This window comes from Sciurus carolinensis, chromosome 4 (assembly GCF_902686445.1).
Source record: "Sciurus carolinensis chromosome 4, mSciCar1.2, whole genome shotgun sequence".
Taxonomy (NCBI): domain Eukaryota; kingdom Metazoa; phylum Chordata; class Mammalia; order Rodentia; family Sciuridae; genus Sciurus; species Sciurus carolinensis.
The window spans coordinates 61806270-61950448 of NC_062216.1; the positions used below are offsets into that span (position 1 = coordinate 61806270).

Sequence of the window (144179 nt, forward strand, 5' to 3'; positions counted from 1 at the left end):
TTATTATTACATAACAATCCTTAGCATCTCCTGAGACTAGTCTGAGAGGCAATTGACTTTTCCAAAATGCTTTTAAATGCCATTGTGTTTTCTTGCTAAGTATTTTTAATTATGAAAATTTTAAATGTATCAATCAATACATAATTTTTAGTAGAAACTAAATATTTTCAACCATGCCCATACAAACTTGTGCTTCCCTCTGCAAGTTAAATCTCCTGCATATTAAGTTCATAATTACTCTACTAGATCAGTTCTGGGGGGGTGGATTTGACAGGTTTTGTTTGTTTTTTAATGAACTATGTCCCACAAATTAGTGAATGGGCTTACCAAATCACCACCTTCTTTGATAAAACCCATAATTGGTATTGCTCTTGTAATTTCAGTGTCTGCATAGATGGCTTTCCTTTTTCATATTCCAGGAGTTTTGTCATTTTCTTGACATTCCAGAAAGTCTGGAACAGTTCCATGCAGGTTTCTTTCTGTTAGCATCCTTCCTTCAGCAACTTTATGATTAGACAACTGGTAACTCTTTCATCCACTTACACATTCCAGTTGTGTTAATTTACAGTTTTGCTTACAAGGATTCTTATTAATGTGCTAATTTAAAAATTATATAGTCATCATTTTTTTTGAAGTCATAACTTCAACAATCAGTGGTTAGTTCTCATCAACACTGACTATAGATTTTTTTAATAGCTTGTTGTTGTTTATGGACCTTTATTTTATTCATTTATTTATATGCGGTGCTGAGGATTGAACCCAGTGCCTCACACATGCTAGGCAAGTGCTCAACCCCGAGCCTTACAACCCCAGCCCCTGACTGTGGATTTTTCTGAGTAGTATCAGGTACATAAGAAAGTTACCTAAGTTTGGGGCTTGTTTGATGAATCCTCATTTTCTGCACATGGGTACAGTATGGGACATTCCTTATTCTTTTGGCTCAATCTTGTGTGTAATGTCATTGTGCATATCTAGAGTGCCCATTTCCTTTACTGTAAATATCCAGATCTCATATTTCTTTGAATACCTGAGGGGCACACTTTATGAAACTATTCCAGGAATGCACTGGTGAATGTTTTGATAATATATTCTCAGTTCACTACCTCACTGATGACTGAGTGATCACCCTTCTTTGTAAGAACAATTCTGCCAGGCCATAGTTTAAAAGGAAGATTGCAAGGAATAGTATGTGAAGACAAAGTGTGTATTTCACCTGTATAATTATTATTAAATACTTCATTGTTGATACCCTTTAATGAAAATATGAGTGAGGCATGAACCATTACTGTAAAATTGCTCTTAATTTCTAGTTCTCAAATTATTTGGCATTTTATTTTTATATGCTAGTCTCTCATTCTTACACTGATATTACAAGGCTATACTTGCCCTTGATTGTTTTTGTTCTTAAGATAAAATTTTTTTGTAGTTGTATATGTACAGAATGTCTTTATTTTAATGTGGTTCTAAGGATTGAACCCAGTGCCTCTCATGTGCTAGGCAAGCACTTTGCCACTGAGCTACATAGCCCCAGCCTCCCTGATTGTTTTTTTTATAATCTCTATTGTTACTTCTTTGGGTCTTTTGGGCAATGACACATCATTAAAGCACTTGAGCAAAACAAGAAAAACCATAAATCAGAGGATAAAATATTCTTTTATTTATATAGTAGTAATATTTTCCTTTCAAAAATTGATCTGCAGTGTCTACTTTTAAATACCTTTTGATTTTTATCAATGCTTAACTTGGAGAAAATTACCTAGAATTTGGAGTCTCAAATTTTCCTGATATTACACTATTGAAAATTTCTTCCCTTGGCGGACCTGGTGGCACATGCTTGTAATCCCAGCAACTCAGGAGGTTAAGGCAAGAGGATCTCAAATTCAAAACCAGTCTCAGCAACTTAGTGAGGCCTTGAGTAAGTTAGGTTTTCCCCCTTGTCTCAAAAAATAATAATAATAAAATAAAGCAGGCTGGAATTATGACTCAGTGGTTAAGCACGGCTGGGTTCAGTCTCTGGTACTCTAAAAAAAAAAAATCCATCTCTTGTAGAATGTGTAGCATTTTAATAATGACTTACTACCCTGTGTATTTTACCATATAATCAGAGGTGGGATCTTAATATTAACCTAATATTAAGACATAAGTTAAAATTGTCTAGTTTCACAAAAGCATGAAGTTAATGAGGTCATTAAAATTTGGACTAATTATAGTTCTTTATTGTTTTCATGGTACACATAATCAGATTTAAGGCTTAAATGCTTCTAGAAAGAAACTTGAGACATGAAATGGTGTTGTGGTTTAGAATCCAGACTTAGGCTTCAAGCCCAGGCTTGAAAACCATCTTAATAGTTAGGTAACCATAGGCAAGTTTCTCAAACTTTTTGAGTCTGTTTACTCACCTGAAAATTAGACTAATACTGCCAGTCTGGGAAGACAAAATGAGATATTGTACATAAAGTACATATATAGCAAGTAGCATGTATAGTAATTGTTTACAGTGATAATTAACATTTTGGTATAAAAGTATCAGTGTTAATGTTTAGTATTTTTTTTACTGTACATGAAAACACTAGAACAAGTTCATCCTCTCTAGTAGATGAGAATGTACTGAAGGAAAGAGAATGAGAGAAGAGAAATGAAAGAAGAAAAAAATGGAAGGGTATGAGAGAAAAGGAACTGAGATGTGCAAGATTCTTCCTTTCCACCAAAAGAAACAAAGAGTAGGGATAGGGATGTGACTTGTTGGTAGAGTGCTTGCCTAGCATGCACAGAGCCCTAGGTTTGATCCCCAGCACCACAAAAAAGAAAGAGTAAAAGGGAGGCAGAAACCAAGAGGAAAATAATCAGTGGGGGGACAATAAAGAGATAATTGTGTGGAAACCTCTTACCATAATTTTCTACATTTTTTATAGATATTCCTTTATCATTTTTCATGTATGGACAGAGTCCTGATGATAACTATATGATGCTAGATACCATTGAAGAGTGGTAAGTATTTCAAATAATGGCAAGATATGTGAAGAATTTTTTTAAAATCAAACATTGACATGCTTTTAAAATAAGTAAAATTGTCCTTCATAATAAGTAGTTATTGGGTACTGTCTTAGTCCTTTTGGGCCACTGTAACAATAAATATAAACTGAGTAATTTACAGACAACAGAAATTTGTTTTTCACAATTCTGGAGACTGGAAAGTCCTAGATGCAGGCCCTAGCAGACTTGGTGTCTGATGAGTTCCTGCCTTCTCATAGATGGCCTTTACTCACTGTTTCCTCCTGTGGTACGAGAGGCTGAATCATTCCCTTGGGCCTCTTTAATAAGTGCATTAATCCCATGTATGAAGTCTCTGCCCTCAAGATCTAATCACCTCCTGAAGTCCCTCCTTACCTCTCAGTACTATCTTATTGATGGTTATGATTTAACATGAATTTGGGGGATACAAGCATTGAGACCATTTGCAGCTGCTTAAGTTTGTAAGAAACTGTACTTAATGCTGGAGATGGAAAAAATGGGTAAAGAAAGATCAGTGGAGAAGATTGTCCTATGTATATTTACCTTAATTTGGTGTGTTGAACCTTTCGATAACTATTTGGAAAGTGAGGCCAGTATGCAAATATTTCTTGGAATATTTATGGCATTCAAGATTTTAAGTTACCCTTTGACACACTACATAAACAGGACAAAAAAATTAGTTGTTTTTGTACTGCAATTTTTTTTCATTTTTCCATTTTTAATCAAAGTGGTATCACCATATTTGATAATATTAATCAGATGAATTTTAAGTATTTGGTTGATTCTAAAAATGAAATTGCCATCAGAGGACAAAAATTAGGCTCATTGTTGACATATAAAAACAAGTGTCAAGTCATGGAGGAAAACTCCAGGCAAATAAGTTTTCTCAAAAATTTGAAAGTTAGGGGAGAATCTGGGCCATTTAGGAAGTTACCAAACTATTAAGGCAACAACTTGCACATAATGTGCAATTTCTTTCATATGACTCTATGTAGAACTAGAGAGAAAATTGTGAATTTATAGAGTCTAAGTGCTAGAAAGAGGCATAGAAGAAATAAATAGTTTACAGTACAACATTAGGCCTTTCTGAAACACATATGAAGAGAGTGAAGCTCTGGAGTAGTCAGACATTTAGTGAATGGTAGAGTCAGAACATTACCTGTTTCTGTTGACTTCTTGTTCAGAATCCTTTCTGCTATGTCATAAATCCTTTCAAAACATTTTCAATCTAATTTTATAAAGACAATTGAGAAGGAAAGTGAAAAGCTGAATTAATTAACAAGAGTAGACTCTCCAACCAGAATATTACCCTTCGTTACCTCTCACTGGGTGGATCTAACATGATTTAACATGAATTTGGGGGATACAAGCATTGAGACCATTTGCAGCTGCTTAAGTTTGTAAGAACTATTTATTTCTTCTAGGTTCCCCCACCACCACCGTATTTTAACTAGTCACTATGGCCAATTCTAGATTTTCTTGCATTGGGGGAAAATTGCCTTTTCAGTCTATCTTTAATACAGTCTTTGAAACAAATCTGGAAGAAGCTTTATTAGGTAGCTCTCCATTTATTACATTCACCCCAACATACTAAGATTTCATTCTTCCCAAGTAGTTTAAATTAATAGTTTTACTACGGTTTAGCCATATAGGGCATTCTAATGTGTGCAACTTTCTGTTGATACAACTTATATGTTTAGGAAGTAGTTGATGCAAATTCTGATTTTTAGAAGCATACAGGTTCTACTTATAAATCCTATTTAAGCTCAAGTAAAAAAATATTAGTGCAGGGCTGTTCTCTCAGGAGTTGTGTTGATTCTTTTAAAAACATTCCTTATTTCATGGTGGTGAGTTCAGATTAACTACTGAAATTACTATGTAGTTGTTACAAGCCTTTGTCTCTGAATCATAGTAATGCCCTCCAGAGAATTAGAATTCAGTACATGGTCATCTTCCCCAGAGGCATTTGGTAACCTCCACAGGGTATTCCTTATAAAAAATTTCTGAAATTTCACGGTGGCAGAGTAAGCAAGATGAATGGGAAAGAAATGAAAAATGGTCTAATAAGTCCTAATGACCATTTTAAGTAAAATTAAGTTTAATAAAACTACTACTATGCATCCTTTGCTATTCTGTTTCCCGTTTTCTATTAATTTTTTGTGAAGAAGATGGAGATGACTTGGAAACATTTTTTTACTTAATAATTTATACTTTCTCATCATGAAGTTCATAATCCTTTCGATCCTGACCTTCCTGACTAAACTTTTGATTGTGACTTCCTGACTAAAGATCATTGCGGCTTTGACCTATAGGAAAGCTTTTCAAAATCCTCTTGGTTGTATTTGGGCTGCTATTAAAAAAATAACCAGGGCTGGGGAGATAGCTCAGTCGGTAGAGTGCAAGGCCCTGGGTTCGATCCCCAGCACTAAAATAAATAAATAAATAAATAAATAAATAAATAACCATAAACACGGGATAGCTCACAACAAAGATTGTTTCTTACTGTTCTGGAATTTGAGTTTAAGGTAAAGCTGTTGGCAGATTGAGTATCGATGAGAGACTGCTTCCTTGTTCCTAGACTTTTTACTGTGTCTTTTTACTATCCTCATCTGGTGGAAGGTCTCTGGGGTCTTTCTTACAAAAGCACCTATCAATACCTGATCACCTCCAAAGAACCAGACCCCCCCAAATCCTGGTGTTTTCTTCCAACATTTTTATAGTTAAGCACTTACGTTTAGGTCTTTGATCCATTATGAGTTAATTTTATTTTTGTTTTGTTTTTAAAGCATGTTCTCACTTTGTTGCCCAGGGTGGGCTCAAATTCACAATCCTCCTGCCTCAGCCTCCCAAGTATCTGGGATTACAGGTATACATCACTGTGCCTGGCTCATTTTAATTTTTATACATAGTTTAAAATAAAGGTGTAGCTAAATTCTTTTGCACATGGACATCTAGTTTTCTTGGAACTATTTGCTGCAAAGACTGTCTTCCCATTGAATGGTCTTGGCACTCTTGGGGAACATTGTTTATTCCAGTCCATTGATCTAGGTATCTGTCTTAGTACCATGGAATATGACCTTTAAAAAATGGATGAGTAAATAAATTTTGTATGTATCATACAGGAAACAAAGGATTATAAGCAAAAGATAATAAAGAATAGAGACAAGAAATTAGACTTAATGAGATTTAAGATGTCGGAATTACAAGACACAAAATATTTCAAAGAAATGAGAGGGGATTTAAAATATGAAGAGTAGTAAACATTTTTAAAGAGTGAAATATAACTCTTAGAAATGAAAATAATAATAATTGAAATTAAAAACTCATTGGACTAGCAGTAAATTATACCCAGCTGAAAAAAGAATCAGTGAACCAAACATTAGATAGTATTTTTAGATATGAAAACATAAAACAGGCTAAAAACCATGAAGAATAAGGGTAGATGTTTAAACATAAGTAATTCAAAGTTTTATATTAAGGAAGTAGAACAATGCCACAGTAATAAAGATAAAATTGCTGAGAATTTCACATAACTTTGGAAAAATACCAAACCTTTAGATAAAAGAAGTCCATCAAACAAAACCAAGAACATCATGATAAAAATGTAGAACAACAGAAATAATGAGATTTTAAAAGCCACCAGAGAAAAAAATTATCACAAATGAATGAACATTAAATTGAAGGTGGTTTTTTTTTAAGAGGAATAGTGAATGGCAGTACATAATGAAATAGTATCTTCAGAGTGCTAAGAGAAAATAGCAGTCAATCTAGAATTTTATACCCAGGAAAATTTAACCTGATAAAACATGTCTATTAAAATAAATAATATTTATAAATGATTTAAGACATTCTTTTTAAAATCAGTGACAAGACTAAGATGCCTGCTATTGTCAGTTATATTCAGCACAGTGCTAAGAAGAAGAAAGAAGTTTCCAAGAGTCAGAAAGGGCCAGGCATGGTAGCACACAAATATATTCACAGCTACTTGGACGTCTGAGGAAGGAGAATCACTGGAGCCCAGGAATTCAAGACCATCCTGGGCAACTTTGTGACAGTCCATCTCAAAGAAAAGAAAAGAAAAAAAGAAAACTCTTAAATCAGTATTTTGCATTTGTTACTCATTGTCCATGAGGTATTGATTTCAGAAACCCCAGAGATACCAAAAATATATGGGTGCTCAAGTTCCTTATGTAAAATAACATAATATTTGCATATAACCTTCACACAGCTTCCTGTAAACTTTAAATCATCTCTAAATTACTTATAATGTTAATATAACATAAATTCTATGCAAGTTGTTTTACTGTATTGTTTAGGGAATAATGACAAAAAAAGTATTCATTAACAGTATACACACAACCATGATGGGCCTAACTACATTTTTATCTGTGGTTGGTTGAATCCACAAATCTGGATTCAACAAATGTACTGTCCTTCATTATTCATAGAAGATATGCTGTTTATGAAGAAAAATTATTGAGTTTATAATATGAGCTTAAGAAGGTTGCTGGATAGTCAATATATAGACACTGGTTTTAAAAAAATCAGTTTGCCCTCTTGTTGAGGGCATTCATTCATTCTGGCCTTGCACATGCTATCTTTGAATTCCATATTCAGCATTCCTAGCTGTGGATCCTGGGGCACATTTTTTAACTTCCCTGCATGTCTGTTTTCTAATTTAAAGTTTAAGAGTATTTTATAGAGACATTGTGAGGATTAAATGGATCAATATGTGTTTAAAGCAGTTAGAAAAGTGTCTGATACCTAGTATTATATAGTTAAGCTTTTTTATTGTCAACATAATTTAATAAATGTGAATAAAATGTAGCTTTTAAAGATACACATAGGTTTAAAGAAACACAGGTTAATATGAAAATTATAAAATACTTATAAATACTTGAAAAGACATGTTAAACACTCATGGAAAAAGTGAAAAAACTATTGGAAAACTTTACTGACATGAATAAGTGGAGAAGTATACTATGTTCACAGATGGACAGTGTCTTTTCTCCCAAATTGATCACTAGGTATGATGAAATTCCAGTTAAAACCTAAGCATGATTTCTTACTAGACATGCCTAATTTTAAATGTGTGTGTAAGTGCACAGATGCTGTTTAAAAACAAGAATTTATTTTTTCCTTTCGATTTTGCCCCAACATATATCAAGGTTTCTTAGAACCTGGTGTTGATGCAGGGATGCAGAAAGACACCAGTGAAACAGAGAGGCAAACCCAAAATTCATGCATATATTAAAAGTTGATTTATGTCAGAGATGGCATTATAAAAAGGAACAAAAGAGGTTATTGAAATAAATGCTAGCACACAGTTCATTATTCATATGGAAACACTGAACCTGAATTTCCTACCTTAGACAAAAATGAATTTGAGAAAGTAAAGACTTAAAGGTAATAGGCTAAAAACTATACAAGTTTTGAAAGAAAAGATTGGGTTTATCTATATAACATTGGGCAGAATTATTTCTTAAGGTTGACCAGAAGCAAGCAAACGAACAAAAAAACAGAAAAGGAAACAAAAGATGAATAATATTCATAATTTGGCTACATTCCAAAAAAAATAAGACACAAGGTGGGCGATTATTTGCAACAAGTATTACTGGTAAAGGGAAAGCCTTCTTGCAGATAAACACAATAGAAAAATGGTTTTAAAACTTGAATGTGTTTAGCGAGGCCCTAAGCAACTTAGTGACATCCTGACTCAAAAAAAAAATTAAAAGAACTGGGAATGTGACTCAGTGATTAAGTGCCCCTGGATTCAATCACCAGTACCAAAAACAACAACAAAAAAAATAAAAATAAAATAAAACAAGTACTTGAATATGCATTTCACATGTGATTTGAATACACAATTACAATTTAAAAAGTGGAGGAAAGGTTAAGAATAGATGACTTATAAAAAGCAAAAAAAAAACAGTAATAGTTTTAACCTCACTGATAAATGAAAGTAAGCCAAATTAAAACTATGGTTTTTGTTCCATTTTGGTTTAATTTTACATGGTTGGAGACCAGGACCTCACACATGCAAGACACACATTTTGCCACTGAGCTCCACCCCAGCCCCACACAAGGTTATATATTTTTTTCATTCAAGTTTACAAAGTTTCAGGTTTCATTCATGAATTTTTAAAAATATATTTAAATAGAACATTTCTTTTTTTCCTCATAAGAAAAAGTAATTAAAGCAATTATAAAGGCCAGATAGAGACAGATGAGTTATTCAGAGGATGGTAGCTCCTGAAAGGTAGCTGTAAAATTAGAATTATGAAGTCATAGAAGTCTGGTGATGACTGTATTATTTCAAGAACAGATTGACCAAAGAGCGTCAAACATAGGCCAGGTAAGTTATGAGCCAGAAGTATGCTATTGGGAGTAAGAGACTGATATGGAAGTCATTGGCAACTTAGGTAGAGTAATGGAAGTGGAAATCAAAGTATATTGAGGGAGGGGGTGGGAGGTAAGCTAGACAAGGGCAAACATGACTCTGATAAATTTTATTTTGTTTTTTACATGATCATGTTTGAGCTTGTTTAAATACTGTTGAGAAGAATACAGAGAAGCAAAGTCCGTAGGGAAGATAGTGAGAATACAGTAGAGAGGTGTTTGAGACAATGGAGTGTAAGAGAAAGAACTATAAAATGGAAATCATGAGACTTAGTTTTCATTTAGTTCCAACATCTTGATATTTAAGTTGGTTCATCTATAGCAAGGTTGGCAAACTTTCTCCATGAAGGGCTGGGTGGTAAATATCTCACTATTTTACTGTCTATATGCAACAATTAACTATGCTCATTTAACAGCAAAGCAGCCACAGACAGTAAGTGAAGAGGCATGGCTATGTTCCAGTAAAACTTGTTATGGAATTTGAATTTATAAAATTATTCTTGTGACATGAAACATTCTTGATTTTTTTTCAGTCATTTAAAAATATAGAAAGCATTAGCTTGCAGTTTCTACAAAAGCAGCTAGTAGTCTGGATTTGGCCCACAGGTTATAGTTTGTCAACACCTGAACCTTGTACTAAAGTGTATTTAATCTCTGCGTTGGGTAGGATTAATTGAGGAATTCTTCTTGACTTAATCTATTAATCTAATTTACAATCTACATGACCTGATTTAACCTTATGTTTACTAGAAGTAATTACATATACCACCATTTAAAACTCAGCAAAAGAACTCAGAGTTTGTGTTTGTTTCTAAAGTTCCAAAAATATTATTAATTCAACAGGAACACTTTCCCAAGATTACTTAGAGGGATGATTTTTGACCTTATTACAATAATTTGATATTTTAAAGTAGATGTTTTAATTAAAATACGTTAGGGGTAGACAGTAAGAAATCAGTATTATTTGCACAAATAAAAGAAAATTGTAAAAATAAGTGAAAATAGAACATTGTTTGCCCAGAGACCTTGATGCCAGTGCATTCTTTTTATAACTATGGGTCATTAGTAAACTTTTAGAGGTGTTAAGGTAAATTAACAAGAAGTTGATTTTGGGGCAAATTTGAATGAATTCTCTCATTAATCCTTTGTGTATCTAAATTTTTCACAAGTTGTCCCATTTGAAAACTTTTTCACAACTGATAACTTAATGCTTTTTTTAAATTTTAGTTTGTAGATAGACACAATATCTTTATTTTATTCATTTATTTTTATGTGGTTCTGAGAATCAAACCCAGTGCCTCACACATGCTAGCCACTGAGCCAGCTGTTGATTCTTAAGAGAAAATCTGGCGTGCTCAGTTGTTCAATTGAAACAATTGTTCTATTAAGACTTTCTGATACTGAACAGGTAAAAGATTTTTGTAAGTTTTTGTCTTAAATCTCTGATCTGTAATTGCTAGTCTAAAGAACTCAAGTTTATAAATTTTAAGAATTGTCTTGGGAAACTGTACAAATGTCTTCTTAAAATAGATGAGAAGATTAAGTCTTTAGACTGGCTATTTGACATTAAAGGAATTTATTTCCTTTGCCACTAATTTGTCTCTGAAAAATGTGTTACCATGCATAATGCACACATAAAAGAGTCAGGACTTTCTCAAAGTCCCATCATTAGTTAATAGCAGAGGTAGAAATAGAACCAATATCCCTTGACTTCTAACGTATATCTTTACAATACTATACTTTTTCTAAATTTTATTTTGGGGAGGTTGCTTTACCACCGAGCTACATCCCCAGCCTGTTCTTTATTTTTATTTATTTTTAAAACATTTTTTTAGTTGTCAGTTAACCTTTATTTTACTTATTTATTTATGTGTGTGCTGAGGATCAATCCCAGGGCCTCACACATGCCAGGCCAAATGCTCTACCACTGAGCCACAACCCCAGCCCCTGTTTTTTATTTTTTGAGACAGGGTCTCACTAAGTTACCCAGACTGGCCTAGAACTTGTGATCCTTCTGCTTCAGCCTTCTGAGCTGCTGGAATTACAGGTATGTGCCACTGGGCCCAACTCTACATATTTTTTATTGGTGCATTGTAGTTGTACAAAATGGTGGCATTTGTTGTTACATATTTGTACATGTGCACAGTATAACAATATGATTTGGCCAATATCAACCCCCAGTATTTCTCCTTATACTGAACTTCTTAACAAACTCCATAACTTGGTTCCATAGCACAGGTCCAGACTTCCATTTAAGTTAATTGTGTGTGGTTATTGTGTACCAGATTCTGCAACCATATGACATAATAGATGCTATTATTGACCTTAGTGAAATTAGGCAGTTTGCCCAACATTCTTAATTCATTGTAGAACTAAAATTTGAACCATTATAACATTTCACCTTTCTGAGAAATATTTTGTTTTTCTTTGTTTAGTATTTGGGTCTAGAGTTTCTCTTAGCTTCTGAGACTCTCTTTCATTTATAGAAATTCCCATGCCCATAGAACCAAGTTTCATTTTTCCCCTTTAGTGTTTTAAAAGTTTTTTATTTCTTGTCTTTGACTCATTTGAGCACCTCTAGTATGTTGTTAAAAGGAAACAGTGATAGCAAGTATCATTATTATATTCTGAGTGTTAGTATATTTCTGATACTTACCCATTTGCTATAAATATTCAGTAATCATCTAAAATCTAGATATGACTGTTTCTATTCCCATTTGCTAAGCCTAATTTTAAGAATCATAAATGAAATTTGAGTTTGATGAGGTTTTTTCTGCATCTTTTGAGAGAATACTTGATTTTCTCTAATTGAACTACATAAATAAAATGTATTTCCTATTGTTAAATCACCCACATCTGAGATAAACTCAGCTATTTATGACATATTAATATTTTCTTTACTTTTAGAATCAATTTGTAATTGCTACTTTTTATTAATAATAGGATTTTCCATTCCTTTTATTTCTTCTTGAATCAGTTTTAATAAGTTACATTTTCCAAGAATTTGTTCATGTAATCTTTTAAGTGTATTGGCTTAAATTTGTTAATAATAAGCTCACTCTTTTTCTTTCCTTTTCTTTGGGGGGGAGTGGGGTTACTGGGAATTGAATTCAGGGACACTTGACCACTGAACCACATCCCCAGCCCTAGCCCTATTTTCTATTTTATTTAGAGGCAGGGTCTCACTGAGTTACTTAGTGCCTCACTTTTGCTGAGACTGGCTTTGGACTCGGGATCCTTCTGCCTCAGCCTCCCAAACCACTGGGATTACAGCATGCCCAGCAACAAACACTCTTAAAAACCTGTATGAGTAGATGTTTTATTTGTTGGGGGAATCTTTATTTGGTTGCTTTGTTTATTCTTTAGTTCATTCATTTGAGCACCTATTAAGGACCTCCTGTGTCCATTGCCCTGCGTATTAATGTTGCTGAAGTTTTTAGAATTAATTTTTCCTCCTGTCTCATGCTCACCTAGAATATCCCAGAGGACAGCCTGTTCAGCCTGTTCAACCCTTAGGATTCAAACTTCCTGACTTTATTTTTGCATATATAAGAAAGTGTATATTATAATATAAACATATGTATGTATGTGTCTAGGACTATTGTTATGTATTTTATTACATTTAATGTTTTTATATGAATGTAAAAATAATGTAAGTGAAGTGATTATGGGTCTGTAATATGTGAGCATAAAGAATTATGAGAATTTATTACCACTTTATTATGACTCATTTGTTTAGGCTGAAATAAGAAGGGTATTATTCCTAATTGAACGGGTAATTGAAAATTGCAGAATGTGACTTACTTGAAAATATGGAATACTTCTATCTTTTATCAGTATGAATCTTAGCTTTTTTTGACCCTTAGCACTGAAGAACAAAAACAACTTCAGAAGGCTCTTTTATTAGTAAATTCTACTAGAGGAACATTTTTTAAGAAAATGTGTGACTGAAATCAATCATGCAGCTTCCCTGAATATATAATTGCATTTTAAAGGGAATATTGAGGATTACCCAGCATTTGGCTCTTCCAGTAAAGTATATTTTACTGATTTTCCTATACCTTTATGTACTATTACGAAGATCCAACTAATTGAAGAGTTTTTTATAATCTAAGTCTACATAAATTGTTTTCCCTTCTTCCCTTTAATAAACTGCCAGGTGAACATGGCAGTTTCAGCAGCTCTCCCGGGAGCCTGGTATATCTTAGGGGTAGGCAACACTCCTACTAGAGTTTGTCAGCATGGCTGATTGAAAGGGATAATTTTCCTTATGTACCTTCCAGTAATCTGTGCTTGTTTCCTATTCTGATCTATAGTTTGAAGTATGCAAGATTATCTTTTATAAAGGACACATGAAGAGCAGGACCTGGGGGTAGGGGATCCTTAGTGAACCTCATATAGAATGTTATCCTTTGTGATCCTTCTGTAGAATTTTGGTATCTTAATTTGCATTGTGATCTAATGTTTGAACTAAGCAACTGATAGGTATCAGAAAGCCCATGAATCATACTATGAAATGGTATGAAAAATATTGCTTACATGTATTTATTTGTGTGTGAGCTTGATAGCTTCCCTTTTATATCCAGTTCGAGTTTTGCTTGAGAGGTTAGGAATCAGCATTTGTATATTTGTGTGTGTTGGTGGGGGGAGGAGGGATGAAGAGAAAAAGGAAGAGGGAAAAAAACAGGGAGAAGTATTTTTACCACTAATATGCCAATATATTTTGTCGTTATAAGCATTTGTAGAATGATATTATGGATCAGTAGTCAATAAGCAATTGACTATTGTTAGCCATCAACTAATTATAGGGATAGTCATGCAGTAATTGGTTTATAACTTTCATAAGTTTCTACTAAAGCCAGAGATTTTGGTTTAAAGAGGATATCATTTTAGTAACAGAAGTTTGCAAGAAAGATGATTTAAAAGAACAGAGTATTTGGCAAGAATTTTACCATGTTTGTAAAAGTTGTTATACCTGAAAGTTCCAAGTTTTTCAGGAAGAAATTACAGTTTTATGGATTACAAGGAAAAGGTATGTTAGAAACAAAAAGAATAAATAATATGAAACCAAAATTATTTCATTTTCTATTTTGTGTAACCTGGCAAATTGAGGTTGAAATATGTTTGCAGTGTGATAAGAACATATTATTCAATTCCATTTACGAACTCTTAAATGATTTTATCACTATTGCCTTTTATGTGTTTATTGACCTTTTGTTTAATAACTTTGGGTTGATTTTAGGCCACCAACAAAATGGAAATGAAAGAGATTGCTAAACACAAGACATTATGGAAAATGAGTTCAACCAGTGAACCTTTGTTCATTACTGGTATAGAAGTCAGTCCTTTGAAGAAGTTCACTATTCCAAAGATTAAGAGGAGAGCAGGGAAAGGTAAAATTTCTATGGAATGTGTATTTTTAAAAAATAACTATTGCTGTATTTCTAATGCTTACTTATGTTCATCTCCTGTTTTCACTTTGTATGAAATTAGGTTAAGTCAAATCTTTAATTTATTAAATGCATATATACCCCTATTTCTGCCCAAAGAATAATAGACCCGTGTGTTCTCTTCCTCCCAGTAAATACACTAAAAACCCTGGATTTGATGTGTAAAACAAATAGAAGATTTGCAAAGGTAAAGAGAAGTCTGTGAACCATCTAAGGGGAACTGAGACTTAGGGATAGATATAATAGTTCCCTGGATTGTCCATTTCTTCTGTATCTCAGACTGGATGCCTGCCTCCTAGAAATGCCAGCTGACCCCCATACTCCACCAAAAAAACAAAGTCCCAAAAAATCTTGTTCTTTCTTGCCCAAGAAATTAAACAAGGGCAGCCTAGAAAGACAGAAACCTATTTACTATTAAACACCAAACTCCTAAAAAAACACAGGGTTGGGAGAAAGTGTGGGGGAACGTGTTAGCCAGAAATAAATGGAGGACCAAGACTTAATCCCAAACTTCTTCTCATAAGAATGGTGTCAAGGGCTGGGGAGATAGCTCAGTTGGTAGAGTACTCGCCTCGCAAGCACTAAGGCCCTGAGTTCAATCGCCAGCACCGCAAAAAAAAAAAAAAAAAAAAAAAAAAAAAAAAAAAAAAAAAAAAGAACGGTGTCAAAGGAAGCAAGTGGAGAGCCTAGGCTCCAGTTAAACTTTCTCCCTTTCCATGATGCCACTGGTGACATAGGGTGCAGAGTCTCTTTACAGCAGTAACATGATCTCATCTCTTTATCCTCTGCCTTGCAGTATCAGTAGGTTTCTATTCCTGTTCTGTGGTGATGAATTGCCCCTTCCTACTAGCATAGACTCATTAAACACAAAAATGCAGAGCCTGGACTTAGCCACACCCTGCAGTAACAAGACATTCATCTTCTACCATAAAGTTAGTGGAGGCTGAGTAGGGTGCACGTACTTCCATCCCTTTCCAGTGATAAAAGAACTCAGAATGTCCAAGATATAATAAAACTGTCTTACCACCAACCAGAAAAGTTTCAGCTTGAATGAGAAAAGATACTCAGTATATGATAGTAATGCTGAGATGACACAGGTGTTGGCATTTCCTGACTGGGCTTTTAGAGTAGCTAGCATAAAGATGTTTGAACAAGCTATTATAAGCACACTTCTAAATAACATATCATCAAAGAAGAAATCTCAAGAAAAATTTAAAAATACCTTGAAAGCACAGCAGATTTTGTGGATACAGTAAAAGCAGTTTTTAAAGGGAAATTTATAGCATTTGATGCTTATATTAGAAAAAGCTCTAAGTTTCCACCTTAATAAACTAGAAAAAATAAGAGAAAATTAAGTTCAAAGTAAGAAAGCCAAAGAAAAGAAAGAAAAATTAGAGCAGAAAATGGTGAAATTGAAAACAGGACATTAATAGAAGAAAAAATCAGGTTCTTTGAAAAGATAATAAAATGGATAAGCCTCTAGCAAAGATAACTAAAAAAAAAGAGAGGTGACATTAATATTAGAAATTATTCATTAGAATGAAAAGGTGACATCACTTGATTTTGAATGATTAAAAGCTTCAATAATATTATGACCAACTCTGCCCACAAGTTTTATATTCTAGATGAAATGCACCAATTCCTTAAGTATACAATTTGCCAAAATTGACACAAGGAGAAATAGGCAGTCTGAATAAACCTTGAATTGAGTCAGTAATTAATTATCTTCAAAAACAAAGCATTAGGCCCAGATGGATTGGTAAACGCTACCAAACAATTTTGAAATAAATTATACCAGTTACCTGTAATCTTTCAGAAGATAAAGCTGAGAGAATACTTCTAACTAATTCTATGAGACAGCATCACCATGTTTCTAAAACAAGACAAAGAACTTTACAAGAAAAGAAAGCTAAACACCAATATTAGTTATGAAAATAGATGTAGAATCCTCAACAAGATATTAGCAAATTAAATTCAACAATATATAAAAAGAACTTAATCACTGCCAGGTGATGTTTATCCCAGATAAGTAAGTCTGGTTCAAGATTTGAAAACTGGTTGTAATGAATCTTAAATCAACAAGCTAAAGAAAAAAAATCGTGATCATAACAGTAGATACAAAGAAAGCATTTGACAGAATCCAGCACCCATTCATAATAAAATTCTCAGTAAACTAAAAATAGAGTAGAATTTCCTAGGTTTGATAAAGAATATTGGTTAAACATTCCTCATCTGAAATCCAGAATGCTCCAAAACTTTTAAAGTGCTGTCATAGTACTTAAACAGTATAGGATTTGGGGGCATTTTGAATTTCTGAATAGAGGTGTTTAAGTGGTAAAGTCTATGCAAAAATCTGAAAAAATCAAAAATATGAAACACTTTTGGTCTAAAGCATTTAGGATAAAGAATACTCGGCCTGTCTCTACAAAAGCATACAGATACCTTTATACTTACAGTGAGAAACTTGAAACTTTCACACTAAGATCAAGGCAAGTATGTCCCCTCTCACTACTGCTTTTGAATATAGTACTGGAAATCAAAGGAATAAAAAGTAATACATATTGGGAGGAAAGAAAACTGTCATTGTCCATAGATGATATAATCATCTAAGTAGAATATTCAAAAGAATAAACAAGTGGTTGGATTTGTGGATCAGTGGTAGAGCACTTGCCTGGCATATATGAGGCCCTGGGTTTGATACTCAGCACCACATATAAATAAATAAAATAAAAGATCCATTGACAACTAAAAAAAAAATTTTAAAACAATAAACAAAAAGAATTGGGGCACTCAGAAGCTAATTATGGTAATAAGTGGAATTTGAAATTAAAAACCCAATACTCTTTATACTATGGTATTAAAAAAACAAAATACCTAAATTAAAATCTAAAAAATTAAGTACCAGATTTATATGACAAACTTAGTGAACATATAGGAAACATATAGTGAACATATAGGTTCATGAATAGGAAAACTCAATATCATCAAACTGTCTATTCTTTTCCAACTCAAATTTTAAATTCATTTAATCCCAATTATAATCCCAGCAAGTTATTTTATGGATATCAACAAACTGGTTCTAAAAGTTTATAATGATAGGGAAAAGCCCCAGATAAGCCAACTCATTATTGAAAGAGAAGCCAGAACTGACATTGTGTGACTTCAAGACATACTGTAAAGCCACAGTAATAAAGACAGTGTGGTATTGGCAAAAGAAAAGACAGATTAATGGAACAGAATGGAGAGCCCAGAAATAGAACCATATAAATAAAAACTGATCTTTGGCAAAGGAGCAAAGGCAGTACAGATGAAATAAAGAGTATTTTTAACAAATGATGCTGAAGCAACTGGACATTCACATGCAAAAGAATGAATCTAGATGTAGACCTTTTATCCTTCCCAAAAATCAACTTAAAATGTATCACAAACCAAAATGTAAAACACAAAACTATAAAACTCATAGAAGCTAACTTAGGGGAAAATACAGATGACTTGGGATTGGCAGTGACTCTTTAGTTGTAACACCAAAGACATCCATGAAAGAAAAATTTGATTAGGGGCTGGAGTTGTGGCTCAGTGGTAGAGTAATTGTCTGGCTTGTGTGAGGCCCTGGGTTCCATATTCAGCACCACATATAAATAAAACAAAAGATCCATTGACAACTAAAAAAAGAATCTTTAAAATTGATTAGATGGCCTTCATTAAAATTAAAATTTTCTGCCTGTGGAAGTGTTATCATTTGGATATATGGTATCCCTCCAAAGCTCCTGTGTTTCTGTAGGAATATTCAGAGGTGAAATTATTGAATTGTGAAAGCCTGTAACCCAGTCACTCTATCCTGGTTTGAATGGACTGGGTGGTAACTGTAGACAGATTGGGGGCATGACTGGAGGAGGTGTGGGTCACTGGGAACATGCCTTGGAAAGGTATATCTTCCCTGTGGCCCCTTCCCTTGTCTTTCTCTGCTTTCTGATCACTAGGAGCTAAGTAGCTTTCTTCCACTGGACCCTTCCTCCATGATGTGCTATCTCACATTGGGCCTGAAACCTCTGAAACCCTGAGATCCATATAAACTTTCCCTTCTTTAAATTGTTATTTATTTTTGGTCACTGATGAAAACAGAAAGATAATCTCAAGAATGAAAACAGAGCTGGATTCATTGGCACATGCCTATTATCCCAGCTACTTGGGAGGTTGAGGCAGGAGGGCCATAAGTGCAAAGTCAGCCTGGGCAATTTAGCAAGACCCTGTCTCAATATAAAAAAATAAAACAAAATGGCTGGGGGTGTAGCTCATAGGTAAAGCACTCTAGTTCAGTCTCCAATACCATATAAATAAATCATAAAAACAAGTGACAGACTTATACAATGTATTGCAAAACAGATAAAGAACTGTTAACTAAAATATACAAGAAACTCTTAAAATGCAACAATAGGAAACAAACAGCCCAATTAAAAATGGACCAAATACAGTAACAAACATTTCAACAAGGAAGATATACAGATGGCAAATAAGCATTTGAAAATATGCTTTACATGATATATCATCAGGGATATGCAAATTAAAACAATGAGATATCCCCACATACCTACTGGAATGACCAAAATCTAGAACATTGATGACACCAAATGCTGGTGAGTTTGTAGAGCAACAAGAACTCTCATTGATTGCTGGTGGGAATACACAACGGTACTGCTATTTTAGAAGATGGTTTGACAGTTTAATATATAACTGAACATACTCTTAGCATGTTCTGTAGCCATTGTGCTTCTTGATACTTTCCCACATTAGTTGAAAACTTATGTCCCCCTGGGTGTTTACAACAGCTTTATTTGTCACTCCTAAAACTTAGAAACAACTAAGATGCCTTTTAGTAAATGAGTAGATAAAGTAGTGTATCCAGACAATAGAATGTTATTTAGTGCTGAAAATGAGCTACCAAGTCATAGAAGAAAATAGAGGAACCCTAAATGAACATTGCTGAGTTAAAGCAGCCAATCTGGAAAAGGGTCCATAAGTGATTTGAACTGTTTTAACATTCTTGAAAAGGCAAAACAATGGAGGTAGTAAAATGACCAGTAGTTTCCAGGGTTTGGGGCAGGGAGAGGAATGGATAGATGTAGCACAGAGGACTTTTAGGGCAATGTAACTACTTTGCATGATACTGTCACTCTGTATCTTAGTGTTACTTACTAACATACATTTGTCAAAACCCATAGAAAGTACACTAACAGTGAACCCTAATGTAAACTACAGATCCAGTGATAATTATGTATCACTGTAGATTCATGAGTTTTAACAAATCTACCATTCTCTTGGAGGATATTGAAAATTAGGGGAGGCTATTCGTATGTGAGAAAGTGGAGTGATGGGAAATCCGTACCTTTCTTTCAAATTTGTTATGGACATGAAGCTGCTCTAAACAATAAAATCCATGAAGAAGGAAAAACACTGACTATGTGGGTTGAAGAGAAGAATAGAGAAGACAATGTAAAGAGTGAACCTGGCTAGGTGCATTGGCACACCCCTGTAATCCAGCTACTCAGGAGTCTGAGAATCACCAAGTTCCAGTTCAGCCTGGGCAACTTAGTTACACTGTGTGTCAGATAAAAAATAAAGAGTTGGAGATGCCCCTGGGTTCAGTCTACCATGAAAAGAAATCAGTGAACCTGGATATATAAAAATAGAAAATAGAAATTATCCAGCATGAACAACACAGGAAAAGAAATGAATTGAACACCAGGGCTTGTAAAACAATAAGAAAAATACCTAAAATATTTGTCATTATAGTGCCAGAAGGAAAGTAGAAAGACTGAGGGTAAGAAAAACACTTGAAGAAATATTGGCTGGAAATTTCCCAAAGAAGCTGAATAGACATATTAAACATGATAAGCCCAAAGAAATCTTGAAAGTAGCTAGAGAAAACCACACATTATGTATAGGGAAATTTTTTTAATAACTAATTTCCTGTTAGAAACCATGAAAGGGGCTGGGGAGATAGCTCAGCTGGTAGAGTGCTTGCCTTGCAAGCACAAGGCCCTGAGTTCAATCCCTAGTACCGCAAAAAAAAAAAAAAAAAAAAAAAGAAACCATGAAAGCCCAAGGAAGAGATAAATTTTTCAAATGCAGAAAGAGAACTATGGACCCAGAGTTCTGTGCATAGTAAAATGATCCTTTATGGGTGGAGATGAAATAGACATTCTCAGATGAAATAAAATTGAAGAATTTTTTATCAGCAGACATAACATTAAAAAATGGGTAAAGTTCTCCAAACAAACTTATAGAAGCAGGAAACTGGGAACATCAAGAATGAAGGGAAAACAGTGGGAAGAGCAAAATAGAGGTAAATATAAGTCATCTCCTCTTGAATTTACTAGTTATGTTTGATCATTGTAGCACAAATTACAACATCTGGTATGGTTTTTAGTGTATGTGGAGGAAGTATTTTAAGGCCATTATAAAGTGAGATATTGCCATTGGAGGAAACTAGGAGTACGGCAGATATTCTGGAAGAATTTTACACGTGTGTTCATGAGACAGCAGAACTTCAAAATGAAGCAAACTGGTAGAACTGAAAGGATATAGATCCAAAATTGATGTTGGAGACTTTGCATTCTTTTAACAGTTGATAGACCTACTAGACAAAATCAGCAAGGATGTAGAAGAATTTAATATTGTTAACCAACAGGTTGTAACTGACATCAATAAAACAAAGAGCAGAATAGTCTTGCCTTCCATGTGCCCATGGAATACTCATCAAGGTAGACAGTATATATTGGGCCATGAGGTACATCTCAACATATTTAAAATAATTGAAATATTGTGTTTTCTGGTTACATACAAAGTAGAAATTTAGAGAAAAAGAGGACTGGGGGTAAAGCTTAGTGGCAGATCACTTGCCTAGCATCTGTGAGACACTGGTTCAATTCCTAATACCACAAAAAAGAAAGGAAAAAGGGGGTATTTTCCCCACCACTTGGAAAGTAAACAACACATTTATAAATATTCATGGGATTTCAAGGAAAATAAATGCATGAGTTGAATGAAAATATATCAAAATTTGAGGAACATAATTGTTAACAAAGACATGGAATAATGCTAAGTGGTTACATTGGAAAAGGAGGACAACTTGAGTTCAGTGATCGAAGTGTTCTTAAAAAAACAGAAAATATTAAAGAAATAAGCCTCAAACTAGTTAATAAAAGGAAAATCAAGGAAACAGCAAAAATTGATAAATACTGACAATCCTTTAGCAAGCCCCACAAAGGAAAAAGATAAACCACAAATTGCCACTATCAAGAATGAATTGTGTGCCGTGGTGGTGGTGCACACCTGTAATCCCAGCACTCCCAGCAATTTGGGAGACTGAGGCAGAAGTTCAAGTCAAGCCTCAGCAATTTAGCAAGGCCTGAAGCACTTTGTGAGACCCTGTCTCAAACTAAAAAATGAATAAAGGTTGGAGATGTGGCTTAATGGTTAAGGACCCCTGGTTTCAGTCCTTGGTACCAACTCACAGGTATTGGAAGGATTTTTAGTGAATACTATGAATAAATCTACATATGTAAATTTAATAACTTAGATGAAATGGACTGGTTAGTTGAAAAAATAATACTGAAACTCAGTACTAAGATCATTTAAGTACCTTATAACCAGTTAAGGAAACAATTAAAGAAATTTAACACATTATTGGGAAAGAGATCTACAGGTCCAGATGCCTTACAGTGGAGAAGTCTAACAACTAAAGAATACAAATTCTATACAATTTCCTCCAGAAAATATAAGTAGAGATAATAATCTAGTGTTAGTATTATACTTATTCTAAAATCAGACAAACATTAAAAAGGAAAATTGCAGACCAATGTGTACAGCATGATCATTGATGCAGATAGCCTAACAAAATACAAGCAAGCCAAATTCAGCAATATTATGAAATGAATTACACACTAAAACTAAATAATGAGACACTAAAACTAAATAATGAATGTTGTCTTCCCCCACCACCTCTTTTTTTTTTTTGAGACAGGATTCTGCTGTGTTGCTTAGGCTGATCCTTGAATTCCTTGGACTTAAACAGTCCTCCTGCCTCAGCCTATCATGCAGCTGGGACTACAGGCACACACCACTGTGCCCAGTGTTTGTCAGTTCACCACAAATTTAAGTGTTGCTCTTTTGCTGTTCACAGCAAAAACTCTACAAGATGTTTTTATAAACATATAAGCTTATTCTGACATTTACAAAGGAAGGCAAACTAGAATAGCTGAAACAATTTTCTAAAAGAAAAATGTGTATTAGTTGAAATCTTACCATAGAGTAATTAGGATGTGATATCGGCAGGGATTGACATAGAGCAGTGCAATAGATTCCAGATATAGACCTACACAAATATACCAGATTGATTTTCTTTCAGCAGAACCCTGATATTCAAGAGAGGTGCATTCAGTTGAGGAAAGGTAGTCTTCATCAGATGTTGATAGACCAAGTGTACATCCGTAAGCCAAAAAAAGAAAAAAATGAGCTTCTCCCTAACTTTACATAAAAAAAATTCAAAATGATTCCTGAGTTTAAATGTAAAATGTGAAACTATAAAACTTAAAAGAAAACATGGGAAAACATTTTCAGAATCTTGACCTAGATGAAGAGTTCTTAGACACCAAAAGCATAATCCATTTTAAAAGTCAATAAATTGACTTCATCAAAATTAGAAATTTTTGCTCTATGAAAGACCTTGTTACAAGCTAAGAATGGGGGGAAACATTTGTAAATCATAATTCCAATGAATGACTCAGGACATAGAAAGCACTTTGAAAGTCAGTAAAACCTCCAATAACTTATATGTAACAGCTGAGGAACCTGAGCTCAGAAAAATGAGGTCACTAACCATAAACAAAAATGCAGCTACTGGTAGGGCTAGGATTTAAGCTGTGCAAGAGTTTGACCAAAGAGTCCTTTTTGTTGCTTTTGAGATTTAGTAGTGCCTCCACCCTTCACCATCCAAAAGAAAGAAAAAGTGAACAAAAAAGGAAACCAATTAGAAAACAAGAAAAAGAACAGACTTACAACAGAAGAAATATAATGATGGCAAATAGGCAAGTACAAAGATGTTCAACCTCATAGTCATTAAGTAAATGTGTATGAAAACCACCATGAAATGTAACTACACAACTAAAACAGAAAAGGATAATGATGCTAAGTACTGGTGAGGATGTGGAGAAATCAAATCACTGGTATATTGCCAGTGAGGATTTGTAGACCAAAATTGATAAACAGTGCTCTCAAAGACATGTGAGTAGCAGCCAAAAATTTGAGTTGCCCAATACATATGTTCCCAGGTAAGGTCAGATGAAGTAGTGTTCTACCATCTTGTTTCAGTTCTCAAACTGCATTAAGTGTCCTTTTTGCAGTTTCAGTGCTACTTTTTTCTTACCGTTGTTGGCGATTTTGTTATTTAAAATGGTACCCAAATGTAATGCTGAAGTGAGACCTAGTGTTCTTAAGCTCAGGAAGGTTATTGAGGTGCATTGCGTAGAAAATACATGTTTTAAGATAACCTTCATTCAAGCTTGAGTTCACTGTCAAGGAATCAACCATATGGCACATACAGAAAAAGGAAGAAGAAATTCTCTAGTCCTCACCAAAAAGAGTGCTAAAGTAATAGCATCTGTAGTGCCTGATGAAGCTACAGGAAAAGTAACTTTTATAGACTCAGGAAAGCTGATAAACACAGAGGGTAGTAGCATTGTTATGAGGCTAAAAACTAATAGAACTTAAGATCACATTACCCACTGTCAGGAAAGTATTTTACCCTTCTGGGTTAGTGCTGGCTAGCTGATACATTCCCAAACGTGATGTGACATGAAAGATATTGAACTTATAGGCATGTCTGTTCTTCAGATCAGGAGGTTTGAAGAGGAATTTTTAAAACACCTGCTGAATGTTATATAGGATAAGGGATAGGTATATGGAAGAACAAGTTTTCAACACTGATGAGACTTGTTTTACCAGAGATATTGACCAACATACCTAAGTAATGCTAATAGCATTAGAATTGTCAAAAATTTGAGCAATGAGGATGAAGCTTATAGAAGAGCAATTGCCTAGCATGCACCAGGCACTGAAAAAAAAACTGAAAAAATTTGACTAGGCTCACAGAAACAGCCTTTTCTCCAATATTATTAGTACAGTATTCAGTAATTCAGCATTTGTGGAGACATTGTGAAATTTTTCACAAATTACAGTGAACAACCATATTTTCTACCTGCTTTCCTTTTGAGTACACTCTTAAGGTTTTTATCCTAATTTTAGTCATTGGTCTTGCTCATTGTCTGTCCTGAGAAAGTCTGTTTCTTCCTACTCCTGCCACAGTATCAGCCAGCAGCTTACAATGATGTTCTGATACACATGCAAATCAAAATAAGCAAATAGTTTTCTACTATGTAGGTTGCCTTATCTTTGCTTGGGAATAAGAAAAAATATGCATGTGTTAATAATAGCTGCCAGGTATAAATCAAAATTAGTAAACCAAATTCCAGGACAGTCTTCTATTGTGTAGTCAATTTTTAAGAACTACAAATAGGCATGTGAAGAAAAACAAGGATTGTGTTCTGGTTTACATCATGTAGGAGGTCCATGCTAACTGTGGAATTTTAAATGTAAATTGTTGGCTTTTAGTTGTTAATGAATTTCTAAGTACTTGATTATTTGTCTTATATCATATATACAGTTGTCGTGTCATTTTAAACCCAAATAACTACTCTCCCCTTTCTTTTTCTTTATCTGTAGTTTACTTGTCACCTTGTTGTACCAATACTAGAGAATATAGTTTCATACATGACACTCTCAACCAGTGCAGGCTTGATGTAAGCTGTGATCTCCAGTCCTCATGGCAGTTTGGTGATACAAAACTGATTCACAATGAGGATCTGGAAAAAAATTTTACTGCAAAGAGGTAAGTTACTATGTCCTAAACAAGTTTGAGATTTTTGTTTTGTTTTTACTATGAAATCTTATGCTAATTTATTTGTACAACTTGAGATTTAATAAGTATTACTAGAAAATAAGTACAGAAATTATTTAATAAGCAATTGAGTACAGATTATTATTTTGATACCTTTTCCTAGGTTTTGTAATATTAAAAAGTTAAATGTGAGATTTGGCTAGCAAATTTTATGCACTAATGGAATCAGTTTTCAGATACCTTCTAGTTTTTTAACCTTCATAAATTTTTCAGGAGCATGCATGAGCATATTTATTAAGCACCTGTTTTGTAGATCCCCAATATCTCCTGGATAATGTAAAAGAGTGATTAATCATAAAGTAACTTTTTTCTTTGACTCAACTCTTAAGAGACTGAGTTGCTGCTTTAATTAGGAAAAAGGATTATTTGACTATTACCGTCTATTCCACTGGAAATGTTCTTTCTGGATTGTTGCTATTATTTCTGACAATTTTTAAAGTTCCTCTCCAGCTTTTTGGGAAGGTACATTACATTGTCGTCATTTTGATAAAAAATAAGAGCCCATACAAAATTCTCATGTTGAACATTTTACATTATAGGTAGACCAACTTAGATTAGCATTTTAATTTTCTGAATTTGTCTACTGCCTAGCACTTTTAACCTTAAACTGTAACTTGATAGACTCCAAGTTTTTATGTTTTTTAATTAGTTCTGCCCCCACTTGGTATGAATTTGGAGATTTGGAATTTGTGGGTATGACAGAGTTAGTTGCAGTATCTACTCTTCTTCTAAAAACTTCCACCATAATTCAAAGGACAATATATATCTTACCACTTTCATATTGAAGGAACAATTTGATCAAAATGAGTTTTGGGCACTCTTCTTTGATTTTTAGTTATTTACAATGTTGACCTTTCAATCAGTGACTTTTTCTTAGCGTTGCAGAAAAGCAGAACACCTAATGATATGGGATATGATAAAACATTCTGAATGACTGAAATTCATGTTTCCCATAGTACCTTATAGGATTTACCACAGCATATTGGTTGTGTCTCATCCCCTACTATGTTGTGGGAATATTGTCTTATTTTTGTGTCCATAGTACAAAAGAGTGAGTGCTTAAATGTTAAGTTTATGGTATAGCCTTAAGGCATATAAAAATAAAAGAGAAAATAGCCAAAATAACTAGCCAAAGAGAATAACAGAATGGAAAGGTGAAAAGAGAAACTGTTAATAATTTTGACTGCCTCTGGCTTTTCTTTTCATCTCTCTTCTTGGAGGAGGAAATAAGTGTGTAAAGTCTGAGATCTCAAGAAAAGCCAGGTAACTTTAAGAACATAATAGTCTCCACTGCTTATCAACATTTTGTCTGCTAATTCATAAATTTTGAAATCAGCAAAAACATTCATCTAAACTTGTGTATTTGATCATTCATTTTACTTTTGAGTACTTACTGAATCAGACATTGATAAATGTCTGAGAAAAATGAAGTTTTCTCTTCAGTTCTAAAATGTTCCCATTCTACTAGAAAAGACATACAGATAAATTTAAAATAATATAATGTTGTTGGGCATGGGGGTAAACACCTATAATCCCAGCAGCTGAGTCAGGAGGATCACAAGTTCAAGGCCAACTTCAGCAACTTAGCAAGGCCCCAAGCAACTTAGCCAGACACTATCTCAAAATAAAAAGAACTAGGATGTGACTCAGTGGTTAAACTCCTCTGGGTTCAATCCCTGGTATCAAAAAATTAAAATAAAAAAATAATAATATAATCTTATATTTAAGATAATATTTACAGATGAGGAATTAATTATTCTTCTAATATCCTTGAGAGAGCCAGGCATGGTGGTACATGCTTGTAATCCCAGAGCTTGGGAGGCTAAGGCAGGAGGATTGTGAGTTCAAAGCCAGCCTCAGCAACTGAGCAAGGCCTAAGCAACTCAGTGAGACCCTGTCTCTAAATAAAATACAGTAAAAGGGGGGACCCCGGGGATGTGGCTCAGTGGTTAAGCACCTTGGGTTAAATCTCTAGGATCAAAAATATATTTCTTTAACTTTATTTTTTATATATATTTTAAATGTGTGTGTATCTCCTAGAGAGATGTTTTGGTTTGAAGAGTTAAGAAACTTGAGCTGGCCTTACTGGGTGAGAGAGAAATGAATTTTGTTCTGCTCAAGTCCATTACCTGTTAGAATCAGGTGTTTTTGTTTCTTGGCTTCAAGATAATTTTAAAATATTTCACCCTGATGTGAAAGAATATAATTTTAAACATTTTGGTACCCAACCTGATTGAAATATGTGTATTTAAATGTCTGAGTTTACGTTCTACCCCTTATGTGTAGTTTGAGCCATCCATAGTTAATATCAACTGTTGGTTTCAAGGGTATGCAGAACTAAACCAGCTTGCATCAATGGCATGCTAAGAAAAGATTGTCTTGGAGTCTCTGGGAAAGAGAAACCAATCTGATATGGACAATAAGGCATATTTTCCAGTTTAGAGTCTCTGAGAAAGAGAAACCAATCTGATATGAACAAGAAGGCAGGGCTGGGGATGTAGCTCGGTTGGTAAAGTGCTTGCCTTGCAAGCACAAGGCCCTGGGTTCAAGTCCCCAGCACCACAAAAAAAAAAATAATAATAATAAAGCATATTTTCCAGTTTGTGATAGCAGCATTTTTGGGATCATAAGGACTAGTGTTAGGATGATCCCAAAACTAAGAACAGCAGAGCAAAGAGATGGGAAAGATCTGGATCTCTGCTAATACTCTGGAGTCACAGAATCACTTAATCCTGATAAGAGCACCTGATTTCTGAACTTCATGTTATGAGAAAGTTAACTTATTTTAAGCCAGTTTGATTGAATTTCTGTACTTGAAGTCAATGGCATCCCAACTAGAACTGAATTTAGTACTGGGGGAGGGCTATTTGCTTATAATAGATTATGAAGTATGGATTTAATTCAAGGAAAAAGAGTAGTAAGTACCCTACTGTTCCAGATGGGAGGCTAACATCTCTTTCATGGGACGTAGACTGTGTTTCATGAGGCTGTAGTCTTTGGAGAAATTACACAAAAAATGCAGGATTTTTAGAGTGCCATGCCTATTTCCTGCTTAGACCTGAGAAAGATCTTTTTTGTTCTTATTTCTTTCATTACTTTCTCTCTGTTCTTTCTCTGACAAATTCTCCTCTATTCTGTTTTGTTTTAGTTATTTTTTCACTCTTCTGCTTTCCTCTGTTCACTTTTTAGACTATTTTAAACTTTCTTTTGCATTCCTATCCCATTCTTTTAGCAAACTGTATTTTTACCATCTTTTAGAACTTTTGAGTTTAATTCCCATCCCACCATTCATGTTACTGCAGCTACTAGTACTGTGGATGGTGTAGTTGACAAGTGCCATTTATTTTACTGGTACATCTAGTTCACAGCTGTTTAATGTTGTTGCTGTTGGTCATTGCTGGCCCCACAATAATTCCAATAATTCTTTTTGTGGTAATTAGTGTTGTAGATATCATAGTAGGCACCAGGCATTTATTTTAATGCTGCATATAATTTGCTACTGTCATTGCTGTTATTAATTTCCCCCTTTTCTGAGAGGTGCTGGCGAATGATTGGGACACTACAAATTCACAGGTTAGAGACTACTGATGAGTGATACCCACAATCCAGCCAAGAGACAGTACACCTTGCTGTACACACAAACTAATCCTGCTAAAATTTCAGCAGTGCTTTAACACACAGAATAAGGGAGACAAAACCTACAAACTGACAACCAGGCCCCAAGTAGAAATGACTAGGAGCAGCCCGTAGGTCCCAGTCACAGACATCTGCTTCTATAGCACAAAATGGTTGTTCCAAGATGATGTCTTAGAGTAATACACAGTGTTGCAGCAGCTCAAGAGTGAATTAAATCAGTTTTGCAGTGTAAAATTGAGAGGCACTGGAGGTTGAAATTAACACTTACATTATGTTGAGCCTAATTGTTGAAGCAAAAATATACCAACAACACAGAACTTACTGCAAAAGAAATAACTACTCACCAAAGGACTCCACAAGTGTCAGGGAGATAGACAACATCACTCTATATAAAAACCATGTAAAGATGCATTAAGGAAAGAAAACTATAGACCAGTATCACTGATATGAACATAGATGCAAAAATTCTGGATAAAATATTAGCAGTCCACTTTCAAAACCACATTAAGATTGTACACTATGATTAAGTTGGATTCATCCCAAAGATGCAAGATTGGTTCAACACACATAAAGCAGTAATTTATCACATAAGTAGAACTCAGGATAGAAATCACCTGATCATCTCAATATATACAGAAAATGCCTTCAACAAAGTCCAGCACCTGTTCATATTATAAAATGCTGAAGAAAATAGAGATAAAATAACTTACCTCAACATCATAAAGGCAGTATATGACAAACCCAAAGGCATCATCATACTGAATGAAGAAATAAATGAAAGCACTTCCTGTAAAATCAGGAATAAGACCAGAAAGTCCACTCCCACCATTTCTATTTATAGTTCTTGAAACTTAGCAGAAGCAATCAGGAAAGAGAAAGGGAAAGAAATAGGAAAAGAGGAAAAACTGGTGATGACATGATTCTATAATTAGAACTCAAAAAACTCCACCAGAATACTTTTAGCACTGATGAACAACTTCAGCAAAGTAGTAGCATAGAAAGTCAACATACAATGATCAGTCTTTCCTGTATTCCAATAAGGACTCTCCAATAATGAATCTGCTGAGAAGGAAATCCAGAAAATAATTCCATTCACAATAGCCTCAAAAAAAAAATCACCTTGGGGATATATCTAAGGATGTGAATGACCTCTACAATGAAAATTACAGAACACTGAAGAAGATCTTAGAAAATACAGAATTAATATTGTCAAAATAGCCATATTACCAAAACAATCTACAAATTCAGTGCAATCCACTTGAAAATACCAATAACATTCTTCAAAGAACTAGAAAAAACAGTTCTAAAGAATAAGAGATCCAGAATAGCCAAAGCAGTAATAGTGCTAGAGGCAATACCTGATCTCAAATTATACTACAGAGCTATAGTAACAAAAACAGCGTGGTATTGGCATCATAACAGAGACAAAAACAAATTGAATAGAACAGAAGACAGACAAATCCACATATAAACAACAAAAGTGCCAATTACATAACAGAGAAAAGATACCCTTTTTAGCAAATAATGCTAGGAAAATTGGATATCTCTATATAGAAGAATAAAGCTAGATCCCTCTCATCTTAGAAACTTTGCACTGCTATAAGAAAAAAGGCTGAACACTCCAACATGTTGACATAGGTACTGACCATTTTAGTAAGATTCCTGAAGCTCAAAAATTAAAACTAAGAATCAATAACTGGGATGGTGTCAAATTAAAAAGCCTTCTGCCCAGCCAATGAAATAATTGAAAGTGTGAAGAGAGAGCCTGAAGAATAGCAGAAAAATCTTTGCCAGCTATTTTTCTGACAGGGAACTAATATCCAGAATAACTTAGGAAAAAAAAATAATCAAAAAATGGGCAAGTGAGCTAAACAGACATTTCTCAAAAGAAGAAATACAAACGATCAACAAATATATTTTAAAATGTTCAACATTCTTAGAAATCATGGAAATAAATTTTTAAAAAATACACTGATATTTCATCTCAGTCCAATTTTCAGAACGGCAGTCATCAAGAATACAAAGAACAATAATTGCTGGCAAGAATGTGGTGGGGAAAAATACAATTACATGTTCTTGGTGAGACTGAAAATTAGTACCTGTACTTTGGAAAGCAGTATGGAGATTCCTTAAAAGGCTAGAAATGGAACTACCAAATGACCCAGCTATTCCACTCCTTGATATTTATCCAGAAAATCTAAAATCAGCATACTGGGCTGGGGTCGTGACTCAGTGGGAGAGCACTTGCTTAGCATGTGTGAGACCCGGGGTTAGATTCTTAGCACCACATATAAATAAATAAGTTAAAGGTCCATCGACAACTAGAAAAAATATTTTTAAAAAAATCAGCATACTATAGTGATGCATGCATATAGATATTTATAACAGTACAATTCACATTAATCAAGGTGCCCATCAACAAATAAATGCATTAAAAATGTGGTATGTATAAACAATGTAGTTTGACTTCACCATAAAGAATAATGAAATTATATCATTTGCCAGTAAATGAATGGAATGAGAGAACATCAGCCTAAGTAAAATAAGCCAGACTCAGAAGTTCAAGGGTCAGACATTTTCTCTTATATGTGGAAGCTAGAGAGAGAGGTGAGGGGATCAAAAAATGGTGTGGGGGTGGCAATTTCATGAAAGTATAAGGAAGACCAATAGAGTAAAGGAAAGGAATTTAGAGAGAGGGAGGAAGGAAGTCCTAGGGAATGAAATCTACCAAATTAGACTATGTTCTATACAAACATATTACAATAAATCCCTCATATATATGTATACACATATATATGTATATATATATTTATAACATACTAATAAAATAATAATACTAAATAGAAGGGACATCAGAAGAATAGAGCAAGTTGATTCAGGGAGGGAGGAGAGCCAGAGGGAAAGGGAAGGTACTGGTTAGTGAGATGGGTGGAATTATGTGATGTACAAATATGGCATAATGAACCCCACTATTATATATAATTATAATGCACCAACAAAAATAAGTTTAAAAATAAATCAAGGGGGAAAGAAATGTATAGTTTCAAATTGAAATCCAATAGGCACAGGTCATTGTAGATTGATATTTGTTATGAGAAGATCTCAGAGGCTTGTTGCCGTGAGACAGAAATTCTTCAACCATTGTCTGAATAGGATCTCTTGGTTACTACTAGTCTTAGGAATTTTGAAGGCAAAGAATGCCAGCTACTTCATCCTAGACGGATACATTTTGTACTGAGGACCATTTAACACACCATTGTTGTGTCTTTTTTTAGTTTCTGAATTAAATTGTAGTTTTCCTTTTTTTTTTTCCTCCACCACTGTATTTTGGGTATAGATAATTTAATTTTTTAACTTTTTGCTGCCTGAATGGATGTTGACTACAACTCTTTAGCCAGACTTATTAGAAACGAAGGCATACCACAAGCATCTTGGATCAGGAGTTAATTACAGTAATTAGTTGATTCCGTTCTCTGGTAAACTTAAAAGTACTTTTAATGGGCATGAGCATTTTTTGTTGTATACATATTGGAAGAAGGGTGTGTATAAATAAAGGGTAACCAAATGAATGGACTATAGCAGACTGCAGTTTCCTAACAATTCTAGATCATCTTACAGAACTGAAACCATTCTTTGACCCATTCCCCTTGCTTTACTGTTTTACTAGCACAGTAAGCCTAGACAAGATAGTTCAGAACACAGCATGACATCTGCTTGGAAATACTGGAAAGGTGAATTCTGTGTCCTCATGGCTATGAGCAATGAAACACATAGACCTTATTGTTGCTATAAACCCTTTTATGACCATGAAGGAAGCAAGACGTGGGTGAAGATAAAGCTTATGGTGAAGGGGGAAAAAAAGAGTTCCTAATGTTGAGGAGCTAAATTTCCTCTAGTAAACAGCATAATGCTCCCCCAAAGACATTCTAATCTCCAAACCTGTGAATATGTTACCTTATGTGTCAAAAAGTACTTTGCAGATGTGACCAAGTTGACAGACCTTGAGATGGGTGAGTATCCTGGGTTATCTTGATGGGCCCAGTTTAATCACATGAGCTCTTCAAAAGTGGAAGGGGGAGAGTAGATCAGAAAGAAGAGGTGAAGGGGAAAAAGTTTTAAGTGGGACTCAACCTGCGTTTGCTGGCTTTGAAGATGGGTAGAGGTTAAGGAAGAGTCAAGGAATATAGGTTACTCTTAAGAATCTGGGAACGACCCTCCACTAATAGCCAGCAAGGAAATGAGGATCTCAGTACTACAACAACTATTAATTAAATTCTACCAACAATAAGAGGGATCTCCCCTAGAACTTCAGAAAGAAACACAGTCCAGATGATCCTTTGATTTTGGACCAGTGAGATCCATGTTGCACTTAATACATAAATATTATAAATTTATGCTTTTAATTCAATCAAGGTTATGATAATTTGTTAGAGCAACAATGGAAAACTCACTTGTGTCAGTTAGCAAATTTCTTTTTAAATTTTATTGAATACCAATTTATCTTAGGGGTTCTTTGTTTCATTTAATATACAGTAGTTCCTCCTTATCCACAGTTTTACTTTCTACAATTACTATGGTTCAAAAATATTAAATGAAAATTTCAGAAATAATTCATAATTTTAAATTGCAGAGTGTTCTTAGTAGCAGGATGAAATCTCATACCATTCTGTTCCATTCTGCCTGGAATATGAATCATCTCTTTGTCTAGCATATCCACACTATGTATGCTACCCACCCATTGGCCACTTAGTAGCCACCTTAGTTATTAGATCAACTATTGTAGGGTCACAGTGCTCTTCCCCAAAATGCAAGGGTAGTTATGAGTTTGTCAAAGAAATTGTAAAGTGCTTCCTTTGAGTAAAAAGGTGAAAGTTTTCAGCTTAATAAGAAGTGAAAAATATGCTGAGGTTGCCACAATCTATAAGAATGAATCTTCTATCCATGAAATTATAAGGGAAAAAATAAATACATGCTAGTTTTGCTGTCACACCTCAAACTGCAAGAGTTATAGCCATAGGGCATGTCCCAAATAAAACTCTCTTTGCATTTATTTTAGCCTCATTTGTGATTTTGTGGTTCACAAGATTCAGAGGTGCTGCCATAAAACATTGGGACATAAATTCCAATGTGTCTGAATAACTTCAGAAAGCCAAACTTTTTAAAAAATATAGTTTTTAGTTGTTGTTGGACTTTTATTTATATGCAGTCCTAAGAATTAAGCCCAGTTTCACACATGCTAGGCAAGTACTCCACTGAGCCACAAACCCTTCCTTGAAAAGCCAGACTTTTACACAACTTTTTAGAGTCTAAAAACTATTTTTTAAATCATTTTTTATCATCTAAATCATATTTAGGCCTAAAATTTTTTAAATGTAATATTGAGAAAATACACATTGAAACCTAAGAGATACTAATGTGATTCCTAATACAGAGCTCCAGGGAATATTTTCTACTTTAATTTACAGTAGTTTGGTAGCTCTAGGTCAGATTTTTATTATTTTTTCATTCCATTCACTTCCTTAAGATGATACAATATTTAGCCAGCAGCTGACTAGGTAAAATAAAAATTTGACCCAAACTGTCAGTGATGCCTCTGTTGAAAATCCCTGCTCTGGGGTTTACATTATATGTATTTATCACAGTGTATTTTCAAATAATGTTATATTTACTTGTTTAAGAATCTCACAACTGTACACTCTCTTCTGGCCCCTCCCCCCATCTTTTGTGGTATTATTAGTGTTTCCACGTGAGAATTCCCTCTAGGCATTGCTCAGAAAGTTCATGTTTTTTAAATCCCAGGGAAAACTAATTGAAAAATCATTTTAAAAAATGGAAGGTTTTTTAACTCCTCTGTGAGAATTCACCCTTAAGGGTCAGTATAGAGCTCTTGGTGGTTAACATAGTGATAACAAATTGAAAACAAGAGCAGGAAATGCTAACATATGGAGTCATAAGTGAAGGGTAGCATCTCTAGGAACTAAGAAGTAAGCGATTCTGCAACCTAGGTGCCCTTCAGCAGATGAATGGATAAAGAAATTGTGGTATAAAGAATGAAATTATCGCATATATATATATATACACACAATGGAATATTACTCTACCATAAAGAATGATAAAATTATGGCATTTGCAGGCAAATGGATGAAATTGGAGAATATCATACTAAGTGAGATAAGCCAATCTCAAAAAACCAAAGGACTAATGATCTCGCTGATAAGCAGATGATGACATATAATGGGTGGGAGGGATTAGCGTTAGGGTTAGGGTTAGGTTTAGGGTTAGGGTTAAGGAGGGTGGCAAGAATGGAGGAAGGAAGGACTGTATAGAGGGAAAAGAGGGGTGGGAGGGGTGGAGGAGAGGAAAAAACAATGAATCAAACAACATTACCCTATGTAAATTTATGATTACACAAATGGTATGCCTTTACTCCATGTACAGACAGAAACAACATGTATCCCATTTGTTTACAATAAAAAAAATTATTAAATAAACTGCAGACTTAAAAGAAAAAAAAAAGAATGAAATTATCAGGCTGGGGTGTGGCTCAGTGGTAGAACGCTTGCCTAGCATATGTGAGGCACTGGGTTCTATTATCAGCACCACATAAAAATAAATAAAATACAGGTCCATCAACATCTAAAAAATACATTTAAAAAAAGAATGAAATCTTGGCATTTACCAGTAAATGGATGGAACTGAAGACTATCATGCTAACTGGAAAAAGCCAACCCTATAAAACCAAAGGTCCTGATATGTGGATGCTGACTTATAATGTGGGACAAGAATGGAGATTCACCAGATTGGAGTGGGGGGTAGGCGGTAGTAGGAGGAGGGAGGGGGAATGGGAAAGACAGTAGAATGAATCAGATATAATTTTTCTATGTTCATATGTGAATACATGAGCAGTATACCTCCACATCATACAACCACAAAAATGAGAAGTTACACTTCATATATATATGATATGTCAAAATATACTGTCATATTTAACTAAAAAGAACAAATAAAAAAATTTTTAAAGTGGTTAAGATCTAGTCAACTACATATTACTGTATCATGACCACGTTTTGTCATGTCTACCATTTACAGTTGGTGGTACTTACCAATTTTAATATGCTTATGTGCATAGTACACTTCATACAGATTCTGTGAGAATCTAAATGAATTTTTAAAACATGATTTTTAAGAACAACTTTTCTTCTGTGGTACATACCTTTACTGGGTTCTGCAGTGTCTGCATTACAGGTAATCACTTGGAGTCACATTTCTGTCATCTGGTGTGGCAGTTGCTCCTGTTACTGTTCCTGAGCAGGCCTTATAGAACACTCTAATCTGCCAGTTTGGGGGGAGGGTTTTATATTTTACATACTTAAAGTGAGTCTTGTTATAGTAGTAAAATCAGAAGTGTCTGGACTTAGCTAATCTTTTCTGAAAATGATTCGTAGTTTTATTTACTACTAAGCTAACAGTCAATAATCAAACATTAGCTTGTTTCTCCAAGTTGTAATTTAGATCCCTGAAGAACAGAGGATGACCCTAATGATCAAGCATGGTTGTCTGTCTGTTGTAGGTATAAAGATACATATAGTGAAGTAATAGAGAAAGATATTTCATTTATGAAATACACAGTCTTCCCTCCATAACACAATTAGCAAGAACTCAAGTTCTGGAATCTGACAGACTAGAGTTATCATGTACATGCATATCTCAGGGATGTTGTAGGTTCATTTCCAGTCCAGTAAAACAAGAACAAATGTTTTGGTTTCCAGTACATAAGTGTTTGTCTACATTGTACTCTGTAGTCTATTAAGTGTGTGATACTATCATGTCTTTTAAAAATGAACATACCTTAATTTTAAAGTACTTCATTGCTGAAAAATATTAGCAGTCAGGGTCAGGGATATAGTTCAGCAAAAGGGCATTTGACCTAGCATGCTTAAGACCCTGGGTTTAATCCTCAGCACTGGGGGAAATTTTTTAGCCATCATCTAAGCCTTCTGAGAGTTGTAATTTTTTTTTGCTGGTAGAGGTTGGGTCTTACCTCATTGTTGATGACTGCTGACTGACCAGGGTGCTGGTTGATGAAGGTTGGGGTGACTGGCAAATTCTTAAAACAGGTTTGCCATACGGATTGATTCATCTCAGGAAAGAATTCTCTGTAGCTTGCAATGCTACTTGATAGCATTTTACCTACAGTAGAACTTCTTTCAGTATTAGTCCTCTCAAACCCTGCTGCTGCTTTATCAACTGATTTTATTTCATAATCTAAATCCTTTTTGTTATTTCAAGTGTTCACAGAAACTTCACCAGGAGTAGATGGCATCTCAAACCACTTTCTTTTCTTATAAGATGCAATTCCTCATCCATCAGAGTTCTATCATGAGATTGCAGCAATTCATCTTCAGGCTCTGCTGCTGATCTGCTTTAGTTCTCTTGCTGCTCCCACCACATCTGCAGTTACCTGCTCCACTAAAGTCTTGAACCTCTCAAAGTCGTCTATGAGGGTTGAAAGCAATTTCTTCCAAACTCCTGTTAATAATGATAGTTTTGGGCTGGGGAGATAGCTCAGTCGGTAGAGTGCTTGCCTTGCAAGCACAAGGCCCTGGGTTTGATCCCCAGCACCGCAAAAAAAATAAAAAATAAAAAATAATAATGATAGTTTTACTTCCTCCCATGAATCACAAATGTTCTTAATGGTTTCCAGATTTTCATTTTGTGTTGCCCAAATTCATCAGGCAGAATCACTATCTGTGACATCTATAGCATTACAAAATTATTTATTAAATAATAAGACTTGAAAGTCAGATCCACACACTTGCAGAATGCAGGCATGATAACATTAATTTCATTGTACATCCCCATCAGAGCTCTTTGGTGACCAGATACGTTGTCAGTGAGCAGTAATATTTGAAAAGATTCTTTTCATGAGCCCTAGTTCTTAACAGTGGCCTTAAAATATCCAGTAAATGATGTTGTAAACAGATAGACTGTACTGAGGCTTTGTTAACCCATCTACAGAGCACAGGCAGAATAAGTTTACTGTTAATTCTTAAAGGCCCGAGGGTTTTCAGGATGGTAAGTGAGCATTGGCTTCAACTTGAATAGCTACATTCACGTATAACAGAACACCCTATTGTTGGATCTCTGTATCTAAAAGTCCTAGATGGCATCTTCTTCCAATATAAGGCTGTTTCATCTATGTTGAAAATTTGAAGAGTTAGGGCCTTGCTCTGAATTAGATTTTGGCTTACAGGAATGTGGTAGCTATTGATCTGTCCAAACTACTGAAACTTCATACCAGCAATAAGATTATTTTATTTTCTTATTCATGTGTTCACAGAATTAGCACTCCTGATTTTCTTCTTTCAGACATTTACCTTTGTGATCAGAACTTGGCTGTTTGGCACAAGAGATATAGCTTTCACCCTATCTCAGATTTCAACCTACCTTTCTCACTATGCTTAATCATTTCAATTTTTTATTTAAACTAAAAAGTGTTCCAACTCTTCCTTTCACTTGACCCCTTAGTGTCCACTGTAGGATATTCAGTGACCTAATTTCAATATTGTTGTGTCTCAGGAAATAGACCCAAGGAGAAGGAGAGACTAAGGAACAGTCAGTCAGAAGAACGCATTTATCACTTAAGTTTACCATCTCATATGGGTGTAATTCTGGCACCCAAAACATTTACATTAGTAACATTCTAGATCACTAATCACAGATCACTGTAACAGATATAACAAAATGTAAGGGTCTGCAATATTGAGAGAACTACCAAAAAGTGACATAGATGCAAAGTAAGCAACGCCTTTGGGAAAAAATGACACAGGCTTGACAGGACTGACCTTTAATTTGTTTAAAAAAAAAAAAAGTGTGTATCTGCCAAGGCATAATAAAATGAAATGTGGCTATGTAATTCCAACTCTGTCACCTTGCTATTTTGGCACCTTAACTTTTTGAACCTTATTTTTCTCATTTTAAAAAAACCATATATAAAAATAACAGTAATAATAACTTCTTGGGGAATTGAGAACAGATTGATAAACGCATGTAAAGCTTAAGACTTTGTAATGGGTATATCAGCAGCATTCAAGAAACGTTCATTCTTATTAACAGCCTATACAAAATGTGGTCTGTAAATCCTAAATGTGTAATCTTGAATTTGATCTTTTACTTGAGGAGGTGGGTACCAGGGATTGAACTCAGGGCCACTTTAACACTGACCCACATCCCCAACCCTAATTTGTATTTTATTTAGAGACAGGGTCTCACTAAGTTGCTTAGCACCTCGCTTTTGCTGAGGCTGGCTTTTTGAACTCTCTATCCTCTTGCCTCAGCCTCCTGAGCTGCTGAGATTATAAGCATGCGCCCCCTTGCCTGGCTTGAATTTGATCTTCAGATGATTTTCATTCTAACTTCTTTTACAGTAGTGACCCGCCTAAATATTAGCAACACTTTCCTTGCTTTCTAACTGTGGCAAGATGAAATATTTATCTTCCTATTTAACTATAACCATTATTTGTTTTGATTTAGGTCAGAGATGCGTGAGAGAAGAAAACATGGAAGAGAACTTGAAGAACATTTCTGCTTTTTAGCACTTCCTCAGAGTGATGTGTTAGAGATATATCAGAATGGGATAAGTACCAAAGCATCTACATTGAAGATATTAGGAAATCCTCATCTTGGAATTTATATATTTAGACATGTTGATGTTGCCTTGAATTATGCTCATAGTCGAAACATTATGGTAGAGAACATTATAATTTTTAAGGTAAGTAGCATAAAAATATTAAATATATGGACAGTTTGCTTTAAATTGCCCTGAACACATTTTCTTTTTAGTATAAATTCTTAGTATTTTTTATTGAATTATATAAAATAATAATTCTTTTTATCTTCATCATCATTTGGAATATACCTCTATTTCTGACTACTTGATTGTGAAGTACAAAGCAAAACTCCAAGGAGGCAAAGGAAGCCATCATCTTTGTATTTCTTTTTCTAGACTGATTATACCTCCTGCTTGTCTCTTTTTTTCAACTATAATCAGTACCTTAGTGGTTTAAGTATCTTCTTTTGAAACACTGTAGTATAATTTTAGTGAAAGCTAAAGTTATTTAACTTTTATAGTTATTTTAGTTAGTAGTATTATATCAATGTAAATTTCTTCAATAATTATTTCATAGTTATTTAAGATGTTAACTTTAGGGAAAACCAGGCATGGGATATATAGGACTCTCCAAATTCTCTGTGTGTGGTAGAAGAAAATAGCTACCTTGTAAATATATACCTTAGTGCATGGTGAAGTTATCATATATCCTTTCTCTGTAATACAGTACATCTATTGCCATTAGGTTTACATAGGGTTTTAAAAGATGCTTATAGTTATTTTAAATGTTTAAAAAATTAAGATTAAAAATTATTTATGGGATGATATATAAATGTTTGGGATTAAAAAAAGACCAAAAAGAAATGCATTCAACTGTTATTGGTGATAAACTAGTTCATGACAATATGGAGAGTGCTCTGTTCTAGTTTTCTTAATAAGCATTTTCCACATATATTATAATGTGTGTATAAGTATTTCTTTCCAACTTTTATTGTGGTAAAATACACATAACAAAATTTACTATCTTAATGGTTTTTAAGTGTACAGGTCAATGGTTTAAGCATATTCATAGTTATGCAGTCTTTACTCCAACCCATCTTCAAAACTTGGCTTGCACACCAAAATGCTATACCCATGAAACAATAACTACAGTTCTTCCCTCCACCAGACCTTGTCAATTTTACCATTTTACTTCCAGTGCTTCATATAAGTCAGATCATGCAGTTTTTGTCTTTTTATAACTAACTTAATTTTCTTTGCATAATGTCCTGTCCCTTTTGTCTGAATTTCCTCCATATTTTGTTTGTTCATTCATAATCAGTGGACCACCTGACTTGCTTCCACATGTATATGTAGGTATGCATGGTACTACGGATTGAAGCAGGGATGCTTTACCACTTAGCTTTATCCACAGCCCTTTTAATTTTTCTATTTTGAGAAAGAGTCTCACTAATTAATTTGCCCAGGCTGGTATCGAACTTGCAAAAACCTGTGCCTCAGTCTTACAAGTAGCTGGAATAATAGTCATGCACCATCACAAGTATACCCAAAAGTAGAATAACTGGATCATATGGTAATTCTAAAATAATTTTTGGAGGGTACTATGGCACTTGGCCACTGAGCCACATCCCCAGCCCTACTTTGTATTTTATTTAGAGACAGGGTCTCACTCAGTTTCTTAGTGCCTCACTTTCCGATGTTGATGTCACAAAGTTAGATCTTTACACATTCTATGTTCAGAAACATAAGCTAATAATTATAATACATGAGTCCCTGAAATTATGTAAAAACCAAAAATGTGAAATTATAAGCCAGAAGTACTATAATACTAGCTTTTAGACTAATAGCTGTTTAAGTGTATTAATACGTTAAATTATGTAGAAAAAAAGTGGAGTTATGCACCATTGTTACAGTAATACTTGTTTCTATAAATTGCAAGTGTTTACCTTTCCTGAGATCTTTTATTTCTTCATAAGTCTACAAATTACTATCTAACATTCTTTATTTTGACCTTCTATACACCCTTTCACAGGGCAGTATAGTGGTAACAAATTCCTTTGACTTTGGTCTGTCTGGGAATGTCTTAATCATCACCTTGGAAGCACAGTTTTACCAGGATTCTTGGTTGATGATTTTTTTTCAGCATTTTGAATATGTTAGTCCTCTGCCTTCTGGCTTCCCAAATTTCTGGTGAGAAACCTAATTATTAAGTATACCTTGTATATAATGATTTATTACTTTCACAATTTTCTCTTTGAGTTTTCAACAGTTTGTGTCTCACTATAGACCTCTTTTGAATTCATTCTGCATGGAGAGTCCACTGGACTTCTTGGATGTTTATATTCATGTCTTTACATAAAATTTGGAAAATTTTTAGCCATTATTTCTTCAAATACTCTCTTCCCTTACCTCTCCCACACTCTTTTTTAGAGTATTGCAGTGTGTGTGTGTCAGGCTGCTTGAATGGTGATCCATGGGTCCCTAAGGCTCTGTTTGCTTTTCTTGAGTATTTTTTTTCTGTCCATCAGATTCAGTGATTTCCAACTTCCAACCTTCAAGTTTACTGAATTCTGCCTGTTTAAAACTGCCTTTGCCAGCTGGGGTTGTGGCTCAGTGGTAGAGCACTTGCCTAGCCTGTGCGAGAGGCACTGAGTTTGATTCTCAGCACCACATAAAAAATAAATAAATAAAATAAAGATATTGGGTCCATCTACAACTAAAAATTATTTTTTTGAAAAACTGCCTTTGAGAGGCTGGGGAGATAGCTCAGTAAGTAGAGTGCTTGCCTTGTAAGCCCAAAGCCCTGGGGTTCGATCCCCAGCACCCCCCAAAAAAAACTGCCTTTGAACCTGTTAAGTACATTTTTTGTTTTAGTTGTTACACTTTCCATCTACAAGATTTTCTACTTGTTTCTTTTTGGGTTTTCTATCACTTTATTGATATTTCCATTTTATTCACACATCATTTTCTTTATGTTCTCCACATCTTAGTTCTTTTTACGGTGCTGGGGATCGAACCCAGAGCCTTGTGCTTGCAAGGCAAGCACTCTACTGACTGAGCTATCTCCCCAGCCCCCACATCTTAGTTCTTTAAGAATCTCTTAGACATTTGTGTCATTGTCTGGTAGATATGCCTTCAGGTCTTTTTCAAGGACAGTTTGTTGAATTTTGTTTTTATTTTTCCTTTCAAGGAGCTTTGTATGCCTTGTGATTTTTGTTGTTGAGCGCTGGACATTTTAGTCTACTAATATGGTAACTAGAAATCAGATGTCCCCTTTCCAGTGTTTTCTGAATTTGTTCTGTATTTTCATTCATTATTTTGTTGTTGTAGGTTGTTTCTGTACCAAAGAATGAACCTCAGGTGTAAACTTAAGTTCTTCTTAGGTATTTTTCTAACCCTGCACCTTCTTTGCTTTGCGTGACTCTAATTTCCTATATATTTGTGGGGTGTTTTGTTTTTGTTTTTGTTTTTTGTGGTGCTGACAAACCCTTTGAAGAACTGCTGCAACTTCTCTGAAATTCTAGAGCTGTACAAAATCAGGGGGAAAGTTTCATAGAAGAATCTCAAGCATCAACAGGAACTTGGTTAAGGTTTACTCCTTGGTTAATTGTAACTTTGCCAGGAGTACTAAAAATCCATTGTGGTTGCTTTTAAATGTCAAGTTTTCAGTGTCTTCCACCTAGAAGGGACAGGGTCATGGGGACTGGTGCTTTAAATTTTCTGGAAGACTCTTTACCCAGAAAGGCAGGGATTTGCAACAATGGGGAGAGATACAATGCTTATTAGAAGCAGAACACATATCCCTGATATTTATTACTGCACACTTGCTCCTATAAGTAGTATATGAGCTGCCATCGGAACACATGCACAACTGTCTGCCATGGAACCCCACAGGTGGGGAAAGCATAGCTGCTACTGTGTGAAGAACTGAAATTAACTGTAATAATACTATCCATGCCTTCCCCTGGAAGTTGTAAGCCTTGAATAGATTCCAGAGTTCCAGAATAATTAAATCAAACAGATTCTTTCAGTGCTTTTATTGCCTACATGCAAAGAGAGATTTCTGGTGCTTACTATTCCACCATATTCCCAGAATCAACCTTTGAGCTATTTTTGCAACTTTTCTGAAATTCTATAGCACCTATTCAGAATAGGAAAAAAGTCTCATAGAAGAATCTTAAGTATCAACTGGTAGATTGGTTAAGATTTACTTTTCGGTTAGTTTCTGCTTTGCTAGAACTACTAAAATCACAGTATGCAAGCAGTATCCTTACTTCCATAGGGGCAACTTAGGATTTGTCTATGTACATCAAATCAGTGGTTCATATGACACACAATTTTTTTTTACCTCAAATATTGTCTTCCTTTAAGCATAATTTATGTTGATATTTAAAAAATAGGAGCTGGGACTCTAGTTCAATAGTAGAATGCTTGCCTTGAGGCACTGGGTTCAATCATCAGCACCAAGTAAAAATAAACCATTAAAGGTATTGTGTCCATCTACAACTAAAAAATATTTTAAAAAATAAATAATAGATAACAATTTTAGAAAATTTGGGTCATATTAAAAATTTCCAAAAGCTCAATAATAAGCAAGCCAAGTTTTTAAATGTCTGCTTAGTCTTCTATTCATAGAAACAGATATGTACATATAATTGTAATTTTTTTTGCTTTTAACTTGCTTTCTGTTCTAGTTATAAAACAATAATTTTCCATGCCATTAAATAAATATTTTTCTGTATTATCCTTTAGTTTTGTTCTTTTTAAGGTGGGGTCTCTCTGTGTTGACCAGAGTCCTGGGTTTAAGTAGTCCTTCTGCCTTAGCCTCCAGAGTAGCTAGGACTACAAACCCATATTGTAAGATCCTTTTGAATGATTGCAAAGTTATTCACTGTACATCTGTACCATGAATTAGTCTAACAAAATTTGTTGGGGATTGAATTCAGGGGCATTCTTCACTGAGCCACATCCCCAACCCTATTTTGTATTTTATTTAGAGGCAGGGTCTCACTGAGTTGATTAGCACCTCACTTTTGCTAAGACCGGCTTTGAACTCTCTATCTTCCTGCCTCAGCCTCCTGAGCCTCTGGATTACAGGCATGCACCACTGTGCCCAGCCAAAATTTTTTAATGTTGGGGTGTAATTTGGTTTCTAGTTTATTTTGGGTTTTGCACTTTGATTATCCCTATAAATATGTTTTCACACACATGTATAATTTTGTGCTGTTATTTGGTTCTGGGGATTGAACCCAATGCCGTACATTATCTAATCATGTACCTCAGCCCCTATTTGCTAAGAATTTATATCAAAATGTCAAAGATAGGTATATTTTTATAGCTTTTGATAATATAACACTCAATTGTCCAGGGAAAGATTGTACTAATTAATATTTCATCCACAGTGGTAAGAATACCTGCTATCTCACAGCATAACTAAACCTGTATATTATACTTTTAAAAAAAAAGTCCTTGCCAACCTAATATATGACATTCAGTTTATCATTATTGGTTCAGTTTTTGTTTTTATTGTGATTACTACTGAATTTAAACTTGTCTGTTACATATATTTGTTGGCTATATATCTTTGGAGAATTGCCTGTCTTCTGCCATTTCCTTGGTTTTTTTTTTTTCCTTTTTATTTATGTTTGATTTGTGAACATTATCAGTTGATTAAAGGATATCTTGATAGCTAGACTTCTCTGCATGTTTTCATTTTTTAATATAATGTTTATTTTTTAACAACTTTAGATTTTTAGAAAGGTTATAAAAAACTTGTTCCTATGCACAATTCACCCAGCTTTGCCCAGTGTTAACATTTTATTTACATAACTATAGTACATCAGTCAAAACTGGGATGTAAACATTAGTCAACCCTGTTAAACTAAACTACAGTTCCTCTTTTTTTTCTGGTACTGAGAGTCAAGCCCAGGACTGCACACATACCTATAACGCAAGTGCTCTAATTCTGAGCTTCTTCCCCAACTCCAGGCTGTGAACTTTGTTGACTTTGCCAGTTTTTCTATGCATGTTTCTTTCTTTTCCAGACTCCAGGTTCTAGTCTAGGATACCACATTACATTTAGTGTTGTTTTGATTTTGGAACAACTGTTTCACATCAGTATGCGAATTGCTGACTTTATACAAAATGTGCATCTTTTGTAATATTCTTTGCACTTTCTTCCATTTGTCAATTATGTTTACAATTTGAGTTTTAAAAGTTTTATATTCATTTGTTTTTGAAGTACAGAAGTTTTAGAGTATTAGTGAAGTCTGCATTTTGGTTCATAGTTTCTTGGCATATATTCTTAGAAAAGACATCTTTGATTTTAGATAATTGCTTATATTTCACAATACTTTCATTATGTTTTTAATACTTAAATATTTAATGTTTGGTTTTTATTTTGTTTATAAATTAAGAAAGGAATTTAAAAACGAGATAAGAAAAATTAAGAAACTGTAACCTCAGTGACTCAGGAGGCTGAGTCAGGAGGATCAAGAGTTCAAAGCCAGCCTCAGCAAAAACAAGGCACTAAGCAACTCAGTGAGACCCTGTCTTTAAATAAAATACAAAATAGGACTGGAGATGTGGCTCAGTGGTTGAGTGCCCCTGAGTTCAGTCCCTGGTACCAAAAAAAAAAAAGGAACATAACCTAAAAAGAAGGAATTTAATATTTTCAGTTGTCTCCTGCCATTTATTGAATAATCTATCTTTACTTAACCTATTTCAAACAGCATCTTTAATAATATACTATATTTTAATGTATATGTGGACCTACTGCTGGGCTAGTTTTGTTGTATGGTTTTTTTCCTCTGCCTTTCTTGTATTAAAAGAATGTTCTAATATCTAAACTTACAACTCTCTAATTCTGTTCTGTCATTCTGTTTCTAAACTAAATTTTAAGATAATTTCCTGGGCTATTTTTAGTCTTTGTGGTCTTTGAGATAAGTTTTTAGACTAAGGCTCATTCCTGAAAGTGGATTGTCTGAGAATTTTATTAGAATTAGTCTAATCTCAGAGTTTAATTTGGGGGAAAAGTAGAATTACTGTGTTAAATCATCCCATTCATCTGGGACATGGATTATATTTTCATTCATATTTCTACCTCATTTTTTAAAAAATGTTACCCTGCCTTTGCTATTTGAAGTGTGAGTATAAAAGTGTTTTGGTGTGTGTGTGTGTGTGTGCATGTATTTGTGTTTATATATATATATATATATATTTTTTTTTTTAAGGTTCTTTTTGGGAGAGTGAAGAAAATTCAGCCTTCTATGGATAAAAACAAAGTTTCTTTGGATCCTTCTCCCAACTTTGATTGCCATATGTCAAGAAGTTTACCTTCTCTGAAAGATACCATTGAGCTACAAGCCTACAGTTCAGCAGTATGTTAACATGGTTCATTTGATAACTTGAAAGTCTCATGCTTAATATAGTGGCTACACTTATTTAGATGTTCTATAGTTTAATTCTTAACTTGGGAAACATCAACTTCCCTTTTAGGACTTCACAACAAGGTGACCATAGTTAATAATAATGTATAGTTCACAATTACTGAGAGCAATTTTCAAATGTTTCACCATAAAAAAATGATGGGATAATTGACAGATGTTAATTAGCTTGATTCAGTTGTTCTGGATTATTGAAACATGACATTGTACTCTATAAAAGTATACAGTTACAATTTCTCACTTAAAATGATTGATTTTAAAATGAACAAGGCTATTTTGAAACAATATTACTCATTTTGGTATTCTGGGAAAGAAAAAAAGGTTTATGTTTTAACCATTAGGTGAAATAGCAATTTTCTCTCCTCTCTTACTTACTTTAGGGACCTTTAATTTATATTTTTATATATATATATATATATATATATATATATATATTTAAAATAGGTAGAGATAAATCTTCTGTATAGAGGTATGTATGTAATCCCACATTTAAATTGTTATTTTCCCAATTAATTATTCCTACCAAATAAGATGTAATGGTTCAGAACATATGTAAAACATTTAATTTTTAATGGAAAAGTACTTATTTATTTATTTATTTATTTATTTTTTTGCGGTGCTGGGGATTGAACCCAGGGCCTTGTGCTTGCAAGGCAAGCACTCTACCAACTGAGCTATCTCCCCAGCCCCCTTATTGTTTTAAAAAGTACTTATTATTTATATCTGCTTCTGCTAACATAAATAGCCTACCAAGAGAAAAAAATATGTGGTGTAGGGTAAAGAAATAATTTTAAATATCCTCAGAAAAACTAGGGTTGAAAAGGCAGGAACAGGAAAGTAGATAAATATGTAACATCATGTAGTTATGTATTTTTTTTAAATATGAGTTTATTCAAATCTTAACTGCTAGAATTAATCAACATAAATTCATTTTTCCTCTTTGTTTCAGGTGTACTTCTATGAATACAATATCTTTTCAAAGCCGGTAGATAAACCTAGGCAGTGCCTTCCATATGCAATAGTGACAGTAAAATTTATTGGTCACAAAGTAGATAGTGGACACTTGATGACATCTTTGAGATTCTTCTCAGCAGGATTTCCTAAGAGGACTGGTAAGATGCATATATTATTTACTTCAGTAATATTTGTGCTAGTCTCAAATTTTCTGAATATTATTTTTCTAATATATTATTAATCTCTAAGCAAAATCACTGAGTTTTGCCTGTTTTCCATTTTGCCTATCTAGGGTAGTATGCAGGTATTTTGTGACTTCTCTTGCTCTGTTTATGTTCATGTGATTCTTCAATATTGATATGAATAACAGCAGTTTATTCATTTTCATGGGTGATGGATGAAGAGTACTCCATTGTGCAACTATATACTGGGGATATTTGGGCACTTTTGCATCTCTTTTTATTCCATACATTGCTATTTTAAATATATGTATAAGGGTCTTAGTGCTTATGTGCAAGAATTTTTCTGTAGAGAATGTATTTTCACCAGGAATGTACAACTTAAGCCAAAAATGATTATCAAATGGTTTACATATTATGCTTTTTAAAAAAGTTTTATTTCTGCCAGTCTAATGACTATGATGTATTATCAGATTATTGTTTTGAGTTTTCCTAATTTTTAACAAAGCTGAGAATCTTTACCTGCATTTATTTCTATTACACTGTCATGTGCTGCTATAGGTGTAGCATTTCATTGTTTTGTATTTGGCTTTCCCTAAGAATTGACCATGGTGTATTGACCATTTGGATTTCAGCTTTTCTGAAATTCCTAGTCAAATCTTGTATCTTCCTTTTATAATTGAGCTATGTTATTTTATTACTAATTTGTAGAAATTCTTTTAAGTATTAAATTTGGGGGTTTGGGTCAGTTATGTGTTAAAGAATGTTTTCTCTGACTTTGTGATCTTGTCTTTGTTCAATATTCTTGATAAACAAGAGATTCTTATTATAATATGATTAATCTTTTCAGAATAATTGCTGTCTGTTAAGGTTTAGAGATGAAGTGTCCCTTAAGAGTTCATGTGTGAGACAATGCAAGAAAATTTAGAGGTGAAACGATTGGATTATGAGAGGCTTAACTTAATCAGTACATTCCCCTGGTGGTAACTGTAGGTAGGTAGGGTCTGACTGGAGAAGGTGGGTCACTGAGGGCGGCGTGCCTTTGGGGCTTATGTTTTGTCCATGGTGAAAGGAGTGCTCCCTCGCTTGCTTGCTCGTGCTCTCTCGGGTGCATACTTTCTCTCGAGCTCTTTCTCTGTCTCTTGAGCTCTCTCTCTCCTTGATGGCCATGTCCTGAACCACTTTTCTCCACCACTCTTTTTCACCATTAAGTTCTGCCACGCCTTGGGCACAATAATGGAGACAGCCATCTATGGACTGAAATCTCTGAAACCGTAAGACTCAAATAAATTATTCTTGTTAGTTCTTTGATCAGAGTTGCAAAAAAGCCAACTAAAACACTGTTATATTTGTTTTATTTAAGAATGCTTTCCCAAGAAAATGAAGATATTTCCCTGTGCTTTTAAAAGCTTTATAGGTTTTTTTTTTTGCCATTTTGATCTTAACTACCTAGAAATGACTTTGGTGTATGATAATGATAAAAGATCTAATTTAATTTTCCATGTGCGTACCAAATTGTCTCAGTACAGGAAAACATTTCCTCCACTGGTCTGCAGTACCATTTCTGTAATATATCAGTTGGCCATAGGTTCTGCAAAAATCTCTTCCTGAATTCCATTCAGTTCTGTTTCTCTCTACTTATCCTTTTGCCATTTAGCACCTTGTCTTAATTACTATGATTTCATTAAAAATGGTGTTACTGTTACTGGTACTCTATCTTTTTTAAATGATTTATTGGTTTTAGTACACAAGTTTTAGAATCAGTTTATCAAGGTCTGCCAGTTATATCTGTTAGAATTTAGAGATTGAATCTATAGATTAATTGGTGAAAAATTAAAGTTTTCATTATATCAAATTTACTATTAAACTTGTATACATGGTCCATTTCAGTTCTCTCTAATGTATTTTGATTTTGAAATTTTCTCTGTAAGGTCTTACATGTCATTTATTTTTAAGTATTTTATATTTTATGCTATTTTAAATATGTTTGTTTTATTCTTTGTTTTTTATTATGTCAATTCAGTTGATTTAAAAGTATAAAATTGGGCTGGGAATGTAGTTCAGTGATAGGGCGCTTTCCTGGCATGCACTGGGTTCAATCCCCAGTAATGGAAAAAAAGAAAGTGTAGAACTATCAGGAGACTAAGGCAGGAGGATTACAAGTTTGAGGTCAGTCTTGGCAACTTAGCAAGATCTTGTCTCAAAATAAAAAATGATCTGAGGATGTAGCTCAGTGGTGCAGCACCCCTGGGTTCAGTCCCCAGTATTGGAGAAAAGGAGTGTAAAATCAAATGATTTTTGTGTATTCACAGTATGTGCACCCATCACTGCAGTTGTCAAACTTGAAATAGTTTTAAAGAAACTATACCCTTTCAAAACCTATCATATCACTTTACTCTCATGCCTCCCATCCCTGAGCAACCACTAATCTATCTATTTGCCTATTCTGGGCATTTCATATAAAATGAAGTCATATAATTTGTGGCTTTTTGTACCTAGTGTTTTTCACATAACAGTATTTTCAGAGTTCATCCATACTGTAGCATGTATCTACTTTATTCCTTTTTATGAGCTAGTATACTTTTATATACATATACCCACATTGTGTTTAGCCACTTATCAATTAATGGACATTTGACTTGTTTCATTCTGCTATGAACATTTGTACACAAACGTGTTTTCACTTCTTTTGGGTAAAACATACATAAGAGTGGGAATTGCTGAATCACACAGTAACTGTGTGTAAATTGAATGAGGACCTGCCAGTCTGTTTTCCATAGTGGCTTGTGCTATTTACCTTTATGGCAGGGTCCCCCTTCTAACCCCAAATCTTGCAGTCAAGTCAAAAAGATTTCAGACATGTCACTCAAGAGTAATAGGCATGAGTTTATTAGAAGATATAGGAAAGGGGAAAAGAGGGCGCTTTTAAGGAAGAGTATAGGTTTTCTCAGAGAGGTGAAGGGACAGCATGCCTCTCCTACCCTCCAATTTTTAAAATTATTTTTAGTTGTAGATGGACAACTAAAAATATTTTTTTAATTAATTTATTTACTTTCATGTGGTGCTAAGGATCAAACCCAGGACTCACAAGTGCCAAGTAAGTGCTCTACCACTAAGCTACAACCCCTGTCCTACCTTCCAGTTTTATAGGGGTCCCAGAGAAATATCCAGAGAGTCCTGCCTTGATTCCCCACCCCCCTGACTTCTTTTTTCTTTTTGGTACTAGGGATTGAAGTCAGGGGTACTCGACCACTGAGCCACATCCCCAGCTCTATTTTGTATTTTATTTAGAGAACAGGGTCTTACCTCACTGTTACTGAGGTTGACTTTGAACTCAGGATCCTCCTGTCATAGCGTCCTGAGCCACTGGGATTACAGGCATGACCCACTGCACCTGGCCCCACCCTGACTTATGACTGACAGCAGAATGACATCAGACTTTCAAGTTCCCACTATCAGAATCACTCTAGTTCATTTTTGCCCATGCCAACTGATTCTAATTGGAACCTCTTCTTAGAGATTTTATAGTTCAAGGGGATTATCTTTATCTCTGTGAGTTCTGGGATCTGGTCTTTGTAAGAATCACAAAGTACCCCCTTCAGGGTAACTTATGTTCTTCTTATTGGAATTATTTGGGGCCTGCATTTCTCCTGCAGACAACAGGTAGTTTGCTGATGAATGAACAAGGCAGGGCTGCAAGTAAATTGCTTCTTAGAAAAGAAAGCATGTGGGGGTTAGCATAGTGGACCTATTTTGTAGAATTATTCACTTAACCTTGTGTTCCCACCACTTGTATATGTCTGTCCTCTATCAGTCTTGTTGTATTGCCCAGGCCTTTCTCAAACTTCTGGGTTCAAGTTATCTTTCCATCTCAGCCCCCCAAATACCTGGAACTACAGGCGTGCTCCACTATGCCAGGTATAAGTGGGTATTGTTATTTTGCAGTGCTGGGAATTGAACCCCAGAGGCAAATGCTCTGCCTCTGATCAGTATCCCCAGAACTGATTTTTGTATATTGATCTTGCATCCTGCAATCTTGCTAAATTCGTTAACTAGTTCTCATAGGTTTTTAGTGTTTTCCTTAGGGGTCTGTGTGTGTGTGTATGTGTGTGTGTGTGTATGTGTGTGTGTGTGTGTGTGTGTGTATGAGATCATGCCATCTGTGAATATAATTTTAATTTTTCCTTCCAATCTGTATGCCTTTTATTTCTTCTTTGATTTGCCTTATTTCCCTGATAGTTCCAGTGAATTTTTAAGAGAAGTTAAGAAAGCAGACATCCTGGTCTTGTTTTTGAACTCAATGGGAAAGATCTAGTCTTTCACCAATAAGTATGGTGTCATTTGTGTTGTTTTTGTAGGTCCTCTTTATTATGGGGAGAAAATTTCCTTTAGGATGTTGAATTTTGTCAAGTACAAAATTTTGTCTTTTGTGTGTCTTTGAGATGAACATGTGATTTTTATTATGTTGATGTAAAATATATAAATTTTCAGATGTTAAGTTAACTGCATTCTTAGGATGAATTACATTTGGTCATGGTATATATAATTCATTTTATATGTTGTTAGAATTGGTTTGCTGTGATTTTATTGAGGATTTTTGTGTCCATAAGAGATACCTGCCTGTAGTTGTCTTATGATGTCTTTGTCAGGTTAATAATGACCTCATAGAACGAGTTGGCAAGTATTCCTTATTTTTTTAAAAAGAGTTTGTGCAAATGAAATCAAAGTAAACTTTGATAAATAAGGTTTCTCTTCTGCAATTGGCACAAATAAAGAACATCCAAGTGTGTGCATTGGAAATGCACGTGTTACATTTAGATGTATACGGACTACTTGGTGCAAAAGTTCTGGAATGTAATTTTGTAGTACACATCAAAGGATTTATGAATAGTTTTTGTTTATTGCTTTATTAATTCCAGTATAAGTTTATTTTTTAACCTAAAAAGATAAATAAAACTAGATATTAACAAAAAGAGTTTGTGAAGAATTGTTGTTAATTCTTTTTTAAATATTTGGTGTGTTTCACTAATGAAAACATCTGAGCCAGAGTTTTTCTTTTCAGGTAGTATATGGATTATTAATTGAATTTCTTCACTTATTGTAGGTCTTACATCAATTGTGGTAGTTTTTGTCTTTATAGGACTTTGTCCATTTCTTTCCACTTGCCTAATAATTGGCATATAGTTATTCATAGTATTCCTGTGTAGCCTTCCCCCTCCCCCTTACCCCCCCAGATCAGTGGTAACAGCCTCTTTCATTTATGAGTCTAGAAGTTTGAGTTATATTTTCTAGTAGTTTAGATTTTGTTGATTTTTTGATCAACAAAAATTTTTTGATATGTTGATTCCCCCCCTGCCTGAAGAACCAACTTTTGGTTTCATTTATTTTTTCCCTATTGTTCTATTCTATTTCTTTAATTTTCTCTCTAATCTTTAGTTTCTTCCCTTTGTTTGCTCTAGGTTTAGTTTGCTCCTCTTTTTCTGCACTTTAGGGTAGAAAGAGATAGTATAGTGATTGAGGTTCTGTTTATAACCTGTACATAATCCTGAGCAAATTACTCTTAGTTTCACTTTCTCATCAATGAAATGAGAATGTCATGGAGGATAAATAGAATAATGTATGTAAAACACTTAAAATAGTAACTGACATCTATACCGATTTTCAGTCTTGCTTTTAAAAAGTCCTTTCCTCCCCTACCGTTATAAAAATATCCATCTATATATTCTAATACTTTTATAATGAATTTTATTTTGGTATAAGGAGATTTAGTAATCTATTCTTTTTTCTCTCATTAATCTCCCAGTTTTAAGAACTATTATCTCTTTATTTGTGATCTTATTTCCACTATAGCTTACTGTAATTAATAAAATCACAAATGTTTATAGAATTTAGAAATCTTCAACATAGCTATTCTGTATTGTGAAAAAGAGCCTTATGGTACTTCACAGTGATACAATTATAAATTCATAAATCTCACAAACAATTTTCTATTATTTGTCAGAATCATTTTTTGTAGTCAAATACTTTTTTAAGTAAGTAAGTTTGCTGGAGTGGGGTATGAGTTTCATGCTTCATCATTTATACTTTATTAGTTTGGTACTCATTCTCTTATCCCTTTGGTATTTCTACTGAGAACACATTTTAAAAACCGTTAGGTTACAAGATGAACTTTCAGTTAAAATCATTCATGACATAGTTTTCTTGTATTAAAAAAGTTGTCTGTAGAAACATTTTTCTTTTTCTTACTTTCTTCTTATTTCCACAGAAAGAACATGCTCTTTGAATAACTGTACAGTGGCCAAAAGAATTGGAAAAGGAAAAGATGCTACTGTCATCTTTGAGCATTTCAGGAAACCTGTAGATCCATTTGTTGAAGAAAACTGTTCATGCAATGCACTAAATTCAGAGATAAATCCTTCCAACTCAAGTATTTCTAATTCCTATGGAAATGTACAAAATGGAAACATTTCTATACTTGAAGCATACAGTGGAAAGACAGAAAATAATTTAGCAGAAATTAGAGACTCTTCTCAAATACATGAGCATGATTCAGGTCTTTCCTTGCCCAGTGATAATAGGGAAAGTGGTAATGGTGACTTTATGTTAAATTTGACATATCTTAAAAATATTCTAAGTGGAATTTCTGCTGCTTTCCCCCCTCACAACAATACTGGCTCAAGCACAGTTACTACTTCAAAACTCATCAAAGACCCAAGACTGATGAAGAGAGAAGAAAGCTTGGAAAAACAGAACATTACAGGTTTAAGTGAGATTTTGCCATTTGAGAAGAGTATAGATTATGACAATTCAGAAATAAATCTGTCATCCGTGCCAACTAATTCTGTCTCCTCACCTGAAGTCACTAGTGACCATACTATTCTTACTAATTGTTTGGATGTCTCCTGCTTCAAATTGTCTTTTGATGATTCACAGCCTCAGACTCGGAATACTGAGGACCATCATCAAACTGCACCCAATAAAATTACCATGGCAGAACAACGTAAGGACCAAGGCAGTCTTTCCTTCCCAATTTATTTTTCAAATATAGTTTCAGAAGGTGAAAACCAAAAACACAGTGAGGAAAAAACCCAGAGAGCCCAAGAGAGAAGCAACATCCCACTTTTAATTAAACAAAGCAGTGAGCCACATAACTCTTACAAATCAGTGAATGCTTGTACAGAAGAGTATAATAGTTACATCTCTCAGGAACCACAGTCTATTGCTCAAAAGCTAATGGAACTAAAATTGGAAAAAACAAATAAAACTTGTGTTAGCATTATGACTGATGCTTTCCAGGAAGAAAAAGACATTCCCCAGGCCAAAGAACTACTCATTGATGCAGTTATTACATCTCATGCCATTGAAACATCTCTTGACAATTCAAATTGCAACATAACTAGAGAGTATGTATGTGTCCAGAGAAAAAGTGAAAGTGAGCCCATATCATTAGAGAACATTCAGAGAGACTTCAAAGAAACACCTCATACTGAAGATGAAGGTCAGGATCACATTCTGTTCTATAATACACAGCTGAATAATGATATATACTTGGACACTAATTTCAAAGGGCAAGGATATAATGATAAAGAAAATGAAAATGAGGCTGAAGAGGAAGATAGTGCTTCATCTCCACAAAACATAAAGAATGTGTATGGAGGCAAGAAGCAGGGTTTTCATACAAACAACACCTTGACAAATATAAGTGAAAGGAGGGATAGTAATTACAACAAAGTAGAAATTCTAAGTTCTAAAGAATTTTCTACTACATTTAACTTAGTTTGGAGAGATAAAGATAAATCAACAGAAACTGCATTATTGGAGAGTGAAGATACAAAACAGAGAGACAAGCAAAATACTGAAAGTGTAGAGCATTTGAATTCCATAACTTTTCTTGAACTTGCAGATTCTTCAGTAGGTGAAGCTTCAAATGCTACAGTAGAGATAGCTAGTACTTCTATGCCTACGTTGAACACAGATTATGAAGGTCACCAAAGATTTGAGTTTAAAGACACCTGCTTTGAGAGTCCAGATTTTGGTTTGTTAGTAAAACATGGCATTTCTAATGGTGAAATTGATATGGATAAAGCTGAATTAAAAGACTCATCTCATCAGTCAATAAATGAGAACTCAGTTCTTCAAAGTTTGGAATTTCAAAGTGAGATTGAAATAGAATCAGAACAGTGTGATACCTATAACCATGGAAATGTACTTCATGAAGAAGTTGAGGCCTCATATGAGGCTCTGATGTCTCGTATTGATTGGAAAGGTCTATTAGGAAGCAATAATGGAGAAATGGAAGTTTTGGAAAGTACCACAAAAAATGAAAATATTGATCAGCATTGCTCTAAGAAAATATGTTTTTATTCCTCTATACAAAATGAGGAGCTCCACCCAATTTTACTTCCAGATCTACAAGTTAGAGTTACTAATATGTGTAGACCAGGATTCAACCCCATTGATGATTCCCTTGTATTGAAAGACAATCCTTACAAATATATGACTGAAGCCACAAATCCAGAAATAGATGAGAAAGGGGAAACTCCAGGATTTGAAATTGATTCCCAGCCTCCTGGTGAAAATTCAGGTTATCCATGTGAAGATAAATTTGGTAATTCCATGCCAGATACAGGAATTACAAATAAATATGAAATCTCCCATTCCCCTAACTTGAGTCATAATGCACACGCAAATCATGTGTCAGAAAAACAAAACAGTGGATCTTTGTCTATTAAACCTTCTAATACCACAGAAATAAATGATGAGTGCAGATATTACTTTACAAAATCAAAAAATGACCTTAATGATACTAAAAGTAAAAAAGACACAGACTCAAGAATTAGCAAAAGAAAGCTACATGCATCTTTTAGGGCTGAGAACATATCACATGAAATTTGTGGAAAGAAGAGGAAACTAACCAGTCAAGATTCATTTAAGTGTTTTTCTTCATTATCCCAAGGACGAATTAAAATATTTTCACAGTCAGAAAGACACATTAGAAGTGTCCTGGATATTCTAAATAGTGAAGCATCTTTATGTAAAAGCAAACGACTTTCCAGAACACTGGACAAAGCTGTACTTCACTTAAAAAAAGCTCATAGAAGAGTCCATACATCTCTGCAACTTATAGCTAAAGTGGGAGAAAAAAGAAAGGGCCCATTACCAAAAGCATATGCAATAATATGCAATAGTTTTTGGGAAAGTTGTGACCTTCAAGGTTATAGTTCTGTGTCTGAAAGAAGGTATTACTCTACTAAGCATTTTTTGCCAAAAAGAAAGTATGACAAACAGGAAGAAAAAAGAACTTTAGGATTTGATGTTAATAAATCATTAGCCTGTGTGTCAAAGAATAAGTCTTATAAAACAAATGTAGAGAAAATTGCAAAGTGCCACTCCAAGAAAAGAGTTGCCACTAGTGTCTCGAAAAGTCATGCCACAATTCATGTGAGTGAATTTTATGATCTAGAACAACATCCTGAATCTCAGTTGCCCCTTTTTTCTACATCCCCAAGTACAAGTCAATCAGAGTATAACAGTTTGAGACATTCAGAATCTTCAGAACTTCACCCCTTTTCTGGAAGAACTGAATGTCTGCTTTACCCAGATGAGAAACTAACTAAAAAGGAAAATCAAATTGATATAAAGGTATCTAACAGTAAATATAAAAAGCTTGAGGGCCATTCAGCACACAATATTAAGGATGTGACAAAAGAAAATTCTGATACTAATAAAGTAATAAATGAAAGCAATTCATCCTCTTTAAATTTCATAACAGAGAACAACCTAAGTTATAACACAGACAGCAATTATGAGGGGACTTGTATAGCTCACACAAAGGTGAAAACTGACATTTCAGTCTCAGACTCAAACATGAAGCACTTTTTGAATGTTGACATCTACAAACAAGAAAACCTCCTTTCATCTGGTTGTAAAAGAAATCTGGAAGTAAATGTTCCTATGGACAAGTGGACAGCTCCTATTAAGATGTGCAAACCAAACATCATCATAGGAAACTTCCTTATGGGTCCATTAAACTTAACTTCAGTAACAAACACAAAATACAGTACCCCTCAGTTGTTATCAACCACTCCAGTGACAGAGGAAGGAAAAACTTCAAAGTCTTATTTGGATAAACAGAGAATTTTTGCTTTGGATTCTTCAACATCTGGTACTGTATCACGCTGTCAACAGATAAATGGTGAAAAAGAGCTTCTTACAGAACAAAACTCTTCAAGTAATAGTTTCCTTATAGATGAGGATGAAACAAATGATACTGAATATTTTGAATTGGACCAAACATCAGTCCCTGAAGAAAGTAAAAGTTACAGGGAAAATATAATGAATAAATTACCTTCCAATGGTAGTTCTCTGCTCTTAAAAGATAATATAAAGTGTTCTTCAAAAAAATGTATCGCAGAGAAAGATATTCAGGACAGAAAAATTAGGAAAATTGAACAAGCAGAAAAAGAAGATCCAGTTTACAAAACAGGCACTACTGAAGGATTAACCATTAAGTATAAAAATCAAAGTAAGAACCTAAAAGAGGAATCCTCCCAGTTAAATATGAAAAAAATTAAAAGTAACTTAGTTGACTCCCATGTAAACATTAAAAATACTACTCCAGAGGGAGTCTCTATGAATAACACAATTTCTGGTCAGCCTAACAAAAGAACAGAGTGGAGAGTCAAAGTTAGTAATGACTCTCAGCCTGACTGTATTTCCACAGTAGGCATTCAAGGAATTAATTTTGTGCCTTTTCTACATGCCCAGTCTGAAGCCTGTGAAGTTACTGCTCTTCAGAAGCCTATATCATACATGAATGAATTAAATGACAAACATTGCTCAACTAATCATACAGCTCTTATAGCAGAGTTGTCTCAAATTTTGCAGAGGGCAGATGAAACATCATCTTTGCAGATACTAGAGGAAGAAACCAAGATTTGTAAAAACATTCTCCCTTCATTTGTTGAAGCTTTTGAAAAAAAACAAGAATGTTCACTTGAACAAATCCTGATTTCAAGAGAATTGCTAGTAGAACAAAACCTGTGGAATAATTGCAAATACCAATTAAAGCCATGTGCTGTTGATACTCTGGTAGAACTTCAAATGGTGATGGAAACCATTCAGTTCATTGAAAATAAGAAAAGGCTCTTAAAAGGTGAACCAACGTTCCGGAGCTTGCTTTGGTATGATGAGACATTGTACAGTGAGCTACTTGGCAGGCCACGTGGTTATCAACTGCAGTCCAGTTTCTATCCTGCTTTTCAAGGAAGGTTAAAATATAATGCATTCTGTGAGTTGCAGAGTTACTGTAATCAGTTGTTTGCAAAAACAAAAAAGAAAAAGAATTCATACTATGTTTTCTTAAAATACCAACGACAGATTAATGAGTGTGAAGCCATACTGAAGCACTGTTCTGATTGCTTTGACTTTTCTCTTTCTGTTCCATTTACCTGTGGTGTTAACTGTGGAAATAGTTTAGGAGACCTAGAAACCTTAAGAAAAAGTACTTTAAAGCTAATCAGTAAATATGAGGACTCCCCTAAAGTTTATACCTATCCTGGAAAACAAGACCATCTGTGGATTATCTTAGACTTGATCTCATCAAAAGTTAAATTTATCAAGAGCACTGAAGCAGTAACTATTAAAATTTCTCTTTATGGTCTGGAACATATTTTTTTTAATGCTGCGAAAAATCTTGTTTGGAAAGAGAGAAGACAGTTTTTCAGCAAAAAATACTTAGAAAAGAACAAAGATGTGCTACTCAAAATGAATGAATGTGCTTTGTCTAAGTTGCAGGAGATACATGATACCTTGTCTAAAGATTTAAACAGTGAAACAACTTCCAATATTGAACTTGAAGCAGATACTATGATTTCTTTCAGAAAGTCACATGATCTAATTAGTATAGAAGACTGTAGGTTTAACAGTACTTTGTTTTCACACCCAGAAATTTGTTATATTAGTGAAATACTGGATGAAGCTGAATTTGCAGACTTAAAAAAATTACAGGAACTTACTTTGAGATGTACAGATCACTTAGAAATCTTGAAGAAATACTTTCAGATGTTGCAAGAAGTTAACATAGATAATATTTTTATCACAGAAGAAAATGTTTTGAATGTCCTGCAGAACCACAACCATGGGGCTGTAATTTTAAAACCTGAAGCAGTTGAAACATACATTGAAATTGTTATGCTGTCAGAAACCATTCACTTTCTTAAGAACTCAATGGCAAAGAAACTAGACAACCAGAGATTTCGAGGTATGCTTTGGTTTGATTTATCACTTCTTCCTGAGCTTATACGCTGCCAAGAAAAAATGGCATCCTTTTCATTTCTTAAAGAGAACCCAGCTGAATGCCTTTGCAATGTAATAGAGACTACTATTTCTGAACTTGAGAAAAATCTGGATATTATCTGTAAATATAGTGAAGCTGTTAATTGTTCATATGCTCTGCATTTATTCTCAAGAGAACTTGAAGAACTTTCAGAAATTAAAAAGCTTCTAAAGAAATCTGAGTATTGCCTTTCCACATATATTGACTTTGTGCCATATATTGCATCCATAAATTATGGAAACACTGTGACAGAGTTAGAACACAACTATAATCAGTTTTCTACCCTACTCAAAAATATAGTGTCTGTCCCTCAGAAAGATTTAGGGAAAATAGCCCATATTATGAAAGTCATGAAAACAATTGAGCATATGAAGATTATATGTGCTAAAAATGCTAAATTAACTACTTCCTTTATACTATGCCAAATGGCACATAACAGAAGGAATGCTTTTCAACTAAAGAGAGAAGAAAAGATGAATATTCATGTTACAGTACCTGAGGAAAATAGAAATAAATCCAGTCCAATGAAAGTACCCTCAATTTCGGAGTGCGCAATCAAAAACTTCTCAAATTCCTCTAAAAAACAACCTATCACTATAGACAAGTGGGAAGACTCTCAGGAAGAAGAGAAAAATACTATTTCCTGTTGTAAAAAACAAAAGGTATGGATGATTTTAAATGAAATCTATTATTTTTGAGAACAAATCTCTTCAAGTAAACAAGTACTTTGCAAAATTTTAAAAGTTAATGTTTTAAGTTACTGCCTTATAAAACAAACTTTGCTAACTAAAGTATTGGATTTATTACCTATGAAATAATTCTGTACATGGAAGATACCTTGCAAATGTCTGCTTTTTAAACATAAAATCATAGAAGAATAAATTTTAATATAAGGGAAAGTTCATTATTATGAATGTATTTTAAGTGTATAATCAAGTATTTATTCATTACCTTCTATATAACAAGCCTATGCCCAGTGTAGTGAATATTAAAAACTATTGAAGCCTGTCTTCTTGACCATTATCATCCAGATGCAGAAGTAGGACAGATAAATAGATGATTATCAAGGAGTTAGAAAAAGTCTCGTATAAGTACATTTAAAAATTTTTATATAGCTTTTATATGCATGGCATTATAATGAGGATTATACAGATGTTAATTTATTATTCACAAAAACCTTGGGATATATGTACCATTGTTACTTAAAGATAAGGAAACTGAAGCATAGAAAGATTAAATAACTTTCCCAGGGTCACAGAGTTTGTAAACAGAATAGACCATTTCTAAAGCCAGGCAGTCTAACCAGAGCCCATTCTACCCTTTGCCCCTGCTCTACCCTCAGAGGCTTTGGGGACAGCTTTTCAAGAATTTCCTAGTTCAGAAGTAAATGAAAAGTAGGATTCTTTCTGTGCTCACTCCAGTTGTAGTTGTTAGTAAATCCTAGGTATAGATATTAGGAATTTAATCATCATCTATTGTACCATGTTTATAGAAAATGCTTAATAAACACCCAGAACACAAGTTGTATACTCAACATCAAGAATAAAGTGAGGATTATACTAAAAAGGTATTGTTGATATTGAGAAGCAAAAAACAAACAAAGCTTAGCTTGTCAGAGAAGATTTATTTTAAGGGAGAACACAGGCCAGAGTTTGCCTTACTAGAAAGAATGTTATCAGGTGAAGGTAAAATGAAGAGGGTTTTTAAGTTACACAAAGTAATGTAAGCAAAGACAATGCTTATTGACATCATTTGAGAAATGAGTTTAAAATCAAGTTTAGAACAATTTAACTTAGTGCACAAGAGTAAAACTAAGGATGAAGAAGATTGTTTCATGAACTATAGGTGTAGCTCAGCACTTAGTATGCATGAGGCCCTGTAGCACCAAAAAAGAGAGAGAAGGGAGGGAGGGAGTTTGAATTGCATTCTGTACATATTGAAGTATAATGTCATGGGAAGGGCTTTTTGGTGATTTGAAAGATAAGAAGATTGTAATGACTTAGAGAAGAGTGCTGTTTTGAAGAAAGTAAAATTCATACAAGTTGAGTATTCCTTATCCAAAATATGTAGGATCAAAAGTATTTCAGATTTGGGTTATTTTCAGGTTTTTTAGTATTTGCTTATACATGAAATCTTGGAGACGGGATCAAAGTCTAAACACAAAATTTACTTTTATATATACTTTATGGGTAATTTTTTATACTATTTTGAACAATTTTGTATGTGGGACAAAGTCTCATGGTGTGGAATTTTCCACTTAGGACATCATGTTAGTACTCAAAAAGTTTTATATGTTGGAGCATTTCAGATTTTGAATGTTTGGATTAGGGATGCTGATCCTGTATTTGACAGACCTTACTTTAAAAAATGATGGGACTCTGATTTACTAAAGAGGAAACAGTCATAAATGGACTCTTAAGATTAGTTTTAAGACTAAAATTAGTATTTTTTAAAACTAGTAAGAATGTTGCAAATTCTTTTTTCAAAAAAGTTCCAGCCAGGCACATTAGCATGTGCCAGTAATTCTAGCAATTTGGAGGCTGAGATAAGATGATTACAAATTCAAGGCCAGGTTAGTGTGACCCTGTCTCAAAATTAAAAATGAAAAGGGCTGAGAGTGTAACTCAGTGGTAGAAGGCCACAGGGTTCAATCCGCTGAACCATGAAAAAAATTACTCCAAATGTTAATGATATATGGAAAGTCCTGAAAGAGTCACTGGTTATTTTTTTCCAGGAGGGGGCAGTGGGGAGTACTAATATTTGTATTATAGTTTGTTATCACCAATGTAGATTTTCTTTGTATCTTGTAAACATAGGTTAGCATGAAAGATGTCACAAAAATCTACAAAGAGGAATCAACATTCAAGCAGCCAAGGTAGGCATTGCCATCAGCCCTAACTAAAGAAAAATTAAACAAAATTAGGCAAATAGTAAGGTATGAGAGTAAAACAATTATTTATATAACTCTATTGGATCATATGAATAATTTATGGGACAAGAGTAAGAAGCTAAAGAAGGAGAAGTTTGTTTCAAATTATATATTTTTTTATGTTAGGCCTGAGTTTAAACTTCATTCAGTAAGTATTTAAGGCTAATGTTATAAGAAATGTGTTTTCTCAGTGATTATAAATAGTAAGACTGTGAGCACAGTTCAAAAAGGTAAGTTGGGGCTGGGGAGATGGCTCAGTTGGTAGAGTGCTTGCCTTGTAAGCCCAAGGCCCTGCATTCAATCCCCAGCACTGCAAAAAAAAAAAAAAAAAGTAAGTTATCCAAGACAGAAAATGGTGATTCTTTTACAGAAGAAGAAGGAAAAATTCACATTAATACATATTACTTAACAGATTAATGGTTTCCTAAAATGGCATAAAGGAATAGGACAAGTATTTTTTAAAAAACTTATAGATTTTACAGACCAGCTAGATTTCAAAATTGGATGGAGATCTAAATTGCCAATTTATATCACTAAATGGGAACATTAACATAGATGGTGTGTGTCACAGACACATACACAATGTATTATATTATTTCATAAAAGGATGTTTTAACATTGTAAAATAGAAAGGATTAGGAATGCTGATAGTTCTTTTTTTTTGAGGGGGGGGGGGCGGGTACCAAGGGTGCTTAACCACTGAGCCATGTCCCCAGCCCTTTTTTATAGTTTATTAGAGACAGGGTCTTGCTGAGTTGCTTAGTCTTCCTAAGTTGCTGAGGCTGGCTTTGAACTCGCTGTCCTGCATCAGTCTCCCGAGCCATTGGGATTACAGGTGTGAGCCACCATACCCTTTGCTGATAGCTCTTTAAACTGAATAAGTTATCTTTATGAAACATGAACTACATTATTTATATTTGTCTCATTTTATTGTGAAGTGGTACCATTGCACTTAATAACATCTTGTTTCATGTACCTCTGAGATTTTGAAGTTGCACATGGCTTCAGTTTTTTCCCCATGTTATGAGGGATAAGTTATACAAAATAAAGGAAAAATAAGCAACCTCATTTATATCTTACTTGGTTTTGTCTCTTTAAGTATAATGTTCTCTTTACTACATTTCTGGAGTCCTTTTCTTACATATATGACTTTCTGAGAAGGTGTGTGGTGACTAAAAATTCAAAGGGATAACATACAAAAATCATCTTAGTTTTGTTATAAGTACAGGTGGTGTTTACTTCTTAAAGTCAAGCTGTAGGTTGTGGGTGTAGCTCAGTGGTAGCATGTTCAAGATCCTGGGTTGGATCTCCAGCAGCACAAAACAAAATCAAGCTATAATTCACTTAACAGAAAAATTAATTCTCACATAAGACTGTTATTATAGAATGCTATCTTCATAGAAATGAATTTCCTCTAAGAGTACATAAAGGGACAGACCAAACAGCTGCCAATCTGTAAGGTCAAGATACCATTGAAAATGTAATAAAGTCAAAAATCATACTTTCTGGGAACTCAGTTTTATATGGAGTTAGATGTTGATGTAGGTTAGCATTAAAATGCCTTTTAAGGAGGCTGGGTTAAGTAAAACGTGGCACTTACAGTTTCCTGATGGGGTATACAGATTCTAGGCCAGGGATGAATTTCTCTTGATCCTAGAGAAGTAGTAATTCTCTTCCCTTCTCACCTTATTTTTTTTCCACCTATAATTCAAAGAATTTGATAAAAGACCAAAAAACATAATTATCTTGAGGACCTATATTAATTCTCTTATTCTAGACACACTCAGATGCTTCTCTCAGTCTGCTTGAAGTTATCTAAATTTAGGTAAGAATACCAAGAAAATTGACAAGAAATTTTGAAGGTCTGTTTTTCCTATTCTCAAAGATGGACAGGGGGCGGGAAAACTTTGTCATAACAAGAAAGGGAAGAGATCTTTTGTTGGAGAAGGGAGAGTCTAAAGCTGGGAGTTATACCAGGTATATAGATACTTACAAGTAATGAAGATTGTCAATGTGTTGGAGGTACATAAATTAGAAATTACACTGAACAAGTGAATAATGATAATTTCCTAATTTTAATGGCCTGTATCAGTAAATGTTTGAAGCACAAAACTGTTAAGTACAGTAAGGAAGATATTTGAAATGCAGAGTATTATCATATTTAGCAGGAAAAGTATATAAATTCAAACCTGGTAAATAAAACTGGGAAAATAATGTTACTTGTATTTTCCCAGTAGAATAAGAAATGTCAGTCTTAGGAACTCTTCTGAATAAATATATCAGTTATATATATTGTTAAAATTTTGTGACTGGCAGGGCTGGAATTGTGGCTCAGTGGTAGAGCCGCTTGCCTAACATGTGCGAGGCACTGAGTTCCGTTCTCCACACCAAATATAAATAAATGAATAAAATAAAGGTCTATCAATACCAAAAAAATTAAAAATATTTTTGTGACTGTATATTTAAAGTTGTTTTATTTATATATTATACTCAATAGGGCTACAAGATCTCATCCCAAAAGTGAAAATGAAATAGAATCAAATCCATCAGATATTCTAAAAAGAAATTATGTATCTCCAAAAATGGTTGGAATGCAAAGCTTACTTTTACCTTTAAAGACCCTACAGAACACTTGCACATCAAGGTCAGAAAGCAATATAGATTTAACTGATAGTTTATCTGGTACCTCAGAACACCTCACCAGACAACAGGAAAACTTCAGTACCATAAAGAAAAGAAATGTGAGTTTTAGTGTTGCTGAAACAAAAAGTGATAAGAAAGCGTGTGCTTTTGCAACTTGTGACCAAAGAAATACAGATGATACCTTTACAGAAGACCACTACACTACAGATCCCACACAGAAAACTTGTCTTTCAAACATAAATCCAGGAACTGATGACTGTCCTGTGCCTAATGCAACAATGTTCTCAAAGCCTATTTTCCATTTTTTGAGAGATATTCATACCAATCTAGAAACAAATGATACAGTCCTTGAACATCAAGATAATGAAATGTTAAATTCATCTATTAAAAATTCCACATGCATCAGTTCTCCAGAATCCACATGTATCCAGGGCAAAGTTTCTATTCTGCAAGAAAATAAAAAGCAGTCTGCAAAAACCGAGTCAGAGGAAAAATATATGAAGAATACATTGAAGCCCAGTACAATACCCTTTGGACAAGCTGGAATTTTAACCCTTGATGCGAATCAAAGAGCACAATATTCTTTTTCTGGACAACAGGATCAGGAGAATCTGAAAGGCCTGAATAAGAAAGCTACCACATATTGGAATGAACTTCCACAGTCTGCGTGCAACCCAATGTACAATTCTTCTGAGCATTCATTTGGAACCTCATATCCATACTATTCTTGGTGTGTCTATCATTATAGCAGTAGCAATGGCAATTCCATTACCCACACATACCAAGGAATAGAATCATATGAAGTATACCCACCACCTTCTGGGATATTGACTACAGTTGCAAGTACTGTCCAAACCACACATTCTAATATTCTGTATTCTCAATATTTTAGTTACTTTGCTGAGCAGTCACAAGCAAATGCCTTTATGCCAGTGAATGGGTATTTTCCATCTCAAAGGCCTGTTTATTATAATTTTCAACAGCCGATTTTTTCACAATATGCTCATCAACCATTACCACAAGCTGCATACCCTTATCCTCCTAATCCAGGTGTTCTTCAGGAAGTCCCTTGGATTTATGGTGAGTTTTACAAGGTTTTTTTTTTTAACTTAATTCTTTTTTTTCCTTTTGTTTGTCTAATTCCACCATCTTTCCTTCCCCCCACCCATTTCGCTCTATACAATCTAGCGTTCCTCCATTCTTCCCTTACCCCCATCTCCCCATTATGTATCAGCATCCACTTACCAGAGAAAACATTTGGCCCTGTTTTACAAGTTTTAGTGCTTGCCTCACAGGGTTTTTATTCTTAGCTTTGTACATTTGTGTAAATGGAATTCACAATACACTTATTATATATATAGCAGTCATTTTTTCTGTGCAGATATGTAGAATTTTTCATATGTCAGGCAGAATTGAATTGTATTGGGTGGAAATCTAGTTGTCAAAGATTAGAGAAGAAGAAGAACAGGGTAATGTCACTAATATGTCCTTCAGTAAAACCCACTTCAGGGAGTAGTTAAGTAAGACATAGTTAAATCCATACAGTGAAGCAACCATGAAAAGGTTTGTAAAAGTTTTTAATGCCATGATAGTTTTAAAAACTGTCATGGGTTGGGGTTGTAACTCAGTGGTAGAGCGCTTGCCTAGCATGCATGAGGCCCTGGGTTTGATTCTCAGCACCACATAAAAATAAAATATTGTGTCCACCTACAACTCAAACAATTATTTTCTTAAAACTATGTCATGGTAGTTGGAGGCTATATAGAGTTAAAAACCAAGGTTGAAAAAGAAATCATATAAAGCAACCTTTTCTTCTATTAGAATTTCAATATAATATAGTGGTATAAGTGAATGGAATTAATTGAAACATAACTGGTAAAGTAACATGATAATTTAATCTCCAGAACTTGAAAATTTTCCTCTTTAAACACTTGACTCTGTAAAATATGACCAGAATATTTTTAATTAAATTGAAATGTGCATTTACCAGAGTTAAAACAAAATTAAAAAATAATTATTCTGCAGAAACAGTAATCAGGCACTAACCCAAGTGTTCTCTCATTAGAGATAAAATGTAATTTAAATAATGATAATTATCTGTAACATCTTAGAGAAATTCAAGTGAAATGATTTTAAACAGTTTAAAATTATTTCTTACAGACTAAAAAGTACAAAAAAAATATTTGTGAGTCCATTTGTGTGAATTGAACAAGCTATGTGTTCATACTGTAGGGGGATGGGTAAGGATCAAACGCAGGACTTCACCCATACTAGGCAGGCAATCTACCACTGATCTGCATTCCCAACCCAACATAATTCTGTTTCAAACTAAGAAATCTGATCAGGACCTCTGCATTGAAGTGACTACTGATTTCCTGTAACCTATAGGATAAAATTCAAACACTTTAGCTTGGAATTTAGCTGCTCATAGTCCTGCATATCCAACTTCATTTCATAGCACTTCTACCTGTACAATCAAATCTCATTGAATTTCTTAACTATTTTCCTATTCTGTGGTACTTTTTACATGCTTCTCTCAAATGATAGGACCTGTGGGTATTAGGTAGTATTGTAATAACTGTATATCTTTTCCTTCTTTCCTTGTCCCACCAAATAAGTTTAAATAGGACAGATATTTTTCATGTAAGAAATAAGGGAGGAAGAAAAGAGGGAGAAAGTATATGACTCTGCTTTTTTCCTTTATGATTAATTTGATACTATTTCTGATGCTATAAAGATGAAAATCAAGCATAGTAGATGTGGCAAACTTACGAATTAAAGTAGACAACATTTCTGAAATAGAAAATGTTCTCATTATTCAGGGTTTCTTGTGTTCTTAATAGAGTTAAGCCATATGTAATATTACAAAAGATCATTCTGCAATCAAGTCCAGTTATGACTCTCAAAAATCATAATTATTGACTGGGCACCGTGGCATACTCCTGTAAATCCAGCAGCTCTGGAAGCTGAAGATCTCAAGTTCAAAGCCAACCTCCACAATTTAGTGAGGCCCTAAGCAACTTAGCAAGACCCTGTCTCAAAATAAAAAATAAAAGGTCTGGGAATGTGGCTCAGTGCCCCAGGGTTCAACCCCTGGTTAAAAAAAAAAAAAAAAAAAAAAAAAATCTTAACTATTACCCGTTGGTTATATGGGTTCAATGAAAAAAAAAAGTTATTTCAGTTATTAAAGTATCCAGAGGTCACTCTAAAAAAATTTGGAGGCCCATCATGGTGATATACACCTGTAATCCCAACTACTCAGGAGTCTGAGATGGGAGGATAACAAATTCAAGGTCACTCTGGTCAGTTTAGCAAGACACTGTCCAAAACAAAATGAAAATGAGGGCCAGGTGTAGTGGTACATCTCTGTAATCCCAGTGACATGGCAGCTGAGGCAGAAGGATTGCAAGGTTCAAGGTCAGCCTTAGCAACTCAGTAAGACCCTGTCTCAAAATAAAAAGGTCTGAGAATGTAGCTCAGCAGTAACATGCTTACCTAGCATGCATGAGGCCCTGGGGTCCAGTGCCTGGTCCCCAGAGGGAAGCAACTGCAATTTTATCAGCACATATTTTAGTTTTTATGAATGCAAATGATCCGTAGATATTACCTCTCACACTCACACTTAGTTCATTCTTTAAAAAATGTGAAAATCCCTTGGTCCTTTTATCACTAATTTGTTCACAATGCCTGTATTCAACACCAGAAAAATGGAACTCAAGGATGATGTTTAATTGAGCCCTGTGTGCCAAGCATGTTATGTCCTTTATTGCCTTTAATTTTCACAGAGTGCTGGAGAGAGATGGAAAGATACTGTTTTTTCACTGATGAGGAAACCACTCCTCAGAGAACCTTAAATAGCTTTCTCATGATCTAGTAAAGGACAGATGTGGGGTTTGAATTCTGATCTTTTGGCTTAAATTAATCTCAGGTTATTTCTACTATTATCATTAGTCTACAGCATTAACTTATCTCCAATCTGTTTCTTCCAGCTCCATGGCAACAAGAACAGTTTCAGCCAGGACATTGAAAATAATATGACTACTGAAATAAAGGAGATTTAACAAGTTTTCTGAAGTATTTTTACTTATGTATTTCTTAATGTTTAGCATTTTAAAATAAAAGTGCATAGCCCTTTATAAAATATGTAAATTAATAATGTATTATATAAGGTGTTAGGAAATTAATTTCTAACATCTGGGAAAAAAAAGAATTATTTCCACACAGTTGTAAAGGAAGTTAATTCAATATTTAAGGTTAAGCAATAATGGTAAAATCTTTAAAACCAAGTTTTTATTTGTTGTTTTTTAATTATTTATTGTGTTGTGGCATTGAGCCGAAAGTAGAAATATTTTTCTTGAATTGGTCGTCAAACCAACAATTGGATGATTCTTGACACTTTGTTCAGATAATTTACAATTCTATCTTGTGAATTCCTTTGATTTCAATATTTTATAATTTTTACTTGTAAAATATTCCTAAATAGAAATACTGGTTTGCATATTTTCAGTGTTTCCCTGAGTAGAGATTTTTACAGATTTTATGTTGGAAGCAGTTGTAGTTCATTACATTGGAATTAACACAAGTCTGATGTGTCTTTCCCACCAGAACTTTTTCCAAAAGATTATTTCTTTTGTATTTGTACTTCACAATTTAAATGGCTCTTTAAATGATTTTGTAGCAAATAATAGGGTATGTTTATGCTTATGCAGTTAATTAAGCCATATTGCAATAGTTTAAGTAATGCATGAATACAAGGTTTTTAATGCTCTTGGCATAGTTTTTCTTTCTTTTTCAACATTCTGAAGCAAAAGTAAAAAATTCTTAGTAATAATCATCACAGGACAGTTGAATGTAATAACTACCATCTTGAGCAATGTGTCTGCTCATACATTATTCCCTTCCTTGTTCAGTAGCCATTCCTGATTTTTTTTTTAAGATCCCAGTAAGAAAAAAAAAAAAAAAGATCCCAGTAAGAAAAATCCCTCAGAACCAAACAGACCTTTCTCACCTTGTAGTTAGCCCTAAAAAGTGACAAGAAATTTGCTTTGACTGAATCTGAACAGCCAACAAAGCTTCAATATTTGTTCAAATTTCTGTTAAACCTTTTGTTGTCCTGCACGGGCCTCTAAAGAGTATAATTCTGCCTTGTTCAGTGCAGAGTAACTCATTTTCAATTCAGAAAGTCTCTGAGAACCCCCAAGATAAGCCTGTTTAGTCACATCAACAATATAGAATGGAATTTTGAATACTTAGGGTCCTCTAACATAAATATCTTTGAGAGAAGAAACTCAAGCAGAGAACTGTAGCCAGAAGAAATAAGGAATTTGAAAAATGACGGAATTAAAGCAATAATAAAATGACAGTTTTGGTTGTTTTATTTGAAATTTGTCAAAATCGGAACTCCTGAACCAGATAGGAAAGCAGTAGTATTAACTGTTATTCAAGAAATGACTTTACCTCAGCCATTTTATTTATGTTTAACTATGGAAATATGTCACAAAGTTTATTATTAAAAATATTTCTATAATACAAGGTAAACTAAAAGTTAGATATTCTAGAACAGTACTGTTTAAATAACCTTCAGATTCTGTTGGTAATTGTCTTCATAATATTGGTATTTCATAGGTTTTATAATTTCTTTAAAACACCTCATCTAATCATTTACATTTAAAAAATCTGTACTTTGACAAAATATGAAAAACTGGAGTTTTTTTTGTTTTGTTTTGTTTTGTTTTTTTTGGGTGCTGGGGATCGAACCCAGGGCCTTGTGCTTATGGAGTATTTTTTTTACCCTTAAATAAGTACATGTTTTGACTTTAAAAATAAAAATGAAACAAAATGATCAAAATATAAGCAAAAAAAAAAAAAAACTTGCTTGTTTGTAACTTGTCTTAGAACTGAAAAAATTGAATAAACTGGATTTCTTCTAATTTGAGTTCTTTTTGTCTTTTGAAAAGCTAATAAAAATATGAATGGTCCTTGGTTTAACCATACTTATTACATGAAAAACAACCCACAAAGAGCAGCCTCCACTAGATTTTTAAATAAACTTTCAGACTACCTCATTTCTAAGATATATGCATTTTTAAATCTCTGTATGTATCCAAAACTAATATTCATTGAGGTCAGTTGAGGCTATATGTCTTCTCCACAGACAGTACTTAAGAGTGATGACTTGAAAGCTTCAAAAGAGAAGAGTTAAGCCTCCATACTCTTCAAATAGTTTAGGGGAAAACAGTTTTACTTATATTCTTGCATATGTGGTATTTTAAAACCATTAGATTTTTTTACAGTTTTCAATTCATATGATATTAATATTGCTTGAATAACAGTAAATTCACAGTTATTCATGTAGTTAGAATTATGGAGGAAGAAAATTAAATTATGGATTCCTGTAAGACCAACATTTTAAAAATTATTTCTGATTAGTATAATTCAAAGAACAGTAACTGCAGATTCCTGGTGAGCAATTGCTAATGATAGAGGGAAGCTGAGGGGTTGTTGATTACTAATGCAACTTGAACAGGAAAATTTTCTAAGGATATAAATCCTATTTATTTCTTGCTGTGTAAATTTCTGTTTGCTTTATTGTTGCATGTTATTTTGAAACATAATGTTATTTTGTAGAAAGTTTCCATTGAAATAACTTGTAGAATTATCTCAAAATTTTGCATTCTAATTTCTCATCATGGAAACATTTTTATCTTTAGGTTTGTTACTCTTTATTTTTTTTGCAGTGCTGGGAATTGAACCCAGGGGCTTACAAGGCAAGCACTCTACCAACTGAGCTATATCTCAGCCCCTCCTTTTATTTATTTATTTATTTATTTATTTATTTATTTATTTATTTATTGGCAATGCTGGGGATCGAACCCAGGGCCCTGTGCTTGTAAGGCAAGCACTTTACCAACTGAACTATCTCCCCAGCCCCCCTCCTTTTATTTTTAATGTCTGATTTTCTTTAAGAATGATTTAGGAATATGACAGATCTATTTTTAAAATTTTAATTAATTTACCCAGAGCTTCAAGCATACTACTAGGCTACATCCCCAACCCTTTTTAAAAAGGGTTTCACTGTTGCCTAGACTGCCCTTGTGATTCTCCTTCAGCTTCTTGAGTTGCTGAGATTATATACATATGCCACCACATCCAGCTGTGAATGACAGTCTTTGCTTTGGAAGATGGTCTAGTCAGTTGAACATGTTCAGTGAATTAAAGGTACATTTATGTTGACTCAGCAGTTATTACATATGTGACCTTGGCTTAAAGTGTCCTCTTCTACTTGTGTGTATGTGTTTCAATTAATCTTTATATCAATCCTATAAAAGGAAGTAGCATTTGCTCATTTTATAACTTCATTCAGAAGGCCCTTCAAGATATTTTTGCACTTTAGGTCATTTTTGTGAGCATCATTTAATAATTTCCAGTATCATTGGTTTGAAAATAATATCAGATTTAAATCTCTTCTGTGATATGTTATTTTCTTTTTTATTAAATTCTAGACAATAGCTTGTGTACCTGATAGACAAAATCCGTCTTTTAAAATTTGAGTACAGTGCCCACTGGTAGCTCACACCTATAATCCCAGTGATTTGGGAGGCTGAGGCAGGAAGATCACAAGCTTGAGGACAGCCTCAGCAATTTAGTGAGACCTTAACCAAATTAGCAAGACCCTGTCTCAAAAAAAAAAAAAATTTAAAAAGATTTAGGGGTGAAGGTCAGTAATAGAGCAAATTGGATTCAATCCCTAGCACAACAAATAATAAGTAAATAAAGGATTAGGGACCTAATTGTAGCATGGGCAAGGCCCTGGGTTTGATTCCCTAACAAGGCAAAACATTTAATAAAATTTAAATAATGTTCAGAAAAGCAATCCAGTAATTCGATACTTCATGTTTGCCTAAGAGTTTTCTTCTGTGTGCATAGAAATAATTGTAGTCTTTTGGTTAAGATTATTTTAATTATATTGAGGTGAATGTCTTGTTGGGAGTTATGTGAAATCAACTCACTGACTCCCAGTCTACTACTTTCCAGCTGAAGTGTTTTGAAACCACATCTGAATATTAATGGAAACATCACTTCGCTCAAGATTAACTGTCCCCACTTTACCTTTTGAATGATATTCTGAAGCTTACTCTGCCTGACGTCCCTGAGAAGTTCTCTTTCTGCCTTAACTTCCTTCCCTCATTTTCAGAACTATCCCAGACCACTCCTGTGACAGTTTCCTGGAACTCATACCCACCTTCTTCAATGAAGAAACTATGTTTCAAATATGCCATCTATTGAAATTGCACACTCAGCCCGCTGAGTCAGCTGTGTTCCTTTTGGGGCCTACCAATTTTTCAGGTCAAAATATTAGGACAAACTAAAAACTGTAAGTCTGAAGTTGACATATGCATTACAATTTTTCCTGTTTAAATAGATCCTGTTCATATATGACTGGTTTTCAGGAAAGAATTACTGCCTTTGAAGAGTGATACCTCTATTTGAATCTGAAGAACAAAAAAGTAAATAGGTATTTTAAAATAATTACACACTTGCACAAAAATTGGGACAATATTTCAAACCACTTAAGTTGTTAACTTGATGTAGCACCATCCCTAAAACTTTAGTGTTTTCTACAAAGAAGGTGAGTCCCTACTTAATAATATGACCATTGAGATTAAGAAAATTGACACCACTATATTACTGCCATCTTATTCCTTAGACTCATGCAATTTTCACTATTCATCCCAGTAACAGGCTTTATAGCAAAGGATTTATGTTAGGATTATAGGTAGCATTTCATTGTCAGGTCTCTCTCAGTCTGAAAATATCCTCATTCTTTGATTTTTAAAACTTTGACACTTTTGAAAAGTATTTTATGCAATGTGCCTCGGTTTGGATTTATGTGATGTTTTCTTACTACATTTAGGGTATGCCTCTTTGGTTCCGTCTCACAAAGAACAAATATGTATATACCAAGAGTTAATAAACATGAAGGGCCAGATATAGGAAATGATGTAAAACCCAGAAACAACCTATAGTGCACCTGTAGTCCCTACTCGGAAGACTGAGCTACTCGGAAGATTGAGGTGAGGGAGATATCTGGGAGCCCAGAAATTCAAGACCAGCCTGGGCAACATTGTGAGATGACTTTCTCAAAAACAAAAACCCAAAGAGAAAAATGACTTTGACCACAAGTTTCTATTCAAAGAACTCCGCAGAGAGAAAACAAGTTATTTGCCACAAATAACACATTAGGGGTTAACATATAGAACATACTTCTGGAAGTCAACAAAAGAATATTGAACATCCTGTGATTTGAATAGGCAAATCACAGAAAAGGAAACCCAAATGAGCAACAAATGAGATGTTAAAACTAGTAGAGGAGAAATATAAAGTAAAAAGAGATGCCACTTTGGTTTTTGGGAACAGCAAAACTTCAAGAAGGGTGGATAATAGGAGAAAAGATATAATAGAATGGATTCTGACAATGGAATACATTAGAAGAAGCTAACAACATAATGATCATTTAATGAAGTCAGAAAAATGATGTGTATATTTGCATATAAAGATAACTATTTTTCATAGATAATTGGATATATACCAAATACATTAGAGGTGTTTTTCACGGGGGAGAGATGAGATTGTGTATGGGATGAAGGGATGGAAAAATAAGGAATTTTGCAGACACAATATTTATTTGACAACATGCTATGAAATGAGGAAAAGGATTAATTACACCTGTTTGGGATCCATAAGAAAGGAGTTAATTTCCATACCAAACCATGAAAGGATAAATTATACCTATAAAAATTAGCATGTAACTATGACAACTTAAAATGCAACTGTTTTTAAAGTGTTTTGTTACAAGATGACAACCAAATACAGTGCTAACCAAAATTGTAAATGCAATAAATTGAATAGAACAAAAATGTATTAAGAGGTTTTTTAAAAAATTTTCCCCTTTTGGGGAAAAAATTCAAGGTAAAAATATAATTTCTTGCAATATTCTGTCACTAACTCTCTGATACCAATGTGATGTCTTGCAACTCAATTCTGAAACACCTAGAGTTAACAGAAACCCCACAAGTGAAGGGGAAATTCCATGATAAGATATAAGACCATCCTGACTTCAGACTCCAGCTTTAAGTTTTAGGAGTTCTTAAACAATGCTGACTACAGATTTAGGGGTTTTATTATATAGACCTTATTAAATCACTGGTCACTTGACTGAATTCAGTCTCCACTTACAGCTCCCTTTCCTAGAGGTCAGGTTGGTTCACAGTTGACTGACCTATCTACAAGGTTGGTCTTTCTGCTGACCAGCCCCTTTCTTCCTGAAGGTATCTAGGGCCCCACCAGGTGTTACTGCATGGGCACAACAAAGACGCTTCTATCACTCAAGAATTTTTGAAGCTCTGTGTCACCACAGAATTTACTGTATTAATTCCAATAACAACATACATTCCAATTATCAGAAGGTATTTGAACTGGGAGTTAAAATATTTCTTTAATCATCTGAGGATTACAATTTTTATAGGAATCTTTTACAGACCAATACAAAGAATAATTTTGATGTAGTATATAATTCTTATAAAATATGAATTCATATTTTAAATGGTAAAATATAACAGAAAAAATATCAGTGTTTACATATATTAAAAGAAATGTCAATTGTGTAGGAACAAAATTTAACATCAAGTCAAAGGATCTGATCAAGTAAACAGTTTTAAAATTCTTTGACCAAGAGGAAAAAAGTAAACAATTAAAATGAGAACATTTTTGGTAAACAACAAAATTTAGAACTGTCCCACAAAGAAGATTAAATGCAGTTTTGCATGAAAGTAATCAGCGAGGATGAGAGATTGATGGTTATGTACTGCAAGAACACACACTCATGCACACATGTAAAACAGAAGCAAAGAGCAAAGAAAGAGGTTTAAAAATTATAGTTTTGTTTGTTTTGCCTTTTTTGTTTGTTTTGGGACAGTCTTGTTATGTTACCTGAGCTGGTCTCAAACTCTTGGGCTCAAGTGATTCTCCTGCCTCATCCCTGGGGCATTACTTGGAGAAGCTGGAACTATAGGCACATGCCACCATGCCCGGCTATAGTATTTATTTTTAATCAAGATGACTTCGCAACCCAAATGGCAAAATATGATATTGTAATTGCCAAGTTCCTGGACCAATCTATTATCCTTCCACTTACCCTGTTTCCACCAGCTTATAGAGGTCATACAATATAAAGTGGGGGAGCAGAGGGCAGACAAAAGTAGTGGTGGTCTTTCCTCCACTGGCACTGAGTGGCATGAACAACTTGGATTTTTTTCTTTTTTTAAATATTAACATATGTTACTTGTATAAATATGCATGAGGTTCAGTGTGATATCTCTTTACAATAAGTACAATGTACACTGATCAATCCAGCTTCCTTTTACGTACCCCCCACCCTACTCCACCTCACCACCTCACTTCCCAGCCTTTAGTAATTACTATTCCACATTCAGCTTGGCTTTTTAAAAAAATTCTGCATATGCGAGAACATGTGAAATTTGTATTTCTGTGTCTGGTTTATTTCACTTAAAGTAAGTTCTCCAGTTCCATCCATTTTGAATGAAAGGATTTTATTCTTTATGGCCGAATAATACTCTATTGTGTATATACACTGCATATTCTTTATCCATTCATTAGATGATGGGCATCCAGGTTGATTCCACATTTTGGCTACTGAGAATAGTGCTACAATAAACATGGGTGTACCAGTCTTTTCTTGGTGTGCCAATTTCACTGCCTTTGGATAGATACCCAGAAGTGAACTAGCTGGGTCATATAGTAGACTTACGTGGAGTATTTTGAGGCTCTTCCATACTGTTCTTCATATGATTGTACTAATTTACATTCCTACCAACAGTATGTGAGTTCTTTATTTTCCACATCCTTGTCAGAATTTATTCTGTTTTGCAGTACTAGAGGCCACACCCAGGGCCCTGCACACGTGCATTGCTCTACCACTGAGCTTCATTCCAGCCCTTTCCATTTTTCACTTTGAAACAGGGTCTTGCTAAGTTGTCCAGGCTGGCTTCAAGCTTGTGATTCTCCTGCTTCAGCATCCCCAGTAGCAAGGATTATAGGTGGGCACATCGTGCCTGGCGCTTTTTGTTGTTTTGATAATAACCATCCTAACGGGTGAGATAATATCTTGTAGTTTTTCTTTGTGTTTCTCTGATGGCTAATGATATTGAACATTTTAAAAACTATTTGTTGGATGTTTGTATTTTTTTGAGAAGTATCTATATTATTTGCTCATTTTAAAATTAGATTTTTTGTTTTTTAAGTTTTTTTATATATTCTGAATGTTAATCCTTTGTCAGATACATGAACATTTAAAAAATTTTTTTCTTTTTCTGGTGCTAAAGATCAAACCCAGTGCCTCTATATGCTGGGTGACTGCTCTATCATGGCACTACATCCCAAGCCCATGAACCTGTGTCTAAATTCATACGCGTCTGCTTCCTCATCTGCAAAATAGATCCTATATAGCAAAGTAATATTTGCTATATAGGATTATTAGAGCATTAAATGAGAAGACACATGTAAAATACATAGTGTATAGGAAGCACTCAAAAAAGTATTCATATTTGCTGGGCTTGAATATAGGTCACCTATATTCAAGGCAGGAGGAGCTCTTGGGCCTGGGAGTTCAAGGCCAACCTGGACAATATAGCCAGAACACAGAACAAAGAGAGAGAAAGGGGAAAAGGAAAAAAGAGAAATAGGGAGGGACAGATGAAAGGATGGAAAGAAAAGCAAAGAAAAAGTGTTTTATTTGTTTTATAGTACCACTTGACTAAACTTTTCAGAAGTACTATTTTCCCAGTCTCACCTACTCACCAATTCCAAACATTGGTTTCTGTTACAAGGATATTCCTCCCTCACCACCATTCATCATTCCCATTTCTCCTGTTCTCAATCCACTAGGGAAATACTCTGTTTCTCACTTTCATTCTGGGCCTTTCAAGCTTAGGCACACTTCTGCCTCTTTTAAACCTTTTGGTCTAACCTCCTCAGGAAGTGCAATAGTAATTATACAGGTAGACTTTCATCTAGTATTGTTATATTTTGCTCAATTGAGTCCCTATTTACAAATCTCTTGAGAGCAGAAAGTTTTCCATCCTTATTCTCCACCACAAGACCTATTTCTGTTGCTAGGAATGTTTACAACTTTCCAAACAATGGTTTTACACACACACACACACACACACACACACACACACACATAACACATATTCAGAACTTATTTCCCCTTCTCCAGGCAGCTTCAACATTTTCGCCTGGGGAGAATATTCAAAATTCAGCTCAAATGCCACTCTGTTACTAGAGTCCTAGGCCAGTGGCCTGACTTTAGGATTTCCCAACAAACCAGGTCTGACCACTCACTCCAAAAACAAAACAGAAAAAGTGATGGTGAAAAGAAGAAAAAGAACTTAAATCAACATGGTCATATTGGGAATATAAAGTGAGGTCTAGCATCTCAGTCCTGTCTTCAGAGTACTGAAGACGGCTTTAAGTTTAAACAGAAGAAGAACTGGGGCAGGGGCAAAGGCCATGCATAATTAAGCTGTGTTGGTCAAACTGTGATCTGGTTGATCATTATTTCCATTCTGGTTCTTCAGAGTAGCTCACTTGAGGGGAGCATTTTCTACTTATTGTTCAGGATTTTTTATCTATCAGACCTGTGATCCTGGAAGGAAGCAATTCCATTCCCATGAGATGATTGCTCTGCTTAGCAGGGTAGTCTCATTTTGGCATGGTGTGCCTGCCTCCCACTATTCTTGGAAAGTTAGGACAAGGACTGAAGACTTCTATTGATACTATCAAAGCTGACAGTGGAATGTCCCTGCACATCTTGTCTCAGTCTTAAAGGGGGACAAGTTAGGTTAGATAAATTTAGGGCCAATAAACCTTATTAGTTTTTAGATTATTAACATGCTTACATGCACAGCTGAGCAGGAAACTTAAAGTTTAAGGTAATAAAGGAGATAGGTACAAACTGAAAGTGGAGATGCCAAGCCTTATCCTGATTTTAGTTACCCATAAGGCATCTGCAGGCCTGAGAGTACTGCTTTTAACAAAGGTAAAGGTAGGCCTTATAGATTTCAACTAAAGGGGAAACTCAGGCTTGAGGAAGTTTGGCAATTGCCCAAGGACAGCTGGGAAGTTGTCAAAACAACCCAGGAAACTTGCCTTCTGAGAGAACTGCGGTCTGCCACTTGACTCTGTCCTCAAAATAGTTTAAAAGGGGACTAAGGGTCATTTATGTATGATGTGTCAAAGTGAATTCTACTGTCATTTATAATTAATTAGAACAAACAAACAAACAAAATATATATATATAAATATATATAAAGGGTTGAGGGGCTAAGGGTTTTAGCTCAGTGGTAGAGTGATTGCCTAGCATGCTTGAGGCACTGGTTTCAATCCCTGGCACCGCCAAAAAAAAAAAAAATTGTTTTTTCATCTTTCTGATGCTGAAAGGGAAGATTCAAGATTAAGGGTTCCACAGCTAGAATTACTACTAAAAATAATTTGTTTATTCAATAAATATCGAATGCCTATTAAGGGAAAGTGAAATCTTGACGGGGGAAAGTCCAAGCTTTCCAATTCCCGATCTAGAGCTCTGAAAAAGCACTCCAGGAGGCCAAAATGAGAACAAAGTTTCCAGAGAAATTGGAAAGAGGAACCAGGAGAGCTAGGTATGGAGCCTGAAGGGAAAAGAAGCTCCAGAAGAGAAGAGGTGCGACCCTTGGCCCCCTCGGACCGTTTCTCCGCCGAGCCGCGCGAGGGCGCTGGCTCTGTTCCTCGCGGGCCGTGCCCTGGCGGCGGCGCCGCCTGCTCGCCTTTTCCCGGCGGAAATGCCGGGGCGATGACGGAAACCCAGAGGGAGAGGAGAGAACGAGCGAGAGAGAAGGGGCGAGAGATCTTGGAGAGGCCGGCGGGAGGGGAGAGGCGGCGGGTAGCTATCGTCCGGCGAGAGCCGCGCCGAGGACCCGCACCGCGGCCCCCGCTAACTTCCCGTGCCTTTCACCGACTCCCGGGGCGCGCGACCGGGCGGGACAGGGCGGGCGGGGGTCTCCAGGAGGCTGCGCGCCCGGAGCTGCCCGCTGGGCTTGGGCGGGGCGCTGGGCTCGCGGCCGCCCCCCGCCTCTCGTTCGTGTCCCGCTGGGAGCTGGCGGCCGCTTCGGGAGAGGCGAGCGTCGCGGGCCAAGGCGGGGGCCGGGGCGGGTGGGGGCGGGGAGGGGGGAGGGAGGCGGCGGGGAAGGGGAGCTGGCCGCCATGGACGACAAGGCGTTCACCAAGGAGCTGGACCAATGGGTCGAGCAGCTGAATGAGTGTAAACAGCTTAATGAGAACCAAGTGCGGACGCTGTGTGAAAAGGTAAGAGTGAAAAGAAAAGGTCGGGTGCGGGGCGGGCGCGGCGGCCTCTCTCCTCCCGGGCCCTTTTGCTCAGGCTGCGTTTCTCCTGCCCCCCACTCCAACCGGTGGCCCGGCCAACCCAGTCCAGGACATGGGTGCCGAGCTGCCCTCGCTGGTCCCTTTGACCCTGGCCGGACGCACAGGTGCCAGGCCTAAGAAGTCCGCTGTAAAAACTGAACTGGAGAAACGTGTCTCCCGGAATCCGCTCCCCAAGTTCGGTTATGGTCCCCCACACTCTTCTTGGGAGTTCATTGACACTCCAGCATCTTTCACGAGCAGTAGCGAATTGAGGATGCCCGAAAATTAGTCTAACACAGTTTCTTTGAATATGCACCGAAAATTAACGTGAAAGTAGTATTAATGAATTTCCTAACGTAAAATTGTTCTTAGGTAAATGGGCCTGCAGAGATCAGTCGGAGTGCGTGGAGCATTTGTAGAGAAATGTGTAATGGCAGACGGATTTTTAAAGTAGAGTTTGATTTTGGTATAAGTAGGCTGACTGGCCTTGGCGTTGAGTGGTTTCTTGGGAGTAGTGTTGATTTTCAGAAACAAGACAGAAAGTGTTAAATTTCGGAACAGTGCTTGATTTGAATATTAATTAGGGTATGTTCAAGCAGGGTAGCATTTTTCAGAAAGTTATTTCCATTTTTATTGTATGTAAAGATTTTTTTTCCAAAGAGTAAAGAAACATGCAAGAGGCTGTTTTTTTAGGCCATTCTTGATTATGTGATAATCGTTTTCTGAACTATCCAAAGTGGGTTTTTTGGTTGTTCTTTTGTTTTGTTTTTGTACCAAGGATTGAACCCAGGGGCGCTTAACCCCTGAACCACATCTCCACCTCTTATTAAAATTTGAGATAGGATCTCTTAAATTGCTTAGTGCCTGTATAAGCTTCTGAGGCTGGCTTTGAACTTGAGATCCTCCTGCCTCAACCTCCAGAGTTGCTGGAATTACAGGTATGCACCAACCTACCAGTGTTTTCTTAACCACTGAAATTATTTCGATCTCTCCATTTTGAAGTCTGTGGAGTTTTTCCTACTCATCTTTTGTAATGTGGACTAAACGATTTTCTCATTTTTGTGTTGAAAAGTTCCATTTGGAGTCCATGAAGGAATAAGGAAGGAGGTTATTTATTTCAATCCAGACTCTACAAAATTATCTTAATCATGTGTTTGGAAGTCAGGATGCCCCCGGCATGCAATGGAGAAGGAAAGATTTCTTTGGTCTTATTATATTAATAGGGCACTCTTAAAATTATGCAAAACTTACCTAGAAATGGAAGAGTAATTAATTACTGGTGTTGCTTTTTAACTAATTAATGTTGAGCATGGCCTTTGTATATTAAATAACAATACAGGAAAAATTCTGAATACAGCTTATGGAGGAAATGATATTTCTCTGAAACAAACTTTACTTGCACTTTCAATTGACTTTAATTTTTCTTGTGTAGTAACCTGTAATCTCAAGTGTTAAATTTTACTTTTTAGGGCTGGGGTTGTAGCTCAGTGGTAGAGTGCCTGCCTCACAATGGGTGGGGTACTGGGTTCGATCCTCAGGACCACATTAATAAAATAAAGACACTGCGTCCATCTACAACTAAAAAAAAAAATTTTTTTTTTAAATTTTACTTTTTAAATGTCTCTCTCGAGCTCGGATGTCATTGAAATAGCCAGTTTTGAAATTAGCTAAGTCAGTTAATCTTGCTATGAGTGTCACATAAAGAATTGTACTTTATTTTACAGTCATCTGCTAGCATCTGTGGCATACCTTGTGGTTATGTGTATATTTATATTTTTTCTTGTAGTTCCTACTTGGATTTTGTAACAGCTATTGATTCCACCTGTCTGAATTCAAATTCTCCACATCCTACTAGCTGCCAGTGTGTTTGCACTTTTTATTCCCTTTATGTGAGACAGGAATAATATTTACTGATCTCCTGAGTTGTTGTATCGTAATACTGCCCAGGTAAAGTAAGAAATAGGCATTCAGTGAATGTTAAATGAAGAAAGGATACATTTTTTTATCCTTTTTTTTTTCCCCAGTGCTGGGTATTGAACCCAGTAATTCATTTTCTTTGGAAAGAAATATAAAATAGAGGGACTGGGGTCGTGGCTCAGTGGTAGAGTGCTTGACTGGCATGTGTGAGGCCCTGGATTCGACTCTCAGCACCACATAAAAATAAATAAATGAATAAATAAATAAATGTTGACAACTAAAAAATATTTTAAAAAATAAAAAGAAATATAAAATAGATGTGTTGATATGACTTCTGGTGAAGGTACCTCAAAGAGAAGATCCTAGCTGCCCCTGCCCCCCATTCCACCCCACCACTGGGAACTGAATCCCCTAATCCCTAAAGGGGATTTCATATATAGTGACTCTTTTGTATTTTATCTTCATCACAAAGTACTGCAGAATTTTGTAACCCTAACTTGGTTGTCTTTTTGTTTGTTTGATACCATGAATTGAACCAAGGGCACTCTACCACTCTACTACTCCAGGCATTTTTATTTTTTATTTTGAGACAGTGTCTCACTAAGTTGCTGAGGGCTTCACTAAATTACTGAGCCTGTCCTTAAACTTGGGATCTTCCTGCCTCAGCCTCCCAGATCTCTGGGATCAAGGTGTGCCTAACATGGTGGTCTTAATACTTACCCTTCCCTTCTGAGCAAAAATGGCAGGTATATATAGAATGTTACATGAGAAGGCTGTGGATTTTTCATTTTAGATTAAATTCCTCTTCTAATTTCAGCTTAAAAACTGAAACTTGTCAGCTGAAATCAAGACCAAAGTAGTACTAGTAAAGTCCCTATTTTGAGATAGTGGCAAAAATAAAATTCATGCTACAGCTAGTGGGCGAATGACTACCAAAGTAAGAATGTGAATGGTATGATATGTCTGGCTTTGAGGTTAATTTCAGCATAGTTAAAAATTGTTGGTATAAAATAGTAAGGCATATCTTCTGAGAAGACTCTTTTACAGGAATCTGAATTAGCAACCCAGCTTTTGAAGCTAATTGTGAACTTGAATCCTCTCATGTATGTGGAGAAACCGCTTCTGTGGTTCATTTCTGCAACAGTGGTATGCACAGTACTTTTAAAAAATGCTGTGTCTAAGAGTCAGTCTCACATTGTTTGGAATATACGTGACTTGAACTATATTTAACTCTTGTCTTGAGTAAAAGAAATTTTAGACTCTTTGACCTGATAAATTTTATTCTATAACTGAAAAACTAAATTTTGTATTGAACTAATGGGTACATTTCTGGGTAGTGGCTTCAGCTTTTCAATAAGCAGAAATATCTGTAGGATATTTGACTTTGACAGTTTTGGGGGTGGTTTTTTGTTTTTTGTTTTTTGGGGTTTTTTTTTGGTTACTGGAAATTGAACCCAGAGCCTTTCTCATGCTAGGTAGGCACCTTACCACTAAGCTAAGTCCTGAACCCCTTTTTTATTTTGAGACTTACTAAGTTACCAGGATGGCCTTGAATATGTTATTCTTTCTCTAGTTTCCTGAAAAGCTAGAATTACAGGTATACACCACTACACCTGGTACTTACTTCATCCATCTTTTTTGGTGGTGGGGGTGCTGGGGATTTGAACCCAGGGCCCTACATGTGCTAGGCAAATGATCTATGACCGAGCTACACCCCCCCACTGCCCTACTTCATTATTAATGTGAAATAGCATGCTTCAATCCTGAATATCCAGAATCATCTTGTAAAGATTAGATCCTGGTAAAATTGAACAATTTTTGTGAGTTAAAGAAAATCTTTTATGTTATTCTCTGGGAGATGTTGCCAGCTGAAAAAGAAAAAGTGGTCTTAAGGCCAAAAGCCTAACCGATGCTTTCATTTTAAAATTCCCCTTGAACAGGGATTAGTGCCAGCCTTGGTGGTCCATTGATAAAGTTTGAAATGCAGTGATGTAGAAAATAGCTCTTTTCTTTGTGATGGTAACAAAGAATGACATGGTTACAGTGGAATATGAGGTTAAGACCCAATTCTACTGACTGAACAAATCATGGTTTTTCATGCTTATCTAAGCCAGCCTGTCTGAGCTGACAGGTAAAGAAATTAAGCCAGATGAGAAATAGCATGAACTATTACTAATGACTAGATGCTAAATCAAGTATTTATTGACATTAGATATGATATGTTAAATCTTTCCACCTGATAAATTTTATTCTATAACTGAAAAACTAAATTTTGTATTGAACTAATGGGTACATTTCTGTACCCATTATATATTATAAAATTTACATTTTACATTTTATAAAATTTACATTATAAATTTTGTTTTATTGAGTAATTTTATTTGCAACATATGCCTTTTCTTCTGATTTTAAGGACATCCAGAAAATTTTCCTTCCCAGTCTTTTCTTTAGGATAAACATTCTGAAGGAGTTGATAAATGAAGTCCTCCTTTGGTAAAAGAAAACCAAAGTGCCAGAAATTGAGACAATTAATGCCCAGTTAATTTTCATAAATTCAAACTATATTCTGAACTTTTTTTTCTAATAGAATAGTGCTAAAATCATAGATATGATCTAATATATATGAGGAATTCGAGTCTGATAACTAGAAATTTTTAATTGTTTTGAACTGATTTTCTTAGAAGTTCTGTAAGTGTGGTGAAATGCAAACCTCATATAGGTTGTTAAGAATAATTTGCATATAAATATATTTTTCTGTTCTTTTATTTTTTATTTTATTTATTTATTTATTTATTTTTGTGGTGCTGGGGATCAAACTCAGGGCCTTATGCTTGCAAGGCAAGCACTCTACCAGCTGAGCTATCTCCCCAGCCCTTGTTCTTTTATTTTTAACCAAATGTTATCTAGTACTTCCTTTTCCATGTTACTTATCAAGCCTAAATTTCTTTAGTAATATTGATCCTGGGAAGATTTGTGCGTTACAGATTGCTTGCTTTCTAGGGAATGGAAGAGCTCAAACCTAGACTTGGTTTGCTATTGCATCTTTTGTAACCTGGGTCAGTTTATCATCTGTTATAAACTGTCCTTTGAGATACATTTATGATCAAAAGAATTAAAAAATAATCCTTAACTATAAGGACACTAGGACTCCCCCCCCTTTTTTTTTTTTTTTTTTTTTCTTTTTTGTGGAGATAGGGATCTTACTCTGTTTCTGGGTTCAGGCAGTTCTCAGCTTCCCCAGTAATTGAGACTACAGGCATGTACCACTATGCCCAACTAAGAGGCACTTTCAGTGTGGTAGTCAGAGAAAACCCTCCAAATTCTTCATTATGTGATTTGCTTTTATAATCAAAAAGGATTTTGTGGGGCTTGGGAGCATAGCTAAATACTGGAGCACCTGGGTTCAATCCCCTGCACCAAGGGGAAAAAAGATTTTGCAGGAGTTAGAGGGCACAGTCCCCAAAACCCAAAAATTGGGCTCACCTTTTCTACCACCTTTGAGTGTTTAGCCAACTTGGAGGTTAAAAGGAACATTTCCTGAGATTGCCCTCATTTCTGCACCAGTTGTAAATGGATTCCCCAAATCATTCTTAGGTTGAGTCATTTATAGGAAGAACTCAACTCACTAAATGCTTTATACTCACAATTATGGTTTATTATCATAATGGGGAAAAAGTACAAACTAGGATCAGCCAAGGGAAAAGAGGCATGGAGTCAAGTCCAGGAGGGTCTGTTTGCTTTTGTTTTCCATTTCCTTTAGGTCTGATATTATACCAAGTCAAAAGTTCACAGGCAGAGATATTCTTTATCAGACTGGACATTCAGGGTCAAAGGCCAAATCTCTCTTTGGGTGAAGCTAATTCTTCACCTCATAGATTTTTGTTTTATAACAAACAGTGGGTGATAAGAACTTCACAATAAATAAATGAAATATGATACCAAAATACATGGAGAAAACAGGTAGATTTATCAGAATCATAGAGTGGGTACAACATGAATTTTTTCTTACAGAGTTGGGGCATATTTTTTTGTTTCATTTTACATTTTATCTTTTCTTGATTCTGCATATTCCTTGAAGATTAGGAAAGTCATTTTTAAATTTGAAGTATTTGGGGCTGGGGTTGTAGCTCAGTGGTAGAGCACTTGCCTAGCATGTGAGGCACTGGGTTTGATTCTCAGCAGAACATATTAAAAAACATGACAACTGAAAAAATATTTTTAAAAAGAAATATTCTTTACCAATTTGGGGAAGTTTTTTGGTAATTTTTTAATACAAGTTTTATCATTTTTATGTATTCAGATTGTCCATCTTTTCCTTAAATTTTTTTTTTTTTTTTTTTTTTTTTTTTTTTTGGCGGTGCTGGGGATTTGAACCCAGGGTCTTGTGCTTGCGAGGCAAACACTCTACCAACTGAGCTATATCCCAGCCCTCCTTAAATTTTAAAACATGCATGAGAATCACCTGGAAAACAAATATAAATTTGATGTTCCTTGACTTCATCCCAGAGACTGACTGTGTCTTGGGGAGATTTTTAAAGAACATTTGTTATTATGATGTACAGATTGCAGTTTGCAGTTTGGGATTGCTACTTTTTGATATAGTAAGATTCTGATAAATATACCCATATTTTATTTTGTTATTTTGGGGGGTACCTCTAATATATCTCCAAAACTCTAAAAAAAAAATTGATACTTCTTTGTAAAAAAATAAATAAATAATAAAACTAATCGAGGACATCTTGACTGCTAAGCTTGTTGGCACATGCCTTGAGAGGCTTTGCCAGGAGGATCTTGAAGACTTGACAATTTAGCAAGACCTTGCCTCAAAAAAAAAAAAAAACAAAAAACAAAAAACAACAACAACAAAAAAACACTTGAGCAGTGCTTGCTGTTTCATCATATAATATATGAGCTAGAGTATGTGTCTTTTCTGTGTAGTGATAAACTGCCATACTCCTAAGTTTGGATCAGCTTTCAACATTTTCTCCTTGTTTTCAGTGTCATGAAATATCTCTGAGAATTATTTTAATGAGATTTTGCCACTGTCATTTCCTCTGGAGTATCTTCATCCTTTATCTCAACCACTTTCCTCATTTGTGTCAGTATATTGCCATTTTTATTTATCTATATCACAAGGTTTATTTCTGTTAAGTTCCCAGTTTTATATCTAGAGTCTCTAATGGCAGCACTGTCAACATTCATACAGTAAGCTATTTTATATACTTTTGATCTGAATTTCATTTCTTATTGCATTATAATCATTGGCCAAGTCCCTCCTTTGAATATCCATTTTTGTAAAATGTCACATGTTTATCACTGCAAGATGAGGCAACACAGTAACCCTTTTTGTTGTTGCTATGTGAACTTAATAACAGATCCACAGTGACCATTCACAGTCTTGGAAGAAGTGAAGTCATTGATTATGATGCACACCTATACTTTATGTAATGCAGCAAAATATTTCCTGTTGTGAAAGCTAAAGTACTCTTAACTGAAATGCAAACCATGTTGTTGAGGACCTGTTGTAACTCCCATTTTGGGATACAACTGTATTTCACATTTGATTTTTTTTTTCCCCTTTATTTTTAAAACTTGATATAATTTAAATGCTATAAAAATCACTTTTTAAAAATACAGAGTTCAGGACTGGGGATATAGCTCAGTTGGTAGAGTGCTTGCCTCGCATGCACAGGCCCTGGGTTCAATCCCCAGCACCACAAAAAAAAAAAAAAAACAGAGTTCAATAGCTTCAAGGTTATTTTAAAAAAAAGATTCTTCCATATTCACAGCATGTATTTGTACTTTATCTCTTTATAACTGAATAAAATCCATTGTATAAGATACAGTATGGTGGTAGCTTTTACAGTTGGTAAACTGGCAATAACCATTTGCAATTTGTTTTGGAGTTTTAAAAGTTATTTTTTCAGATTGAAAAACTATTTACAGTACTGGGGATTGAACCCAGACTTCACATGTGCTAGGCACTACCACTGAGCAACATCCCTGGTCAGTTGCTAAGTTGTCCAAGTTGGCCTCAATCCTCCTTCCTCAGCCTTCAGAGTTGCTGGGATTATAATTATGCCCACCATACCTAGCCATGATTTGTTTTTTTTGTTTTGTTTTGTTTGTTTTTGTTTTTTAATTGTCAAGCATGTCAAAAATGTGGGAAAGAGCCAGGAGTGGTGGCACACACCTGTAAACTGAACAAACTCAGGAGGCTGAGTAAAGCAGGAGGAATATAAGTTCAAGGCCAGCTTGGACAACTTAATGAGACCTTGTCTCAAAATAAAAAGGGTTAGGGACATAGCTTAGTGATAGAGCATATCTGGGTTCATTTCCCAGTGATACAACAACAGCAAAATAGAAGAAAGAAATGTGGGAAAACAAATACTTTACACTGTTAGCACTGGGTGCCTTCCCTATCCACTGCCCTCATACCTCAACATTTTTGTATCTAATCTTCCAACCTTTGTTCTCTATAAGTGTGGGATGGAGGGATGTTTGTAGTATATTAAGAATGTGGGGTCATAGATAGCACATCCTAAAATCGTTTTTTACTTTTATCTTGGTTTTTATACATATGTGTACCTCAGTTTTTTCAAATATTGAAATTATATGATTTTTATGTATTTCCAAACCTCAATATTGTTTAGCATACAGATACTTAATGTTGAACTGCAAAGAAAGCTTCATTTCCTTCTATTTAAAAAAAGAAAAAAGTCAGTTATCATGTGTGGAAGAGCTTATAACTAGGAAGGTAAGCACCTTGCTCATATAATATAACTTAGTCCTGGAGGGCTTTTAACTTAATCTAATATCATCTATTCCAGACATCAATGAATTTGCCTGGAGAGTAAAAAATAACCTAAAATGCATTATAGTAGACCATTGTGTATAAATAGAAGGGAAAGAAGAATTTGTACACAGTAAAAAACAAATATAGTAACTTTTGATTAATATGGCTCTGGCAGTGGACAACACAAAAATACAATGTTACTACCTATGGGAAAATGGAGGAGACTAGTGTATTTAAATATTTTGTATTCCTTGGGGTTGTAGCTCAGTGGTAGAGTACTTGCCTCGTATGCATGAGGCACTGTGTTTGATCTTCAGCACCACATAAATAAGGGTATTGTGTCCATCTAAAACTAAAAGTTAAAAAAATTATGAAGTATTTCATTTTTCCTTTTATTTGTAAATGTCATTCCCAAAGTCATTTTACTTTGTAATATATTGAACTTTATAACAGCAAGAAATAATATGTTGGACTGGGGATATAGCTCAGTTGGTAGAGTACTTGCCTCACATGCACAAGAGCCTGGGTTCAATTCCCAGCACCACAAAAAAAAAAAAAAAGAAGAAGAAGAATATGTTGCTGACTGAATGGTGGCACTTGCCTGTAATCCCAACTACTATGAGGCAGAAATAGGAGAATGGTAAGTTCAAGGCCAGCCTGAGCAACTTCATTTCCTAGTATGGCAAAAAGAAAGAAAATGACTTGTGTGGGTGGGTGTGATGTATGCTAGGGATCAAACTCAGGCTTCACATATACTAAACATGCACTCTTAACTGAACTACACCCTCAGCCCCAAGATTATTTCTTAAATTTGTGAGAAGGGAAAAAATGTGAATGGATAGGCATATAGGAATATAGTATATGTAGCAATAATACCTTTTTATCTAGATATATCTCTGCTAAATGTTATGTAGCATCACTATAGTCCACTTTGCAGATTTTAATTTGGTATTATCTGTGTCTCAGATAAGCTAAGTCACATTAAAAAACACTCATTGAGAATTACATACAGAATCATGAATTGTGCAGAGAAGAGTTAACATAGCAGTTTTGAGATTGCTGTGTGTAGAAAGGTCTTGTTGCAAGGTTCCCCTTAGCTGGTGCCTGGAAAGTTGGGTTTGAGGGGAGTTCCTACCATTCCCTATTAGGAATAGCTCACTGTGCCTAAAATGTATGTGTGGGGGAGTCTGGAATCTTGGTACTAGGTAGGCAGAAGGCTCTGATGAGATAGCCCTCAATTACAAATCTGAGACACTGGGTCTCTGTAGTGCTTCCCTGCTTGACTCAGGTCACAGCAAGGGCATTAAATGCATTCTGCATGACTGCACTGGGACTTTCAAAGCTGCACTGGTTCCCTTAGGGCTTTGCCCAAAGGCCTTTGCCTATTTTGTTTTATGTCCTTTTACTGTAATAAATCATACCCATGAATACAACTATATGTTTTGTTTTATGAGTCTTCCATTGAATCACTGTTGAACCTGGGGGTGGTTTTGGGAATCCCTAACATACAAGACTTTTACACTGAGAACTAAAAATAGGAATGAACTGTATGGTTAACTTCTGCCAATCCAACACATTCTTTCCCTGAAGGCAAATTAAATTGATCTTGCTATAATGAATCTGAGTAAAGGGTGTTGGTTATAATCAAGTGTTTAAAAAACACTAGGGTATCTGTACAGTAGATATAAAATATTCTGAGGGGGTGGGAACTGACTCAACAGAGTACTTTCTTCACACTATAGATAAAAACTAAGCAAGTATTATAAAGCTCACTCACATGTATTTTTTCTATATCCTATATCTTAGAACATCTTGAAGTTTTGTAGAACCTGTGTACGGTTAGGGTAACTACCCTTAAAAGAATTGAATAATTATAATTTCTTGTTTTTAATTTCTGTATTTAAATGTAAGGCATTAAATGGTTGTGTGAAGATTTCCATTTTAGAGTTGAAATTCTCTGTTGAGTATTTTGGTAGTAATAGAATACATGAACTACAGTTAACTTTCTGATCTATGCTGTTCAGTTTGATTTTTTATTTTGTTTATTTGCTTTTCTTTTTTGCAGTACTGGGAACTGAACCCAGGGCCTCCCACACTGAGCTATATATCCCCACCCCTTTTTATTTTTTATTTGGAGGCAGGATCTCTGAGTTTCCCTGCCTGGCCTCCGTAGTTTCTGAGATAGCCAGTTTGATTTTTTTTTTTCCAACAATACTAGAAGCTATCTTATGGAATAACTTGATTTCTGGTAAAAATATTGTTTCAGTTGTGATAATGAACATTTCTGAACCATCTTGTCAGACTGTAGGAAAAACTTTTTAATTTCTAAAATTTCCTCAGTTTTAATTGGAGTTGCACATGGTAGCAAATCTACCCTCATTCTAATCCGATCCCAGTGATTGGGGAAAAGAGGGAACATGTCTTGACTAGCCAGTGAGCTATGTCAGGAGTACCTGAGGGAGACCTCTGTTAATAGCAAGGGACAGACTATGTTAGCATGAACTCTTCAGCTTTGTCCCTTCTGCCTGCTGTATCTTCTGGTATCTCTGATACCAGATACAGTGCCTAGAGGTGTACCATTTTATTACTATAAAAAGGCAATTCTTTTTACATGGCAGAAAAGATGGGTGGGAAGAATCTGCTGTTCTGATGGCCCTTGAGAAGCTGAATAGTTCTGGGCTTTTCTTAAGTGAGAAAAATAAATCCTCAGTTTAAGGACCACTCCCTGAAAAAAAGATAAATTTGAGTAATGTGATAATAAAATAACACAACTTGCTGTACAGCTAAAAATCAACTCTCAGAGAATTTCAGTTTGGAAAAGGGTAACTTTTTAGATTATACACAGAGAATATAAGACTTCATATTTTAGAGATGTAGGTTTATGGATACCTAGTCTAAATAAACAGAAGGGTATAAAGATCTTAAGTGTACACAATTAAATTGGGACTGTGAGGACAACCCATGTTTTCTGGAAGATTTGTACATATAATTTCATTCTAACTAATTACAGGCTAGTAAAAGAAAAGTATGGGCTCCATTATTCATACCTCTTGGGAAATATACCAGGCTAATTTAAGCAGAAAGAGCATTTATTAGAAGAGTATTTGGTAATCTGGAATCAAAAGAAAAGCTGGAGCACTGGGGTGGTGGCTCAATGGTAGAGCACTTGCCTACCATGTGTGAGGCACTGGGTTCCATCCTCAGCACCACATAAAAATAAACAAAGGTATTATGTCCATCTACAACTAAAGAAAAAAGAAAAAAAGATGGAGACTTAATTTGGGGAATTTTGCAGAAATAAGGTAGATTAAAATGAAAATCATATTTTAGAAGCATTTTAGAATACAATGTTTGGAAACAATATTCCTTTGTTAGAATAGAACTTGGCATTCACCGCTGCTTCAAATTAAAAGCCTGGCTAAGTTCATAATTGGTTTAAGTAAATCTGAGGATAGAGTAACTAGTGTGATTCTTACAGTGTACATACAAGGTTTTGCTTTTTAAAAAGTGTTTTCTATTCTAATTAGTTATACTGACAAATACATTTTGACACATCATATATAAATGGAGTATAACTTGTCATTCTTCTGGTCATACATGATGTAGAGTTACACGTGTCCTGTAATCATATATGCACATAGGGTAGTAGTGTCCAATTTATTCTATCATTCCTATCCCCATACTCCCCTCCCTTCAGTCTAATCCAAAGTATCTCTATCCTCCCCTGCCTTATTGTGAATCAGCATCCACATATCAGAGAAAACATTCAGTTGGTTTTGGTTTTTGAAACGGAGTCTTTCTAATATGCCAAACTGGCTTGAATTTGTGATCCTCCTGCTTCAGCTTCCAGAGTAGTTGGGATTATAGACCTAGATTGAATACAAGTCTTAGTGTGATTTTGTTTCTCAAATCACAGCATTCTAAATCTGTACTTTGGATTAGTGCAATAGATTATTACTAACAGCTACTAGCAAAGAAGTTGAAGTGAATGGAAATACACATCTTTATAGAAATATAAATCATATTCTGTTTTCTTTCATGTTGATATGCAGATCAACAAAACAGGTGCATTAATATAGTGATTTATCCTCTTTAAATGTATTTATGACTGCAAAGATATTTTGCTTGTGTGAATTTGTATTATTGGTATTTATTATATTGGCACCTAAAACTGAAATTAAAAAAAAATTTTCCTTAAACCAGGCATAGTGGCACTTGACTATAATTCTAGCCTCAGCAATTTAGCGAAACCCTGTCTCAAAATAGAAAGTAAAAAGGGTTGCGGATGGAACTCAGTGGTAAAGTGCCCCTGAGTTCTATCCCCAGTACTATAAAAGGAGGAAGAAATCATTAAATTTGAAAACTTTTACATTAATGTACACCTATATACTATGAATAAATGCAGTTTTATCAAAGCTTCATAGTCAAATTACTAAAATTTTTGGAACTGTTAAAAAGCAAAGCCACCAATATTATAGAAAATAACCGGACTTAGAAAATCAACTTTGATGTTAAAATATAGGAAAATACAAGTTTAATTACAACTTAGTTGTTATAAAAACAGTTACATGCTTTCTTCTGTTTAACAAGTTAGACAAAGCTAATTCAGAACCTTACATTCTCAAAAGCTCTTATGTAATTGGTTTCTTGGCATGTCTCAAAAATGTAGCCTTTTAATTTTGACTGAATCAATGCTTTTTGAGGTATATTACGGTTTTTTTATTTTAAGTTCAGACTGTCAGAGTCATATTGGTTACTTAGCATTCCCTTGTCTGAACATACCATGTTTATCTTAAGAGGACAATGTAATTTCCAGTTCTTTTCTTTTTTTTTTATGTATACAGTTAGAAGCATATATATTTTTTTATTGAAAATAGGCACATGGTTCATGCCTATTTTAATTTCAACTTATACTGTCCTAAGTGTAAAGTAATACAAATTTCCATCTAAGCATAGTACATTAGTAAAGAAATGAAAATATTCACTGATGTGGAAAAAAAAAAACAAAACCTATTCTATTGCACAACATGGAAACTACTCTGAACAGCAGAACTCAGAAAATGACACCAAAATGAGAGAAAATTTAACCTACAAAATCCTGAATAACCATAAGAGTATTAGTTTAAAAAATCCTTCTTTTTTTTTTTTTTTTTTTTTTTTTTTTTTGGCGGTGTTGGGGATTGAACCCAGGGCCTTGTGCTTGTGACGCAAGCACTCTACCAACTGAAAATCCCCAGCCAAAAATCCTTCTTTAAAAATATAATTTTCAGTTGTGGCAATAGACTCACAATGAGCAGGCATTGTGAATCATTGACATTCATTATATAGCAGAAAATGTTCACCAAAAATCTAATATAAACATTCATAAACAGCTTTAATGAGAAAATCTGATGAATAAATGTTTAAATCATATTAGATAAATTGTATTCTGATATTAATATACTACAATGGTTTAAACTAGAGATATTCAGAAATGTACACAAATTTTTCTACAACACCACGATAAATAAAGTGATGTCAGATCATGCAGAACCTCACAGGCAAAGGGGAGTACTGTTACTTTGAATATAGTGGAAGATCACTGAAGGGGACAAAGAACTTTAAAGATTTGAAAGTATAAATATAGGATAGGACATATTATTCCATAATTAGAAGAGAAATACACCTGCTTATATGGCTTCTGTCTCTTGTCTATTCAAATGCCAGGGCTGTTTCCTTTGGTCCAGAAAGGTGGACAGGAATGGCTTAGAGAAAGAAAGACCTGCTGATTGGGAAATGGAATATGACTTTTTGTGGTATTCTCCCTATAAATACTAAAGTTCCTAGCCTACTACTGTTATTGTTAGAATAAAGGTACAATAAAAGATTTTAGAAAAAGATTTCTCTAAATGTAGTTTCCTGACAGAACCATTTGAATACGTAAGAAGTACTTTTAATTTGTAGATCCTGATTTTTGAACTATCAAAACCAAAAATAATAAATCAAAGATAAAGGAATAAATTGGACTTTAAAGTATATCTCACAATATTTTATAGCACTGAGTTACTATAAGCATGACAAATCTAAAGTGACGGGTGTTTATCATCTCAAGGAGGAGAAAGGTTAAATACTAATAAAGAAATATTAACATTTTCTTGTCAATAATAAATACCCAGTTATTTTATCTTAATTGCAAAACATGCTTGTTCTGATACCCATATATATTTATACACACTTATACATACAGATTTATTTACAGCATAAATGTCTACAAATGGAGTTGTTTGCTCCAGTAGTATAACCATGTATCAGTTAAGAGTTAGGTTGAGCCAGGTGTCATGTAAAGCACAGTGATCAGGAGGTTAAGGCAGGTGGCTCACAAGTTTGAGGACAGTCTCAGCAATGTAGTGAGCCCTTGTCTCAAATTTTAAAAGACTGGGGATGTAGTTCAGTGGTAGAATGCCCCAGCAACCCCTCCTCCCCCAAAAGAGTTAGGTTTGGACTTCATAACAGAAAATGCAAAAAAACAGACACTTAAGTAAGGTCCAGAGTTCTGGTACCTTCTGGCAGCTTTACAAAGTTCAGGAAACCAAATCTCTTTCTGTATTTTGTTTTGGTTTGTTTTGTGTGTGTGTATCTGCTGTAATAAACTACCATAAACTAGGTGACTTAACAAAGCAGAATATATTCTCTTATGGTTCTGAAAGGCCAGAAGGACAAAATCAAGGTGTTGGGCTACACTCCTCTGCAAAGTCTGTTCTTTGACTCTTACAGCTTCTGGTGGCTACTGATACCTCTTCAAACTACATCTGTTTTCACATAGCCATCTCTGTAAGGGCCTGTCCCCAAATGACCTGAGCCTCTCTTATGAGGATACAAATAAGCTGGACCTGATGGCATGCACCTATAGTTCAGCTACTTGGGAGGCTGAAGCAGGAGAATCACTTTAGTACAGGAGTTTGAGACCAGCCTGAGCAACATATGGAGGCTGTGTTTCAAAAAAGAAATAAAAGGATATATATGATTTCATTTAGGACCCACCAGCATAATCCAGGATAAGCTCCTATCAAAATCCTTAATTTCATCTTTTGTCATGGGAAATAGTCTTCATAAATTCCAGGGATTAGAAAATACATCTTCGAGGAGAATATTTTTGGTCTTCTGCATCTTCCCATACTCTGCCATTGCTAGGGAATGGCCCCTGTTTTTATGGCTGCTGAAGTTCCAGTTATCACATACATTCCAGGAAATAGGCTGGAGAGTGGTGAAGGGTATATTAGGTGGAGCCTTTGGAGGATGATTAAGTCATGAGGGTGCTGCCCTTGTAATTGGAATTAGTGTTTTTTTATAAGAGTAGACACAAGAAACATGATTGATTTCTCTCCTTGCCACCTGATAATACATATTCCACTGCAAACTAGGAATAGACCTTCAACGGGAACCAAGTTGGGTGGCACTTGATCTTACACTTGTCAACCTTCAGAAGCATGAGCAATACGTTTCTGTTTGTTAAGTCACCCAGTATGGTGTTTATTATCATCCTAAGCTGACTAAAAAACTGGGAACATTCATCTTTTAGCTGGGAATATGACTTAAATATAATTAATTTATTGAGAAAGAATTTAGAATGGATATTGAGGTAGATAGCTAGCAGTCTTTTCCTTGAATCATGTTAACATTTTGTTAGCTACTATAAATTGCTTTCCAAAGAAAATGTATGTACATTCCCTCTAGTAGGATATGAAAGTAGATTTGCTAATGTTAATTTTTACTAATGTTGCAGGGGGAAGAGAAGCTTATTTTTTAGTCACTGTCCCCCTTTATTTGCCACAGAATGAATCACATTACTTCGATGTGATCTAACCAACATCAACTATAATGGAGTTAACCTGTTTCCCTTCCTGACTACTGATAATGATATGAACAACAAAAGTACACATCCACTAGGAGGCCAAGGGACAGGAAAGAATAAATAGCCAAACAAAAAAGAAGGCACAACTCAGGGCACTAATCCTCATTATACATCACCAAGAGATTTTGGTGCACTGGCAAAACCCAAAGGGTTTTTATTAACTTTCTTCAACTCTATTGGAGAGACAGCTAACTGGGATCTTTAACTCATTCCTTGTGACTGAGAAATAGTGGAAGTAGCTGATGGGAAGAAACAAGGAATTGAGTAATGGACCCTTCAGTGACAGATTGAATGCCCTGAAACTGCAAATTAAAAGGGAATATGTCCAAAGCTTGAGAGTGTTCCGCTATGCAAGTTGAGTGAGCTCTTAGAAAAGCCTCAGAAGTGAAAGCAGTTTGTAGGCATTCTAGACTCCATACTCCCCTCCACTGTAAACCTCTGATTCACTGGGGAGAAGAAGCCAGTCTCAGATGTGGTACACCAGGAGTCTGTAAAAGATCCACTATATTGGAGTAAATAGAAGATTTAGACAGCAACAAATTAATGGCAAATAATTTATTACAAGAAAGAACTATAGCTTGGGAAGCCATATACAGAGAACTCAAAAAAAAAAAAAAAAAATTCAAGCCTTACCTAAGGAAGAGGTAGAAATTCCCCCTGCATCTGAAATTATATATAAAAATTCATTAGGATGTGAATTAAATATAAGAAGTTCAAAGACAGTAACAACAAAATAAGATAAAAGATTTAGGAAAGGAATTGAGGGCAATAACAGTAATAATACTAAACAAAAGAAACTGAGTAGAGGTTTCTGAAACTTACTGTGACAATGGCAGAGCTGGATGAGGCTGATGAACCTGAGTTACAGTGCCTGGCTGCTGCTGAACCTCAGAAGGTGCAGTTCACTACACAGATACGTCAACTTTATGGAGCTACATTGGGATACATATGTGGAGAAGCCAGGGAATCCCATAGAGACTCCACTGAAAATTATCTTTTCTGGCTGTTTGCACCACTTCATTGACAGTACTGTTGCCGTCACCTGTTGGTTTGCCCAGATTATACAGAAAGGAGGGCAACAGACCTGAGATAATGATAGAAGCAGCAAAGGACTTGTTACTAAGCAGATGGACATACCAGTGGGGGAGAGTTGTCAATCCTTTGTCAAGTCAACACCAGACTTACCAAGTTTGTTAGTGCTGAAAAGTAACAGATCAAATGTTCAAAAAGTGAAATTTATTTATTTGGAATTTGGAAATTCCAGGTTGTATCACACCAGTTATTCAATTATTCTTTTTTGAACCCTCCAAAAAAGAAAAGACAAGAAAACAGAGTAGACATGATGGAAAAAAAAAAAAAAAAAAAAAAAAAAAAACCTGTTGCCAAAAGGAAAGATTTGGGGAAGAAAAAAAGGACGGGCAGCTGGGGATGTAACTCAGTGGCAGAGTACATGCTTAGCATTCATGAAGTTCTGGCGAGTTCAATCCCCAGCATGTAATAAGTAATAAATTGTATAAATAATTTTTTAAAAGGATGGAGAGGAAAATATAGTTCTTAAGTGGTATGTTAGAAACCAAAGATTAAATTTTACTTGGGGCTGAGGTGGTGATTCAGGGGTAGAGCACTTGCCTAGCACGCATGAGGTACTGGGTTCAGTCCTCAACACCACATACAAAAATAAAGTTATGTCCATCTACAACTAAAAATACTTTTTAAAAAATTAAAATTTACTGAGCTATTTTTAACTCAGCAGTGGCTCCATCAGAAATTAAGGAAAAGAAGTAATAAAGGTAAAAGCAAAAATGAGAGTAGCAAGAAATAAAGAGCAAAAGAAATAATTCCATAAAGATGGAATAAACATCTGGGAAGTTTGATCAAGGAAAATAGTGATAGCACAAATGAAGACTGTTAAAGAGAATTTAAAAAAAAATTTTTTTTAGTTGTTGATGGACCTGTTTATTTATTTATTTATATGCGGAGCTAAGAATCAAATCCAATGCCTCACACCTGCTAGGCAAGTGCTCTACAATTGAGCCACAACCCCAGCACAGGAGAATTTTTAACTCACAAGAATGTCATGAGTAGCTATGTGATAAAATTTTAAATTTAAATGGACAATTTGCTTAAAAAATACTAAAATTGACTAAAGAAGATACAGAATACCTATTTACATATAACTAATTATTAAATAAGTTAAATTGGGAATCTAATCACTCTTAACCTGTCCCCCCAAATAGGACCCAACTTGTTTTAGAGACACATTCTGTTGAAGAGCAGGTGTGTAATCCATAGCTTATACTAAATTTTCCAGAAAAAAAGGAAAGTTTCATACTTTTTTTTTTTTTTTTTTTTTTTTTTTTTTTTTTTTTTTTTTTTTTTTTTTGGGTGCTGAGGATCGAACCCAGGGCCTTGTGCTTACAAGGCAAGCACTCTACCAACTGAGCTATCTCCCCAGCCCCAGTTTCATACTTTTTGAAGTTAATGATACTGTGATAAATCAAAACACTAGACAAGTTTGGCAAAGTATAGAACTTTTTGGTCCTGGGGATTGAACCCAGGACCTTGCTCATACTAAACATATACTCTACCACTAAACTATATCCCCAGCCTATAGTATAGCTCTTTGCTCTTAAGAACATAGGTGGAATAAAATCAGCTGTGTATTTTTAAAAGTACTTAATGATCAAAGAGTATTTATCCTAGGAATGCAAGAATAACATTAGAAAATTACTGATACTTATCACATTAATAGAGAAAAAAATTGACTCATTCCACAATACAAAAAAAGATGTTATCAGGTGAACTCTACTTTGTAACTAAAGTTGTGGTAATTCTAAGAAAAGGTTCCTTAACATGGGCAGTGCTGGGTATACTGCAGTGCTTTCTGTTCAACCCTGTACTAGTAGATGTGTAAAGGAAGACGTGTCATTTTATAGTTATATGGAAAATGGAAGAGAATCAACAAATTATTAAAACTAGTTAAATAGATTTCCAGATTATAAGAGTGAAAAAATCCAATTTTAAGAAATATAGACTGAGAATGGGTCATTATTGGTAGTGTTTGTCTAGCATACACAAGGCCTTGGGTTTGGTCCCTACCACACACACACATATAGGAGAGAAGATGTGTGTGTTTTAAAACAGAAAAAAGAACACAAAATTTATTACATGCCTAAGGCAGTGGAGTATTAGACCTAAGAAATATTTTTTTTAAATCTCAGCAGAGTTGCATCACAACAAAGAGGATGTATTTTGAGAAATGAATCATTAGGTGATTTCACCATGGAAATATCGTGGAAGGTACTTAAACTCAAGATAACTCAAGTATAAGAGAAAATGGTACAATCAAGAAACACAGTAAACAGAAGATATATGAGGTTGTTGCTGACAGCATACTGTTTCATAGTAAAACTTTAAAGGAGTAATACTCTTAATAAAAAGTATAACATAGTGAATATATAAACCAGTAACAGTCATTTATTATTTTGTATTGTGTGATGTGACTGAGAGCATGGTAGATTTGTACCACCATCCCCACAAATATGAGTAATACATTGTGCTGTAATGTTTTACCATGTCCGTCAGCTAACCATAGGAATTTTTCAGCTGTATTATAATCTTACAGAACCACTGTTGAAGATGCGGTCTGTTTCTGACCAAAAGGTCTTCAGGCAGCACAGGATTATTATCCAACAATAACAACAACAAATAGGCATTGTTGTAGTTATGAAACATGATGACAAAGAATAAAGGAAAGCTAAACAAATGATGACCAGTATTACATTCATCAATGAAAAAATCTAGTATTTAATACATAAATTCTGTACTTCAGCACCTCCTAATGGTGTATTCTAACTTAACTCTATGAATATAAAATAGTGGAATAAAGAAGTCTAGGGTTAGGGGATGAGGATGTAGCTTGAGTAGTAGAGCACTTTCCTAGTCCATGTCAGACCCTGGGTTCAGTCCCCACCATCAAAAGAAGTTGTTGAAGTGAAGGTCGTTTTATGAATCAGTGTAAGAATTTGTTGAATTCCAGACATGGTTGCACATTGTAATCCCCGCTACTTGGATTATGAGGCAGGATTAGTTCAAGGCCAGCCTGGGCAATTTAGCGAGACCCTGTCTCAAAACAAAATTTTTAAAAAAGGTGGGGGATAAGGATATAACTTACTGGTAAGCTCTTGACTAACATGTATGAGTTCAATCCCCTGTATCAGTGCCCCCCCCCAAAAAAAATTATATGAGAATTTGAGTAATTGTGAATTTTTTCATTGACTTTTTAAACTTGAAAATAAGATTGTTCTTTTTTTTAAATTTTTTGTTTTTAGTATTTTTTAGTTGTTGATGGACCTTCATTTTATGTATTGATTTATACATGGTGCTGAGAATCAAACCCAGTGCCTCACACATGCAAGGCAAGCACTGTAACACTGAGCCACAACCCCAGCCTCGGATTGTTCTTTTTAAAACACAGCTTTATGGAAAGAAAATTTCTGTACCATACAGTTAACTCATTTAGAATGTACAACTCAGTAACTTTTTATTTTCCTTTCTTTTTAAAAAATTTTTAAATTTACTTTAGTTATACATGACAGTAGAGTGCACTTTGATACATCATATATAATGGAGTATAATTTCTCATTTTTCTGGCTATACATGATGTAGAATCCCACTGGTTATATAGTTACAAATGTACATAGGGTAATATCTGATTCATTCTATTATCCTTTCCATCCCCATAAACCCTCCCCTCCCTTCACTCACCTCTATCTAATTTAAAGTACTATTTTTCCCTAGTCCCACACCACCCCACATTGTGAATTAGCATCTGCATTTCAGAGAAAACATTCGGCCTTTTGTTTTTGGGGATTGACTGATTTTGCTTAGCATGTTATTCTCCAGCTCCATCTGTTTACCAGCAAATACCATGATTTCATTCTTCAAGACTAATATTCCATCTCATATATATGTATATATCTCTCACATCTTTTTTATACATTCATCTGTTGAAGGGCATCTAGGTTTGTTCCCTAGTTTAGCTATTGTGAATTGAATTGAACTGCTTAAACATTGATGTGGCTGCATCACTGTAATATGCTGATCTTAAGTCCTTTGGCTATAAACTGAGGATTGGGATAGCTTGGTCAGATGGCGGTTCCATTCCACGTTTTCTGAGGAATCTCTATACCCCTTTCCATAATGGTTGCACCAGTTTGCATTCCCACCAGCAGTGTATGAGTATACCTTTTTCCCCACATCCTCGCCAACATTTATTGTTGTTTGTATTCTTCTATGAAGTTCTTAGCCTATTTATTTATTTATTTATTTATTTATTTAGGTGCTGGGGATCGAACCCAGGGCCTTGTGCTTACACATGCCTCACACATGCCAGTGCCTCACACATGCCAGTGCTCTCTCCCCAGCCCCCTTAACCCATTTATTGACTGGGGGTTTTTTTGTTTTGTTTTGGTTTTGTTTTTTTGATGTTAAGTTTTTTGAGTTCTTTATATATCCTGGAGATTATGCTGTATCTGAGGTACATGTGGTAAAGATTTTCTCCCATTCTGTAGGCTTTCTCTTCACATTATTGTTTCCTTTGCTGAGAAGAAGCTTTTTAGTTTGCATGTGTCCCATTTATTGAATCCTAATTTTATTTCTTGTGCTTTAGGAGTCTTGTTAAGGAAGTCAGAGCCTAAGCCCACATGGTGAAGATTGGGCCTATTTTGTTTTCTGTTAGGCACAGGATCTCTGTTCTAGTACCTAAGTCTTTGATCCACTTTGAGTTTTGTGCAGGGTGAGAGATAGGGGTTTAAATTCATTTTGATATATGCGGATTTCCTATTTTCCCAGCACCATTTGTTGAACAGGCTATCTTTTCTCCAGTGAATGTTTTTGTAGAGGTCTTTTTCCTGTTTTGTTATTATTCCACCAGAAAACTTCTAAAACTCATAAGTGAAATCAGCAAAGTAACAGGTTATAAAATCAACACCCACAAATCAAACACGTTCCTATACATCAGTGAAGAATCTACTGAAGAGGAAATTAGGAAACCTGTCCCATTCACAGTAGCCTCAGTAGCTTTTAATACATTCATATATTATCTGTGTGTCCATCACAATAGTAGAATGTTTTCATTACCCCCAAAAGAAATTTCACGTTACTTAGCTGTTACTCCCCAGTACCTCTAGTCCTCTGCCTCTATACTCTTAAGTTTCCACTAACCTACTTTCTTCTCTAGATTTGCCTCTTCCAGATGTTGCATATAAATGTACCTTATTTTGGAATCGGCTTGTTTCACTTAACATAATGTTTTCAAAATTATGGCATACATTAGTTTCTCTCTCTCTCTCTAAGGTACTGGGGTTTGAACCCAAGGGCATTTTATTAATGAGTTACTTCCTTTTTTAAATTTTCTTTTGAGACAGGGTCTGGCTAAGTTGCCCCGGCTGGCCTTCAACTTGCAGTCCTACCTCAGCTTTGCAGTTTGCTCTGATTATGGGTACACACTACTGTGCCCAACAGTAGTTTTTGCTTTATTGCTGGATAATATTCTCTTTTGTGGGTATACTTCATTTTATTTATCCATTCATCAGTTCATGGATGTTTAAGTGGTTTCCACTTTGGGACTATTAGGAATAATGCTGCCATGAATGTATGTAAACGGGTTTTCATTTCTTTTTTTTTTTTTTATTTCTTTTAAGAATATACCTAGGTGGAATTGTTGGAATATATGGTTATTTTGTTTTAGCTTTCTGAGAAACTGCCAAACTGTTTTTCACAGCAGCTACACCATTTTACATTTCCACCAGTGGTATACAAGGGTTCCAGTTTCTCCATATCTTTGGAAACACTTGTTATTCATCTTTTTTGTTACAGTAACACTAGTAAAGTGATATTTAATTTTGGTAGTTTTCATTTTATGCCTTATAAGGCACATTTAAAGTGTTTCCCCCCCACACACAGTTTCTCTTCCTAGGTAAGAAATGATACCTTTAAATTTGTGATGTCCTTTTTTTTTTAAACTGTTGATTTCATTTTTCTAACAGGCTAAGGAAATTTTAACAAAAGAATCAAATGTGCAAGAAGTTCGGTGTCCTGTTACAGTCTGTGGAGATGTACATGGCCAATTCCATGACCTTATGGAACTCTTTAGAATTGGTGGAAAATCACCAGATACAAACTATCTATTCATGGGTGACTATGTAGACAGAGGTTATTATTCCGTGGAGACTGTGACTCTTCTTGTAGCATTAAAGGTATGATTGATCAAATTGTTTTCTTTTTTTCCTCCAAATTACCTTGCATATACCACCAAGTTAAATCTTTATTTAACATTTATGTCTTGTTAACTTCCCTATTCCCATTGATCCAATGTTGCCTGTACAGTTAAATTCCTTGGCTGACCATCATAATCTAGTCTAAATTTGCCTGCCACTAGTTGATAACATAAACTCTTTGCCTCAAAATAATTTTTTATTCGGTACTCTAGACTACCTCCATTTATTTCTTTATCCAGTGTCCCCAAAAGATTACTCTGTCCCTGATTTTTTATCCCTCCTGCCCAAACTCAGCTCATATTGTTTTTTCCATGAAGTCTTTAACCATTTTAGCCTTATTCCTTCTACTCTAAATTACGATGATGAAGCTTACTGTCACACCTGTTATGTTACATAGTGACTTATTACCTTGTATTATTTATGCCATGTATCTCCTTAATGAGATTAGTCTAGCAGAGGTCACATGTTATACTTGTGTGGACCTGGCACCTAACTTTATAGCACCAAGTTTAACGTTGGACACAATGGATTCTTAGTGCGTATGTATGAATTGAAGTATGCATTTGCAGCCTTTTGGTTAATTTACAGAATCTGATGCTTTTTCATACTGCTCATCGGACATGTTTCTAATTAAACGCAGGTTGAATATCCCTGAGCTGAAATGCTTGGGACCAGAAGTATTTGGGATTTGGGACTTTGCCTCCCCAGAATATTTACCTATACATAATGAGATTTCTTGGGGATGGGACCCAAGTCTAATCACAGAATTAATTTGTTTCATATATTGCTTACACACATAACCCAATTATAATTTTATATAATTTGAATAATTTTGTGCATGAAATATAGTTTCATGGCATGAAGTTTTCCACTTGTGGCATCATGTTGGAGCATTTCAGATTTTTGAATTAAGGATGTTTAACCTGTGATGTGCTACAGGATATGTTTTTCTGTTTTGTCATAGAAAGGAAACTGTTAATACATTTGAACTTGCCCACATTTGGCAAGGACCTATTTTTATGTTTTTATTGGCATATCCAATATTCCTATGACATTGAAAAGGAAAGAAGTGTAAAGTTTGTTTTGGGTTTAAACCTCAGGTCTTCAGTATTTATTCAACAGTAAGAAATCATAGTGTTCTACAAAGATGTAAAACACTAATGATAGTTTGATAAGATGATAATGGAAAAAATCAGATACAAGCTTGTTGTAGTATAGGTATCAGTTTAAGGTTATTAATGAACAAGGACAACTATAAAAATTTCAAAGGTTGATCAAAAGGACATTATTAGTAATGAGAAAGTTTCTTATTCAAAAGAAGATAACATTTACAAGTAGACAGAAAAGCAATTTGAAGAAATGGGTCAGAAGTTAATGATCTTGACATTATACTAGTGAAAATACGATTATAGTGTGCGTTTTTTTTTTTCCCTAGGTGCGTTACCCAGAACGCATTACAATATTGAGAGGAAATCATGAAAGCCGACAAATTACCCAAGTATATGGCTTTTATGACGAATGTCTACGAAAGTATGGAAATGCCAATGTTTGGAAGTATTTTACAGATCTATTTGATTATCTTCCACTTACAGCTTTAGTAGATGGACAGGTGTGTAAGTATATCTTGAGGGGAGTTTAAACATAAGAATATATTTAATAATTTAAAATCTAGATTTACATGACTTTTCTGCATCTCCTTGGCTTTTTCACCCTCTTTGTCTTATGCTTAAAATTTCAGAGCAGGGAAAGAGATAAATTTTATGTACATTAGAAACAATAAATTTCCCTGTTCTCAGATGTCTGTGTTTCTTTTGGTCAAAGAATATGCTAATGTGCTTTTTAATTATAGATAAATGCTATAATAAATGCTTAGGATACTGATGTACAATACTACTAAAGGAAGATAATATTTAAAACTATCTCCACACATGCAGTGTCTGCCGGTTAAAATTAAAAATCTTTCATTACTATTTTCATAGTAATTGCAAGTGTTATATTGTGTATTATATACCTTCTTCACTAAGAAGTGAGTACTTTGTTTCCACTCTTTATAAGTATTGCAGGTACACCATAAAACATTCAAAAATATGAGAAAAATTGTGCAAGTTTCCTATTCCAGTTTCTAGAGATTTCACTGAGAGTTGAGCTGATCTAAATTTTAAAATACAATAAAATTCTGGCAGTTCTTAATTCTAAAAGCCTACAGTTGTCAAGGGTGTAACAGATAATCTTTTGGCCTGTTGGTGGGATTATAATTTGATTATGACCTCCTCTGTATAATCCTAACAACCCATATTTTCCCAGCCACAATTTTGAACACTGCAATAATGAAAAGGATAACACTTTGCCTAGACTTAATAATGAAAGCATGAATTTATAAAATATTAAGGTTTTCAATTTTTTAAAGCAATAGCCTTTTTTAAAAATTATTTTTATATTTTTAGTTGTTGATGAACCTTTTATTCATTTATTTATATGTGGTGCTGAGAATCAAACCCAGTGCCTCACACATGCTAGGCAAGCACTCTACCACTGAGCCACAACCCCAGACCATAAAGCAATAGTCTTAATATTAATGGACAAAATTATTTTAGGAAGAGAGCCTATCAGTATTGGGTAGTGTATCTAATTTTTCAGATAGGTACATTGGTAGAGATTTTATGTATTTCTCTCCTCACCTACCGGCGTCATCCAGACTCTTTATCTATAATGGGCCAATGATCTTCACTATTATAGTACTTTAAAGAAACAAAACAGTATACACATATACCATTGGTGACAGATTATTGTTTTTAAAATGTTATGGGAAGACTACATGTAATCAGAAGTTAAGTAGATAAAATAAGTAGGTATACAGAGTATTTGAACAACATGACAAGCTTACCTATCAAATAGATAGTATAGTGTTTGGTATATTACACCAAGATAACCAGGTCTAAATACTTTTATAGATCAATTCCACCAAACTTTTAAGAAACATATAATTTGTATGTTCCAGAACTTGGGGAAAAAAAATGAAGAGCTTTTAAAACTTGTGCTATATACATAGTGTAATCTCAGTAACCAATCAGACTTGGCAACACAGAAAAATAAAAATCAGACCAAAATTATTTGGAAAAAAAAATCACATGCCCATGGTTTAAAACTCAGTTTTAGGTTTGGGGCTGTGGCTCCATTGTAGCCTAGCGTGCATGAGACCTTGGGTTTGAACCTCAGCACCACATAAAAATAAAATAAAGATATTGTGTCCACCTACAATTAAAACAAAAAAATCAAAAATAAAATTCAGTTTAAAAGAAAAATTATATTAATAGCATTAATTCCGGGGATAAACTTTATTATACTCGGTGAAATATTAGAGACTTTCTCATCAAAATCAGGAGAAAAACACTCACTAAAACTTAAAACCTGCATTATCCTAGTTGGGCATGGTAGCATACACCTGTAATCCTACCAGCTCATGAAACTGAGGCAGGAGGATTAACAAATTGAAACCAGCCTGGCAGTGTCTCAAAAAGGACTGCGAGTGTAACTCAGTGGTAGAGCATCCCTAGGTTCAAACCCAGTACTACAAAAACCAAAAAAAATGTGCATTATTCTCCCTGATTCAGAATCCCCAGCAGATGGTCCTGAAAATAGGTTGTTTACAAAAAACAAATAAAAACATTATATTGTTCAATTTTGTTTTAGAAATTCTAGCCAGTGCACTGAGCAGTAGAAAGAATTAAAGTGCAACACATTGAGAAGAAAAAATACATATTTTTGCAAATAATGTGATTCTGTACTCAGAACATCTGAGAAAACTGAAAAACTACTGTAACCAAAACTAGGGATTAGTAGGAAGATTGCCAAAAGAGCCAGTTTTATACATCAGCAATAACCAGCAGAAAATGTAATGGCAGGTCATAAAAATGGGGATCTATTCACCAGAGGAGAAAACACTATATAAAATACCTGGGAGGGGTCTAGAGATGTAGCTCACTGTTGCAGTGCTTGCCTAACATGCAGAAGACTTTGCGTTTGATGCCCAGCCCTGCAAAACAGACATACAAACCCCCGTAGGATTATAAAATAAAAAGATGAGACTGATTAAAACATTAACAGTTCTAATTATGTGAATTCGGTTTTCCATTGTAGTTTTTACATTTTCCACAGTAAATATTATCAAACTTTACTTTGAAGAGATTTTAGGACTGACATTGGTAATCATTATTTGCTCTTCATTAGCATAGCAATTAGAAAAACAAATAATATTTTCCTTACTTTAATTCATAAACAGATATTCTGCCTCCATGGTGGCCTCTCTCCATCCATAGATACACTGGATCATATAAGAGCTCTGGATCGTTTACAAGAAGTTCCACATGAGGTAAAGTTAATTTAAAAAAATATAGATGACCACATTGTGGAAAAGCTAAATTATTTAAATATTACTGCTAATAATTTATCACGTGTACTTAATTTTTTTGACCAGGGCCCAATGTGTGATCTATTATGGTCGGATCCAGATGATCGTGGTGGCTGGGGTATTTCACCACGTGGTGCTGGCTACACATTTGGACAAGACATTTCTGAAACATTTAACCATGCCAATGGTCTCACACTGGTTTCGCGTGCTCACCAGCTTGTAATGGAAGTATGTACTTTTCCTATGGAATGATCTTTATTTCAGATTGCAGAGACTTGTTTGGGTAGCCCTAGGATGGCGGCTGGCATTGAGGCAAGAGGTGGTGCATAATTAGTGTTAACACAGCATGATCTACTTTTGCCTGATTAGTTAACATCTCCTCTGCGCCAGTGGTCAACAGATGTTCCTCATTCTTTCTTGATTGGTACTGTGGTGCATGCTCCAACCGTGCTACTTAATCCTAAACTGATTGGCTGCCTTAGGTATATAAGACACGAACCTATAGGAAGCACCTCTGATAAGCAGCACCTCTGATAGATTGCAGAACGCAGGGATTGCAGGACGCAGGACTAAGCAGACAACTCTAGGTCGCAGATCGCAGATCACAGGACAGGGAACTAAGAACACACCTATAGGTCACAGATCGCAGAATGAAGGATGCAGTACGCGGGACACACCACTAAGAAGCACCTCTGATAGAAAGCATCTCTGATACTACGCACCTTTAGGACTCCAGGATGCAGGACGCACCTCTAAGAAGAAGCAGTAGACCTTTGATGAGCGTAGCCTCTCTGAAAGAGTAGCATCTCTAAAATAAAGCAGTCTTTCTTCCTCTAAGCAAAGCCTCTCTTCCTCTATAAAGTAGCGAACAAGCAAATAAGCAAGGAAGTAGCCCAGATAAAGAAAATAGAAGTAGTTCAGTTCCAGTCCACCTCCGATAAATTACACGAGATTGTTGCTGCAGGCGGCAACATCAGATAATATGAATATCTATAATAAGGTTTCAGAAATAGTGTATAGAAAACATTCCTCATTATTTATTTTAGCTAAGGAAAAGTTGGCCAGAGCAAAATAAAATAGTTCATTTTTGAAATTGAGACTTTTAGAGAAAAATTGTAAAAATAGTACCCAAAAGTTCTATTTTGGGCTGTGGAGATAGCTCAGCTGGTAGAGTGCTTGCCTCACAAGCACAAGGCCCTGAGTTCGATTCCCAGCACCACAAAAAAAAAAAAAAAGAGTAAATTAGTGTAAAAAAAAAAAGTTCTATTTTATACTTCAGAATCCTGAATGTAAATGTTGTACCATCTTTGCTTTATAATCTCTTTCCCTTTCTCTCCTCTTACACTTTACTTTCTTCTGAACCATTTAAATATTAGGTATAGACAAATGCTCCTTTACCCCCAAATTTCCATGGTTTTTTTGTTATTTTAAATTAAGGCATTCTCTTATGTAACCACAAGTATAGTTTTTATAGTCAGGAAATCAGTACTGATGTAATAAACACTGTAGTCAGATTTTGCTGATTATGTCACCCAGTATCCTTTAGCAACATTAAATTTTTGCATATATGTATACCTTTTTTTTTTTTTTTTTTTTTTTTTTTGGTGCTGGGGATTGAACCCAGGGCCTTATGCTTAACAGGCAAGCACTCTACCGACTGAGCTATCTCCCCAGCCCCCATATATGTATATCTAAGATCAGGTGTGTATTCAGTTCCCTTTGGTAGGGAAATAATTCCTTAGAATTTCTTTGTGTTTTGTGATCTTGACATTTTATAATAGTACAAGCAATTTATTTTACAGAAATCTCTCTCAGTTGAGGTTTGACTGATGTTTCCTTATGATTATAGATCAGGATAAGCATTTTTGGCAGGTATACTGCAGAATGACATTGTATCCTCAGTGCATCTTACCAAGGGGTCATGAAATCTATTTGTCCCACTGCTGGCGGTATTAACTGATGACTTAGTTCAGGTGACCTCTGTCTGATTGCTCCAGTGTTACGTTACTACTTTGTTAACTACTAAAGGAATAGAAATATAACCCCTCCAAATCAGTAGGGAGTGGTTTCAAGATGTTAGAACAAAACTTCACCAACCCAGTAGAGACATGGAGAGGGGCAAGAATATGATAAAGAACATAAACTCAAAAAAATTTTTTTAAAAGAACACAAATTCATGTGGCAGAAATAAGTCTTAATTATGTCATTAATCATAAGAAATGTAAATTGACTAAAACTTTTTCTTGCTAAAAGACTGAGACTCCTAGATTGTATAAAATAATCAAAATTCTGCTATTATCTGGGACATGCCTAAAAACACTACTAGTTAGAGGTAAGGAATAGAAACTGGTGTATATCAAGTAGGTAATTATCCAAAATACAGCCAATTATATGAATCAGAATAGGCTCTAAGGTAAAAGGTACTATTAGGAATAAAACAAGGTCATTATTGGTAAAAATTGGCCCAGAAGAAAAAGTTTATATTTGCCTAATAATAGCTTGAAAATATATAAAGCAAAAATTGATGCAGTTTATGAGGAAATCTGTCATCTTTTCCCCCACATTTTTTAAATTGATGTATTATAGTTGTACATATGGTGGTATTAATTGCTACATATTGGGAATCTCATATTTGTGGAAGAAGTTTCAATATACACCCTCACTAAAATAACTAGCATAGATAAACAAATCTACACAGTTACTGAGCTTTGCATAACAGAATTCTGGGCCCAGGGTATTCTGTGCAGGTACAGAAATTTAAAGATGGAGGTGCGCACGGTGGTGCATGCCTAAAATCACAGGGGCTTGGGAGGCTGAGGCAGGAGAATCACAAATTCAAAGCCAGCCTCAGCAACTTAGCAAGGTGCTAAACAACTCAGTAAGACCCTGTCTATAAATAAAATACAAAAAAGGAATGGGGATGTGGCTCAGTGATTAAGTGCCCTTGAGTTCAATCCCTAGTACCAAAAAAAATTTTTTTTAAAGATGAAAATTATATAAGGTAGTGGAAATGACTACATATCCACAGAAATTATTTGTAATTTTTTAGTCTCCTAACAAAATACTGAATTATTTCTTATCCTGCAGGGATATAATTGGTGTCATGATCGGAATGTGGTTACCATTTTCAGTGCACCCAATTACTGTTATCGTTGTGGGAACCAGGCTGCTATCATGGAACTAGATGACACTTTAAAATATTCTTTGTAAGTAACTTTGAATTTTAATTGTATATAATCACTTTTAAAAAAGAAAAATTTGCGATGTAGCTATTAAAAATAGAGGTAGATAAGTTCTACTTCTAGAATGGTAGAATGAGAAATGTGGTAAGCCTCCCCAACAAAAACAATGACTTAACTTGAGAAAGAAGCTTATTTTCTGTTTGGTTTAAGGTATTATACCCAGAGCCTTGCACATGCTAGGCAAGCACTCTACCACAGAATTACACCCCCAGCTCAGGAATTTTTTTTTTTTTTTTTTAAATATAGCTTAAAGTATAAATGTAACATATATTTATGTTAAATATATACAAGCAATGTGTGGTAAACATTTTTTTTTAATCATTTTAAGTTTTTGGAAATTGTCCTAAGAGATTGCAGTGAATGGAGAAACAGTTAAGATCATCTACTAAATCTCAGTAATAACAGGAGATTGTGGCTTTGAGCCATTACTTGCTCCCTCCCGTACTCCAACAATCCTCTTAAAGAAACTACTCTAGCTTCTGTACCCTGGACTAGTATACTCAAGAAGGTGAGGGCATCCCCTTCTCCAGATCCCAGTCTAGGCTTATGATTTCCTTCCAGCACCAACATATCCTGCTTGCCCTTGTCCTGGGTTACATAAGCTCTACTCATGATGGATGAAGTTTGATGACCAAGACTCCTTCCCCAACCCAGTTTCTAGGGTGAAAACTATTCCAGACATGGATGGCAGGCTGATTAACACTGGGTTCCTAGTTGTTCTCACCCTTCGTACCTGCTTACAAATCAGGAGACGTCTCACAAGCAGGCCGTGCCTGTCAGGGGGCAGAGCAGACCAGGGGAGGGGACTGGCCTTGCTTAGAATTCTCTACCTTTATTCTAAGTCTCGGGATACTTTGTCAAAAACAATGTGGTAGAGACTAAAGAAAAGAGCTCTCATAGTTCCTACCATACTTACAGCAACAAGCTAAAGAGCAAAGCAAGAAGTTTAATAAATAAAAGTAGGTAAGGAGATAGCCAAGAAAAGCTCGGCTGGGATCACAGACCAACACTGTGAGGCAAGAAGGCTATGTACATATACTAGCTGTAACCTCTCAGGAGCAGAGTAGCATGTGGGATAGTGTTGGTAGTATTCCAAGCCACACATAGTTGACTGGTGCCCCTGCCCTAAAATTCATGTCTCTACCTATGATGATATTTTGAAATAGGTTCTTTGCAGATATAATTTTAAAATATGGTCATACTGGATTAGAGTAGGCCCTAAATCTGGTCCATTTGGACTCAGAGGAAAAGAAACACAGACACAGAGGTGAGAATCCATATGACATCAGACAAGAAGTAATCTATCTAAAAGCCAAGAATTATCTACCAGAAGAGAAAGAAGCCAGGGAGAAACAGGAAGAATTTTTCTGTAGGGCCTTCAGAGAATGATTAGCTGACACCTTTATTTCGGACTCTTCTACCATCCAGAACTCTGGATGATTAAGTCCCTGTTGTGGTCATTTATTCTGAGAAGCTATTAAATAGATAGGTCAACAAAGCATGCCTTATTAGTACTACGAGTTTAAACATAACCTTTAAAACAAACACTGACTAAACAAGTTTCTCTGGTCCTGGATTACCTCTTAGGAAGCCAGGCTTAAAAATAAAATCATATTTATCCCATAGAGTCTTCAAGAGAGTACATTCTTTTTTTTTTTTTTTTTTTTTTTTGGTGCTGGGGATCGAACCCAGGGCCTTGTGCTTGCAAGGCAAGCACTCTACCGACTGAGCTATCTCCCCAGCCCCAAGAGAGTACATTCTTAAGTTTACATCCTCTTAGGACTGACTGGAAAAGGAAAATCCAAATAGGATTGAATTTCAAGAATGCAAATTTGGGCAAGGTGGTGGTGCATTGCCCATAATCTCAGCAGCTCCAGAGGCTGAGGCAGGAGGATTACAAGTTCAAAGCCAGCCTAAGCAATTTAGCAAGACTCTGTCTCAGAATTTTAAAAAGGGCTGGAGATGTACTGTAGTGGTTAAGCAGCCAGGAGTTCAGTCCCCAGTACCAAAAATTAATTAGTTAATTAATTTTGTTCAAAACATGAAAAAAAGTATTAATCCATATTAATATTAAAAGATCAAATGAACACTTTAGTAGAGGCAGAAAAAGCACTTCACAAAACCCAGCATCCTTTCACAATAAAAATACTTAATATACAGACCAGGCATGGTGGTATACACGCCTGTAACCCCAGCTCCCCAAGATGATGAAACAGAAGGATCACAAGTTTGAGGCCAGCCTGGGCAACTTAGTGAGACTCTTATCTCAAAATAAATTGTGGGTGTAGCTCAGTGGTAGAGCCCTTGCCTATCATGCATAAGGTTCTGTGTTTGATCCCCAGTACTGCAAAAAAAAAAAAAAAAAAAAATTCAGCAAACTAGTCATAGAAAGAAATTTACTTAACCTGATACGGACATCTCTGAAAACCCCTAATTTAGCATTATACTTAATGTAGAAAAACAGTTCTTCGCTCCTAGAATCAGGAGTGAGAAAAGCATATTCCAGTCTTACCACATCTATTTAACTGACAGATCTTTTTTGCCAGGCACCAAAACAGACATTTTATTTGCTTAAATTTTTACCATAGCTCTGTGAAATGGTAATATAGTTATACCATCTGCAGTGAGGTGCCTAGGGCCATTCCATCCACATGTAATAAGTAGTAGGGAAAAGCCAGGACTATTATTTCTATCAGGTGTTGTCATCTTTATTGGTTGGTTTGTTTGCAAAGTCAAATACTTCAATGATTTACTTTCTTCTGCCATTTATAGTCTTCAGTTTGATCCAGCACCTCGTCGTGGAGAGCCTCATGTTACTCGGCGCACCCCAGACTACTTCCTGTGAATTCCTCCTGGGAAAATTTTGCCTTCGTATGTGGAAGTATACCTAGCTTTTAAAAAATAATAATTATATATATATGTATATATATATGTATATACACATATATATTTAAAAACAAACAGAAAAAGCAACAGTAAACTGTGTGTTTCTGTAACAAATTGTGATCTGTCTTGGCATTAAACCACATCATGGACCAAAATGTGCCATACTAATGATGAGCGTTTAGCACAATTTGAGACTGAAATTTAGTACAGTATGTTCTAGATTGTTCAGTCTAACAGTATGCCTGCCGTATTTGTAGTAACCATTTTCCTCTGGACTGTTCAAGCAAAAAAGGTAACTAACTGCATCTTCTCTGCGCTTATTTGGAAATTTTAGTTATAGTGTTTAACTGGCATGGATTAATAAGAGTTGGAGTTTTATTTTTAAGAAAAATTCACAAGCTGACTTCCACTTAATCCATTACCCTTTATTTTACTGAAATGTATAATTAACAAAGAAGTCTTCTTGGGAGTATGTTGTCATAACATGGAGATTTCCCTTCATTTAAACTAAATTACTGTTTTATGTTGATCTGCATATTTCTGTATATTTGTCATGACAGTGCTTGCATTCTATTTGGTGTACTGAACAAATAAACTTTCCATTTTAAGCAAAAACATTTAGCTGTGATGTGCATTAAATGGAAGTTTCACTGTTTTGAAATTTGATATGAACTCTTGTAAACAGTTCTGTTGAGGTATTTAATATTCTTGTACAAAAGTTTATTTTCTGAAAAGAATCCAAATATTAGCTTACATCTTAGACCATTAAAAAGCTTTTTATTTCTAGGCATAATTTGTATTAATATATTCACCATTTCAAGTACAAAGTATGAATTTTATGTTGTAACTATAGAGTATAAAATGGAAATTTTTTTGTTGTTGTGTTGATGGACCTTTATTTTATTGATTGATTGATTGATATGCGGTGCTGAGAACTGAACCCAGTGCCTCACGCATGCTAGGCAAGTGCTCTACCACTGAGCCACAGTCCCAGCCAGGGAAAAATTTTTAATATTGAAATGTTTTGACCTAGAAACAAATTGGTTTCTAAAAGAATTTAGTAGTAGTAGAGATGGTACTCTTCAAAAGTATAAATTCCAAATCTTTTTTGGGGCGGGGGGGGCTAGGGGTTGAATGCAGGTGCATTTGACCACTGAGCCACATCCCCAGGCCTATTTATTAGGTTTTATTTAGAGACAGGGTCTCACTGAGTTGTTTAGCATGTCATTTATGCTGAGTCTGACTTTGAACTTGCAATCTCCTGCCTCAGCCTCCTTATCTGCTAGGATTACAGGCGTGTGCCACTCAGTCCAGCTAAATTCCAAATCTTAAAGGGGAGAGTATAGAGTCAGTGGTTGACAGAGAAGGTGGGAGACAGCACAAGGGCAGGGTGTGGGGGTTGCATGATTTTTTTAGAAGAAAATTAGTTGATAGAAATAAGTATAAATATCTCAAAATCATAATGTAAAAGAACTGAATTCCTTAGTTAAATAGCCTTGGAGACAGAATTTAAGAGTAGAGTATATCAATATATATAAAATTAACAGAATTAACTCATTTATAAACCTGTATGCACTTAGAGCCTCAATATGTTTTCTCTGGTTTCATTGTGTACCCCAAAGTTCATGTCTTGGAAACTTAATCCCCAATGCAATAGTGTTGAGAGGTGGGGACCAAGTTCAGTCCTCCTGCACTCTCAAGAGATCTCTCTTTCTCCATAGAAAGACAAAAGGCAGCCCTCACCAGATGCCAGCCCCTTGATCGTAGACTTGCCATCCTCTGAACTATAAGAAAGAAATCTATTTATAAATTATTTGGTCTCAGGTATCCTGTTTACAATAGCATAGAACAGACTAAGATAAAATTGGTACCGAGAACTGGAACTGTTGCTAAAACATAACTGAAAATGTACGAGTGATCTCTCTCGAACTAGGTAAGAGTCTGAGCTGCACATGGTGGCCCATGCCTATAATCCCAGCAGCTCAGGAGACTGAGGGAGGAAGATCGAAAATTTGAGGCCAGCCTCAGCAATTTAGTGAGGTCCAAAGCAACTCAGCAAGACCCTGTCTCTAAATAAAATATAAAAAAAGGGCTGGGGATGTGGCTCTGTGGTTAAATGCCCCTTAAGAAAGGAAAAAAAGATGAAAGAATTTTGAATGGCATCCTAGAAAAAGACTAGATTGCTATAATCAGAGCTTTAAGAATGATCCTGGTAAGAGTTCAGAAAAATAAAAGAAAAATATAGGGCGAGTCTGAAACTCTAATACTCTTTGCTTATAACTGGGAAAATGTAGATTATTTGCATTTAATGTGATTATTGGATGGTAAGGTTTTAGCCTATCATTTTTATGTTTTCTATTCCATTTATTCTTCTTACTTCTTGGATTAATTTTATTTTTATTCTAGTTATCTCCTTTTGGGTTATTAAGTATACCTCTTTGGTTTTTGTTTTTGTTTTGCTACTGGGGATTGAACCCAGGGGCATTCTACCACTGAGCTCCGTCTCCAGCTTTTTTTTTTGAGACTGAGCCTCACCAAGTTGGTTAGGGCCTTATTACTAAGTTGCTGAGGCTGGCCTCAAATAGGCAGTCCTCCTGCCTCAGACCTCTTGAGTTACTTGGGTTTATACTTGTGCAGCTTTTTTTTTTTTTTTTTTTTTTTTTTTTAACTTTATTAGTTGCTTTAGGATTTGTGGCATACTCTGTGTACGGAGGTACTGGGGATTGAAGCCTGGGTGCTCTACCACTAAAATATATCCCCAGTATAGTTTTTTTTTTTTTTTGGACAGGGTCTTAAGTTGCTAAAGCTTAGCCTCAAACTTGGAATCTTCTCTAGCTCAGCCTCCCAAATCACTGGAATTACAGGCATGTGCCACCAAGTCCAGCTTCATGACATGCATTTTTTTTTTTTCTTTTTAAGGGTGCATGTGGTAGCTATATATGTAATTCTAGCCTATGAGGTGTGAGTTGGGGTGATATGTCTGGGTCATATTTTAAGAGGAAAGTGCTGTCATTTTATTTTTCCATTACTGGGTCTGGATATGTGGCATAGATTTTTAACAATACAGTCTGCCTTTAAGTGGTATCATACCATTCCACAGATGATTGCAGAACCATCTAATAGTGTACTTCCCAACTTCTTACCATTGTCATACATTTTGAATTTACATATATTATAAACCCCATATTACAGTAATGTTTCATGGTATAAGGATTGAATACAGGGCCTCATACATGCTAGGCAAATATTCTACCACTAAGATAAACACTCCCAACCCCTGCAAATTATCTTTTAAAGAGATTTAAGAGTAAGAAAAAACTTTCATATATTTGCTCATGTAAAATATGTATTTTTCCAGTGCTCTCCATTCCTTAATGTAGATACCTGTTTTCATCTGGTTATTTCATTGTCTTCTGCTATACAACTTAATTATTTCTTATAGTGCAGTCTGCTGGCAACTGATTCCTTCAGCTTTTATATGTCTTTAAAATATTTCATGTTCATTTGTGAAACACATTTTTCACTGGGTATAAAGTTCTGTCATTGCAGGATCAGAGCCCACAGCCTCAAACACTTCCCCTGTGCTTGAGGGCAGGTTTTGGGGTGCTAGGTTTTTCTCTGGTACCATTCCTCCCCCTTCAGCTTCAAGCTGCCCCTGCACACCTGCATCATAGAGAGGTATTTTATTCCTTCCCCAGTTGCCCCAGCCCCATACACTGCCTAGGCTGCTTGTAAGAGCAGGTAAGGTTCTCTGCTGTCCGAATTCAGTCTTAGGTGGACCTTTGCGCCATTGACTTTGAAGGGAAGTTTTTCTCAGCATTCCTGCTCCTCTCACCTGTGGTAGCCAGACTCTGCCTTGGCTCTGTAGTTGGTATGGGACTTGAGTTTTCTATCCCACCTCCAGCAATGGTAGACCTATGTTTGATGTCTGTGGTTAACCCTCTTCCCAGGGTAGAGAATTCTTGCATCTCCCCTTCTCCCAGAGTAATAAATCATTGCTTGAGTCCTGGAAGAGGCAGATGAATTTAGATTCTAGCTCTCCAAAAACAACAGGTCTTTGCCAGTGCGCTGAGGGCCATAAAGCTTGTAGTACCTTCCCCAGCAGGTTGAGAAGGGTCTGTGGAATCTGGGGAGCTTTGGTGAAACCTGATGGAGCCGCCTTTTTCTGTTTTTTTTTTTTTTTTTTAATCCTGATAGAGCCTTCTGAGTAGGATTTCCCTTTGTGTCTCTGGCCCACAGCCAGGACTGGCTCCATTCTCAGTTTAACGTTCTGCTGTTGCCATCTTGAAATTCTTCATAACTGAGCAAAGGTTTCCACATTTTCATTTTGCACCAAGGCCTACAAATTAAATAACTAGTTCTTTTCAAACTGATCTAGTAGTCCATGCTTGCCTTTAAAAATTCTAAAATCTTGCTGAACATGGTAACATGTGCCTGTAATTCCAACCACTCAGGAGGCTGAGGTGGGAAAACCCTTTGAGTGGACAAGTTAAAGACCAGACTGCAGCTTAGACCATCATCACAAAAATAAACATGTTTTTAAAAGTTAAAATCTTAGCTTGTATAGCAACCACTCTTTTTCTGTTCTTTCCCAAAAGGAACACAGTCCTGTGTCCTGTCTTTCCTTGAATTCTTTGGAATTCGGTTTCCATGACTGCTTTGCAGCCTTAGCTCTGAGAGCTCAAAAATGTTATGATTTTGTGTATTCCCCGTTTTTAGAATAGGAGCCTTCACAGCTTCCTATGTCCTAAGCACAAGTCCAAAATGCTATATGATTAGAACTTGTGTTTAGGATCTCAGTTTCTGTAAGCAGAGAAATTAACTTATAAAATTTAGTTCCTTTTAAAGAAATTCACATTTTTAAAGTTTCCTTCAGAAAAAGACAGCATTATGGTTTTTATTTTCTCTTTTCCCCACAACATAATACACCTCAGTGTCACTGTCGGAACCTAAAATATATTTATATGTTAATAACAGATGACTAGTGAATTAAGCCCAAATGAGGACTGCCCTCATCGTTACAATGAAGGAACAAGTTTACAAAATAAAGCATGATGGATGATGAAAGGACAGACAATTTTCTAAGGATCCCTGGCCTCAACATTAGGGAAGCTGAGTTTGAAGTCATATAGTTAATGTCTCAGCAGATATCAGAGGCTATCACTATTAACCTCAGTGCACTCCCACCTGTCCTTTGTATACTGTTTTGGAAATATTCAGAAGCACATTATTAAATGTACTTAAGATATAGCCTTTTACATTTTCAATTTTACTTTACTGAAATGTATTATTAAAAACCTTAGTAAACAGCTAAGTTTAAATAGAATTCGAGTCCTTCCCTCTCATGCCATTCAAAAAAACCAAAGCTTTAGTAAATCAGAGCTTCTCATAGATCACATGACAAATTTACATGTCACCCCACTTTTATCTTAAGCTTATTGAGACCTTTTAACATTCAAATTATGGAAAATTTTATAGAAATGTATAGAGGATCCGATATAGTTTCAATGTTTATTATCTATATCCCTACCTATTCACCCTACTGTAGATTATTTTGAAGCCATTTTTACCCATAGTTTCTATCATATTCTAGTATATATATTTATTTTTTAGTACCAGGGATTGACCCCAGGGTACTTAGCTACTGAGCCACATCCTCTTCCCCCCTTTTTTTCCAATTTTGAAGCAGGGTCTGTTGCTTAGGGCCTTGCTAAATTGTTGAGGCTGGCCTTGAACTTCTGATCCTCCTGCCTTAGCCTCCTGGTTGCTGGGATTACAGGCATGCACCAGCAGCTAGTATATATCTTTTGAGGTAAAGATTCTCTCCTCCCTCTTTCCTTCCCTCCACCTCCTTCCCCAAACTATCACACCTACAAAAAAATTAATGGTTTTTCTACCTCATTGCTAGAAGTCTACAAGACAAAAAAAAATATTAACTAACAATTTAAAGATTTAGGTCATCAGTAGTTGTTCTCCCTGTATCAAGAGGAATACTGCTGAGGCTGCGGCTGTAGCTCAGTGGTAGAGCATCTGCCTAGCACATGTGAGGCACTGGGTTCAATCCTCAACACCACATAAAAATAAAGGTATTGTGTCCATCTACAACTAAAAAAAAGCAAACGAAAAAAAGAAATACTGCTTTTGTAGCCAAGGAAACAATTAAGCATTTCTACTTTTAGCCCTTTAGTTTTACATGGCAGCTGTTAATGTTCTTTGTATTAAAATGTCTGACATGGGCAGTTGGGCATATAATCCCAGCTACACTGGAAGGTGCAGCAGAAGAATCCTAAGTGCAAGGTCAGCCTGGACAACTCAGTGAGACCCTGTTTTAAAAAATAAAAAGGTCTGGGGTATAGCTCAGTGGTAGACTATGCATGGGTTCAACCCCCTTTATCACCACCCCTCTGAAAAAGAAAATGCTTGTATTACCATGCCAAGAAATGGCCCTGACGATTTTTGTGTTAGAAATTGGGTTGACAAGGCCAGGCACAGTGGTGCATGCCGGTAACACTAGTGACACCTTAGACTAAAACAAGAGGATGGCAAGGTCAGTGGTAGCCTCAACAACCTAGCAAGACCCTATCTCAAAATTAAAAAAGGGACTAGGGGCTGGGTGTGGTGGTTCATGCCTGCAATTCTCCGGAAAATTGCAAGTTCGAGGCCAGCCTCAGCAATTTAGTGAGACCTGTCTCAAAACAGAAAATAAAAAGGGCTGGTGACATAGCTCAGTGGTTAAGCACCCCCGGGTTCAATCCCCAGTACCAAAAATAATAAATGAAAAGGGATTGAGGAAGTAACAGTGATAAAGCATCCCTGGGTTCAATCTCCAGTGGTGGGGGGATTGTTCTAGGCCCTGGCGACAGGAGGTGTAGCTCATGTGTAAGGTCCTGGGTTGTATCCCTAGCACTACAAATTAAAACTATTGATCCATTTGGAACTTTGTAAATGTTACTTTATTTATTTATTTATATATTTTTTTGAGATAGGGTCTCACTAAGTTGCTGGGGCTGGCCTCAAACTTGTGACTCTCCTGCCTCAGCTTCCTGAGTCACTGGGATTACAGTGTGCCACTGTGGTTACAATTCAATACAAGGAAAAATTGAAGAACTCTGAAGTTTGACTTTTTTTTGGGGGGGCGGGTACCAGGGATTGAACTCAGGGGCACTCAACTAGTGAGCCACATCCCCAGCCCTATTTTGTAATTTATTGAGAGACAGGGTTTCACTGAATTGTTTAGCACCTTGCTTTTGCTGAGGCTGGCTTTGAATTCGTGATCCTCCTGCCTCAGCCTCCTGAGACGTTTTTAATTTTGAGGAATACAACAGAATAAGTATTCCAGCTCTAAGGTTTTGAAGGGTTTGACTGGATTGTGAAATATTCATTGTGCGGTAAAATGGATCGAAGAGGAAGCAACTAAAGTCCTATGACTTTGGGGGTTGTATTTTTTTTTTTTGTATCAAGGATTGAACCCCCAGGAGTGCTTAACCACTGAACCACATTACCCACCCTTTTTATTTTTTATTTAGAGACAGGATCTCAGTAAATTGCTTACAGCCTCCTAAGTTGCTAGGCTGGTCTTGAACTTGCCATCTTCCTTTCTCTGGGATTACAGGTAGACGCCACCATGCCCAACTTCCTGACAGGTTTTTAACATACCGAGAAATGATATCAACTGGGGGAAATATAAATTATTGTATACCTTATAATATACATTTTTTACCTTATTCAGTACATTATAAGATGGCACATTCTACAAGTCATGATATAAAGAGAGCAGTTCTTTTCTAAATTTGATGTCAATTATTTTTTCATAGATAACAGTGTTTTCTGCCTTGAGCTCAATCAAGGTATGGAATGATTTTAATGTGAATCCTTTATTGTCCTGTAAGGTCATGGCATAACTGATTTTACGTAGAACAGGTAGTTCTCATTTCTTTACTAGTTGCTCTGCTCTTTCTCTTCCACATTAAGTACAGTATCCACCGTTATTCCTATATCTGCCAGTGACTGATCTTGTGCCACTTCAAGTGGCCTTCTGGGAAAGGATGTGGAAAGGCCATATAGGGATGTATGGTACCCAATTTTCATCATCCAGTCGAATAAGACCTAGAAGATAGAAAGCTTAGACATTATCAAATATTATACACACTTATGTTCCTCCAGATCACTATGACATTTTATAGTTCTGTCACTGTGAAATTATGTCCTTAGGAGTAATGATACAGAACTTTCAAAGCTGGGGTTGTGGCTCAGTGGTGGAGTGCTTGCCTCGTACATGTGAGGCACTGGGTTCAATCCTCAGCACCACATAAAAATAAATAAAGGTATTTTTAAAAAAAAGAGTAAATCTTTAAAAAAAAAAAAAAACACTTTCAAAGATACTGTTCTTCAAAGATACTTTCCTTTCTAGAATTTAAAGGAAATTGTATTTCATGAATTTTGAGATGTGAATAATCTTTAATACCTTTTGTTCCAGAGAAGGTGTAGGGGCTACTCGCATTTAACAGCAGAGATTTAAGTTAGAAAAGCCTCAATACATCCAGAATGGAAAGATTATTCAACAAATAGGTTAAGAATAAAATACTGGCTGGGCATGGTGGCACACACCTAAAATCCCAGTGGCTCGGGAGGATGAGGCAGGAGGATCGAGAGTTCAAAGCCAGCCTCAGCAAGAGTGAGGCACCAAGCAACTGAGTGAGACCCTGTCTCTAACTAAAATACAAAATAGGGCTGGGGATGTGGCTCAGTGGTTGAGTGCCTAAGTTCAATCTCTGGTACCGCCCTCCAAAATAAAAAAAAAAAGAATAAAATGTTAGGCACAGTGGTGCATGCCTGTGACCCTAGCAATCAGGAGGCTGGGGCAGGAGGAACAAAAGTTCAAAGCCAGCCTCAGCAACTTAGTGAGTCCTTGTCTTAAAAAAAGGACTGGGGAATGTACTCAGTGGTAAAATGCCCCAGGTTTCAATTCTCAGTACCAAAACAAAAACAAGGGGATGTAGCTTATTAGTATAGCACATGCCTAGCAAGAAGTCCTGGGTTTCATCCCCAGCCAAAAAACAAAATAAAAACAAAGTTATAGTAAATAGAATAACTTAAAAATTTGAATGCAGAGATCACAATTCAAAGCAGCCTACCATGTCTACTTATCTAAAATTCTGCAAAGGTAGAGTACCTACAAATGTTCTTTATCCTTATCTGATGGGAATATCAGATGACAGTGTGATAACTCCCCTAATATTTGCTAAATTCAAGAAAAGTATTCCTCATAATGCAAATATCCTCACTTACCTGTGAACTCCAAGACTTAAAAAACCTTCTCCTCAGGACTTTCCCACCTAGACATCGGAGAGCAACAGTAACTACCTGAGAAATAAAAATGTTCAGTGAAGAATTCCAATTTTAAAAAATCCAATCTACAGCTCTTTAAGATTCTAAAATTACTACTAAGAAACATCTGTCACTATAAAAGTTTACATGAAGATTTGCAGGAATTTGCCTCTGAGAGTAGCAGAGCAACAAGGTTCAGAAAAACTTCACCCTAAACATGAAAATAATTCTTCCAAAACTGAAAAATAAAACACCTTTCTACTGATTGAGGAGGTCACTGACATCCTTCCAAACAGAACACCAGAGACCAAGTGCTTTTCTCTGGCCAAATACCATCAACATTGTAGCTGGCTTCAAAATTTACCTAACAAACTAAGGAAACCTAGTGTCACTTCTCAATCTGTAGACAAAAAAACACTGCACTGGAAGGAAACAAAAAGTTGCCTGTACACTCTGATGTTATAGGCCACACACTGTCTCTCCATCCTCACAAGAGAGAGAGAAGCCCAGAGCTGGTCCAGAGCTCAAGAAGCCCTCTGTCCTGAGCAGCTCCAGCTTTCCTTCACATTCTGAATCCCCCCATAATCATCCCTTTGATAAAGCATTTATGCAGCTAAAAAGAGCCTGGAAACTGCTAGTGTATTAAAGGCCATTATAAAAAGAGAAAACAATGATTAGTAATTTACTGTGAAGTTCATTATGTACCTGCCAATATTCTCAAAAGTGTCAGGAAACCCTTTCTTGTGGCCAACATCATCAACTGTCCTGGGAGCTACTGGACATCATGTTATGCAGCAGCACCTCCCACTCTCAGGAGAACCATTGTTAGAAAATGCATCCACTGAGTTGGGGGCATTGCTCAGCAGTTACAGCGCCTCCCTAACATCTAAGAGACCCTAAGGTTCAATTCTTAGTACTTAAAAAGAAAAGAAAAGCAGCAATAATTAAAATTTGTTTCCCTGCTACTCCTTAAAATGAAATAAGAGCATACAATAAAATAGTTGCTATAGGGGCTAGGGTTGTAGCTCAGTGGTAGAGCGCTTGCCTTGCATGTATGAGGCACTGGGTTTGAGCCTCAGCACCACAAAAAAATAAATAAATGAAACAAAGATACTGTGTTCATATACAACTAAAAATATTTCTTAAAAAATAGTTGCTATAAAAATACAGTAAATTACATGATGATTTACAAAACTTTCTTCAAATTATCTTAAATTTTATGGTTATGGTCTTTTTAATTTAAAAATGGAACAGTAACATGGTGAATATTTCAACTGGGAATTGTGAACTACCACCATTATTTCCTCCTTGTTTTGAAAATCCATCCATCTTAGTATTTTACAATGCTATACCTATAATACTAAATACACAACAAGTAAAAGTTACATTGTTTTCAGATCCTCCCTCTGCTATCAGAAATCCATGTTAGTCATTAGTTCACTCTTCTTCACTATAGGTATATATACATATATACATATGCTCCTAAATCCAAGCAGGCTTCCAGTACAACAGGAATTTCCTCATATGGCTCATTATTATAGTCAGCTAATACATATAGAGAAAAAACAAAATATATATACATATACATATAGTGAAAGCTTCCTTTAGTTCTGAACCCCGGGGCACTCAACCACTAAGCCACATCCCCAGCCTTTTGTATTTTATTTAGAGAAAGGGTTTCACTGAGTTGCTTAAGGCCTAGCTAATTTTAGCTGAGACCTGCTCTGAACTCCCGATCCTCCTGCCTCTGCTTCCCAAGCCATTGGGATTACAGGCATGTACCACCACACCCAACTAGTTCTGATATTCTTTAAAGTTAATGTTAGTCCCTTTTCCTAATAATACAGAATTATCAAGATGTCCACTCTGTTCTATAGGTAATGTCATTTAGTAGGTCTAACTTTAATAAGGAAATAGAGAATTTCCTGAAACACAATTTCCAGTATACTTAAAAGAGGAAGATTTTTTTTTACATATATACTCAAAAATTACGTAGGTCAGGGACTTAAATGTATTACAGAAGCAAGCTTAATGTGTATGATGGTATGTAATGATTATGTCATATGACAATGATTATGACACAAGATCAAAACTTAAGTTGACAAAATAGGAAACAGCATTTTTCAGAAAGTCAGAAACAATATGACTACATGATTTACATAAACAAACATCCCCAAATCTTTAGAAACTGTAGGACATCCCATTCCTCATTCTACATTTGCCTTTTTACTTTAAGGTGGAAAGTAGGTTGGAAAGGCACAGTCCCAAAATAGATTGCTTTATTTCTCTTATTTTTAACTTTTTTTTTTTTTTTTTTGCGGTACTGGGGATCGAACTCAGGGCCTTGTCCTTGCGAGACAAGCACTCTACCAGCTGAGCTATCTCCCCAGCCCTGTTTTTAACTTTTATGATAATGCTTACAGTCTATTTTCAATTTTGGGGGGAAAAATGTTATGATGGAGAGAAAAAGAGGCAGAGAAATCTGAAGGGATCAGTTAACCCAGAAAGAACCAAGTTGATCCCAAGTACGGTAAGAGTTAGGTCCAAAACACACAAACACACACATACACACACACATACAAAATTAGAAGAAAAAAAAAGACCTGGGTTCATGAAAAAACACAATTATTAAAGATGAGAAGGGACATTTAAAAGATATCAGGATTGCGAATGGTTAGCAGGGAATTAAGGTTTTTTGCATTGAATTCTTAGAAATACTAGGTAGCAACTGACAAATAGAAAATTCCCTGCCCAATGATGATTCTAAGTTGGGCATGGTGGTGCATGTGTGTAATCTTGGCCACTCAGGAAGGCTGACGCAGGAGGATCCAAGTTTGAGGCCAGTTTGGACAACTTCCCAAGACCCTGTCTTAAAAAATAAAAAGGTTTTGGGATGTGGCTCACTGGTAGAGCTCCTCTGGATTCAATCACAGAATAGCAAAAAAAAAAAAAAAAAAAAAAAAAAAAGATTCTCAGGGCTAGGGATATAGCTCAGTTGATAGAGTGCTTGCCTCTCATGCACAAGACCCTGGGGGTTCAATCCCTAGCACCACAAAAAAAAAAAAAAAAAAAGATTCTAACAGAACCAAAATATTCCAATTCTAATACTTCTTAACCTTTGAAGGCTCACAAACATGAGAATCTGAAGAACATTGTCCTTCTATGTCTATAATTACAAAAGGAAATTACAAGAGAGTTCACTGACAACCGGTATCTATAATCCCCACAAGAATGCCACATGCTTGAAAGACAGGTAAATTCAAAACAGGCCTTTCCTATAAAACCCAACTATATTTAATTACTATTATGTTTTTAAGTGGTTGTCATAGATACCAACCCAAAGCTTGAGAAGCAGAGATCAGGACAGCCATACTTATAGCATGAATTTGTCAGATATAATGGGGGAAAATTAGAAATCCTTAATAGTTTTCAAGGAATATAATAGTTGCTGAACTTCAAAAACTAGAAATCTCTGAAGAGTTCTCTTTCTGAACATATTGCTCAAATGACACATGCTTAGCCAGGAGCTGTGGTGCAACACCTGTAATCGCAGCAACTTGGGAGGCTGAGGCAGGATTCCAAATTCGAGGCCAGCCTCAGCAATTCAGCAAATCCCTAAGCAACTTACCAAGACCCTGTCTCAAAATTTACAAATTTAAAAAAGGGGGGCTGAAGATGTTGTTCAGTAGTAAAGCACTCCTGGGTTCAATCCCCAGTACCAAAATAAATAAAAATATGTGCACTCCCTGTATTAGAATAAGCATCCGTAATTATTCTGGCCAATGGCAGCAAGCCAGTGCACACTAACGCAGTAGGTGGGAAGAAGCGGCTCAGTGCAGAGGGGGGATCATTTGCACCCCAAATCCCATAACAGTAAACCATTCTTAAAACATACAAGAAACTACAGTCTTTATCCACTGTTCTTTAATCTAATTTGATTGATTTTTCTTGTTATTTTTGGGGGTTACCAGGGATTGAACCCAGGGGCACTTGACCACTTAGCTACATCCCCAGCCCTATTTTGTATTTTATTTAGAGACAGGGTCTCACTGAGTTGCTTAGTACCTCACTTTTGCTGAGGCTGGCTTTGAACTCTTGATCCTCCTGCCTCAGCCTCCTGAACTATTGGGATTACAGGTGTGCACCACCACGCCCAGCTTGATTATTTTAATAAGCAGCTTATTTGCTGACTTACAAAGTTCTGGAAGAGTCATATATTCCCTGTCTCTGCCTGAGGCAGTGGGTAGTCTCCATAAAACAACTCAGCAGAAAGCAGGGTTCAAGACCAGGACTCAGCTGAGAAATGTGAAATTACCCCAATCTCAGAGCAAGACCTCTTTACAGTGCAATCCTATGAACACTTGTGTTATCTTCTCTCCAAACCCAGGTTTAGATAAGTCATACATGTTTATTTGGTATTAAACAGAAAGCAGAAAATACATTTAATTTCGAAGAATAAAATGAGCTTACTTCTTCAGTTGTTTCAGAAGGTTCTTCAGGTAAATCAGGAACCTAAGGAAATAAAAATATTGGGGAGACAAATATAAACATTTTCAAGAACCAAAAAATAATCACAACGAGAAAGGTTCCCTTCACCAGGTGCCTATAATCCCAGCAACTTGGGAGGCGCTGAGATAGGAGGATCATGAGTTCAAAGCCAGCTTCAGCAACTTAGCAAAGCCCTAAGTAATTCAGTGAGAACCTGTCTCTAAAAGATCTGGGGATGTGGTTCAGTGGTTAAGTGCCGCTGAGTTCAAGCCCTGGTACCAAAAAAAAAAAAAAAATGTTCCTTTCAACATGATACATCTAAGCTTAATAAAACTGGGCAAAGTGACTGATTGCTAACACATTCCCAAGGGCCAGAGAGGAAAATTATGTACTCATGTTAATATAGGTTGATAAAAAGTGTGTATGAAACTTAACATAGTAAATTTTGTGTTTAGACTTGGGTCCTATTCCCTAGATATTTCATTATGTATATGCAAATATTCTAAAATCTGAAAGAATAAAACATTTGAAACACTATCCCAAGTATTTCAGAAAAAGGGATACTCAACCTGTAATATGTTAGCCACTCACAAAACATGGCATACTATGTCTTAAGCAACCTAACATGAATAATTCACTTAAACAATGTGTGTATATAGTTTTTTTGTTTTGTTTTGTTTTTGCAGTACTAGGGATTGAACCCAGGTCCTCAAACATGCTAGCAAATGCTCTACCACTGAACTACATCACCAGTCCTTTTTTTAATTTTTTTAATGGTACTGGGGATTGGACCCAGAGCCTCCCACACTATATCCCCAGTCATTATTTTGTTTTGTTTAACTTTGAGGCAGGGTCCAAGTTGCCCAGGGTAGCCTGGAACTTGTGATCCTCCTGCCTCAGCCTCCCAAGGAACTTACAGGCATGCAAACTTGTGCCCACTGTAAACACTATACTTTACTTTTCTATATAATCTAATTTCTTCCTCAAAGAGAACAGAGTATTTTCTAAACATATTATCATTATCTTATAGCTTTCTTTTAAGTTTGGTTAATATTAATATTAAACAGGATAGGGCTGGGGATATAGCTCAGTTGGTGGAGTGCCTGCCTCACAAGCACAAGGCCCTGGGTTCAATCCCCAGCACCACAAAAAAAAAAAAAAAAAAAAAAAAAAAATTAAACACAATAAATGATCTGTAATGAAGCTGATAGCTTTATAAGGAGGTGGTAAGACACTATCTGGGTTAAGACAGTCCTCATCTTTCCCTAATATACCACCTCACCCAGAGAACCACATTCCTCCTGTACATTGATACAATTCAGTGAGTAGGTGTTAATCAAGGAACCTGCTTCTGTGAGGGCTGTTCAGCAGATGGCGAAACTTCGGTTAGAGGCTTAGCCAAATTCCGTCTCTTTGCAGCTTCTCTGTTGGTTGTTTCAAAAGTAGTCTGACTTGCATTTTCAAGCACTATTTCTTCATCACCCTGCTCAAAAACAACATATAATTTCTAAAAAGACACTTTGTATTGATTTTATTCTATACCAATCAAAATAGTTATTTTTTTTTACTCTGATGGAATTTCCATAAAAAAATGCTAAGCCATTATTACACCTAGAATATGAAAGCAACAGATCCTTGAACAAGAAAGTATGGGGTTTAATGTCTTCCAGGAAACAATCCTTATTTATCCAGTCCTTCAGATAGACAAAAGACTGATGGGGACCCTTTTCCTTTGACTAACCCCCAAGTTTCTCAGTAGGATAGGAAAAAAGAAAAAAGCATGAATGATGTTCTTTACTCCTTTCAGCAAAAGAAAGCAAGGTAGTGCAAGGGACTGTGCCTTCAAAGACTGTGAAAATAGAACACGTATATAAAACAGGTCTTTGTAAGTGACCACACAAGACTTCTAGACCAGAAATGTGGTCTTGGTATCTGGTTATATATAAACATATTCTAGTTTTGAAACTCAAACTTTGACCTTCCACTTTAATTAATCCCTCTAAGAGGCAAAGTATTTTGTTCTAGAAAATAATTCTTTAATATTATCTATTAAAATGTTTTCCTTAACAAAAATAAATGTCGAGTTCTCTAATACATGCTATGTTCAATAATCCCTTCCTTCCATAGCCTAAGATAAAAAGTTCTCTTTTTCAGACTAAAATGTTCACCATTTGATAGGGTTTCATCACCTTTCTTTTTTCCTAAGAAAGTTAGCTGGGTGTGGTGGTACATGCCTGTAATCCCTGCAACTCTTAAGTTCAAGGCTAGCCGGGGCAATTTAGTGAGACCATGTCTCAAAACGAAAAATAAAAAGGGCTGGGTAGGGCTGGGGAGATAGCTCAGTCGGTAGAGTGCTTGCCTCTCAAGCACAAGGCCCTGAGTTCGATCCCCAGCACCGCAAAAAAAAAAAAAAAAAAAAAAAGGGCTGGGTAAAGCACTCCTGGATTCAATCTCCAGGACCAAAACAAAACAAAGAAAATTTGGTGGAAGGAGCATGGGAATGAGAAACAAGGGATCTTAATGCCAAGTAAATGGTCAAACCCAGGCTGCCTCACTGCAAGCTACAGTGTTAAAAGTTGACAAGACACATTCTGACCCTCTAACATTGTGATTGTCATGTTCTTTGATAGTCCTCAAGGCCTTACGTCCTAACCACATCAACAGTTTCGCTTGCCCAGGGCTTTCTGTTGTCTCCACTAATCAGGTTCAAATATGTACCAGTAGTATCAGTGAAGACAAACCCTAAAAACAAGGGGCAGAATGTCTAATTTACTTTGTGACCATTTTTGAAAGAGATTTGTCAGGCTAAAATCAACCTATCAGATAGCTGAGCATGGTGGTGTACTCCTGTAGTCCCAGCCACTCAGAAAACTGAGGTAGGAGGGGCGCTTTGAGCACAGGAGTTCCAGATCAGCCTGGGCAATACAGTAAGGCCCCATTTCAAAAATAAATATAAACGTGTGTGCACATGTGTACAAAAATCAACCTATTAATGTCTATCAACCACGAAACTGAGAAGAAAAACTCAAGTGAAATCACTACATAGAACAGTTGCATTTTATGTTGCCCATCTTTCACATTAATCTACCCTTGATTACATTATGACACATTTGTCATTATGAAATGAATAAAAACGTATCCCAGTTGACTCTGAGGTAAACTTTACTGTGGCCAGTTACTCTATAATTTCTTTATGAATATTCTTTTTTCTCTGTAAGAAAACTTAAAATTATAAGCTTCTATTAGCAAAAGACAAAATCTAAAACTGAGCCAAACATAATATAACGTAAGTTTAACACTTTAGAAATCTTACTTGAGGAAAGATGAGACTTTCCTCAAAATAGTGATTTATTCAATATCTTTTTTAAAGACTAGCTTGTAACAGAGCTTTGCCAAGATGTATGATCTTTAGGTACTAAAACCACTTCATCACTTGATACACAAATATGAATAAACAATGATATATAGAGCCACCTTAATGTCCACACCTGTAATCCAGTGACTTGGGAGGTTGAGGCAGGAGGATTTCAAGTTCAAGGCCAGCCTCAGCAACTTAGTAAAGTCCTAAACAACTTAGTGAGACCTTATCTCAAAATAAAAAATAAAAAAGTGCTAGAGATGTAACTTAGTGGTAAAGTACCCTGTGTTCAATCCCTAGTATCAAATCAAAATAAAAAAATAAGTCCTACCCAGGTATGATGTGCATGCCTGCAATCCCAGTAACTTGGTAAAGTGAGGCAGATGAATTGCAAGTTCGAGGCCAGCCTCAGCAACTTAGCAAGACCCTGTCTCAAAATTTAAAATAAATAAATAAAAAAGGCTGGGGATGTAGCTCAGTAGTAAAGCATCCATGAGTTCAAAACCCGGAACCAAAAATAATAACAAGTTCTAACTCCTGCCATGTGATGCTCTGCACCACCCTGGGGTTCTTCCAGCAAGAAAGTCTCACCAGATGTGGCTCTTTTTTGGTGGTGGGTACCGGGGATTGAACTCAGGGGCATTCAAACACTGACTGAGCCACATCCCCAGTCCTATTTTGTATTTTATTTAAAGATAGGGTCTCACTGAGTTGCTTAGCACCTTACTTTTGCTGAGGCTGGCTCTGAACTCATGATCCTCCTGTCTCAGCCTCCAGAGCCGCTGGGATTACAGGTGTGCGCCATTGCACCTGGCCAGATGTGGTTCTTAAACCTCTACAACCGTGAGCTGAATAAACTTTTCTTTATAAAGTAAACAAAACACAAGCAATAAACAGGGCTGAGGATGTAGCTCCTGCCTGGCTTGCATGAGGTTCTGGTTTCCATCTGCAACACAGCCAAAAATCCCCACAAACTGATATATAATCATTATTAATGAAGACTTTGAAAAACCAAATAGTACTAAGAGTCTAACATTTTTAATTTATAAAAAAATACATAAAATAAATCATAATTAATAACTGAATTCAAAATATAAAATGAGAATATTTTCTAACCCCAAGTTTGTGACCACTGGTTAACTTCCAGGTTTCACCCGTCATCTGATAAAAACGCTCTTCCAATTTTTTCAATCTCATTTCCTGGTGAGGTTTTAAAACATTTTCTATGTATCTGCTGGCCTGTTTGAGAAAACAAAGTAGGCGGTATTACTGTAAGGGCAAAAGGATAGATACAGACCTCAACAGATTCAGAGAAGCCTTTTATTCATTTGCAGACTTGGGCACCATCAGGGCTCATTTTCCGGATGTGAAAATGGCCGTCAGTTACAGAGGATATTTTGGTTTTACAGGGTACACTGAAAATGGTTTAATCATTGGAAGCCATGGAGATGCAGTCTGGACAGTCAGAGGCTAGCTGTACAGGTTAAAACTTTAACTTAGGGAAGGTAGTTGTAAAAAGGTTGAAACTCATTATCATATGGAAAGAGAGGAGTTCAGATCCCAAGGGATGAGTACTCAAATCTTGCCCATTGCTATTCTTTCTATGGGATCCATTGTTTCCCAGAGTTTCAATATTTGCTGTGACTCCATTTAGGGCTAATTTGCGATGATCAAAGTTTAGGGCCCACATTCGGTATTTGCCCCTTTCCTTTAGGGCCCATTGTTATTAGGAAAAAATTTACTGGGAGGTAAATCGTTGGCTAGTTTCCCCTCTCTCCTCCTGAGTTGCACTGACACTCCGTTCTTCCTGGGGAGCTATCTTGCAGGAGTATTATTTTCCATAACCCTTCAGTTACTATTCATAAATGTCCTAAAAATTTATATTGTCTACAAGTTGTATATAAGAGCCAGGTAGAAACTGAGTTTTCACACTAATTTAATTTTACCAATTCAATTTTACCTCCATTTTTGCATCATTTTCTAAAAATTCCAATTTGTATGTAATGCAAACAAAAACAAATGTTTTATACTTATGTGACAGTGTGCTTATATATTCTTTGTTTTCAATGCCAATAAAAAAAAAATACATGGAGCTAGGGATAGAAAAAAAATACATGGAGCTAAACATAGAACGTGATCCCTAATTTTTAGGATCTAAGTCTTGGCAGTTTGTTCAAGGCACAAGGCCTTCTCGTGTTGTCAGATCCTACAAGACATAAACTCATTCAGAAGAGTGTTAAATGTATAGTCCGATATGGCAAAACAAAATATTTTGGGGATCCCAAGAACTGGAAGCCAGGCACGGTGGTGCACACCTTTAATCCTATCTATGCAGATTACTTGACCAGCCTGGGCATCACAGCAAGACCAAAGGCCTAAAGATGGCTAGGGATGTTGCTCAGTGGTAGGGCACTTGCCTCAAGGCCCTGGGTTCAATGCTCAGTACCACCACCAGAAAAGAAAAAAATAAAAGCCTAAAGAACAAAACTGAAGACTTTTGAAAATCAACCCAAAACAACTATGGGAATAAGAAAGAGATATCCAAATTCCATCACTGACAAAACAAATAAACACCATAATCCCCAAACCACTATATATGAAGATAGGTGGAGGAGAGATAACTAACTTAACAGTCAGAAAGCTACACCCGAAATGCTTACACAAGAGAACAACAATAAGCAAGTCAGCCAGTGTCATCCACAGACCCTGGAACAGTTCAGGAATAAGAGATGCCAGATCTCATGGCAGAGCCCAGGGTGAGGTGCACAACTAACAAAAGGGAGGGGTTGGGGAGCCATGCAAGAAATAATAATGAATTTGAAATGAACTAAGGATTATGACTATTCCAACTTGCTGCACCTGAGGGATGGAAAATAGGGAGGGAAAGATAAAAGTCTTACTATATCTCCAGAGGAAATTATTCAGGAAATAATGTAAGAAAAATTCACAGAACTATATACAGCCAGGAATGAAAGGTTTATTCTCTTGGAAAATAAACCAGAGAGAGTAGTCACTGATTCCAGTCCTTAGTGGAAAGAGGAAGTGAAAACTACAACAGAGTACCTAAAACTATAAGTGTTGAAAGGTGAGATTCCCTAGCTTCCTTCTCCACTGGACTCAGACTGTTGGCCCTCAGGCACTAACCCCCTAGGCAGGAGAGTGGAGGAGGCTTTCCTGAGGAGGTGAATTGCAAAGGAGGAAAAAAGAGATGCTGAGGAAGCTAAATTCCTTCTCAAGCATCCTACAGTGAAGCCTGTCAAGGGATATTCTGTCAAGCTCTGCCCACATACACAAAAATTCCAATAAGTTTTATTTTCCTTTTTATTGAGGTAGAACTTACTTCTTTTTTTTTTTTCCCTTTGAGGTGTAACTTATAAACCATAAAAAACACAAACCTTATGGGAAAAGCTTGATAAATTTTTTAAAAATATACAAACCTTAGTAATCATCAGTTAGCTTTTCAGTATCATTATTTTTAGTATCATTATTAAATATCAAGGAGTTGAGCTGAGGATTACCAGATGATTAAAGGAAAGTCTCCAACATGAAAAAAATACTGAAATAAACAGAAAAAAAGAACCTTGGAGAAATAAAGGATGCAAGAAACAGAAAAACATTTTAAAATAAACATCTATATTCTCACATAATAAAAGATATTACATATGTGTAACGAGAACAGGCTATTAGAGAATAAGAAAGGTCAGGGCATAATTAGTACTGAAAATTAATATTATGACAGCTGAAATCATTAACCAAAATTTCCCAGAAAGATCAAGAAAAGATATAATAATAGAAGAGAAAATAAAACAACCTGGGGTTCAATGTCAGTTTTACCTTCACCTAAGAGAATTGAAGGAAAAGAGGAAAGGAGGGGGCAGAGAATAGAGGAAATTATTCAGGAAATAATGTAAGAAAAATTCACAGAACTAAAAGACATGTGTACCTATGTAAGGCTTACTAGATTTCAAGCACAAAATAAAACAAAAATAATAACAAATGGTATCACAGTGAAATTTCGCTATCCCAAAAATAAAGATTCCAAAAACTTCTAGAACAGAACAAAAAATTGACCATAAACATTGGCTCAAAAATAAAGATGGAATCAGATTTTATAAAAGCCATCCTGGAATTTGGAGGATTATGATGTAATACTTCAGAAGTATGACTTAATCTGTAATCCTATGTACCAAGTCAAATAATCTATATACCAAATTCAAGTACCAGAGGAAAAAAATCATATGTTTAAAAACTTTAAATCTAAAAATATTCATTGTATTATTAGGGACATGTCTGCACAGGTTAGACAATTTACCATGTGCCTAGATTATACTGTGAGATACTGATTTATTAATCTTCCTTTGGCCAAAGTCAAGGCACAGGAGTTCCTAGACTCATTTGTCAAACAATAAAATCCCAAATTTACATATTCTTGGGAATTATATATACATTTAGGAATTAGCATACAATTGGCCTACAAAAGGAATTATGGTTACTAATCAAAGCATGCAAGGCTTTGAAATTAACATTACTTCCAAAAGAGATAATATTAAACTTCAGAAGTTCACATATATATGCTCCTGAACTTACAGCTGGGTTATATCCTGATAAAACCAACCTACGTTGAAAAACTTTTGTTTTATTTTATTCTGGTACCTGGAGGCACTTTACCACCAAGCTACATCCACAGTCCTTTTATTTATTTATTTTGTCTCAAGGAGTGAATCCAGTGGTGCTTATCCATTGAGCCATATCCCCAGCCCTTTTTATTTTTTATTTTGAGACAAGATCTCACTAAGTTGCTTAGGGCATCACTGAGTTACTGAGTCTGGCCTGGAACTATTTTCTTCTTGTTGTTCTTTTTAGATAAATATGACAGTAGAGTATATTTTGGCATGTAATACATACATGAAGTATAATTTAATCTAATTAGGATCCTATTCTTGTGGTTGTACAGGATGTGGGGTTACCCTGAGTTGTATATTCATACACAAGTATAGGAAAAGTATGCCTGATTAATTTTACTGTTTTTCCTATTTCCCCTCCCCACTCCCTTTCCTCCATTCTCCTTTTATCTAATCCAATGAACTTCTATTCTTTCCCTCCCACCCTCCCTTGTTGTGGGTAAGCATCCACACATCAGAAAGAACATTCAGCCTTTGGTTTTGGGGGACTGGCTTATTTCACATGGCATGGTGTTCTCCAGTTCCATCCATTTTCCTGGCAAATGCCATAATTTCATTCTTCTTTATGGCTGAGTAGTATTCCACTATGTATATATATCACATTTTCATTATCTACTCATCTGTTGACAGGCACGTAGGTTGGTTCCACAGCTTGGCTCTTGTGAACTGAGCTGCTATAAGCATTGATGTGGCTGCATCAGTGTAGTATGCTGATTTTAAGTCCTTTGGGTATAAACCGAGGAGTGGGATAGCTAGGTCAAATGGTGGTTCCATTCCAAGTTTTCTAAGGAATCGCCATACTGCTTTCCATAGTAGTTGCACCAATTTGTATTCACACCAGCAATGCATGAGTGTACCTTTTTCCCCACATCCTCACCAACATTTACTGTTACTTGCTATCCTTAAACTTGTGATCCTTCTGCCTCAGCCTCCCAAGTTGCTAGGGTTACAGGCATGTGCCATTTTAAGTTGAAAACGTATTTAATACAACTAAACCACAGAATGTCATAGCTTGGTTAACATGATCAGGCCAAGTGTAGTGATGCTCACCTATAATCCCAGCTATTTCTGAGGTCAAGGCAGGAGGATCACAAATTCAAAACCAACCTTAGGGAGACCCTATCTCAAAAATAAAAAGAGCTAAGGATGTAAGCTCAGTGACAGAACACTTGCAAGGCTAAGCCCTGGGTTAAATCTTCTGTACTGGGTCAGGGAAAATGTGATTAGAAACACTTACACTAGCCTGCAGTTGGGCAAAGCTCTTTAACACAAAGCCTACTTATTAATAAAGTATTGATTATGTCATGTAATTTATTGACTACTGTGCTGAAAGTGAAAGGTAGAATGATTACATGGTACTCAAAGTATGTTTCCACTGAATGTGTGTTGCTTTCACATTATCATAAAGTCAAAATATCAAACACTGGAGAGTGTCTATTTACAACAGAGCTTCCTTATTGAGTCGGGGGGTTACCCGGGATTGAACTCAGGGGCACTCAACCACTCAGCCACATCCCCAGTCCAATTTTGTATTTTATTTAGAGACAGGGTCTCACTCAGTTGCTTAGTGCCTCGCCATTGCTGAGGCTGAGAGTTTGAACTCTCTATCATCCTGTCTAAGCCTCCCAAGCTGCTGGGATTACAGGCATGTACCCCCAAGCCTGGCATGACAGAGCTTTTTTACAAAAGATCTAGGGAAGACGTTCACTGTTAATAACGCAGGTGAGAGTGATAGAACTGTACTAATTCCTATGGTCTTACTCCAATAAGTAGAGAGGTTTTACTCCCCCAAACCATTTATAGTCTTTGTTCACTTAAAAAGGGGTTGGGGGCATAGCTCAGTGATACAGCCTAGCATGGAGGAGGACCTCAGTTCCATCCCAGCTACACAGAAAAAGACCAAAAACAAAAGAAAAACAATATTTGTTCTGTATAAAAACAAGTGACAGATATTAAAATAATAACACCCTTATACAAGGCCTTATAAAGGGTTTGTTCTAAGTATTTAAGTGAGTGTCCATAGGCATATCTTCTTTCACAAAAATCGGTCATCAAACTGGCAATTGCCAGAGTGCCATCTGACATAGTAAGGTCAAGAAAATAAGATAACTATCACATGTTAAATGCAAGTTCAAGCTATGGAAACCAGTCTACAATAGAATGTAAAGACAAAAGCAGTGCCCAGAACACCTACTAAAAAAAAAAAGGGTTGGGCAATGTAGCTCAGTGATAGAGCACTTGCCTAGCATGCACAAAACCCTGAGCTTAGTCCTCAGCTACATACACACACACACACAGACCGACAAAGAATCTCAAGTCAGTCAATCGGCCAATGCTACTCTATAAAAGAACAAACTAGTGGTGTCACACACCTGTGATCCCAGTGACTTGGGAGGCTGAGACAGCAGGATCACAAAATAGAGGCCAACCTGGGAAATTAAGCAAGACTCTGTTTCAAAAATAAATGGAAAAAAAAAAAAAAACACCAGGGATGTAGCCAAGTGGTAGAGCACTGCTGGGTTCAATTCCCAGTGCCAAAAATAATAATGGTAATAATTATACACATTAATATAATCAAGGAGGAAAAGCAAATGATCATTTTAATTAAAGAGAAAAAACCATTTAAGCCAGGCATGATTACACCTGTAATTCCAGCAGCTCAGGAGGCTGAGGCAGGAGGATCACAAGTCAAAGCCAGCTGCAGTAACTAAACAAGGCCCTAAGTAACTTAGTGAAACACTGTCTCAAAATAAAAAATTCAATAAGGGCCAGGTGCAGTGACACGTGCCTGTGATCCCAGCAGCTTGGGAGGTGGAGGCAAAAGGACTGCGAGTTCAAAGTCAGTCTTAGTAAAAAACGAGGCACTAAGCAAACTCAATGAGACTCTGTTTCTAAATAAAATACAAAATAGAGTTGGGAATGCGGCTCAGTGCTCTAGTGTCCCAGAGTTCAATCCCTCGTACCCAAAAACAATAAAAAAATAAAAAAGGGCTGGGGATGTGGCTCAATTATCAAGTGCCCCAAGTTCAATATCTAGTACAAAAAAAAAAAAAAAAAAAATTGACAAAATCCAACACACAATACTCAAACACTAGGAACAGAAGGGAACCTGCTCAGTATAATACAGAGCATCTGTAAAAATCCATTCTCTGCTAGGAGATAACCCACTCTCTCCCTTAGCCTTATTTTACTTTCTCCTATGATAAAGTTCTCTTGCATAGCAATAAATAAATAAATAAAATAAAAACACCCAGAGCTAACATCACATTCAATGGTAAAAGACTAACAGCTTTTTCCCTAGCTAAAAAGTGGAAACAATGCAAATGTTCATCAACAAATGAGTGAATAAACAAATATTGGTACATCCACACAATGGAATACTATTCAGTCATAAAAAGGATGCTACAGGATGAATACACCTGGAAAATATTATGCTAAATCAAAGAAGTCAGACACAAAAAGTTAACATGTTATTTATAGTTGCAATTATAGGAAATATCCAGAACAAGTAAATCCAAACAAAGATCAATGTGGTTGGCTGCCAGAGAATAAAAGGAGGGGGTAATTTGGAGTAAGTATTTAATGGGCCTAGGGTTTTCTTTTGAAGTGAGGAAACTGGAACTAGATAGAGGAACCCAGAAGCTGCCCCACACTGTGAATATACTAAACGTTACTGAATTATACACTTTGAAATTGTCAATTTTATGTCATGTGAATTTGATCTCAGTAGCATTTTATAAAATCTAAGTAGAAAACACAGAAAGCAAGACTTCAATTTTAAATGCCCCAGATGTTTTTCTCACTATATACTCTCTAAAAATGATGATTTACCTTTTCACCCTGTGCCTCTTGTTTTCTCACAAATTTTTGTCTTTTCTCAAACAACTTCTAACAACATCAAAACATAAGTGGTTTTTTTATTCTTTAAAAATTATGTTTTACCTTTTCACCCTGTGCTTCTTGTTGTTTTTTTCTCACAAGTTTTTGTCTTTTCTCATTCTTCTCTTCTTCTTCTAAAAAATCAAAAACATAAAACGTTTAAAAAATAAACAAACCATAAACATGCTTTTTAATTCTTAAGTATCAATAAGTCACATGGTATAGTCTGTAGATTTTTAACATTTTGGAAGAGACAAGCAGCCTTTGAAAAACAGATTATATTTTTTCAAGTAATGAAAATTAAGTGCATGCAAACAGTTGAAATAAAGAAATCTGCAAGTGAAATCTTATAAAAAAAGGCTCTGTTTTGAAACAATTCTCTGGTATGTAATAGTTTCTGCTAAAGGTTTCCAGAACATTCTCATGAGTTTTCTTCTGCAGGTCCCAAGAGGGTTTCAGCAGCTCTGAGGCACAGCATGAAAGCACATTAATGCATGTGAAGTATGGAATGCTGCACACTGCAGGCATGAAGTATGTCATCTATTGTCCTTAAACATGACAGTAAAAGTTTCCAAAGGTATGTGTTCTTGTCAGCTCTTAAAATGACTAAACCAATATTAGGTTACTATCCATTGAATGTGAAGAAAAAGTAGTTTTGCTCTTCTCTTTTTTTTTCTTTTGGTACTGGAGATTGAACCCAGGGGCACTCTACCTCTGAGTTACATCCCTAGTGCTTTTAATTAATTTTTATTTTGAGACAAGTTCTCACTAAATTGCCTAGGCTGGCCTTGAACTTACAATTCTCCTGCCAACTCCCTTTTTATTCTTGATCTAATTAATTTAAGTACGTAGCTTGATTCTTTCATTTGTTTTTTTCTTTCTTGCCGTACTGGGAATTAAACCCAGGGCATCACACATGCTAGGCATGTACTCTACCACTCAAGAGCCTCTGACAGGAGGAACTCAAGTTTGAGGCCAGACTGTGCAACTTAGTAAGACAGTCTCAAAATTTTAAGTCATTTTAAGTAAAAAAGATCAAACAACTTCCAAAAGGGGGAGAAAAGATCAATGATTGGGAAACCCTAAAACATTCATGTTGTCACTTATGTTTAGGTGAAAAAGGATAACCAAATGGGCTTGTTTGTTTGGTAGTGGGAATTGAACCCAGAGTTGCTTAAGCACTGAACTACATCTCCAGCCCTTTTTTGCATTTTATTTAGAAACAGGTTCTCACCAAGTTGCTTAGGGCTTCACTAAATTGCTAACGCTGGTTTTTTTTGTTTTTTGTTTTTTTTTTTGCGGTGCTGGGGATTGAACCCAGGGCCTTAGTGCTTGCGAGGCAGGCACTCTACCAACTGAGCTATATCCCCAGCCCCAGCTAACGCTGGTTTTGAACTTGTGATTCTTCTGCCTCAACCTCCCAAGTCCCTGAGATTACAGGTACACACCACTCTTGAATTTTTTCATAAATAATGTAAAAGGCTTTGAATTAAGTACTGCTCATTTTCTTATTTATTTACATTTAAATAAACAATGAAAAAAGAAAACAAAAAACAAGGTACCAAATTCATTACCTTTTTCCTAATAACATATAAGAATATAGCTTTTTGGTGGCTCATGCCTGTAATCCCAGCTACTCAGGAGGCCAAGGCAGGCAGGAGGATTGCAAATTCAAGGCCAGTCTGGACAATGTGGTGAGATCCTGTCTGAAAATAAAAAAAGAAGGCCTGAGGATGTAGCTCAGTGGTAAAGGACTTGCCTACCATGTGTGAGTCCCTGCATTCAATCCCCAGTACCACCCCCCTCCCCCCCAAAAAAAATAGATTTTAAGATTCATCTGTTCTAAGATCAAAGACAATATTGTTTTAAAAGGCTTCTAGAAAATCAGGAACTCTTGTTTGTCAAAACAGAAACAAAAATAGAATAAGCATGATTTCCTAG

General features: G+C 35.5%; 3 protein-coding genes and 1 pseudogene across 6 annotated transcripts in view; 3 read left to right on the forward strand and 1 right to left on the reverse strand.

Annotated features, from left to right (window-relative positions):
• Positions 1-14665: 14665 nt before the first annotated feature.
• Positions 14666-71504, forward strand: Tex15 (testis expressed 15, meiosis and synapsis associated). Its single transcript, XM_047549680.1, has 9 exons — positions 14666-14804; positions 25641-25806; positions 40045-40282; positions 47353-47499; positions 48515-48677; positions 54964-61697; positions 63852-63910; positions 66462-67687; positions 70597-71504. The coding sequence occupies exons 1-9, from the start codon at positions 14666-14668 to the stop codon at positions 70632-70634; spliced, it is 8910 nt and encodes a 2969-aa protein (XP_047405636.1). The 3' UTR covers positions 70635-71504.
• A 10003-nt stretch (positions 71505-81507) lies between these two features.
• Positions 81508-117121, forward strand: Ppp2cb (protein phosphatase 2 catalytic subunit beta). Its single transcript, XM_047551643.1, has 7 exons — positions 81508-82027; positions 105738-105947; positions 107404-107577; positions 110248-110337; positions 110443-110604; positions 113464-113582; positions 116391-117121. Exons 1-7 carry the CDS (start codon positions 81926-81928, stop codon positions 116461-116463), a joined length of 930 nt encoding a protein of 309 aa, XP_047407599.1. The 5' UTR covers positions 81508-81925; the 3' UTR covers positions 116464-117121.
• Positions 98529-100063, forward strand: LOC124983946 (mitochondrial import inner membrane translocase subunit Tim8 B-like; annotated as a pseudogene).
• A 6771-nt stretch (positions 117122-123892) lies between the features above and the next one.
• The window catches only part of Ubxn8 (UBX domain protein 8), a 25650-nt gene continuing 5363 nt past the window's right edge, over positions 123893-144179 (reverse strand). For all 4 annotated transcript variants that reach the window (XM_047551644.1, XM_047551648.1, XM_047551647.1 and 1 more), the window contains exons 3-8: positions 142302-142372; positions 134794-134916; positions 131665-131802; positions 130302-130343; positions 125793-125867; positions 123893-124610 (exon numbers count right to left, since the gene is read on the reverse strand). In XM_047551644.1, coding sequence (XP_047407600.1) covers positions 124443-124610; positions 125793-125867; positions 130302-130343; positions 131665-131802; positions 134794-134916; positions 142302-142372 — 617 coding nt within the window. In that variant the 3' untranslated portion in view covers positions 123893-124442. The remainder of the gene's footprint in view (positions 124611-125792; positions 125868-130301; positions 130344-131664; positions 131803-134793; positions 134917-142301; positions 142373-144179) is intronic.

Excerpts from the sequence above, each read along its gene's own strand:
- Tex15 (XM_047549680.1), top strand. The coding sequence starts at position 14,666 with ATGGAAATGAAAGAGATTGCTAAACACAAGACATTATGGAAAATGAGT. Across the intron at positions 25,807-40,044 it reads AAAAATTTTACTGCAAAGAG|GTCAGAGATGCGTGAGAGAA; the intron begins GTAAGTTACTAT and ends GTTTTGATTTAG. Across the intron at positions 40,283-47,352 it reads AGAACATTATAATTTTTAAG|GTTCTTTTTGGGAGAGTGAA; the intron begins GTAAGTAGCATA and ends TTTTTTTTTAAG.
- Ppp2cb (XM_047551643.1), top strand. The coding sequence starts at position 81,926 with ATGGACGACAAGGCGTTCACCAAGGAGCTGGACCAATGGGTCGAGCAG. Across the intron at positions 107,578-110,247 it reads CAGCTTTAGTAGATGGACAG|ATATTCTGCCTCCATGGTGG; the intron begins GTGTGTAAGTAT and ends ATTCATAAACAG. Across the intron at positions 113,583-116,390 it reads GACACTTTAAAATATTCTTT|TCTTCAGTTTGATCCAGCAC; the intron begins GTAAGTAACTTT and ends TGCCATTTATAG.